This window comes from Pleurodeles waltl, chromosome 1_1, assembly GCF_031143425.1.
Source record: "Pleurodeles waltl isolate 20211129_DDA chromosome 1_1, aPleWal1.hap1.20221129, whole genome shotgun sequence".
Taxonomy (NCBI): Eukaryota; Metazoa; Chordata; class Amphibia; order Caudata; family Salamandridae; genus Pleurodeles; species Pleurodeles waltl.
In genome coordinates, this window is record NC_090436.1 from 87,451,693 (window position 1) to 87,595,871 (window position 144,179).

At 44.5% G+C, this 144,179-nt stretch overlaps 1 protein-coding gene across 1 annotated transcript; it reads right to left on the reverse strand.

Annotated features, from left to right (window-relative positions):
- Positions 1 to 19,285: 19,285 nt before the first annotated feature.
- Positions 19,286 to 119,512, reverse strand: LOC138268248 (ER lumen protein-retaining receptor 1). The gene is made up of 5 exons (XM_069217764.1): positions 119,173 to 119,512; positions 49,514 to 49,614; positions 34,241 to 34,399; positions 31,145 to 31,397; positions 19,286 to 22,195 (listed from the first exon to the last, which is right to left on the reverse strand). Exons 1-5 carry the CDS (start codon positions 119,261 to 119,263, stop codon positions 22,161 to 22,163), a joined length of 639 nt encoding a protein of 212 aa, XP_069073865.1. The 5' UTR covers positions 119,264 to 119,512; the 3' UTR covers positions 19,286 to 22,160.
- Positions 119,513 to 144,179: the final 24,667 nt, after the last annotated feature.

Consider the following 144,179-nt stretch of genomic DNA (forward strand, 5'->3'; position numbering starts at 1 on the left):
GTCTTGTTGAATCTCTCAACCAAGCCATTAGTTTGTGGATGGTATGGTGTAGTGAATTTATAAGTCACTCCACACTCATTCCACATGTGCTTTAGGTATGCTGACATGAAGTTGGTACCTCTGTCAGACACCACCTCCTTAGGGAAACCCACTCTGGTAAAGATACCAATGCGGGCCTTGGCTACTGCAGGGGCAGTAGTCGACCTAAGGGGAATAGCTTCAGGATACCTGGTAGCATGATCCACTACTACCAGGATATACATATTTCCTGAGGCTGTGGGAGGTTCTAGTGGACCAGCTATGTCCACACCCACTCTTTCAAAGGGAACCCCCACCACTGGAAGTGGAATGAGGGGGGCCTTTGGATGTCCACCTGTCTTACCACTGGCTTGACAGGTGGGGCAGGAGAGGCAAAACTCCTTAACCATGTTGGACATATTGGGCCAGTAGAAGTGGTTGACTAACCTCTCCCACGTCTTGGTTTGTCCCAAATGTCCAGCAAGGGGAATGTCATGGGCCAATGTTAGGATGAACTTCCTGAACAGCTGAGGCACTACCACTCTCCTAGTGGCACCAGGTTTGGGGTCTCTGGCCTCAGTGTACAGGAGTCCATCTTCCCAATAGACCCTATGCGTTCCATTTTTCTTGCCTTTGGACTCTTCAGCAGCTTGCTGCCTAAGGCCTTCAAGAGAGGGACAGGTTTCTTGTCCCTTACACAGCTCCTCCCTTGAGGGTCCCCCTGGGCCTAAGAGCTCAACCTGATAAGGTTCAAGCTCCAAAGGCTCAGTTCCCTCAGAGGGCAGAACTTCTTCCTGAGAAGAGAGGTTCCCTTCCTTTTGCTGTGTTGTAGTTGGTTTCCCAACTGACTTTCCTGTTCTCTTGGTAGGCTGGGCCATTCTTCCAGACTCCAGCTCTACTTGTTCACCCTGTGCCTTGCATTGTGCTCTTGTTTTCACACACACCAGTTCAGGGATGCCCAGCATTGCTGCATGGGTTTTTAGTTCTACCTCAGCCCATGCTGAGGACTCCAGGTCATTTCCAAGCAGACAGTCCACTGGGATATTTGAGGAGACCACCACCTGTTTCAGGCCATTGACCCCTCCCCATTCTAAAGTAACCATTGCCATTGGATGTACTTTTCTCTGATTGTCAGCGTTGGTGACTGTGTAAGTTTTTCCAGTCAGGTATTGGCCAGGGGAAACCAGTTTCTCTGTCACCATGGTGACACTGGCACCTGTATCCCTCAGGCCCTCTATTCTAGTCCCATTAATTAAGAGTTGCTGTCTGTATTTTTGCATGTTAGGCGGCCAGACAGCTAGTGTGGCTAAATCCACCCCACCCTCAGAAACTAGAGTAGCTTCAGTGTGGACCCTGATTTGCTCTGGGCACACTGTTGATCCCACTTGGAGACTAGCCATACCAGTGTTACCTGGATGGGAGTTTGGAGTGGAACCTTTCTTGGGACAGGCCTTGTCTCCAGTTTGGTGTCCATGCTGTTTACAGCTATGACACCAGGCCTTTTTGGGATCAAAGTTTTTACCCTTGTACCCATTGTTTTGTGAAGAGGCTCTGGGCCCACCCTCCTGTGCAGGTTTTTGGGGGCCTGTAGAAGACTCTTTACTATTTTTAGTTTTGGTTGTCTCATCACCCTTCCCCTGGGGAGTCTTTGTGACCCCTTTCTTTTGGTCACCCCCTGTTGAAGTCTTGGACACCCTTGTCTTGACCCAATGGTCCGCCTTCTTTCCCAATTCTTGGGGAGAAATTGGTCCTAGGTCTACCAGATGCTGATGCAGTTTATCATTGAAACAATTACTTAACAGGTGTTCTTTCACAAATAAATTGTACAGCCCATCATAATTACTTACACCACTGCCTTGAATCCAACCATCTAGTGTTTTCACTGAGTAGTCAACAAAGTCAACCCAGGTCTGGCTCGAGGATTTTTGAGCCCCCCTGAACCTAATCCTGTACTCCTCAGTGGAGAATCCAAAGCCCTCAATCAGGGTACCCTTCATGAGGTCATAAGATTCTGCATCTTTTCCAGAGAGTGTGAGGAGTCTATCCCTACACTTTCCAGTGAACATTTCCCAAAGGAGAGCACCCCAGTGAGATCTGTTCACTTTTCTGGTTACACAAGCCCTCTCAAAAGCTGTGAACCACTTGGTGATGTCATCACCATCTTCAAATTTTGTCACAATCCCTTTGGGGATTTTTAACATGTCAGGAGAATCTCTGACCCTATTTATATTGCTGCCACCATTGATGGGTCCTAGGCCCATCTCTTGTCTTTCCCTTTCTATGGCTAGGAGCTGTCTCTCTAAAGCCAATCTTTTGGCCATCCTGGCTAACAGGAGGTCATCTTCACTGAGAGCATCCTCAGTGATTTCAGAAATGTGGGACCCTCCTGTGAGGGACTCACTATTTCTGACTAACACAGTTGGAGACAGGACTTGAGGGGTCCTGTTCTCCCTATTTAGGACTGGAGGAGGGACATTGGCCTCCAAGTCACTAATTTCTTCCTCTGTGAGGTCATCATCAGAGGGGTTGGCTTTTTCAAACTCTGCCAACAGCTCCTGGAGCTGAATTTTGGTAGGTCTGGAGCCAATGGTTATTTTTTTGATATTACAGAGAGACCTTAGCTCCCTCATCTTAAGATGGAGGTAAGGTGTGGTGTCGAGTTCCACCACATTCATCTCTGTATCAGACATTATTTTGCTAAGAGTTGGAAGACTTTTTAAAGAATCTAAAACTGTTTCTAGAATCTAATTTCAAACTTTTAACAAACTTTTAAACTCTAAAAGACAATGCTAAACAGGGACTTAACACACAAGGCCCTAGCAGGACTTTTAAGAATTTAGAAAAATTTCAAATTGCAAAAATGAATTTCTAATGACAATTTTGGAATTTGTCGTGTGATCAGGTATTGGCTGAGTAGTCCAGCAAATGCAAAGTCTTGTACCCCACCGCTGATCCACCAATGTAGGAAGTTGGCTCTGTATGTGCTATTTCAAAGTAAGGAATAGCATGCACAGAGTCCAAGGGTTCCCCTTAGAGGTAAAATAGTGGTAAAAATAGATAATACTAATGCTCTATTTTGTGGTAGTGTGGTCGAGCAGTAGGCTTATCCAAGGAGTAGTGTTAAGCATTTGTTGTACATACACATAGACAATAAATGAGGTACACACACTCAGAGACAAATCCAGCCAATAGGTTTTTGTATAGAAAAATATCTTTTCTTAGTTTATTTTAAGAACCACAGGTTCAAATTCTACATGTAATATCTCATTCGAAAGGTATTGCAGGTAAGTACTTTAGGAACTTTAAAGCATAAAAATTGCATGTATACTTTACAAGTTATTGACAAATAGCTGTTTTAAAAGTGGACACAGTGCAATTTTCACAGTTCCTAGGGGAGGTAAGTATTTGTTAGTTTTACCAGGTAAGTAAGACACTTACAGGGTTCAGTTCTTGGTCCAAGGTAGCCCACCGTTGGGGGTTCAGAGCAACCCCAAAGTTACCACACCAGCAGCTCAGGGCCGGTCAGGTGCAGAGTTCAAAGTGGTGCCCAAAACACATAGGCTAGAATGGAGAGAAGGGGGTGCCCCGGTTCCGGTCTGCTTGCAGGTAAGTACCCGCGTCTTCGGAGGGCAGACCAGGGGGGTTTTGTAGGGCACCGGGGGGGACACAAGCCCACACAGAAATTTCACCCTCAGCGGCGCGGGGGCGGCCGGGTGCAGTGTAGAAACAAGCGTCGGGTTCGCAATGTTAGTCTATGAGAGATCTCGGGATCTCTTCAGCGCTGCAGGCAGGCAAGGGGGGGGTTCCTCGGGGAAACCTCCACTTGATCAAGGGAGAGGGACTCCTGGGGGTCACTCCTCCAGTGAAAGTCCGGTCCTTCAGGTCCTGGGGGCTGCGGGTGCAGGGTCTCTCCCAGGTGTCGGGACTTAGGATTCAAAGAGTCGCGGTCAGGGGAAGCCTCGGGATTCCCTCTGCAGGCGGCGCTGTGGGGGCTCAGGGGGGACAGGTTTTTGTACTCACAGTCTTAGAGTAGTCCTGGGGTCCCTCCTGAGGTGTTGGATCGCCACCAGCCGAGTCGGGGTCGCCGGGTGCAGTGTTGCAAGTCTCACGCTTCTTGCGGGGAGCTTGCAGGGTTCTTTAAAGCTGCTGGAAACAAAGTTGCAGCTTTTCTTGGAGCAGGTCCGCTGTCCTCAGGAGTTTCTTGTCTTTTCGAAGTAGGGGCAGTCCTCAGAGGATGTCGAGGTCGCTGGTCCCTTTGGAAGGCGTCGCTGGAGCAGGATCTTTGGAAGGCAGGAGACAGGCCGGTGAGTTTCTGGAGCCAAGGCAGTTGTCGTCTTCTGGTGTTCCTCTGCAGGGGTTTTCAGCTAGGCAGTCCTTCTTCTTGTAGTTGCAGGAATCTGATTTTCTAGGGTTCAGGGTAGCCCTTAAATACTAAATTTAAGGGCGTGTTTAGGTCTGGGGGGTTAGTAGCCAATGGCTACTAGCCCTGAGGGTGGGTACACCCTTTTTGTGCCTCCTCCCAAGGGGAGGGGGTCACAATCCTAACCCTATTGGGGGAATCCTCCATCTGCAAGATGGAGGATTTCTAAAAGTTAGAGTCACTTCAGCTCAGGACACCTTAGGGGCTGTCCTGACTGGTCAGTGACTCCTCCTTGTTTTTCTCATTATCTTCTCCGGCCTTGCCGCCAAAAGTGGGGCCTGGCCGGAGGGGGCGGGCAACTCCACTAGCTGGAGTGTCCTGCTGGGTTGGCACAAAGGAGGTGAGCTTTTGAGGCTCACCGCCAGGTGTGACAATTCCTGCCTGGGGGAGGTGTTAGCATCTCCACCCAGTGCAGGCTTTGTTACTGGCCTCAGAGTGACAAAGGCACTCTCCCCATGGGGCCAGCAACATGTCTCGGTTTGTGGCAGGCTGCTAAAACTAGTCAGCCTACACAGATAGTCGGTTAAGTTTCAGGGGGCACCTCTAAGGTGCCCTCTGGGGTGTATTTTACAATAAAATGTACACTGGCATCAGTGTGCATTTATTGTGCTGAGAAGTTTGATACCAAACTTCCCAGTTTTCAGTGTAGCCATTATGGTGTTGTGGAGTTCGTGTTTGACAAACTCCCCGACCATATACTCTCCGGCAAAGAGCCCCCCTGTGGGGCCCGTCAGGCATTTATTTCATCTGCAAAGGCATCTTGAATTACCAAAGTATGATTGTTTGATTTTATTAGCCAATCATCTAGATATGGATAGACGTGTATATGTTGTCTTCTTAGGTAGGCTACGGCTAACGCTAGGCACTTTGTGAATACCCTTGGGGCTGTTGTTATTCCAAAAGGGCAACACTTTGAACTGATAGTGCTTTCCTTGAATGACAAACCTGAGATATTTTCTGTGTGCAGGATGGATGGGTATCTGAAAATACGCATCTTTGAGGTCTAGTGCTGTCATGAAATCGTGTTTTTGCAGTAGTGGGATAACATCCTGTAGAATTACCATGTGAAAATGTTCTGACAGGATGTAAAGATTGAGATTCCTGAGATCTAATATTGGCCTGAGGGTGCCATCCTTTTTGGAAATTAGGAAATATAGTGAGTAAACTCCTTTCCCTATTTGAGATTGTGGTACCAATTCTATTGCTTGTTTGAGTAGTAGAGATTTGAATTCTTCTTGTAACAGACTGATGTGTTCTGCGGATAGTTTGTGTGACCTTGATGGTATATGTGGAGGAGTGTGTATCAATTCTAGGCAATAGCCATTGCGGATAATTAATAGTACCCAATTGTCTGTGGTAATGTTTTGCCAATTTGTGTGGAACTGTTGTAGTCTTCCCCCCCACAGTAGAGGTGTGGAGTGGAAGGGATTGAGAAAAGTCACTGGTTGGGGTGCTGTGGAGGTTGCTTAGAGGTTTGAAATTTCCCTCTATTTCTGGGGTACTGTCCTCTATACGTGCCCCTAAAACCACCTTGTTGGTATTGTGGTTGGTAGGTTGGTTTTGCCTGTGATGTGGATGCCTCTGTTGCCTGTGGTCTAAAACCACCTCGAAACTGAGGTTTCCGAAAGGATCCGCTGTATGGTGTGGTGTATAGTGCGCCCATTGCTTTTGCCGTTTCTGAATCCTTTCTTAATTTTTCAATGGCTGTGTCAACTTCTGGCCCAAAAATATGCTTTCTGTCGAATGGCATGTTTAACACAGCCTGCTGTATTTCTGGTTTAAAACCAGAGGACCTGAGCCATGCATGCCTGCGTATTGTGACTGCAGTATTGACACTTTTAGCAGCAGTGTCTGCTGCATCTAGGGCAGATCGAATTTTACTATTGGTAATGGCTTGTCCTTCTTCCACTACTTGTTGTGCCCTCTTTTGGTGTTCTTTGGGGAGATGCTGGATTATGTCTTGCATCTCGTCCCAATGGGCTCTGTCATAGCGAGCTAACAGTGCTTGTGAGTTGGCTATCCTCCACTGATTTGCTGCTTGGGATGCCACTCATTTCCCTGTAGCATCGAATTTCTTGCTCTCCTTATCAGGTGGGGGAGCATCTCTTGATGACTGTTTGCTCTTTTTCTGGCAGCGCTAACGATCACAGAATCTGGAGGTACCTGATGGGTAATGTAATCAGGATCAGAGGGTGGAGGTTTATATTTTTTCTCTAATCTGGGTGTTATTATACGTGCCTTAACAGGTTCACTAAATATCTGATCTGTGTGTTTTAACATGCCCAGGAGCATGGGAAGGCATTGATATTTAGAGTGTGTGAGGATAGGGTGTTAAACAAGAAATCCTCTTCTAGGGGTTCTGTATGCATGGTGACCAAATGGTATGCTGTAGCCCTAGCTATAACTTGATTGTAGACCATGCTATCCTCAGGTGGTGAAGGTTTAGAGGGATAGCTGTCTGGGTCATTACTAGGCATGGGATCTAGATCATAAAGGTCCCATGGATCCAGATTGTCCTGTTGTGAGTCAAAAGAGTGAGTGGGTGACTGCACTGGCGTAGGACTAGTAGAAGGAGAGGTAGGCAGGTGTGGAGAGTGAGGAGGAGAAGAATGAGGAGGTGGTGGTGGTTTCTCCTTCTGCTTTGGCACCTTTGCTGGAGGCTGCATAGTGTCCAATTTCTCCTGAAAGGCTAGCTTTCTTTTTGCTTTCAGAGGAGGTGCTGTCTGAATTCTGCCTGTTTCTTTATGGATGTGTATCCTGGACTGCCTTTTATCCATAACTTCAAGTATTGGTTGTACTTGATACTCCTCTTCAGATGTTTTGTGGCTTTCTTTGAGTCTTTTTGAAAGTCCGTGCTCCTCTGTGTATGCTGGCCTTTTCAGCTCCGAAGCAGGCTTTTTTGGGATCGAAAAAGATGATGCTGTTGATGCTCTTGGCTCCGAAAGTTATTTTCTAATTTCCGACTCCGAAAAATGATGTTTGCTGGAGTCGGACATGGAGCTCTTTGATGCCTCCGATGTTTTAGGAGGAGTGGCCTTTTTCGGTGCCAACCTGGTAAGTTGGTCACCGGTAGTCTTTTTTCTGGACGAGCCATGGCCTTCTGGCAGTGGTGTAGCCAAGGCCTTATGTTTTTGCTTTTGTGAGGGTACAGGGGCAGGTGTACTCACATGTTGTCCTGCTGTGACCTGTCCGTCGTCTTCTGATTCCTGTTCGGATTAGGAATCTCAAACCGAGACCGCTGTTTGCATCATTTCTTCCTCCTCCACATTGAGATGTTCACTGCTTCTCGACGCCATTTCGAGTCGTTGTGCCCTCCTGTCTCGAAGAGTCTTTTCCGATCGGAAGGATCAACAGACCTCGCAATTTTCTTCCCGATGATCCGGGGAAAGGCAAATATTGCACACCAGATGCTGGTCAGTATACGGTATTTCGCGTGCCACCGAGGACAGAACTGGAATGGAGTCCGATCCATGAGGCTTCCACGTGGTCGGCCCGAATAGGCCCGAGTTGGGCACACGCGCCCGAGGGGCGAGTAAAGTTTTTTTTTTTCCCTGACGGTACCGCGGTCTCGATGGAAGATATAAACCTGATCGATACAATACCGATGAAAAGAGAGTTTTTAAAAGTTTTCCGAATCGAAATCTCAGAGCGAGAGGAAACACGTCCGAACCCGACGGCGGAAAGAAAACAATGTAACAATGGAGTTGATGCCCATGTGCAATGGAACCGAAGAGGAGGAGTCACTCGATCACGTGACTCGAAAACACTTCTTCGAAGAAAAACATCTTGTAACACTCCGAGCCCAACACTAGATGGCAGGAATAATGCACAGCTACACATGCCATTGAATATATATATATATATATATATATATATATATATATATATTTATACTGTTCCATTATGATGGACCATTTTGGAGCTGTAAAATTCAAAGATAAAATGTGTATGAAACCACATTTAGAGAAATGAGCGGCCTGGTGGCAAATTGTAGTTGCTCAGCCCTCCTAAAAATACATTTAAAAAAACACAAAGAAGGAAGTGCAGGAAATGAATGGAGGAGCAGGGTGTGGAGTATAAAATAAAAAATAAAACATTTTAAAAACAGAAGGCCCAGGAGGTGTGGATGAAGAAAAAAGACGAATGGCAGCGTGTGAAAATCCAGGTTAGGGATGTGAATGGGGAAGCAGCACACAGGGGCGAGGGAGAGAGCGCAAGAAAACACATGTACTCCCATGGAGTGCTGAAAGAAAAAAAAAAAAAAGTACTTTCCTGAAAGTATGGAATGGAAAGGTACAAGCCATGCAGTCAAAAGGATGACAAAGAAGCTATACTCCAACGGAGGAAAAACAGAAAAGGATGGAAAACCTTTGAATAGGAACCAAGCCTATAAGATTGACAACAAAGTCAACCAATAATAATCAGTGGGCTTAAAGAAAGCCTACCGAACATAGTGTTATTGTCCACATTAGGTTTTTTGAAAACAGTTGTTTGTAGACGAGATCGAAAAATGATTAAATGGAACACCGCCTGGAGTGATTATCAGTAAATGTGCATACCATCCATCATTTTTTGTACTTTTCAACCTTATTCATTTATGTCTCTCTCTCTCTCTTTCAAACTCATGAAATTGGTTTGTTGCAGTCGTCCTCCATGCCCCTCTGCTTAAAGCATATCCATTTTGTAAGGTGACTGAAGATTTACAAAGTGATAGTTTGATTCCTGTGGTGACAGCTCAAGAGTTACAGTTATGGTCTAATATTTATTTTTTCTGGGGGAAGCTACTAAGAACCTTTTCTTCAATTATCACTGTCATTGAAGGTCCCCTTCTGATTCAGACTTCTAACTGTAGATTCCTCACCTTGTGTGAATTTTCCCAGGTGCCAGAATCGATCCAGAAACATTTGATTGCAATTCTCTCTGCACCGGCAGGTGGCGTTGTGCAGCTCCACAATGGATGTATTCCGCCTTGGATGTAATGTCTGGGCCTCTAGATATTTGACACCTCCATGGACTGCCATCAGTTAATTTCTTTCCACGTCTATCAACAGACTTTTTCAAATCCTGTCTCTTCTGAGAAAGATTTTTCCCTCAAAAAAGTGTGCAGACAGTGTCAATCCCCAAGACCACAGGATTCAAATCATGCTGAGACTGTAACTGGCAGATGTCTCTCTATGGAGCATTGGCTCGGCGCGGTGTTCATACTGTGCCAAGATGAACAAGAAGGTCATCTGTAGCCACCAGGCACAGGTTGAAGTCAAATACACGATGATCCCAGTTGAAGTTGAGAGTGCGGTCACACATCTGCTCACAATACTAATCTTCATCAAGGTTACATAGCTTTGGTAAGCCAAAAGCAGTCCCATAAAAGTCGTACGAAATCAAAGCATGGGTCTCCTGTATCCTGCTTCTCAAACCTTTCAGAGTTGCGCAATACTCTAGGCACCTCTAGGCCACGGAGTCGTTCTCCCAACCTTGAAACAGATTCTGACGCTAGACCCATTTGAGTCCAATCCCGATCAAACAAGGGCATTGCAACAGCTCTAGCAGCGAAGGTTATCTATGGTCCACATTTTTAGTGCCCCTCCCCTCTGGAACCCTTTGGGGAACCTTCAGAGGCACATGGATTTGAGTGGGCTTTGTCGGTTTACCATTGGAGGATCAGTCCTTGCCACCAACTGCATCCCTCAACATTGGTCAGAGACTGACCACTTCTCAGTCTTTGGCCCTACCAACCCTGGCACCAACAAACAGCTCCACCATCGAAGCCATGCTCAACGCCACCGGCTAGAGTGTCAACGCTGATACCAACCACACCTATACCAGAAATGAAGCCGATAGTTTTACTGGACTTAGAGACCACTGCCCTGCTGGCCAAACCTAGACATGCTCACTTTGAACTCTACTATGCCCCCACAGTATGATTTTGGGGATAATGACCATGATGACCAATTTGATGATGGCAATATTTTTGGTGACCTCCAGGATGTCAGTGATCTAGATACCTCACATTGGCCTCTCTTCCACTAATCCCACTACGGCTACTGAGGAGTCTGCCTTCTTTGAAACAGTAATTTAGAGAGTGGCTGGGGTACTTGACCTTACTCTACCTACTGAAGAGGTCAAAACTAATGTGCTTACAATCTAACCAGGAACCACAGCTCTCCTTTAATGAGGCCCTGAGCAATGTTTTGGGGGAGGCACCTTACAAAACCAGGATTTTACCCCTCCCCCGACCCTACCCCACCAGTCTATAGTCAAGTGGCGAGGCAGCACAGGCCTGCTCATGAGACCTGGACTTTCTTCTGCAGCAGCCTACTCCAGTGAGCTTAGTGGTATAAGCATCTACAAGCCGCCTGAACCCCAAGTCTTTCTCTACCACTCTGTCTGGTTTGGAATCCAAATTATGAAATCCAAATGAATGTTTTTAATTTGCAAGTCTCGCCCTATGCTCTATTAACACAACATGCCCCGGGACAGGCATTTGCATCCGTTATTAGACAGTGTGGGGGCACAAAATACTCAAGAATGTCTGTTCTAGAAGTTGCAGATTGTCCAGGTAGGGTATTTAGTACCAGCGTAGTGCTTAGATGCCACACCTGGATTCGCTCCATGGGCTTTTCACCTCATGTCCAGCAGTCCTTTATGGACATGCCCTTCGACAGCTCTAGGCTGTAGAAGCAAAGGCAGACTCAACTCTTGAAAGATTCATGAGAGAAGGCCACTGCCCACTTTCTGGGGTTACGTCAGTCAGTTCAGCATTTCCCAAGCAGCAGCCCCCCTTTCAAGGCCTTGATAGGGGATCCCAGCTTAGACCTATATGTGCCTCAGCACCTACAGGCCTCCCAGCACTTTCGAGGTTAAGGTAGGGGACTAGGTTGACAGGCCCCAGGGACAACAAGCTACCCAAACCCCAGCACCTCCCCTGCAGTCTCTGCAAAACCACTTTAATTTGCCCTTGGAGGCTTACAGGCGTCCGGTAGGAGGTTGCATTGCCTTTCACATCTCCAGCTGAAGGAACATTACGTCCAATCAAAGGGTGCTTTAGATCCTACAAAACTGATAATTCCTACCCTTTCTATTCTATTCTAGCTCCTGGACCCTCACCATAACACCTCCCAGGGGATCACTCATCCATACCCCATGGAGGAGTTCAAGCTCTGCTGGCCAAAGGAACAATGGAGATGGTGCCGCCATCAGACCAGGTGCCCAGGCTTCCTACTCACCTACACTGGTCCTCTGACCCGGCTGCAAGCCACTGTGGAGGTCTTTTCACTCCGTTGCTGTTGCCTTGTTGCTATTTGCCTCTTGCACTCTCCTTTGCCTTTGTCTGACCTTTTGCTCTTTGTTTGTTCGCACTCTCACTTGCCTACTCCATAATGGCAAATTTCTGGGCCCTAGGAAAAGACTGTTCCTCAAGGAAAGTTCTGACCTTATTTGGTTTACCCAGTTAATTTCACCTAACTTCAAAAGTGGTACCGGTAGCAACTCCTAGCACGTCACAGAAACCAGTTCTGGGCAGACGTAAATTGTGCCAGATGGACATTAGTTGCGAACCAGGACCTTCTTTCTAAGTGGCTATGCAAGAGTCTGTGGAGGTGCTGGGTCAAAGCTGGTAGTCACTATGCCCAAAAGAGCAGGTGTGCCATTGCAAAGTAGCACAAAGGGTACCAGAGCAGTCCTAAAGATGTCCAACATGCTGTAGTGGAACACCTCAACCACTGTAGGGTTGGTAAGTGGACTAGAAAATTCTGGCTGGATCATCTACAGCTTGGATTTGGCTCAGAGGAAAAGACCTTTGTTTGGGAACGATGCTCTGACTAAACAGTCCCTGGAACAGGACTATTTCCTCAAAGAAGACAACTTCTCCTTTCTGTGGCACTTTTTGTGGGTAGATATTTTGGGAGATCATTCCTACTCAGGAACCTGTATGAGCTTGTATGAGGAGGAGTCTGCTTCGGTATGTCTCTGTGAGCCTTAGCCAAAAATAATTTGGCTTTCTGCTCCCTGATGGAGAACATATCACAGGCAACAGGGTAACAGGCAGCTACAAGTCAACACCTGTAGATGTCATGTGGATCCAATTAAGACATTCACTTGCAGCACTTAGAATAAGGTTTTAACATGGAAAGTTTTGAAGAGAGATTTGATCTAGCTGAGGTCAAAGCTGAGGAAACATTTGTCAGTGAAGTGCCAAGAAGAAGCGCCAAAGCCCATCAATGGAATGTGGAAAAAAATTTAACTGACTTTAGGACACAGGTTGGCACCTACGCCAACGATGTGATGTCCACTGAGTGGAGTCATAGCTGGGGCTACATTGCGAAACTTGGTGGCACTGGAAAGCCATGGCTGGGGAAAAAGCTTTTTCCAATCGGTACGACACCAGACAGAAATTCTCAAGATCAGAAATCTTCAGGAACAACCAGAAACAAATCACTGGACTATGCTACAAGACAGTGTGCTGCAGTGACCAAAGTGGCAGACTGTTATTCAGCAAGCAGGTTTCGCAGAAGGTCACAAAGTGATGGAGAGCAAGGATACAATGCAATATGTCTCAACATCTGCTGGTGATACCACCACACTAAAAAAACAAACAGGGGGAATCTCCCAACAACAGTATTAGCACCAGTTAGACCACCTGTTACCAAGCCTATACGCTACCCTCGGATCCAACAGCAGGCTTTGACTCAATGGAGCCCTAAGGTCAGACTCTTTCCGTGTGCACCTCTCAAAGCTGGAGAGGTGGCCCAGATCTCTCAGTGCTGGCACAGCTCAGACATACAGTGCAAGTCCACCAGTTTCCTCACTCCACCCGTCCACCGTGAGTAAATGTACTCACCTGAATGGTAACCAGGTAAACTTTACTAGTTCCCATCCAGTAAAGTAAATTATACTGAGTATCAATGTAATGGTAGATGAGAGAGAAGCCACACATGGAATGTGCGAAATGACTCCCCTAAGAAAATGCCCAAAAAGCTGGCTCGTAGATTTATGTGACAAATCTCAGGTTGAACCATAGGAGCTAAGCACAAGAAGCAAGGTCATTTTAAAAGCAAATGCCAGTGGTCTATAGGCACAGACATATGGGATCTTAATCAAGTTAGTTAAGAAGACAAACATTTAATTAGAAAATGGCATAATTGTGTCTGATGCATTAAAGAAGCAGCCTTCGTGTATTCTCATATCCATTGCCCTGAAACTCACAGGAGGAAAATGAAAGTTTCTGTTATTTTCAGGAAGATTTGGCATTTTGCGTTGGGCTTCAAGGAGTGACTTTTGTCCACACGCACCAAGTTCCCAATACGTTCTCGTAGTAACACAGAAGAAAAATCTTAAAATCTGCAGAATCGGACCCTCTAATTTCCCCATTTTCAAGAAGATTCCCACAACTATGTATTCAGATCCATACGAAATGCTCTGTCTTCTCCAGTTTAGCCAGGAAAAGCCAGTTAAAAGGCAAAAAGGAATTTATCTTCATATCCATTAGATTGTCTCTTTGCAGGGAGTACAGAAAGGTATGTTTAAAAGGTAAAACAGTCACTTGGTGGTGATGAGGTGTATTTAAGTATTTATACAGTACCATTTCAAGCAAAATTGTTTAGGAAGCGGAAACACGTAGAAAGGGGTAGTGTAAAATCCAAGTACAGTTCTATGGTTTCCAACTCTCAGTGCTTGCAGAAATGACAGACATTCATTACTAGGCAACGCTTCTTGGCATCAAAACTTTCCAAGTTGCATGCATCCAAAACGAAATAACTTGCTCATCTGTGTGGAACTACCTCATGCCTCCAACTCGACAATTGGCCTACCAGTTCAGCCCTGTGCAATGCATCGAAAATCTCTCTTAGGAACCAGTACTTCAACCAGCCCTTCTGATGGGAGTAGCTCATCTGTGGGTGCCACGTTTTCTGAATGAGGAAAGTATTCCAAACATCCATTCATTCATAAATATCCACACTTGACATCTCCAAGTGGTTCCGTCCATTTAGTCCTGAGCATTGTATGCCCAGTCATATGAAATATCCACAGGCATGCAGACACATCACAAATGGACACAGGCTGTAACCGCAGGTATGTCTTTTGGAATGCACTGCACCTGAGCTCAAATAGAATATATAATATTTCAAAACTGCTCTAAACGGATAGGACTGTACCTTCAGCAAAGATCTGCTCAGCCAATAATTTCCAATACACAACAAATGTGGTTGTGATAGCACTTTCTAAACAGATATTACAAATGTAAGACTACGTTAAATGTTATACCGCAGGAATGTGGCCTGCAGTAGGGCCATCTAGGTAAAACATGAAATATAAAATCCATAGTGTGTGGGACAGCTCATTCACTTCTACTCTCCATATATGCACTCTGTAGATCCCTCTCAGAGGTCCTGCACAGTCAGTTGCCCAACAATTGACGTGTATGTCAAGTTTGAAATAAAAACATCTGCGGAGGTTCTGCCTCTGCAGATATTAAAAATGGCTGTCCAGAACAAATGTAATGAGTTAATAGCAAAAGAAACATTTCCTCACAAGCTGTCTGAGGAGTATTGTGTCCTGGCAGAGAGGGGTACACATCATTACATGTTACACCACCATAAGAACAGCACTTATGGTTAGCAGGTTACAACAAGGCATTAGTGTTCACACAGCATTCCGACCTCCTTGGACACAGACCACTGCATTACATAAATACATTTGAGTCCTATGGTTTTCTCCCATTGACCTTACCATGTTTGAAGCCTACTTCACGTTTGCAGGTTTAGCTTTTAACTTTCTTGGATACAGGAATAGGTTTGTTTTTGGTACCAATGTGGCCTTGTCTGACGTGCTCAGTATCACACCAATAATATCAGTAGCTCATGATACTTTTCACTGAACATAAGTAGCTCATATTACTAAAAAGGTTGCAGAACCCTGCACCGTACATTCAGTTGTTTTCTAATCCTATGCTACCAGGTGGTGGCGCGTTTCTTTCTCTTTTTTAAATAAACATATTGTATTGCGTTTTGCAGCATAAATACAAGGATTTCTACTAGTACTACCCCGGACGCCGCTTTCACCCACTCCTTCATGTAGTTAAGTCGAAACACCTTCAAACAGGAGTCGCACCTCCAGATAGCATTGAAAGACCATAGTAGTCCCCTCATGTGCCCCAAATCCTAGACAAATTGCGGGGACAGCCCCTAGCAACATAAATCAGTTCCTCCCATTTGGCACACCAGTCCATACGAGTCTTCCATTCCGACATGGTCGGGGGGTATTGGGATGTGCCTACCTGTATGACAATTTGATGTTCAGCGGTTAGACAAAGCCAAAGAAAGCCCTTCCTGCAACTACTCAGCCCTGGTCAAGTATTCATAAGCTGCCACAATTACACTCTGACTGTATCTTCTCGTTAATATCCGAGAGATGTTCACAATTGTAATGGGGTGAGGACACCAGCTATTAAAATGTGCACCTTTATTAGGAGAAAAATGTGCACCAATTGCACACCGTGACAAAAAACATTAGAACATTCAGTTCATCCCTTATTTGTAGCATTTATAAGCGCACCACACACAACAAAGGTGGTTTTAGGCTGTTGACATATGAGATATAGGAAGAAAATACAGATATGAGAATAAGAAATTACCAAACTGGAACAGGACAGAAGACTAGATAAACCATGGGAAAATGACAACCTGAACAGGGTGGTGCAGGGGTAAATGCCTGCAACCAGTAAGGCACGTTGTTCCATAGGTACAGTTCTTGGACGAAGAAGGCTCGTCTACCTATTCAAGATTTCTAGATAAATTGGTTTTGGAAGAGGTGGTCTGAAAGGACTTTGGCTACGACTGGAGGCGTGCATCAGTCAACATTCCTGATGGTAATGAGAACTACTGCAGTTGCTAATGATCTATGAAACAAAGAGATTCATGTCCATCATTTTGTAGATGTTTGGTTACAAAGTGGACTTTCTCTGCAAGATACTGAGAAGTCGATCATTTCTCCAGAGTTTTTGTTTAAAAAAAGAATACTAAAAAAATCCAATTTGATTTCATCTTCCAATCTCTACGACCCATTGTCAATATTTGAAGGGATCCATGTATCTTTTCAAAACCAGATACACTCTTTATTGACTGTGCTTGGAAGGTTGAGGCCCAGGTTCCTGTCAAAGTAAGAAAAAGTATTAGTAGTGATGGCCTCTTTTTGGATTCCTTACAACATGGAATGTTGCTGGAACGCACTGTAACCAGTGGACGCAGGCAGCAATGGGGTACGATCATCAGATTTTCGTTTCCCAAGGAATGCGTAGTTACATATGTTGATGAAATTTGCTCAGAAGTCCTTAAAAGAAAAACGTTTTTGGTCCAGATACTAATCATTTACATTACTGAACAGGGTGAGACAGACATTAGTGATCAATTTAAGCGCAGAACCTGTGTAGATGGGCTCAGTGCACCAAACATTCATAGAGGATCACGCAATCCTAGCAGTGATCAACCTTCACGCACCTCGTGTTCCCTCTGTGTACTGCTCGCTACACACCAGTGCCAAAACAGCCTCAAACACTCTCGAAATTTGTTTCCTCAAGTTTGAAATGTAATGCTAATCCCAATCATTTTCATTCAAAAATATATCTGTAAAACTAAATAGCAATATTCTTTCAAATAGTGGTTAGTGGGTTCAAACTTGATTTGGGTGAAGCAAGAGCCCTTTTTAGAAAGACTATTAATATCTTGCATAACCATAAAACGATACCCATCTCTCAAATGTGGTCAAATCTCTATAGACCTCTGTAACTTCAAGTCCTGGTTTACTGGGCAGCACCATGTTCCAAGCTGTGCCCCCACGTCTACCCAAATCAATATAGTATTACCTACTGTTAACTCAAGGATTCCCAAGGAGCAATGCCCTATCCTCCTAAAAGTATTTTTAAATCCATTCCAGGCCCTTTAGCCAATGACTGAGTTCCACTCGTGTCACTTCCTGTTAGTGGTGCTTTTCTAGTGTCAATCAAGTTTTGTAATTCAAAACCCTTCATATTTTGGATATAAGGCTTCCGCCCCTTCAAAGTTCATCATCATAATTACTAGTATTTAAGCCTTCAGCGGTCAGCTAGTGTTGGGCCTCTTCAGAATGAACAGCTGCTCATACTTTCAACACAAATGTTAAACACAAGCTCTTTGAGAGGAACTTTATTCTTCTTGTTAGTTTATCCCACATACTGTTTCCCATAAAGACATTTAAGGCCAAAAAATTGACCCAGATTATAGAGACAATGTGCTTTAGTAAGCCACACCAATAAGCTGATACTAAGTTTCAGCGGTATTATTGGTAAACCACATTTCATCTGTAATCTCTGCAGGTAACAAAAAGTAAGCCGGGCACAATTAATAACAACCAAAACCAAGGGGCAGCAAAGGACCACAAGAAAGGGAAACTTAACCTCCTCAGTTAACCAATCATCTACCTAAAACTAACTAAGATTGCCTGCACTCATGCCCCTTAATCTGCAATTGGAATCACCTTCCACAAGGGACCTTTAAATTCCACATCAAAAAGTGTCGAAGGGCGGTCAGCAACTGGGCACCTTTAGATGGTATCTGTGGAATTATTTTTGCCCGACCCTGTCGAGAATCTGACTTTCTTAAATTCAAATTCGGCCATAAACCCCATATTTTCCAACTTTATAGGACGCTTACAATGCAGACCATCGTGGATAGACAACCTTGGATGTACAGATTGTTATATTAATGTCCTCAACTGAACTATGCACAGGGAGTGAGTGACCCCTTCCCCGGTATCCATTAGCCACAAAGTGGACATGTCCTCAAGACGTAACTGCACCTAGGGCCATACCCAGTATGTACAAATCTAAAAGCATTGGCAAATGGAACACCCCGTGCATGGGATCCATTCTGACTGTGGCCACTATTTATTGTCCTGTTTTTAAGTCCTCTCCCCCCACCGCCCCTGCCCACCATTTTATCTGAGACCTTTTTTCACCCCTTAAGTGTAAAGGATGTTCAAACATACGCACTGCGGTTTACTGCTTACTGACAGTGTCTCCAGTGTGCTTTGGGAGGTGGGGGGTTGGGAATGGGATTGAAGAGTTTGCTGTCTCCATGAACTGTGCTCTGACCACCCAACCCCGCTAGGTTTTGTGTATCCTCTTAGGCCGAAATACAGACAAGCAATATTTTTAAAGCGTGATTTTTTAAAGAAGGTTCGGGCAGAATGTGCCTTACGTTGGCATAATCTTGCATAATTTCCAGAGTTTTGTTTTACTATTGCTACGCAAAGTTTCCAAAACTAAGCAGTTACAGCACAGAGCATAATTAGGCAGCATCTGTGGCAAAATGTTAATGCGGCTGCGGGTACAATGGCAACGTCCGCAACAAAGGTGGCTGAAGTTCGTGGAACTTGTGTTTTTTTTATCGTGAGATGAACCCACCCTTCCAAAACACACAAGCCAGTTTCACATTTTGCAGAATTTCTCCTAATTGTGCAACAGCAAACTACGCCACGTTCTCACACCCTAAACCGTGAGCCAATATGTCAATCGCAAAGTGATGATGGAGTTAAAATGATCGGCTGCTCACCTGCAGATATTCACTGGCCTCCCTCATCCACCAGGAGACCAAGATCCAGCCCTAGATCGCCCTATAATGTGCCAACCCCAAACACTCCTGAAGCATATGTCACATTGGTATACTCTGTCTTGACTGTAAACGCACAGGTGCGAATAGATTCGTCCCTCTCCCTTAAAGTGGAATATATATACACATATATACACATACACAAGACAGAACAAACAAAAACTATTACCATACACACATATACATCACGCCACCACAGATGAGATACATTGCCAAACCACTATTTTATTAGTGACACGTTTCAAAGGCACTTGGTAAAAAACAAAAATAAAATGTTGTTTTCCCCTAGTTTATTTAAAGTGAACAAGGAACTTAACCACCAATTTATATACAACGAATATACTTAAAGTGTACCAGACCCTTTTTCACCAGTTAAAATAAAGTCTACAAAACCTAGATCCGCCTCCAACAACAGCTTCTGATTGCTCAGATTGATTGTTAAAGCAGCAACGCCCCTTAGCGAAAATGTGCGTTTTTGCAGTCAAGCTAGCACCAGATATTAAATGCATCTACAGTGGTTGTATTTTTTACGCAAGAGAAAATAAAAACCTTTGGGCCATGGTGGGTAAAGTAATGTTCGTAAGATTATAGTCATACCAGAAGTAAGGAGGACTTATCTCGTGACTCATCGCAGGTGGCTGATATCAAGGCGCGGGGGTGGAGAGCGTCATATGAGGGGGTGGGGGTTAATTGCAGCACTCGTAGGGGGCATCAGCATCGAACACTTTACAACCAAGTTGGCTTAAAATACCACACCCGAGTTCCTTTACCCGTTGTACCCGTTTTCTTTATTCCATGAACAACCTGTGCTTTTCTTGCGGTCATCTGAATATTGCGCTGCAGCTCACGTCATTCTCAATTTCCATTCGATGCAATTGGGTCTTCCAGCCACTAGGTGGCAGGCTCGTGCACCGCACGATAACCTCTAACATAATCATACAGAAAAACTTAAGAGTTAGCGAGAGCGCCTTTTTTTCACCCCCCATTCGTTTAGCCTTAGTAGGTTTAAAGCATTCTGTCACCATCCAGGAGTGTTCATTTGGGTTAACGGTGGGGCCAAGGACCACCGTGAGAAACTGCGACAACTTTCGTACACCACGTCTACTGACAGTGCTGTCATTTTGATAGTATAAAGCTTTAAAGATGGAGTATTTCTCAATAGTATTTTTCAGGGAGCCCTCTGTCATCATGTAGTGGAAAGAGACTGCTCTGGGACAGCCATGACCTATGGAAGAGGAAGGAAAGGGTATTTGACTGGAAGCTGAAGGTGAAGAGGGGGACAGAACACGAGGTCAGTGCGTTAGCCAGATGAAACGAGTCCCGTGTTTACCACAGAAACAGAGATCACCTGCTAAACAAAGAAAACAAGGCAGACTCCTCGGTTTGGCTGCAGTAGTGAAGTAAGTCACGCGCCGGGCCCTTCGAGAGGACCCTGACTGCTGGAGGTATCTCCTTCCCTACTGAGATGGTCCATCCCACCACCTCCAGTCCCTAGCGGCCGCACAGGTCACAGAAGTCTCTGAAGAGCATCAGTTCCCGGTGACCCACACATGCAGAGTGGTCCACACCCTTCCGGGCAATAACAGCTCCACTCTTTAAGGAGACGACCCAGCCCGAAGAATGAACCAAGAGCTTGCAGAACTTAGCAATTGAGAATGTAAAAAGGTGGGAGTAACAGCAGACGTGAATGCTTCCCTTGGCCATGTGTCGCTGGGGTGCACTGCTACTCCTGCAAACAGGTATTTAAAGCGGCAAGGACAAAATTACAAAGCGTAAATCTGTGCTACAGTCAAGAGGAAAGAAAGTCCAGGCTTTAATAAGCTGTTTCCGAGAAAGAACAGCTGCTTTAACAATGGACAAAAAACTGAAGTGTGGGGCTACCCCCTACAAAAAGCCACTGGCTCCCTTTTAGTGTTCAAAAGGCTGACACGTTCCCATCAGCATCTCCGACAGACTATGAAACCACCTCTCTTATTTCTGCCTTCATTAACACTCAATGGTCTGAAATGGGCCCAGACTGTGCCCAGACCTGCACTGCTGTCCCACGGTGTGGCCTCAAGCCACAGCGGGGGTCACCTGCATTCCACATCCATCACTGGTGCCTCATCTCATATTTCAGAGGCGCCCTCCCCCTAGCCCTGCAGAGAAACAGGCCTATCTGTCTGTACCCTGAATGGGTAAATCTCCAATTCCAAGACCAATCTGTCTGCTCTCAGCCACGACCCCTAGTGGACATAAAGTCCCGCCTTGCCTCAACTTTCAAACCCCACATAAGCACAAATAGACAATCTCACCTCCATTTATGCAAATGATGGCCACGCCTCTAATGTGGTTCAACAGTGATCCTTATCAACAAAGCACCTAAGTAAAAAAAAAATATTCCTCGTCAAAACCATAGGCTTAAAATGGAGCTAAAGAAAGTGTAAGGCGCCGACAGCAGCGAATATTAGCATATAAATGACTGTAAGGTAACCCACTGCTGATCCCAAAAAGGGCACTTCATGTTTGACCTCCCCAAAAATTATTTTAAAAGAGATGTTTGAAATCTCTAGACCTGGAGGCATCTCTTTCGAATTACGTTAATTATGTGGTAATGGGCCGAGGACGGGTGACCAGCCTTGCTCCATTCTCATTTTTTTGCATTAGATAATGTGCATAAAAAAGGAATATTCTGTTACAGTCGTTACATATTCAGTGCGACATAGAAAGGGGCAGAAGGAAATATGGATTTTGGACGCACACTGTGGGGACCTCCCCCTGAACAGAAAAAGAACATCATTTTGAGAGGCTTTCAAGGTAGGTTCCAAAAGCCCCCGTCCCACCCCCGTTCTTATTAATCTGGCGCCCGGACAAACTTTTGACTGCAGGTTGTTCTTGCCTATGTCATTTCCTTGTTCACACAAAACAGCCACCAGCGACTCCTTGAGGCGGCGGAGCCGGCCCGTAGACCCGGGAAGCAAGTCTAGAGGTACGCCTTTGTCTAGATGTTTATTTTAAAATGTCTTTCCGCTTTTTTTCCGGATGTAGTGGAAACTTGAGGCGGTTGGAGTGTTGGGAGGGGAGGCGGAGCGCCGGCGGTCTTACGCAGGTAAACTGAGTTTCTTGCCTTTGAGGACTGCAAGGGAAGAAAACGGATAAGAAAATGTTAGGCCATTCACCTAAAACAAGATGTACAGACATCAGGTAATTCAGAGATCAGCTGTGAATTAAATTCACGCTCATGTGGCACCATTTATCAAACAGAAGTTAGGTGTACAAACTCGGCTTGTTATCTGGGGAATTACTTGCCAAATCACTAACTATAAGTACCGGACACAGAATTGTTGCCAATAACAAGAGACATTGACAGAGAATCAAAACTTATTGCCTTAACAACATTTAACACCGCTCTGTCACTGTCCTATCTGAGTTTTTAATGAAGGGTAGGCAGCGGTCCCTTGGGGGCCCCTTCCCCTTTGCGAATGGATTACCACCTACTTAAAGTAGGTATTAACCGACTGTTTTGCAACTGCATTGCCGGATGCAAAACAATCATACATCCCCCTGCAACTCGCTATGAGGAAGGGACGCCCGCGGCATGCCCCTTCCTACTAATAGAGAGCCGCAAACCATATTTTGCACGTCACAAAAAAAGGTTGGTATATGGTTATAAGGCCATTTAGCAGTTACAAACGGCAAATTTCACCGTTTGTGGCCACTAAATAGCTTTGTACATCAAGGCCCGTTGTGTTGTTTTGGAACGATTTAACTTTTACTCTAGGAAGCAGTCCTCTGAGAACACTGATCAATATATTGCTACCCTCTGAATTTTAGTTAAAATGTGTTGTTTTGAAAATGCAAAAGACCAATACTTGCAGGATCAAACAGTGTTGAACCGCTATTCTAAAAAAGTGCAAGAGCTTTTACTCTGCTGTACTAATCCTACACTGGAGGTAACTGTCAAAATCGCTAAGGATATTGACGATTTGCTCGTTCGGTAAAATTATTAGCTGGTGCATTTAGCCGTGTGTCTGGAGTTGTGGGCAACACCAGATTGAATACTTTAAAGACTATTAAGAGTGGAAAGTTCAATAAGCCAAGCATATGTTATAGGTGTGGCTCAAAGTGCCACAGGAGTAATAGTCCAAGGTGCCTGGCACAAGGAAGGAAGTGCAGTTAATGTAATTTTTTTTTACATTTTATGAAAGTGTGCAAAAATACCAGTGCCGTTAAGACGCTGTTAAGATCAATTGTGTGACTGATGTTGTCCAACAGTACTTGTCTTAAGAAGAGGAGAGTATTACTACTGTTACCATATTAACCTTAGGTGAAGATCAGTCACACAATTGTATGGTAAACTGTTGGCTGTGATGACATTATGATTGTTTATAAAAAAATAAAAGGGACCATTCTGTATGGGTAGAGTAGGTAGAGTGGATTTACAAATTATGGTGGATTCAGGATCACCAGTAACCATGCTGACAGAGAAAACTTAAGTTGCATTGGAGTACCGCTTTCCTTAAAACACCTGATATCAGAGCCATTGCATACAGAGAGTCAGAGGTTGTTACTAAAAGATATTTTGAGGATGTTTTGCAATTTTCTGAGAGATCAATAGAGGCAGATATTTGTGGCAGTTAATGGCGGTGATATAATGGGTTGGGTGGATCAAGGAAGACGAGGCATAGTGTCGTGACGAGGGACCACCGTTCCTGTTATGTTAGTTGAAAGTGATTTTGGTAGTGTGGAGCACATTTTACAGAAATATCGCACTGTGTTTTCCAAATTGTATTGGCACGGTTAAGGATTCAAGCATAAAATAATTTTAACGCCAAATGCAGTGCCTGTTAAGCACAAAGTTAGGGACGTTCTAATATAGGCGAGAAATGTTTTGAGGAAACATTTGGATCAACTTTGTGAGGATAAAATAATTGAAACTATGAATGCAGCTGAGTGGGTCAGCACAATAATTATTGCAAAAAGGGAAAAAAAAGAAGGAAAAAAAAAAAAGACATTAAGACCCAAATGTGTGCGGAATTACGCTCCTTGAACACAAACATTATCATAGACTGTGATCCTCTTCCAAAGGTTAATGAGTTGTTATCTACCTTAGAAAGGGTGAAATTTTTTAGTAATGTTGATCTGAAAGCAGCTTATCACCAAATTCTGCTTCAAAAAGATTCTCGGTCTCTTTGTGCTCTCCTTACTCCTTTTGGAGCCTTTAAGTATCTATGCTTGTCTTTTGGTCTAGCATCAGTAGCAAGCATATTTCAAAAGCTCATCTTCACATCATGTAAGGATATACCTAGGGTGCTAGCGTTCCAGGACGGTATCCTGATTTTTGCGAAAATGTCACTGAGCATAACTGTATATTAGATAAAGTTCTGGACATTTTATGTAAGCATGGTATGACCGTGTCTAAGAACACATTTTAGTTTTTAACAGATAACATAGAATATCTTGAACATGGCATCACTGCTTAAGGAATCAAACCTAACGAGGATCGTGTTGGAGCTCTGAGAGAAGGGCAGTGAGGATGAATTAAGATCGTTCCTTGGACTAGGCGATTACTACTCCAGGTTTGTGTGCAGGGATGCTACTCTTATTCTTTGTCCAATGTCCCTGCATTAAAAACGTACATCAGTGGTCACAAATGCATTATAACGGTAGATGCCAGTGCTGGAGGGTTGGGCGCTGGTTTGGGTCAAAGAGTGGGTGATACTGAAGTAAAAGTAGCTTTTGCTGTCAGAGTTCTATTATCCACTGAAAAGAAGTATAGTACATTTGAAAGGGAGGTGTTTGCCTGTGCATGGGCCATAGAAAAGTTTAGGACTTTTGTATGGGGCACGCTTTTCACCTTGTATACTGATCAGAAGCCTTTAATGTATTTGTTGGGTGATAAGGGCACCTCCACTGCTTCTTCAAGGCTCATCAGGATCCTATCAAATTGCAAGAGCACAATATCTGGGAGCACCAATACCGGGGCAGATTGTTTGTCCAGACTTCCCATCAAGGAGTAGGAAGTGGGGTCCGAGGAGGAAATGTTTGGTAATGAGTGTGTGGTTGCTAGTACTGATGTGGTGAACATGTGTTGTGCTAGTATGACTGAATCGGAATGGAATGCTGCATGCAGTAATGACAATATTATGGAGAAATTCAAACACTTTTGTAGTGTTCTATTTTCAGGATTGTACCTTCTTGGCTTGCGAGTAGTCGTTACTTCAACTTTGTTCAACAATGTTGGCCTCCTTCTAAAAAATATAAAGGGGGAATTATATGTGTTCTGTCTGTTAGCTGATCAGCTCTCTATTGAAAATGTCATTTTTCTGAGGGCTGGAAAATTGGTAGTTTCCAGTGGGTTGAGACCGAAAGTTATGGAATTGGCACGAGAAGGGCATTTAGGGACTATGTCCACAAAATAAATCCCTTAGATGCTATTTTTGGTGGCCATACATGGATAAGGGCGTGCATAAGTTTCTCAATGACTGTCAGGAGTGTGTTATGTCTAAAAAAACATTGGAAGTGACAGAACATTCCCATGGTTGCCACATTGTTGCCAAGGGCCGTGGCGTAAATTGACTTTGGATTTGTCTGGGCCAATTGCAGCTGTACCTAACAGCGCTAAATATTTGTTGGTCATGACTGATTATTTGTGCATATACTATCATTTTGTGGCTGAAACTTCTACTAAAGTTGTGATGCAGTTTTTGGATAGAGTTTTTACCTTAGAGGAATACCCTTGAGAACGGATCATCGATAATGGGGTTCAACTTGTGGATGAGACTATGGAATAGTCCCTGAGGAACAAAGGTAATAAATACTATAATGTGGCATTATATTCACCTCAATCAAATGGCACTGTTGAAAGGACTAACCAGCTGCTTAAAGAAGGTATTCAAACGGCTTTGACGTGTGGGGTGAATGTGGAGAAATTTGTTCAGGACAAAGTTTGGGCTTACCATAATACACCTTGTTACAGGTGTGTCCCCATTCTCCTTCTTAAGGGGCAGGCAGGCTCACACAGGAAGCCTATAATGTATGTCCCACCTGGTTGAATGAGAAGCCCTATGGAAAACTTGGCAAGTGGCGGATTTGTACAAACAAAATAAGAGCTAAAGTTCATGAAGCCCAAAAGGGAATGATAGCTTACCATGACAAGACGTGGGAGTATGAAGGATGTCTGTGTTGGGTCATGTTGAAAGACATGAGACCTAGAAGGTCTAAAGTGGAGTTCAATCTTGAGGGACCTTTTAAGGTGATTAAAGTTGCACGTTCTTCTGTCCAAATGGAAGATGGTTGCTAGTGGGCAAGGAATACTGTGCTATTAAATGAGTTTCTAAGAACTTTTGTAAGAGACAAATTACAGCAACAGCAAACTTGTGAGTTGTTTCTTTAATCCATGAATATCACCACTGGTGATGGGGAGTCAGTCAGAGGCTTGTGTTGTTGGTGATAACCAGTTATAGCTTAATGCTCCTGGTAATGACCAGTCACATATAGGTGTGGTGGGTTATGGTTCCAACATCAGCCATGGGGATTCTGTTGAGGACAGTAGCATTGGGAACACCTGTGCTGAAGATGTTTCTGTCTCTAATGATCGAGTTACCACAAGTGCAGTGCTGAAGATGTTGCTGTGTAATGATACAGGTACCACAAGGAGCGACAGAGTATCCAAAAAAACATTTTTTTGCAAGATTTTTCTAATTGATTTTGAAAATGTTTTATGTGTTTTTTGGTAAAAGGGGAGATGTGTTAGTTGGATTTGCGGTAATTCTATGTCTTGCATCATTTGTATTTGTGCATCTTCTGAGCGCCGTTCCAAGTTCTGTTCGCTTGCGTGTTGACTTACAGTTGCCAGTTTGGTCAGTTACAGGACAGCAGAGTTGGAGGAATGCTGGAGGATGGGCTCTTTGATTGAACTTATGAAATAATTAACTTACGTTGTCGATTTTCTTTTACCTTGGATGTGCGTAATTTACTCCAGGCTCATCTGCTTCACAGAGGCAGTCAGAAGTCGGACTGAATGTGAGCCTCAAATAGATGGCACACAGCAAGAGGTTCCCTCGAGGGCGCCTCTGCAAGGGGGAAAATGAGTGCCAAGAGGCACCCAGAAATTTCCCTGCAGGCCGGCGCCATTGTTCCCCAAGAGCAGAGCGAGTTTGCAATTGCCCTGGCAGCAGCACATTACTTGTAATGGGACGCGCTGTCCCTTGTTTCCATCTGCCGCACCTGTTTAGAGGTGTGCCATGGCAAAAGTAGGGACAGTGTGCCCAGCTTATAATAGAAGCTCAGGTCCCAGGAAGATAATTTACTTAATGTGCCTTCCTTTTCATAAGTACATGTTAGGGGACACCTGGAAAGGCCCCAGCTTTTGTCCCTCTATTCAGGCTGGCACCAAAGCATGTAGGAATAAATCTACCCCAGAACCAGTTTTGAGTGACCACAGTGAAGGGGACTGCTCATCACCCTGGCTCTGAGTGGGCACACATGCTCTGCCCAAGGGGTAAGGATTTCAATTCAGAGTGGGGGGCACTGTTACATTGTTTACAGTAAGGCAGCCATGAACTATTTAAAAAGTGGGTAGGATAACCACTGGGAACTTTTACTGCACTAGACAGGGAGTGCCCAAGTGTCACCACCACCCTCTAGCTGGTGTCAGGCATACATTTGGCATCCCCAATGGCTCGCCTCAGAACACTTTTTTGACCTGTGGAAGAGCAGAAGTGGACTGTGCATCTTCTTCCCCTGCCTGGTGCCCACTGAATAACTAGGCCACACAGAGAGCTGTAAATCACACATCCTTATTCCTCTGCTTGTACCTGTGAAGTTCAACATTCTAAACTAGGCTTTCATTTCATTCTATTCTAGTGATTACATCACACTGATACATTGTCCTTGGACAGACAGAAAGGTTCCGTTCTAAATCATGCAAGACACTATATACTGGACCTTCTGTCTGTGACATGAGTGGAGTCCTGAGGGACTAGAACTGCAGCTTTTTGTACCCAGGACAGAGTGAAGCTCAAGGGTCAGTTGGCTGCTCTTCTGTGTTTCTATAGGCGGGGACCCAATAAGCTGCAAGAGGCCTTTTCCTGCAAGTACAGAGTTGATCTTGTATGTTATGTTACCTTAACAACTAAATTCTGGACATGTTGGAATTCTCCAGTAAGGGACTGGGTGGCAGTTGGAGTTGGGAGATTAATGTTGACATACATGTGCTGTTTTACTGGAAGATTGTACTTACTGGAATAAATAAATCCTGATGAAGTACATTTGTCTACATCATGCCTATCTTTGAGTGCAATCTCTACAAAGTGACGATGAGTGGATCATATCCTACGTGGCTTAAGGAGAAAGTAAATTTTATGAACCAGAAGGAGTGATTGCAATTTTAAAAACTCTGTTCTGGTAAGCAATAGGAAAGTGTGGAATCTCAACAGAATTGCACTTGGTACTTCTGAGTTGTGGAAAGATATGCATGATGAGTTGCATATTAATTATCAAGATCAAATTGATGATGTTGTACTTGAAATTAGTATTTCTACTCCTAGTGATCTGCCTCCATGTTCCTCGTCTGGGAATATTGGTGGTGATGTTGAAGAAGTTTCTGCGGACAATGATGATGACAATGAAGAGAAATCTATAAATAACAATATAAGTCCTGGAGGTGATGTAGATAAGGAAAGTGTTATGGATGCTGAAGTTATGAATGCTGGAGAACTGTCTACTGAAAATAAGAGATCTAGGAAAACACCAAAATGGTTAAAGGATTATGTTAAGAGCATTTGATTAGTGGCAACTAAACTTGGACTGGACTTTGCTGTCGGCCTCTGCCTGACACACAGACAGTCAGAAAGTGCCTGTTCCCGAGGCCCTTAGCATCTGGTTGTTTGGGCAACAGAAAAAAAGTGTTTGGAAACTTTGAAAAACAATTTTTTCAGAGCTTCAGCCGGGCGGTAGGAACAAATCTCTCTCCAGCATTTCCAGGGCATGGGACTGAATTTCAGCTTTGTCACATTCTGCATTGGGAATTAGAACATTTTCAGCAGGAATTCATCAAAGCTTCAGATGAACCAAACTGCTTCAAGTATCCACCCTTCAGCTCCATGGCAACAGCTACAATATTGGTAGCAGCCCATTCAAGAAGGTTTCTGCTTCACTAAAAGTGACAAAGTCCCTCGCCCGCATTAGAACTTAAAAACATTTTTGAACTTTCTGACTTACAGACTTTCACAGGGACCAATGCACTTTTAACCAACCAGGGCTCCTTTGCAGTTGGGCTTAAATCAAGCCTAGCTCTCGGTCTATCTCGGTGGTCTTTTGTACATTTTGGTGCTCTTTTCACTTACATCTTTAAAGATTCATATCTCCGATTCCCCTTTTTGGATTTGTGTTGTTTTAGTCTTTACTTTACACATTGCTTTGAGTTAAGCCGGACTGCTTTATGTCATGTTACCAGAGATTGACCATAGGTTTATTTTATTTAGTTATGGTGACATCTAGCAGGTAGTGGCCTTCTCCTTGAAGGGAGGTGGACACTTGTCCGCCCCAAATAATAACTCCCTTTCCTACAGAAAGCATTCACAACCCTCACTACTACCACCACTCAATGATTCCACAGAGCAATTTACTATCATTCAAAGATCTTCAAAATCCCACCCATACAACTATCGCTCAGAGCTCTTCAAAGCGCGCTCTACACAGGCATTGTTCTTGGCTTTGCAAAGAGCCATCCACATTAACAACCGGTCAAAGCTCTCGAGTACGTCTTACCATACCATTAATTCAAAGCCCCCAACACTTTTCAAACTTTCCACAACTCAACATATTCAAAAGAACTGCCGAAAACACCATTAACTTTAAGTACCCTACATATGATCCACCATCATTTACAGCTCCTCATGCTACAATACAAACTACAATCATTCGCAGCCCCATAAATACCCATCGACATTACCACCATCCCAAGCTCTCTAGCAAACCAACCCAACCGTTACTCAAAGCTCCACGAGATCCACTAACACTAATGTAATTGCCAGGACAATCACACCTATACCACCATTACCAAAAATTAATTAGAAAGAAATACAATCTGCCATTACACAAATCACTACTATCCACGCTACCATCATCAAAGCTTGTAAAGCATGAACATTATGAATATTCACATCTCTCATAAGAACCATCCACACTGTCATGCATCACAGTAGATAAAGTACGAAGATATTTCATATACAGTCACTACCCAATTACACAAGGCCTACTGGATTAGAACCCCTGGCTATTTCTAAGAGTGTGTTTCCCACAGCAACTCCAGCAAAAAGAAATATTTGCTTCCTTGCAGCCAATTTGCAAACAATCCTACAGACAGGGGATCGGTGGCAAACCATTAAGTGACAAAGTCCCTTCCTGCATTGGAACTTAAAAACGTTTTTGAACTTTATGAGATAGACTTTCACAGGGACCAATCCACTTTTATCCGACAAAGACTCCTTTGCATTTGGGCTCAAATCAAGCCTAGCTCCCGGTCTATCTCTTCGGTCCTTTTTGCATTTTGGCGCCATAAATCTGAAATGCCTTAAACCCTTTCTTGAGGGCAGAACTCAACCATATCTATTTAAGGAAATTACTGAAAATAGAACTTTTTAAGCTTGCTTTCTGAGGAACACCACCACCGTGAAAGTAGTGCATTATTTATACCATAAAGGGGTATTTTCCTGCCTGCAGTTAATTTGAGTCTAACATATTGCTTTCTTTAGAACATCTCCAACTAAATACATCTTTGCCAGAATGCAAAAAGAACCTTTCCAATGTAAGGTGAAATAGTGAATACTATAAACCAAATAACTGAAGTAATTGAGATGCGTGATGCATGAAACAATTCTAGCTAAACACACAGTGACATAAATTTCCTGGTAGAAGTCATTACCGATGAAGAACACCCTCGAGTGATTGAGCGAAAACTGAGTAGCAGAGCCACTCAATTTGGTACCCTCACAGTTCTATTGCTAAGGTACAAGGCAAACTGATTTCGGTGCCTTAGAGTTCCAGGAATATAATGGCTCCACTTGTCACGTCCCCTCACCTTTTGTGATGTACAGGTAGAAGAAGTCGCAGTACAGGATGGTCTGTACTAGTCCCGCCACAATAGCGATGAGATCGAAGAAGCCCTCTGACTGGTAGCGCCATATCCAGTTGAAGAGATAGAGAGTACGGTAAAGACCAAGGGCGAAGAGATAGTGGCTAGTGATGGTCTCCGCCTCGCCAGTCTTGCTCACCATGAAGAGCTGGGGAAGGATGGCCACTGACTCTAGGTAGATGGAGAACGTCCACAGGATCTGCCCATGGAGAGAAAGCATAAAAAGAAATGTAAGGCAGGAATGAACAGAAAGAAACAATACAGATGTGCCCAAAGCCAGAGATCAACAAACATTTTGAACAACACATTCCATTCAGTTCCCTTACACACCCACCTTCTAACTATCGCTTTGGGAAAAGAATTCAGAGCTGCTTCTTCCACTGGGGTCTTAGCTCCACACATGCCTTCTAACTACGTTCAATGACAAACATCAAAACATGGTGTCATCAGCTGAACCCGTCAGAGATTCATCATCATTGACAAAAGTATTTTTTCTCAAATTAATAACTCCTATATAGTCCTCGTACTGCTTGTGTACCAGACGTTCAAATTCACTAGTTACTTGTTAAATGAATATTTGCGTCTGTGGTACATTACGAAAAAGCATTATATTAACTGGAAAGTAATTTGTAATTCCTTATACTTTATGTAAAACATAGCGCTGAATAGTTAAATACTTACGGTGGCTTTTTATCATTTTAGTGTTTTTAAAAAATTCAGCTTATCAAACATTTCGGTTAGGCAGAAAACACAGGATGTGCTCTAAGCAAAGTTATATTACCTGTTTATGCGTCCATGCCAAAGTAATCCAAAAGACTTGTAGTGAAAGAGGACGTCACTAAAAATGGACAATTACAGTGCGGTACTAAGAATGCAGTTTGTTACCCTTTTCACTATACACGGGGAGGGCAGTGTAGAGGCGTCAGGGGAATCAATCAGTTTCAATGTAAAAAACCCTATTGTTTCAGGTAAATAACATCTCTTGAAGGAAGGAACTATTACATATTCATTTGACAAGAATCGATTGCAAAGCAATATCCTCCCTCTTGGAACGACGTACAAGGACACAGCAGTACAGATTTTTAGTACTGTCGGTTGTTCTACTGCTCCTGGCCTAGTACTGATCATGTGCACTGACGACCATTTTGTAGCTTTGCATATATGTGGCAATGACATGTTGAAAATGACATTATGTGTAGAATGCCCCCTTTGACCCACTTGCAATATTTATCTTAGTGAAAGGATTGCTTTACGTTAAAAAGCAAATAAGGGAAGTTGATCAGTTGTCTTACAATCTCTCATCCTATCAATAAGTTAGAGGCCTCAAGCATAAACATCTTTACAGTACTACCTGTAGGAGGAAGGAATGCTGCAGTCACAAACATTTATGCCTTGCCACCATTTAATGACCTGAAAGTTAGGAGTTCGAAACGCACAAAGATCAACTTTACCTTCCATCAAATCAAGGTCAATAAATTGTAATGCTAACCTGTTATTTACTGTGCTTACATATTAGACACGCATTATGAATCATATAACAAGCTACTATATAGCTGACATGCAAATAAAACTAGTGACCAACTTTGAATACTCACTGAGCACAACTTTATATTAACAAACAAGTTACTTAACTTTGGTAATGCTCTTTCTGGTAGAAACTATCTAATCAGATTCCCCACCTTTTGAATATTCCTCAGGTGTCAGCCTGTACCCAGAAACCTTTGAGAAGTACATCTGTGTGCCAGTAGGCGATGGTGTGCGGGTCCACACTGATGTTGTTCCACTCAGAAAATGATGTACAGAGCGTATGCAAGTGGCACTTCTGCGCACTGACATCAGGTGTTTTTCGAGTCTGCCCGGACCCCAGATGCAGAGCCTTAACAGCAAATTGGCTCTGACAAGTGTGCAGATTCCTAGACTTAGGATTTTATTAATGAGTAGAGCCCAATTCACAGATTGTTAATGATCAGAGATTTGGAGAGGAATTCGCTGTTACTGGCAGCAAGTTACAAAGGGCAAGTAACTTATTTTTCTGATAGAGACTGTAGCTTCCTCACCTCCTGAATAGGTACCTGAGCAATATCTATTAGGTTAATCTGCGAATTGGCTTAAACCAAGCAGTCCTGTAGGATAGAACGGTCAAAATGCCCTTCTCAGCAAACCTGGCTGTCTAGAGACAGTAGAGCTTCGTAAATGTGTGAAGCAGCGCCCACAGGTTCAATTTAAATGTGGATATTTTAGCAGAAGATTAGGAAAAAAGGACAAATAGTGCGAGTTTGAAGTAACACAACGTAAAAGGTAGTTAAGAGGATTGTTATCATTGAAGGAACTAAAAATATGAGCTTAGAATTAAGCACAGGATTCAGTGTTCAAAGGGCCCAGAAGTGTGCTCAGATTTCTTTCAGTTAATCTTTTATGAGACTTTTCAAGGACTTGGACTCAAAAAAGCTCTCTAATTAACCTTTTTTTAAGAAGAGAAATTCCCCTCGAACCCCCTTTAACCTAATAATCAGTCATTGGTGTCAGGTGTCTAAGACTAAACCCCAAAGATCTTTGGTTAGGTACAAAAGGCTCTGAGAATTCAGGTCCATAGTGGGACACTTTTGTCCGTCTAAATTGGTCACCTGATTGAAATAAGCTCTGTGGCGGGGAAGAGATGGAAGTCTGATACCTGCAGGGTATAGGTGTAGGATTAATCAAATGTGCATAACAACAACTACATTATTCAATTAAAAAACAGTGCACAAAAAATGTGTAAACTTTAGTTAACCTTGTCTAATCTGCTAAAACACAGGACCAAAGCAGAGTACACAGGAGGCGAACCCACCTATGAAATGTATAAGTGGCAAACTGCAAATAACATTACGCATGTCTCTCTGTTATCACTACGTTATTGAATATATTAATCACAATGCCAGCCCTGTTCAGAAGATGGCACTGCATCTGCAATAGAAGAGGCTGAATGCAACAGTACACCAATGCAAAGCACAAAGTTATAGGCACAGAGATTTGTAGACACTCCTAACTAGCATACTGATTTACCTCCAGTGGGCTGAAGTCATGGTTCACCAGGAAGGCCAGAATCGCTGTAGGGACTACCAGGAATTCCACCCGGAATGTGTCATGGTTTCCATCATAGGTAGCCTTGAACTTGCTGTAGATCATCCAGACAGTGGCATAGGAGCAGGCAATGTAGACCACCTGTCGAAGGTCAGGTAGGAAAGTTAAGGAGAATGGTTTGTGCAGAATGGAAGATTATAACAAATGAAAGTGGATACAGAGTGAAGCAAAGAGTGAGCAACAAATTGGCCATGTAAGACAAGAGAAAAAAAACACAAGGTTGACCTGCACAAACATCTTAACCAGTTGAAAATCATCCATAGACACAGGTACACATTCAATCTGCATGTGTATTTTTTCTGTTAGTTGCAGTTCATGTGTTTTCGATCCACTGCCAGGTTTACTTAATGATAAGACCTAACTGGTTAATGAGGCAGTACTGCACTGACATCTCAAAAATGTAAACTTGGTGATTATTTCTGTTTTTGCTCTCGTGCGTAATCTTAAGATGTATTTTTCTAAGTCTTGCTTTATTGCATTTAATTCCCATGTACCACTTAAATCTTTACACAGCTCCACCATCTCAACGTCTGCCATAAAATCCTTCACTAGTTGCAGATTCAACCATGAATTTGATGTATGTTGATAAAAGGCAAGTTTTTAAATATGTTTTATTCAGTCTTTCAATATTCTAAATGAATAAGGCAGATAATTAATATTCACGGTTGAGAACCAGAAGCATTTAAGAGTCAACATTGTCCATTAAATTAATAAAACCTTATGGGTATCTTCATTATTTTACTGTGTTTCTTAATTTTATGTATGGAGAGCAATTTCCTTTATCACCCTCTTTGTTTGTCAGTTCCAGGAAGGCAAACTGTGTGATGCTCAATGCTAATAATATGAAAATCATAAGCAACTTATGTTTTTAACTGCAGAATTTCTAGACAAACTCCTACTACTGACATAGTTCTTTAAAGGTTCCAATCGGATCACCTTATGACATTCTGGCAACCTCTTTTCACCATCCTTGCAGTCGCCGGGACAATAGAACACTTTCAAGAGAAAGGTGTCCCCCATTAACCATGATACTTGATTCTCTGTGATAGACTTAATGTATGTGGTAATACCAGAAGGCAGCACACCGGGGTCAGTAACTGTGCCCAAAACCTATGATGCAGCCAGGCTTGTGCAGAGGAGATTGAAGGGGTACCCTTTCAAACTACAGGATGGGGAAGTTGAGGGTCTCCTTAACCTCATGGCATCTGAAGGAATTCCTGAATCTGACCAGATGAGTAGCGTGTATACCAGTCCATCAGTATATATTTATACTGCTGGTATTCTCTTCCACCAATAGAAAAATGTTACTTACCCAGTAAGCATCTGTTTATGACATGTAGTGCTGTATATTCACATGCTCTACATTCTTCTGCCATCTAGTGTTGGGTCCGGAAGGTTGCAAGTTGTTTTTGCTCCAGAAAGTCTTTTGAATCACAAAGTATAGTAACTACTCCTCTTGCTGGTAATGCACATGGGCCAAGACTGCATCTTCAGATTGTTTTCCCGCAGTTGGTGTAGGAATGGAACGCTGTATAATATAAAGTGACTGAAAAAGCCCATGCATGTTAATGTATGGAAAAGACTACTATAACCACAGGTGACCGGGTAGGTGGGTGGGCCCATGTGAATCTACAGTCCTACATGCCACAAACAGATGCTTATTGGGTAAGTAAAAGTTTCTGTTTGATGGCATGTGTGGCTGTAGATACACATGCTCTGCATAGACTTTAAAGCAGTACCTCCCTAAAAGCGGTGGCTAACCTGTGGGTCTTGTAGCATTTAGAAAGCGAGTACGTAACACTCGCGGACCTATATTAGCTTGTTGGCATGAAAAGACACCCACACAGTAACGTTTAGTGGAAGTGTGTGGTGTAAGCCATGTTGCTGCTTTGCATATATCAACTATGGGAATGTTACCTAGTGCACCCTTTTTATACGTTGAGTGTGCTCTAGGTGGAGGAGGTAGTGGCCGTTTAGCTTTTGCATGGCAAGTTTGGATGCATTTGATGATCCATCATGCCAGAATAGATTTAGTAACAAGGTTGCCTTTAAGTGGTGGGGGAAAAGCAACAAAAAGTTGTTTGGACTTTCTAAAAGTGTTGGTCCTATCAATATAGAACATTAGCATTTTTTTAACATCTAATATGTGTAGAGCTCTTTCAGCAACGAGTCTTGTTGATGGAAAAAAGACTGGCAATTAAATTGTTTGATTAATATAAAAATGATATACTACTTTGGGTAAAAAATGTGGGTTGGTATGAAGAACACCTTATGCTTATGTATTTGGGAAAAAGGTTCCTGTAAAGTTAATGCCTGGAGCTCACTAGCACATCTGAGGGAGGCTATGGCAACTAAAAATGCCAATTTCCATGATAGGAACTGTAAACAACATGAGTAGGTGTGGCTCAAATGGCGGGCCCATAAGTCTAGTGAGGACCACATTAAGGTTCCAAGAAGGCACTGGGCGTAGTCTTGTCGAGGTGTATGCTAAGTTTGACTTCTGTAAATGAAGAAGGTAAAGGATGATATTTTGGATTGATACACCTTAAAGGGGTCCCAATTTTAAGTAATGCAAAATGCACAAAACGTTTCCATTTTGTTGCATAGCTTGCCCTACTAGTTGGTCTACATGCTTCCTTAAGAATATCCATACATTCTTGAGGTAGGTCTAAATAACAAAATTCTATGACTTCAGGATTTGCAGGATTCAACTCCCTGGGATTGGTTGTCTGATTTGACCTTGATTCTGAGTGAGGCAGTCCAGGTCGGTAGGGAAGTTTCTCGTGTGGTACAACTGAAAGGTCTAGAGTGTCTAAATAGAGTGGTGAACCATGGTTGTTTGACCCATGTGGGTGCCACAAGGATGAGTGTGAGAGAAGTTTGCCTGAGTTTCCGAACCAGATACAGAAGGAGAGGTGGAAAAGCGTAGGCAAATATCCCTGACCGGTTCATCCATAGAGCATTGCCTTTGGACTGAGGGTTAAGGAACCTGGATATGAAGTTTGGGCATTTTGCTTTTTCTTCTGCTGTGAAGAGGTCTATGTCTGGAAATCTCCACTTTTGAAAGTAAGGGAGAAGGACTAGGGGGTGGCGTTCCCACGTGTGGTCTCGTTTAACATCCTGCTGAGAAAGTTGGCAAAATTCTTGTGTGTTCCTGGGAGATGTTTCATAACAAATATATATTGTGGTGAATTGCCAGATACCGAATTGTCGGTGCAACACAAGACAGCTGTAGAGAATGTCCCTCCCCCCACACTTTTGCACATAATACATGGTTGTCTGTGTGTATGAGAACTATCTTGTTGGTGAAATGAATCACAAAGGTACTAAGTGCTAGATGAACAGCTAGCATCTCTAGAAAGTTGATGTGCAGGGCTCGATGTGTGTGATCCCAGAGACCCTGGACTGTGATGTCCAGTAGGTGAGCATCCCACCCTGTCTGAGAGCCGTATGTTGTCAGAATGATCTGGGGAACAGGGTCCAGAAATGGCCACCCTTTTAACAGGTTGGTTTTGTTCCACCACTGCAGAGAGTAAAAGGTGCAGTTGTCTACCAACACTAGATTGTTTAATTGGGCCTGTGCCTGAGACCATTGGCGTGAAAGACATTCCTGCAATGGGCGCATATGAAGATGAGCATGTGGTACTATCACAATGCAAGAAGCCATCATCCCCAGGAGCTTTGTGATTAATATTACTGTGGCTGGGAGGTTGGGATGAAAATGAGAAAGCTGTATTTGAAAGTTCTGTGTCCTTGCTGCATTTGGATATGCTGTGTATTGAGAATGGCCCCTAAATAGGGGTGTATCTGAAGTGGGCTGATATGTGACTTTTGAAAGTGTATGTCAAAACCTAATTGATTAATTAAGTTTATTGTGACTTTGGTATGATGCAATCATTGACTGAAATTCCTGGCTTGGATGAGCCAGTCGTCTAGTTATGGGTAGACATGGATTTTCTGCCTGTGCAAGTGAGCCTGTACTACTGCAAGGCCTTTTGTAAACACCCTTGGAGCTCTTGTGACTCCGAAAGGAAGCACTTTGAAATGGTAGTGATGTCCTTATATCACAAATCTGAGGTATTTGAGATGTGCTGAGTGTACAGGAATGTGAAAGTACGCGTCTTTTAGATTTAGTGCTGACAAAAAGTCGCCTTGTTGCAGCAATGGGATCACATCCTGAAGTGTGACCATGTGAACATGTTCAGATGTGATGTAATGATTCAAAGACCTGAGATTCAATATAGGTCTTTAAGAGCCGTCCTTTTTGGGGATGAGAAAGTATGGAGAATACACCCCAGTTCCCTGATGTAAGGGAACTGGCTCTATTGCCCCTTTGAGGAGTAAGGCTTGCACTTCCTGTTTGAGGACAGTTAGATGTTCTTGTGAGCGCGAGGGGGAATGTTTGGATTTGTAGACTTGAGCTCCGGACATTAACCATGTTAGATAATATCCAGCACTCATTCATCCATGATGATTTTTTGCCAATTGTGTGAAAGAACTGAATCCATCCTCCTGCAGGTGTTTGTAATTGGAGGGAAGGTGTAGTGAATCACTGCTTGATGGCAGTGGAGGAGGCTCGAAAGGAGGGAGTTTTTCCCCTACCTCTGTAGTTATTCCCTCTATAGGAATCCCTGTAAAACCCTGTGTGATGGTGTGCATTGTTGTCCCTTGTTATATGATTGCTATATGAGGCTTCTGATGTAGAAGGCTTAGAGACTGTTTTAAATTGATGTCTACAAAAAGTACTACGTGAGGCAGGGGATTATAACACCCCCATGGACTTCACCACCTCATTGTCTTCCTTCATTTTCTCCAACGCCTGATCGACCTGTGGGCCGAACACCCTTTATCAAAAGGTACATTAAACACAGACTGCTTGTACCTCCTGCTTGAAGCCTGAAACGTTGTAGCCATATGTGTCTGTGTAAAAGGACACTCGTGTTAATTCCTCTCTCAGCTCTGTCGGCTGAGTCTAAAGCACAGCGGATGGAGTTCTGGAAAATTAACTGCGCCTCACTCTTTTCTTATGCTGTTCTGGGAGGTACTGGAGAAGCTCCTCCATTTCGTCCCTGTGGGCACAATCATATCTGGCAAGTAAGCCTTGTGTGTTGGCGATTCGCCAGGGATTGACTATTTGCGCAGCAACACGTTTCCCAGAAGCATCTATAAGCTTACTTTCCTTATCAGGAGGTGGAGAATCCTGAGCAGATTGTGAGTTTGGTGTTTTCCTGGCATTGGACGCAACCAGGGAGTCAGCAGGAATGTGACCCTTAATAAAAACCGAGTCATATGGCGAGGCCTTGTATTTTTTCTCTACCCGTGGAGTGATAATGCATCCTCTAGCGGGGTCTTAGAAAATATGGTCTTCACGCCTCAATATATCCTTCAATATAGGTAGGTATTGTATGGATTTATGTGAGGTGGTGAGTGTCTCAAAAAGGAAATCATCCTCAATGGGCTCTTTGGCGGCTGCCCTCCCTATAAGTTCTTGAAACAAAGTGGTGTTGTCTGGTGTAGAAGGTCTGGCTGGATCTACGTCTGTGTCAGTGTCTATGTAGGTGTCCACAACATAATAAGACCATGAGTCTGTGTCTGGATGTAGGGGGAGATTGTCATCCTCTGTGTCCTTTGTATAATGAAAAGCATGTGGTGAGCCCTGTGAAGAGATGTCAAGAGGGTCACCATGAGATCGCGGAGAAGAAGGAGTTAGTGGTGACGGTGGAGTAACTGGAGGTGTAGAGGTGGATGGATATATTCCAAGTCCTTTTCCAATCTTCTCTGTTTAATTGGAGACATTGGTGGATCAATAGCCTCTTCAAAGGAAAGTTGTCTTTTAGATGGGGTATTAACCACTGCTTTAATCAGTGGCTGTGTATGCAGCTGTGACTGCTTGGCATGAAGTTGTTGCTTCATTTTGTGAAGAATGGGCTCAGGAGATGTAATCAGCTTCAAGGCTGCATGGAGAGTGAGTTTCTTTGGCTCGAAAACGCTCTTTACTTTTGGTGCCAAAGTGTTCAGTGCTTAGATAGAAAGTCTCTTTGGTGCCAAAACAGTCTGTGCCGAGTGTGATGCAGAAGGTTTTGGTACAGAGGCAAGTGATGTTCGGGTCAGTACAGAGGTCGAAGGTTTATGTTTTGGTTTCGATGCTGAGCCTGAAGGTGGGGCATCCAGTACATTTTTTACAATGGCTGCCATGGCTCGATAGCAGAGGTGGCTCAGTAGCCTTTTGTTCTGTATTTGTGAGTTTCTTGGTGGGAGCAGAGGGAGACTTACACACTATTGGTTGACCCACCGGAATTTCCTGCATCTCTAGCATGATGTCGGCCTCGGAGTCTGAGAATTGAATACAGAAAGCCTCCTCCTCAGCAGCTGAAGCCTCCTGAAGTTCCTGCTGCTGCTCAGTGTCTGACATGGTGTCCCGGATACCGACGATGTCAGGTGTCTAGTTGAAACTTTGCCACTGCATATCTGCATGATCGGAGAGCTCATAGATGAGTCTTTTTTTACCAGAAGCGCTGTGTGGCCGGAGGAGGGGCAGGAGCCCTTTAACTTTGTATCGCGCTCCCGCCGTCGCGGGAAGCGCTGTGTGGCCGGAGGAGGGGCAGGAGCCCTTTAACTTTGTATCGCGCTCCTGCCGTTGCGGGAAGCGCTGTGTGGCCGGAGGAGGGGCAGGAGCCCTTTAAATTTGTATCGCGCTCCCGCCGTCGCGGGACGCGCGCGGGCGGCGCCCGGGCCAAGGGCGGGCCCGTCCTTCGCCCGTCATCAACCGGAAGAGGCCGGGCTGGGGCCCCCCCCCCCAACATCTACTCCTTCCGCCAGTGGTAACTCCATCTGGGTGCTGTGTCAGATACTGTGTGAGTCTATTATTAAATATGGGGAAAAGAAAGACTAATGTTCAAAAGGGGGAAGGCGGGTCCAGCTCCCTTCAGTCCTCCATTACTAGTTATTTATCTTCTGTGATGGGGCCCATTGAATCTGAACTTGAACATGTAGAAGAAAGGATTGGGGCTGTCCAAAGTACTGTACAACACCCCCCCTTGGAACCCATCGTCCACATTTCCACCTTTCCAAGAACTGGTCCTTCATCATTGATCTTGCCTCTGAACACCAGTCAGTTGGGCGACGATATACTTCCCACTACCGACCGAATCAATTCTTCTCCCCTATTAGCTATTCCTCCTCTTGAAAGCTCTTGTTCTCAGGCCGATTCTCCTCCTTTGAAGAAGAGGAGAGCCGGGAAAAAGCCCAAAAATACAAAAAAGGCCCTGGGCTCCAAAAAGAAACTACCTACCTTCCCGGCCCAGAGTGATCAACCCCCAATCTCCCTGGTCTCCTTCCCCGAATGTCCTCAGAGTAAGGATGCTCCTGAAGACCGTTCTAGTATTATTGACTTGACACTCAAATCCTTTTGCGGAACTCTAGAGGCAAAAATTACCACTTTAATCGCTAGGAAGCTTGATTGCTTTTGTAATGACGTGACCAGGTTTTTATCTAGTTTTTTAAAACCAGGTCCAATAAGTACGGGAATACATCATAACCCTGAACCAGCCTATTAATCCACTCCTCCCTCTACTTTGGCATCCCAAGGAGTAACTAACTCTTCGCTTGATCCACAAGCCGTCTCTGGTCAAGGAACTCTCGTTGACAACCCTGTATTAGGGCCGACAAGGGAAGTTTATTCCTCTAGGTTGCATGATAAAGGTCCAAATAAACTTACTAACCACGCAGACTTTTTACATTTACCACCTGCCTGCAATCCGTACGTTCTGGTTCTTTCAAACGTTCCTCCTCTGGAGTGCTCCAAACAAGAAGATACCCACTCCCTAATTAGAAAAGCTGGTCACTGGTTAAACTCCAATTTCAAACCTAATTGTTTTCATAATGATAAGATTCTTATGGCCCGAAGAGTGAGGAGGGTAGGATATTCCAAGGTATTGGATGGGGGAGACTATGTCGTTTTAAATTTTGCTAATCCTCGTTCTGTAGACCATTTTTTGACCAATTTCGGCCACTGTAATATGTCAACTAACAGGATTCAAATACATCCCCTGTGTCATTTTTACGACCCTGTGCTCCTACCAAACCGCATTGTCACTAATTCAAGTATTCACAGACCAGACTCAGAAAGGCTTCATCTACAGCTTAATGTACCCTCTAGCAACCGGTTCTCGACTCTTAGTCACCTTGACGAGAACGTATGACTATCGCTGATCCACCCCTGTTCTTCTAACATGGAGAGACCGAAGGCTGGGAACGTCCACGTTGAATGTACCTGGGACACAGGAAAGTCTGAATTGGATCTGAAAGTTCCTATATATACCAAAGTTCTAACGTCATGTCCTGTGTCTAGACCATTAACCCTGCTTAGCTGGAACATAGCAGGGCTGCGATCCAAATCTGACAATTCGGACTGGAAGAGCTTTATTTCCTCTTACGATATAATTTGTCTACAGGAGACCTGGTCCAAAGATACGTTCCTTCTGAACGGTTTCACCTCTCTGTGTCAGCCGGCATTAACCTCCCAAATGGGGAAAGCTAGCAGCGGCCTTTTAGTTCTTGTTTCCGTACATCTTCCGCTTTTAAATGTGTCCTTAATCTGGTCTTCCCTTTATTTTATGGTTGTCTTGGTCTCTATTAGTGGCCAAAAGGATATCCTAATTTTAAATTTTTATAATAACATTCCTCGGGGCCTTCTTATGGGTCATTTGGAAGAGGTAACGGACTTCATAGATTCTTCACATGATTTGCAGAATAGTGATCTAATTATTCTATGGGTGGGCGATTTCAATACTCCTCTGTGTAGCAAAGAACACATGGACTTGTGTGCCTTTCCTGCTGAGGGCAGAGAGTCAGTAATTCATTTTAACCATACTTCTGAAGGAGATGCCTCAAACCTTTTTACTTGTAAATTTGATCTGGTTCATGTCACCGAGAAATTGGCCCCCGACGCCTGTAATACACCAACCTTTACAGGGAATTTGAGGGGGAGTATTATCTACTTCATACTTATCAGCTCCTCTGATTTTTATGTAATTCAAGAATTTAAGATTACGCCTCATTGTGCGAGCGATCATAACCCCCTTAGCATTATATTGGACCTAAAAATTATCCAGGCATCCAAGAATAAAAGCTTGAGCGCTGCTACTGTTTATAATCCAAACTGTGGCATTCGTTTAAAATGGGACAAAATAGATCCAAAAATTTTTAACCAGGAAATTGTAAAAAGTAGGTCTGACTCGATTCATATGTGTTTGTCCCAGCAGTTAGACCCTGACCGCATAGTGCGTGAATTTGAATCTTTAAGCTCTGACATTTCACGCGCCCTGGCGGTGGACAGGCCCGCGAAGGGGCCGGTGGCCCACAGATGGTTCGATTCTGCATGCTCATCCGCCCACAAAAAACTCAAAGACGCACTTAAAGCGGTTCCTGTCTCCCGTCAATTAGTTAAAATAGCTAGAGCCGATTATAAGGCTGCCCTTGACAAACGGAAATCAGAAATTAGGTCTGGGGCGAACTTTTGGCTGCATCTGAGCAGAAGGATACTTCTAAATTCTGGAAAGTGATAAACCACTCTTACTTTTCTGGCAACAACTCTTTGGCCAATGACTGTCTTATTGCCGAGGACGTCTGGTTAACTCATTTTAGGAAAGTCTTCTGTCCAGGAACCTATGAGAATTCGCATGTAAATCCTTCTGCACTTTTTATTTTAGACTCCAAAACTAAGGCCCCAAATATTATTTTTGATCTCTACGAGGTCAAAAATGCTACTGATAGATCAAGGCAGGGGAAAGCTCCTGGCCCCGATGGGGTTCCCGCTGATCTTTTTAAATCAGAAATTGATCTTTGGGGTCCGTTAGTTACAAATGTGTTGAATAGTGTGGTAAATAGTAACGTGCCCCTTTCTTGGAAATCAGCTATTATTGTCCCCATCTTCAAAAAAGGAAATAGACAAGATCCTTCTTGTTACAGACCAATTTCTCTTATCGATTCGACAGCAAAGATTTTAGGTAGCGTGATCTTGTCCCGTTTAGAAGATTGGGTGTCCGAGGCCCAGATTTTATCTCCTATTCAATTTGGTTTCAGACCCGGTGTAGGCACAGTTGAGCAAGTCTTAAACTTGCAGCTGATACTCAGCAAATATGTGATAGTCAAAAAAGAGTCTATTCACATGGCTTTCATTGATCTAACCAGTGCCTTTGATATGGTTAATAGGTCAAAGTTATGGCAAATTTTGGAAGTCCTAGGCTGCGATCCGGCTCTATTGGAGCTTATTAAACGCCTACACACAGACCTAACGATTTCTGTTCAGGCCGGCTCACATGGGCAGAGAACCTCCCCCATCCCGTCAACTAGGGGTGTAAGGCAGGGATGTATCTTAGCCCCTTTTCTTTTTCTGATATACATTAATGGGCTCTATGATTCACTGGTAAAACATGCAAAGGACATACCGAAGATGGGCCAGAGACAACTTCCAGTTTTATTATATGCGGACGATGCAGTTTTAATCGTACTGCAAACGGTTTACAGGGACTACTGGATGCTTTTTATAATTTTATGTTGAACCTTGATCTGAAAGTAAATTACCCCAAGACTTTCGTTATGACTTGTGGCCCACGTAACACAAAGTCTAAACAATTTACTATGGGAGGGCACACTCTTAACAAGGTCAAAGAATTTTGTTATCTAGGCATGTACATGAGTTCTTCTTTGTCCTGGAAGACACACATTAATTTTAAGCTCCAACAGTTGATAAGGAATAACGAAGCAATCTTTCGCTTTTCAAATAAACTAGGTCACAGACCCCCTGCACAGTTAACAACTCTTTACAATTCTAAATGCACTGCATCAGTCCTTTATGGGGCAGGCGTCTGGGGCTATAATAAAATACCGTCTCTCCAGAGTGTTGAAAATAAATTCCTGCGCAGATTATTGTTGGTCCCAAAATGCATCGCAAACATAATCTGCCATGAAGAACTTGGTCAGTGCTTTTTGGAGGATAGGGTCTTTTTGGCTCCCCTATTGCTCTGGATCAGATGTTGGTCAAACCCTATGGCAAGTTTGGTCCAAGACTGTATCTCTGATTGTCTACAATTGGAAAATTCAAATAGGATTCCCTGGCTTATGTTTCTGCAAAACTCTTTTGAGAACCTAGGGCTTAGATACATGTTTGATGATCCCCATCTGTTAACAACAAACTCTAGGTCTGTTTTGAAGTCTACTTACTCCAAGCATATATCAGAGCTGAGATTTTATAGTTCTCTGAAATTGAAATCTTTTGATTCCTACTCTCGGATTGTGACTGTTCCATGCCTTGAACCCTATTTGACTTGGTTTTCAAGTTTTAGAATAATTTCTCTTTTAACACTTTTTAGATTTAATCTAATTCATTTTAAGGTAGCTTTTCCCGAACCATGCTTCTGGAAAAAGGACTTACCACTTTGTCCCTGTGACTACAAATCAACTCAGAGCACTTTGCACTTTTTTCTTTTTTGCCCTTTATATGCTGCTCCTAGAGGGGCTTTTATTTTACCCACGTTACGTCTTCTTAGACCCATTCATTATAAGGAAGCCCTACTATATTTTCAGAGACTGCCAGCTATCCAAATTTGTCACCATGTATTAGACTTTGTTACAGCTTCTTTAAGTATTAGGAAAAGGCCTACTCTTTTTTTAAAAATGTATGTACGTATAGTATATCATTTTAAAGCTAATATTTGTACTTTTCTGATTTTGTGATTTTTAACCATGTCTAGTATACTTATCTATGTATGTCAAGGGGTTTCAGATTGGATGCCCATGTGGTGTTTTTGTAATGGTTTTAAGTTTTATTTTATACTATTTATAGATCGGTAAATGTGTCTTGGTTTGCACTTTTATGGCAATTGCCGAATAAAGCTATTTGACTGACTGACTGACTGACTGACCAGAAAGACCGGTAACCTTCAGTCGTCTTCTCGATGCAACAGCAATAGACAAAGTTTGCAACCCTTGTGGAAATCGGGCTTCGAAAATTTCAATTGACACTTCGAACAGAAACGGAGAGGCGTCTGTTCCATTGGGATTTCATTCTCTGATGTGTGGAATGGAGAAAATGGGGGCCCAAAGGGTACAGCCCCGAGTGCCTCGATCAAAACGAGTTGATCGGGATAGATTTATCTTCAATCTAAGAGCGCAAGGGAAAAGAAGTACCGCATTTCATAACAATACCGGTGGAATCGAGGTTTACCGAATGGAAAAAAGACTTAATACAGCCTCGGACCAGAGCACAGTGAAAACACAACTGGACCAGACAGCAGAAGAAAACAATATGAAGATGAAGTCTATTCCCATGCACATTTCCAGCAAGAGGAGAAGTCACTATACCTCGTAACTCAAAAAAGCTTTTGAAACAAAAACTACTTGCAATCTTCCGGACCCAACACTTGATGGCAGACGTATGCAGAGCATGTGTATCTGCAGCCACACTTGCCATCAAACAAACACTTACATAGCCAGGGCAAAGACAACAGGCAGAAACAGGCTTTTAACAAACTGGCTGTGTTCATCCCATCACCAGTTCTTCGTACCAAAGGAACTGCTACAGATTCTAATTTGTTTCAGGCCTTTTCTGTTACTTTGTCCACCAATAAGGTTTGTAAAGCCTCTTTGCCATACTGCAGCACTGCTTGCGCACAAGAAAGCTTCCTGAGTAACACAATAGCATCAATGGCAGTCTTTGGTGAATTATCATCCCTTTAAGATTAATCATGCCCTGTATCCATCACCTCCACTTAGGTCATCTTCCCTGTATCTGCCAACCTGGAAGAAATACTTTTAATCTTGGGCCCTTGGAATAAAAGGTTTGTTCAAGATGAAAAGTTTTTTCTTAAAGCAGATTCGTACTCTAAAAGTATGGTAATATCTTCAAAACAGTGAATGAAGATATTACCACCTTACTTTGAGTGAGAAGTCCAAACACTGCACTGAACTGTGACATCACACTTAAAGTGTGGAATATAATACGCAGACAACTAAAGATATCAACATACAGACTTCATGTTACTGCATATTTCTAAAGTGCTATGCTCACCTATTTCTGAGCCTCTTGGGGTTTATACCGACTAGAGGGAGTGCAGAATTATTAGGCAAGTTGTATTTTTGAGGATTAATTTTATTATTGAACAACAACCATGTTCTCAATGAACCCAAAAAACTCATTAATATCAAAGCTGAATATTTTTGGAAGTAGTTTTTAGTTTGTTTTTAGTTTTAGCTATGTTAGGGGGATATCTGTGTGTGCAGGTGACTATTACTGTGCATAATTATTAGGCAACTCAACAAAAAAATATATATACCCATTTCAATTATTTATTATTACCAGTGAAACCAATATAACATCTCAACATTCACAAATATACATTTCTGACATTCAAAAACAAAACAAAAACAAATCAGTGACCAATATAGCCACCTGTCTTTGCAAGGACACTCAAAAGCCTGCCATCCATGGATTCTGTCAGTGTTTTGATCTGTTCACCATCAACATTGCGTGCAGCAGCAACCACAGCCTCCCAGACACTGTTCAGAGAGGTGTACTGTTTTCCCTCCTTGTAAATCTCACATTTGATGATGGACCACAGGTTCTCAATGGGGTTCAGATCAGGTGAACAAGGAGGCCATGTCATTAGATTTCCTTCTTTTATACCCTTTCTTGCCAGCCACGCTGTGGAGTACTTGGACGCGTGTGATGGAGCATTGTCCTGCATGAAAATCATGTTTTTCTTGAAGGATGCAGACTTCTTCCTGTACCACTGCTTGAAGAAGGTGTCTTCCAGGAACTGGCAGTAGGACTGGGAGTTGAGCTTGACTCCATCCTCAACCCGGAAAGGCCCCACAAGCTCATCTTTGATGATACCAGCCCAAACCAGTACTCCACCTCCACCTTGCTGGCGTCTGAGTCGGACTGGAGCTCTCTGCCCTTTACCAATCCAGCCACGGGCCCATCCATCTGGCCCATCAAGACTCACTCTCATTTCATCAGTCCATAAAACCTTAGAAAAATCAGTCTTGAGATATTTCTTGGCCCAGTCTTGACGTTTCAGCTTGTGTGTCTTGTTCAGTGGTGGTCGTCTTTCAGCCTTTCTTACCTTGGCCATGTCTCTGAGTATTGCACACCTTGTGCTTTTGGGCACTCCAGTGATGTTGCAGCTCTGAAATATGGCCAAACTGGTGGCAAGTGGCATCGTGGCAGCTGCACGCTTGACTTTTCTCAGTTCATGGGCAGTTATTTTGCGCCTTGGTTTTTCCACACGCTTCTTGCGACCCTGTTGACTATTTTGAATGAAACGCTTGATTGTTCGATGATCACGCTTCAGAAGCTTTGCAATTTTAAGAGTGCTGCATCCCTCTGCAAGATATCTCACTATTTTTGACTTTTCTGAGCCTGTCAAGTCCTTCTTTTGACCCATTTTGCCAAAGGAAAGGAAGTTGCCTAATAATTATGCACACCTGATATAGGGTGTTGATGTCATTAGACCACACCCCTTCTCATTACAGAGATGCACATCACCTAATATGCTTAATTGGTAGTAGGCTTTCGAGCCTATACAGCTTGGAGTAAGACAACATGCATAAAGAGGATGATGTGGTCAAAATACTCATTTGCCTAATAATTCTGCACTCCCTGTATAGTCTGTAGTTGTGATTCATCCTGAAAGGTTTCCAGCTGGGGGAATATTGTTCCAGAGTCCTCTTCTATGTGGGTATATGGTTTGCTGTGTGAGGGTTATCCTAAAGGCAGTGATTATAAGAGGGGGGAGGGGTTTTCATGACCTTCCAATCTAAATCTAAGTTTTTGGTAGATCGCCTCTACAAGGTTGGTAACAGGTATACCTCTTGTGCTTAGCGGATGTCGTATTCTTCTAATGACTATCTGTAGCTGGAGTAGGTAAATGTACCATGGCATCTCTACGGCCTGATCTAGGCGGCTAAGGGATTGGAATCTAGTGTTGTAACTAGGGTGTATTTCCCTAAGTAGAAATTTTGCTCTAGATTATCCCTTGAGTATCATGCATTATTCTTGAATGGTTGGATTCAATCCTTTGTCCCAGATTCCAGAGTTTCCATGTTCATCCCGGTGTTTACTGTACAACTTTTAAAAAAGTATGAAAGAATGAATAGCAGGAGACCTACAACGTACAGACATAAATAACTTACCTTCATGCTTGTGTTGTAGAGAGAGATGTAGTTGGTGAACAGATCCAGGTATCGAGAGGTGAAAACAATGGCGAAAAGGATTTGACTCTTCCCAGAGATGCCTAGAGGAGTATAAAATGAGTACAAGGAATCACTTGGTTTCTATTTGAATACCTGCATGGCCTTTGATTTAACATCAACAAAATTGGTATATGAATTCAAGGAGAGCTGTGACAAACAGGCGTAGAACACTTTAGCATTGTAAATTTGATATAATGCTTAGTACTCTGACAAGGTATACAGCAAGGCAAAGTCGCAGAGTCTCAACATGGAGCAAAAAAGCAGCTGTTAAATCCATTGTTATGTTGCTCACCATGCTACCCCAGTTTGGACCCAGCTATATGCAAATGAATCTTGACCCTGGGAACAGTCCAGCCCAAACTGCCAGGCCATGTCTTTCCTGGACCGGAAACAAGCATCCTGGGACTGGTTTTGGGGTATCACCCCTCATCAGCCAGGCTATCTTGAATCCTGATGCACGAGGCAGTGTTCTCGCTCCTTCCCGTCCAGAGCACTGCAGATCTATTTGCCTGTGTGTGATCATACATCCTCATTGCCTGAGAGCTCACACTGATCGCAATCTGTCTCTCTCTCTCTCTCTCTTCGCCAAACTGAGCGCTCATACGATTAAAATTATCAGTGTTGGCAGCATGTAGCTTAATCATGCATTGAAGTGAAGCACATATCTATTGGCACACAGAGGGGAACTCATTTTCATTGGCGGACATAAGCTTTTCCTTAATTGCCTCACATCTGCTGGCGCAGGTATTAAACCAATTTCTCATATTAAAACTACTGTGGTGTCTCACATCAAAATGGAATTTCATGACCTTATAATCTTGGTGTTATCTTTTTTATGTACTTCATTATTTTGGGTAGTGGATTAAATAATACAAATTAATCATGCACAATGCTAATATTCCTTGCTGAACCAGGTCTGCATAGATTCAAATGGAAACAATGATTCAAGACTTCTTGATAAATACTTGATTGCAATTGATGGTTCTAACTATGATCCCATAAGGAAGTTTTCAATACAATATAATTGCTTGAGGTCTGAAGGTCAAATAAATTTTTCTAATTCGCCAGCTGTGATTCCTCCACCAGAAGTTGAGTTGGACGTTTATGTGGAAGCAGTCAACAGACTATAGAATCATTTTAAAGATGACATGAGCATAATTGTTTTCAAATGTCGCCAATTATAGCATGAAACAATTGACAGTTTGAGCCAAGCTTCACATTTTGGCATCTACTTGTGAGCTTGATGGCAATCTTGGTAGTTCTTGGAGAGAACAAATAGTTGTCAACTGTAAGGACAAAAGAACTCAGGAAAAGAATGCTGCAGAAATTCAAGTAGTGAGGAAATATTAGCGAATCCAAGAGGTATAGAAAGGCCTATAATTTAGTCTAGAGAACAGAATAAATTCAAACCTATGTCTCAAATGGAAAATGTCAATGCCATCACTAACGAAACCAAGTCAAATCTTGATTTTGCAAGAGACTACCAGAAACTTGAAAGGACTACTTCAAATTAACTGAACATCCTCATTTAGCAAATTCTAAGTGGTATCCAGCCATAAGAAAAACCTATTTAGAATGTAAAAGGGTGCGCATTTTGCCAGATTCTTAAAGATTATTCAGAAGGTTGTGTTTGGTAATGATCATGATTCATCCACCTGGAGTACGGATGACACAGGAGAACACAACAGCAGACTAGTGTAACCGATCAAGGTAGTGCAAACCTCACAAAACCTTGATAAAGGAGGCAATTCTAGCTACACAATATGTGCTGGTGACGTGCAAATTGAAGTCACTGTGAAACCCGACTCTCCCATCACTACTGTGACTGCTAAGTTGTATCTGAAAGAGGGGAGTTTGGTTCATTTATACTCTCCTGAAATTCGTACAAGTACCTCTGGCCCCCATTTAGTGATTTTGAGGGTGTACCCCCTCCTGTTGTCCTAATGACGACCCAGCTCTAAAAACAAATGTATACATACAGGTCGAAATGTCAACACTGAGTTTTCAATGAGCGTGGTCTATTTGTGGACTGTTCCGATATTCATATTATAGCTTTTGGGGGACTTAATACTGGCATGATAGTTTATTCTCCTGAAAAGAACACATATGAGGATAGGACAATTTACACCGAGGTTTATGTGGCTAAGAAGGGTCACAGTGTTTTGGAATAGAGAAATTAAGGAGCATTTGGGATGGTAGTGAGACAGGGTACTGAGTTTTCTATCTCCCTAGTTAAGGTCCTCTATTTTCTAGTAAATGATCTTGCACAACTGCTTGACATATACAAGTCTTTACTTGAGGACAAATTAGGAATTATATATGAATTTATGTTCAGAAAAGGTTATAGAAACCAGTTGACTCATCTCAATTGATGTTTTCTACTGTTGTCAACAAAAAGAACAAGCATTTGCAATGCAATAGGTCTCACATTTCATTGAGTTAGTGCTATTGGCATTGTAAATTTATAACTGGACTTTTCTTGCCACATAAATAGGTCAACCCTGCCTCATAATTTTGTATTTTCCTGCGATATAATTCCAGTGGCACTGCATATAACTGAAGCTCTTCCATTTACCTTCTTCCTCTATCTGCAGCAAAAAATGAAAATGTTGCCATTTGGCATCCAAATGTAAAACTGCCATGCTAAGTCCAATAGAATACCACTTTCACCACCCCACCAAGAGAGTCTCTGGCTGGCTAACACAGTTCCCCCAAAAAAGACACAAGACAGCCACAGAGGAGAAATATAATTTAGAAGGGTTACCCAAACATATCAAGAGTGTTCACACACTCAGAGTGCAATAAGGATATTAAGTGGGCCTGAATCACGGTCATAATTGTAATAAGGAGAGATTATTAAAACATATACATAGGGTATCATATAAAACGTTATCAGAAATAAACTTTTGACATTAAACTTTAATGCTGAAAACAGTTCCTAGAGGGCACCATAACAAAAATATAATTTGTAAGAAACATGGTCATGTAACCATATTGTTAGCCCCTAGAAGGCATAACCACATGAAAAATACATGAGAAAATAATGCAGTGTAATGATATACTTATCCCTCTGTAGGCGTTTTTAGGGCTAGCAGGCATACTGCAATGATATTACAAACACGGTCTTCAAAACAAAACTTCTCCCAGCTGTAAAACAAAAGTTCCAGCCATGAGAATGCTTAAAAAGACAGTGAATGGTGGGAGGGGTTATCATTTTGAGGTACCCACTAACCTAGTGTGGGAACCCAGAGATTATGTAGACAGAAAGAAGACACTGTTGTGAACGTTTTGGTGGTGGTCCCATTGTCTTAGTTATGAGCAAAAATGTTTTGTTAAAGTAATGCCTGAAAGCATTATGGGGCGAGTTTCCCAAGTGCAGTGAATATTGTAGTATTGGCTCTCCCGCTGTGCCAGGACAGCCACTTTTGCTTTGAGGATTTCTGTTTTAGGTAAATGATTTACCAATTTCAAGTGTTTTAAGGGGGAAAGCCACAAGAAATGACCCTGATTAGGTAACTGTGAGCAATTTGACTAGTGCTTCAATACCGCCAATCGAGTTCATGCTGTTGTGCCTGTTCACCCTGTGAGCACCATGGCCGCCATGCAGCACGAAGGGGATAGACAAAAATTTTTTTTTTAAAAATAGTTTGCCCACACTGAAGGATATTGGCAATCATGCAATAATCCTTATAACAGGGGCAGTCTGCAAGACATGACAAAACAGCCTCAAGGCAGGACAAATGTAAAGCATTTACCAATGACATCATGTGATTTTTGAAATTCAAGTCCAGGAACGAATGGAAGTGATGGGCATGAGGTGGGCGTGGTTAAAAGCCCACAATACTTACAACAGGTCAAAGCTCTATGCAATGTATATATATATATATATATATATAACTAAATTGCAAACTGCACACACTTCCGTGTACATGCCACAAACAGATGGCTACTGGTAAGTAACATTTTCCATTCAATGGCATGTGTAGCTGTAGATACACATGCTGTGCATAGTCTGTAAAGCAGTCCCTCCATAAAGCAGTGGCTAGTGTGTAGGGGTTGCAGTTGTTTGAAAAAGTGTTTTAACTACAGCTTGTCCAACATTTGCCTGTTGTCTGGCAAAGACGTCTACACAATAATGTTTAGTAAACGTGTGTGGTGTAGACCATGTTGCTGCCTTACAAATGCCTGCCGTAGGTATATTACCTAAAAAGGCCATAGATGCACCTTTTGTTCCTAGTGGAATGTGCTCTAGGTGGTACTTCGCTGTAGTATAGCAAGTTTGAATGCATTTGACTATCCATCTTGCTAGAGTGGTTTTGGATATTGGTCTCCTTCGTGTGGTAATGAGAAAGCCACAAAAAGGTTTTTTTTCTTTCTTCTAAAAGCTTTTGTCTTGTCTGTATATAATGCATAAGATCTCTTAACATCTAGATTATGTAGAGCTCTTTCCACCACTGATTCTGGTAGCAAACTGGCAATTCTATTGTTTGATTAATATGAAATTGCGAAATGATTTTTGGATTTGTTCTTAATACAATCTTTTCTTTATGAACTTGAAAGAAAGATTCTTCCAAAGTTAATGCCTGAAGCACACTGACACACCTAAGAGAGGTGATAGCAATTAAGAATGCTACTTTCAATGAGAGGAACTGTAAGGGACAGGAGTGAAGTGGCTCAAATGGTGGAGCCATGAGTCTTGGGAGTACAATGTTTAAGTTCCAAGATGGAGCTGGAGGAATCCTTGGTGGAATTATTCTTTTTAGTCCTTCAGTAAATGCTTTGATAACTGGAATGCTAAACAAGGAATATGTTGTCTATTTTGCAGATATGCAGCTATAACGGCTAAATGTAAACGAATAGATGTGTATGCTAAATTAGCTTTTTGTAAATGTAATAAGTATTGTACAATGTCCTGTACTGTTGGTTGAAGAGGGTCAATGTTTTTTGTTTGAGAGTAACAAACAAAAAGTTTCCATTTTGCTGCGTAGCACTGTCTAGTGGTAGGTTTACATGCTTGTTTAAGGGTATCAATACATTCCTGTGGTAAATGTAAATATCCAAATTCTATGACTTCAGGAGCCATATCGCTAGGATGAGTGATTTGGGATTTGGATGTCTTATTTGTCCCTGCTTTTGTGTTAGAAGATCTGGTCTTCTGGGAAGTTTTTGATGAGAAACAGCTGAGAGTTCCAAAAGTGTTGTATACCATGGCTGATGTGCCCATGTAGAGGCCACTAAGATCATGCTGAGGGAAGATTGTTTGATCTTCTGTACTAGAAATGGTAAGAGTGGGAGAGGGGGAAAAGCGTGAGCAAATATCCCTGACCTACTCATCCATAGAGCATTGCCCTTGGACTGAGGGTGTGGGTACCTGGAGGCAAAGTTTTGCCATTTTTTGTTTTGATTTGTTGCAACCAGATCTATTTGAGGTGTCCCCCATTTTGTGAAATATTGTTGAAGGGCTTGTGGGTGGAGTTCCCACTTGTGTGTTTGTTGATGCATCCTGCTTAGCAGGTCTGCTAAATGGTTGTCTGTCCCCAGGAGAAATTGTGCCACTATGTGACTATGGCAACAAATCACTGATTTCCATACTGATTGTGCTAGTTGAGACAGTTGTTGAGATTGTGTCCACCCCCACCCCCTGTTTTTGGAGATAGTACATGGCAGTCATATTGTCTGTATGTATCAACACTGTTTTGTGATGCAATTGTGGAAGGAATGCTTTCATTGCCAGAATATCGCTTGCAGTTCGAGGTAATTGACATGAAGAGACCAGTGAGTGTCATCCCATATTCCCTGAACTGTTAGGCTAAGGAGATGAGCTCCCCAACTGTTGCTTGAGGCATCCGTTGTGAGAGTAGTCTGAGGCACACGGGCTACAATGGGCCGCCCCTTCATAAGGTCTGTGGGACTTCACCAATGTAGAGAGTGAAGTTTGGCCGTCCAACAACACTAGATCTTCCATTTGACCCAGTGCCTGAGACCACTGACGAGAGAGATACTGTTGAAGAGGACGCATATGAAGTCTGGCATGAGGCACTATGGCAATACAAGATGCCATAATCCTAACAGTTTCATATCAATTCTTACTGTGTATGTTTGGTTCTGTTTTAATGTTGCAATTAATGTTTGAAAAGCTTGTACCCTGTTTTGGTTGGGAAAGGCTAATCCCAATTGTGTATTGAGGATAGCTCCTAGATATGGTTGTGTTTGCAGAGGCTGGAGATGAGATTTGACGTAGTTTATGGTGAATCCTAGAGAATGTAGGAAAGAAATTGTAGTTTGAGAATGTTTTTGACACTGTGAAGAATGAACTGGCTTTGATGAGCCAATTGTCCAGATAAGGGAAAACATGAATTTGTTTTCTTCTAAGATGTGCTGCAACCACTCCAAGGCATTTTGTGAATACCCTGGGAGCAGTTGTGACTCCGAATGGTAATACTTTTAATTGGTAATGTTTTCCTGCTACTACAAATTTTAGGTATTTGCGGTGAGCAGGATGAATGGGAATGGGAAAATAAGCTTCCTTTAGATCTAAGGCTGTCATGAAGTCTCCTGTTTGTAATAGAGGAATAACATCCTGAAGAGTGACCATATGAAAATGTTCTGATAGGTTGTAGTGGTTTAAAGGTCTGAGATCCAATATTGGTCTGAGAGACCCATGTTTTTGGTGGATTAGAAAATACAGGGAGTAAACTCCTGTTCCTTGGTATTACAATGGTACTGGTTCTGTAGCATCTTTTAGAAGAAGGGAATGTACTTCCTCTTTGAGAAGAGTTAGATGGGCTTGTGTCTGTGTGTACCTGGGGGTATATTTGGTGGTGTGGAAATGAGCTCCAGACAATAACCATTTTGGATAAATTTGAAGTACCATTTGATCTGTGGTAATTTGAGTCCATTGGGGGTAAAGAAAGTAATAACCTTTGCCCTACAGGACTGATGTGTTTTAGTACTGTGTCTGTTAAGTCGATGCATAGTGATGGATGAGGAACCTCTAGATGTAGATGGTTTTCCTCTTCCTTTATTATTGTCTCCTCTATATGATCCTATAAAGTAACCTCTGGTGTAATGAGAGGTGGGTTTAGTTTGATTTGTGGCTTGTTCTTGAGATGATGACCTAAATCCTCTGCTAAACCCTGCACAACGAAAATTACTTCTATGTGTGCTGTCTTGTAAAGCTCCCATAGCTCTGGCAGTTTGATTGTCCTTATTTAATTTCTCAAGTGTGGTATCCACTTGTGGACCAAATAAGTGCTCCTTATCAAAGGGCATATTTAAAACTGCCTGCTGTACTTCTTGTTTAAAGCCTGAACATCTGAGCCATGCATAATGTCTTATGATGACACTTGTGTTAATACTACGTGCAGCTGTATCAGCAGCATCAAGTGCACATCAAATGGAGTTTCTGGATACTGTTTGTCCCTCATTTACAATCTCTTCCACTCTTTTACGATGTTCTTCTGGTAGGTATTGTAAAAGTTCTTCCATAGCATCCCAGTGAGCTATGTCTTTTCTGGAAAGTAAAGCCTGATCATTAGAGATCCACCAATGATTGGCTGCTTAAGCTGCCACTCTCTTCCCTGCAGCTTCTAATTTATTACTTTCCTTGTCAGGAGGAGGTGTGTCTCCTGTTGACTGACTATTATCTTTTTTCGTGCAATAGATGCCACAATAGAGTCTGGAGGAATTTGTGCTCTTATATATAGAGGATCAGTGGGTCCAACTTTGAACTTTTTAATCAACTCCAGGAGTGATAACCCTTGCTGTAACAGGCTCTTTAAATATTTCTTCTGCGTGCCTGATCATTAAGGAGCACTGGAAGGAATTGGCTTTCTTTTTGTGTTGTGCCTAGGGTGTCAAATAAAACATCTTCTTCTATTGGATCAGTGCACATATTTACATTGTGATATGCCGCTGCTCTTGCTATAACCTGTTGGTATGATGTGGAATCCTCGGGTGAGGTCTAGATGGGTAAACATCTGGATCATTTGGTGTAATAGGATCCAGATCGTACTCATCCCATGGGCCTTGCTCTTCTAACTTATTCCCTATATCGTGCGACTCACTAGGTGGTGTGAACCCTAAATGAGTGGGAGATGTTGGTGGAGTACATTGTGGAGAAGTAGGTAATGGTGGAGATGTATGAGAAGAAGTCTTTTCTTTGGAGGTACACAGGAATCAAGACTTTCTTCAAAAGTTAATTTCCTCTTTAGATGTGGCAGAGGTGATGTTATAATCCACCCTCTTAATTGCTGAATTCAAAGTCGGCGCTGCCTAGCATCCATAATATCCAAATTGGGTCCACCTGTGATGTAGGGGATGTTATAGACTGTTCAGAGTCACTGAAAGTCTTTCGGTGTTTTTTTGCGGTTCCGGTCTTTGGGGATGGAAAATGTTTGGTGCCGAAATAGCAGCTGCCTGCTGTTTCTTTTTCGGTGCTGAAGTGGTCAGTACCAAAGCACCATATCGTTTTTGTTTTGTCGGTGCTGAAATGGAGGTACTGGAGGTCGATGCCGAAGACTTCTTTGGCTTTTTCCAGTGCTGAGCTGGTATGCAGTGCATCCAAATAAGTTTCTTGGCTCCGACCATGGCTGGAAGGCAGTGGCGGACCGGTGACCTCTTTTGTTTTATCCAATGGGAAAGGGGGCTTTTTACTTACAGTTTGTGCTGCTTGTAATGGTTGGCTCCTGATGTCCGACTGCACATCAGAGTCCGAAACTTGAACAAAGAAGACCCCCTCTTGTTCCACATCTGCTTGCACGTGCTCGTCTCTGAAGATGTCCGGCGTATCTTCTGTCTGTCAAGATGCCATTTCAATTCGACGAGCCCTTCTGTCTCTAAGCGTCTTCTTTGATCGAAAAGAACGGCACCCTTCAAAGGACTGATCATTATGGTCTGGGGAAAGGCACAAATTACACACCTGGTGTTGGTCAGTGTGTGGAAACTTCAAATGGCATTGAGGGCAAAACTGGAATGTAGTACGTTCCATCAAGGCTGCATTGTTCGATACCACGTGGAAGAGGTAGACCCAAGAAGGGCCCGAACAGGCCTTTCTGTTCCGAAAGGCTAGAAAAATAATTGATTCTGAGTGTAGAAAAAGGAACCGAGAGTCAAATATTAAGTAATACGCGTTCGGAAACAATACTGACGATGATACGGAAAGAATCCTGTTTTATACTGTTTGGAGCCGAGAACTTGAAGCAAGAGGGACACACATCCGAACCCGACGGCGGAGACAAACAAACAATCTAATGAAGGACTTGATGCCCATGTGCAGTATTACCGAGAGGAGGAGTTACTCGATCCCGTGACTCGAAAATTTTCTTTTAACAAAAACAAGTTGTACTATTCTGAACCCAACACTACATGGAAAGCTTATGCACAGCATGTGTATCTACAGCTACACATGCCATCGAACATGTATTTTCCTCCCTAGAATTAAAAGCTGCGTACCACCAGGTTGAGCTCAGTAAGGATCTACAGTCTTTAAGTGCTTTTAACAGCCTGTTTTGGGCATTCAGATTTCTTTGCATGCTGTTGGCTTACACTCTGCAGCATCTGTAGTCCAAAAACGTATGTTTAACATGCTTGAGGGCTAAAAAATTTGCTGGCGTACCATGATGACATTCTTATTTTCACTGATACTGAAGAAAATCACATGCAAGTTTTAGGTGAGGTAATGAACAGTTTGCACGATTATGGAATTACAGTCACCATGGAAAAATGCCAATTCTTGGTGACAGAAGTAGAATATTTGGACCATCAGGTTTCAGGAGAGGATATTAAATCTATGACTCATTTAGTGGGATCTTTTTTAGGGCTATGTGAATATTATCCCAGCTTCATAGATAACTTTGTATTACAAACCAAACTTTTAAGAAGATTATTGCAAAATGGTGTTAAGTATTTTGGGGGAATGGAGGAAAGTAGTACCTTTAAAGGTCAGACAAATGTAATCATTAATGCTCCAGAGCTTTATGCCTTCAGAGATGGTGTAAATTCTATAGTGACTGTAGATGCCAGGGGAGTGGGACTTCAGGCTGTTCTCACCAAAATAGTGGATGGGAAAGAAACCCCTATAGCTTTTGACTTTAGATATCTCTCTGAGGCTGAGCGCAATTATAGCACTATAGAGAATGAAGTATTAGCTTGTGTTTTGGCAATGAAACATTTTCCTCTTACTTATGGGGAAAGAAATTTTACTTAGTTACAGATCATAAGCCATAGATTTATCTGTTGCCAGACAAAAGCCCTAAGAAGACATGTCCAAGGCTGATGAGGCTGTTGTTGAAAATGTAGGAGTTACTTTAATATTAAACACATATCTTGAGGGGAAGATTTAATGGAAAATGTATTTTCCACATGTGCTATTGAAACATTTCCTGGAGATCAAACTGAGAATGATTTGGAGTGTGTGGTTGGGCTAGTTGATGGAATTACTGTTACTGAAAGTGCCATAAAGCTCCAAGAATAGAAATATTGCACTGCACATAATGATTGTCAAGTTAAACTGAAGAATGTTATTGTTACGGGATGACCAGAGGAAATTAAAATGTAGAAATTAGATTAAATTGTTCTATAAAGTGAAAGTTGAGTTGACTGTAGAGAGGAAACTAATCTTCAGTGGAAACTTGTTAATTCTACCAGCATGTTTAACGTCACACATAATAAAGGTTTGCTTATCAAGGGCATGCTATGTTGACCAGAAACAAGAAGAGGCTTTGCACGTACTATTAGTGGCCTGGCATGGATACTGAGGTGGAGGCATTCTGCTTACTGCAGAGAGGCAGACAAATTTCCTCTTCCCTGTGGAGTTCCCTAAAGGGCAGTGTGAAGCATGACTGAGAGGACTGGTGGGTTGTGCTGTTCCACATATTCCTGTGCTTGTTTTGAGAGTGAGTATTTTATCTGTGTAGTAAAGGTTCAATTTTGGTCTTCGGTTGGATGGGATATCAGGGAAGGGTGGGAGTTTCCTCAGACGCAGGGTCGGTCTTTCTAGCTACTTTCATGCATGCGGGGATTGTGCCACTGGTGAATGAAGCATAAAGAATGTCTGTGCTTTTTGACCCAATTTTGGGATAGGGCTGATGAAAAAGGTAGTTAGCCACAGTTTTGATGGCATACCGGAGGACTTGATTAGGTTAGCTAGTTTACTCATCTCTTCCAATGTCATGGTTTTGATGAACAATAGTGGTGAGGTTTAGGCAGAAGGAATGGACAAAGGTTGTTCAGGCTATGTGCGCGCAAACATTTCACATTACAATAAAGGTTAGCAGATATTCGCAACTCAGGTAGAAGACATTTCAGACTTTATGTGGAGCAGTTACCTGGTGGAAAATGGTCAAGATAACCTAAAGTGATTGTTTTCTTACAAATGACTCCAAGTGAATTAATCATTTATGCCAAATATAACTTTTCAGTCTTGCCTGGCACTGCACATCCATTGTATGCGCTCTTGCTTACAATAAAGAGCTTTGAGCCCACCCATAGTTTATTATTCACTGGCTTCACTGTCACTCTTCTTTGCTGCATCCTAATAAGCCTGAATGTCTCGTTTCCTTCTGTGGAACATGGACCAAGCACAGATTGATTCAGCCTAATTATTGTGAGTCCGCTGGTTACACTGTGATTTAGATCTGCGTTACCTGGCACTTCCTTTTTATAACAGTTCTCGTTCTGTTTTCTCCATTCGTTCTGTTTTCAGATGCATTTTTGGACTCTGTTTATCTCGTGCTCTTTTACATTTTACGTGGCATAATGTATAAATTCCAGACTAACACATTTACACCTTTTATGATGCTTACCACCGCACACATATTTTAGTTGGCTTTCAGACATTCATCCCTTTATGCCTCATAACTCTGTGTTGATATTCATTTTGGTTCCCTGTTTAAGTTTCTTACACCCACAACTGCACTATTCTACCCTAGTCCATTCTACACCATTCCATTCCACACTGTGCCACTCTTCTTTATGCCATGCCACCATTGGCCATGTGGAACAGCAGTCACGGCAAGACCAATTGGCTTTGCCAGTGCTTGATTTTAATTATTGAGTCTGCACTTAACCAAGTATCTAGCTCTATTGAACAAGGTATTTCCACAGCGGGGTGTGCTTTGGTATCCACCTGAAGTAGTGCGCTACGAGAATAGCCAGCTTACAAAACCACAAACATCATAACATATTAGACTCAAACTTACCCAACAACACACCCTGCGAACTCAATCAGGATGTGCCATGCCATCCATCCAAAGTAGTGTACTCACCCCACGCAAATAAACTATATAGCAGTCGAAAACCACCACTGCACAAACTTATCCAAGAACATACACTGTCACTGCACTTAGGTTAGGGCGTCATACTAACTTTTTTCCCTCATAAGGTGTGTCCTGCGGTGAAGAGTACAAGTATTTGTATACAAATCCAGATGCGTCACACTCATTGTCTATTCAATTTTCAGGCTTCCCCTTTCAAGTTGGCGCAATGCCACTAGTTGGTAAGTTTAGGACAATGGTGGTCTACAACCTCGGCGGTCTTTTTACAAGACCGCTGAGGGACCGCCGTGCTGAAGACCGCCAGTGCAGGCGGTTTTCCGATTGGCGCATTATGACCGCTGGCAGCCCTCCGTCCTTTTCCTGACGGAGAGCCGCCAGCAGCCTTACTGGGGGACGGCGGGGAAGTGGAGGTAGCTCCACCTCCACCGCCACATCAACAGAACACCGCCCACCAAATCACGTCCTGTGATTCGGCGTGGCGGTGTTCTGTTGAATTGCTGGCGGCGGAGCTGCCTCCATGGATCCCGTCCCCTCCCGGAGGATCAACGGACCAGGTAAGTTGATCGTCCGTTAGGGGAGTGGGGTGGAGGGGTGTTGTGTGATGTGTGGGTGCATGGGGGTGTGCGTGTGGGTATGTAGAGGGGGTGTGTGAGTGCGTGTATGCATGCGGGTGTGTTGTGTGTTTGAGTGCGTGTCTGTCTGTATGTATGTCTGTATTGGTGTGTGCATGTATGTCTGAATGTGGGTGTGTGCGTATGACTGTGTGTGGCTGTTGGCATGTATGTTGGTGTGTGTGCGGGTATGTGCGTTGGTGGTGCCTGCGTGCTCGGGGTGGGGGTGGGGGAGACCCCTATCAGTGCCAGGGAAGGAATTCCCTGGCACCGATAGTGCTCACCGCCATGGATTTCATGGCGGTTCCTAACCCCATGAAATCCATGGAGGTCAGCTGGGTCATGATACCACCGGCGGTATTGTGACGACCGCCGAGCTGGAGACCCTGGTCTCCAGCCCAGCGGTCCGATCGGAGAAGTAGCGGATGACCATGGCGGTAACCGCCATGGTCATAATTCCAAACATTTCACCGCCAGCCTGTTGGCGGTAAGACTGCCGTTTCTCCGCCAACCGCCAGGGTTATAATGAGGGCCTATGTAACATCAAGGGTACGATTATGTCAAATGTCCTTGCAACATTGAGTTAAAGACCCTCTAGAAGGCTATTCAATATATTCCATTAGTTTTAGGAACAAGTACAACTTCTTGACTGGCACTGGAGGGGAAGAGCCGAAGGGGCCAATTCGATGTCAACAATCACAATAAAATCAAAATAAATAGAGCACCCCTCCATTCTGATTACCGTAAACTACAGTAGTGAAGCTTCCCAGCACAAGCTGCACAGTGTGTACTCCCGACTGCTGTGTGCCACCAATTTTCTGCTGGAACCCAGAGTCATCCCACACCTCCCCATGCGCCCCTAATTACCCGCCAGCTCCATATAGAGAGCTACAGCTGCCACAGTGAGCTACATGTAATGAGCGTTAGAAGAGGGAATAAAAGAGCTAAAGTTCATAAAAAATAAAAAAAATTGAAAGCAATTTGAGTTGCACACTAATAAAAATGGAGAGGCGTCTGCGTTGTATGATTGTTCCGAGTCAGTAAGCTTCCCAGCTGAAGAGAAGCAAGCAAGATGAAGAGACTCGGTCCAGTTGGCTGCAATTTTTTTCTTCTATTTTGACGAGATGGGCTGTGAGGAGTTTTGATGCAAAATACCCAGCTTCTTACTAGCAAAGACAGTCCAAATCATTAACTAATGCAGCACTGCAGGGATGTATAAACAGCAGAACGGAGCAAGAATTTGTGTATTTTATGGACCTCTCATCTAAAGCCTTTTCACATCATATCCATGAAGATGTATAACATAACTGTGTTGTGGTCCAATCGTGGTACTTTATCAACTTTCCCACTAAATGACACAACCGTATTTTTGCTCTCGTGAGAAGTTAACTTCTAGTTTTTATCTTATTCTGTGAGGCATTGCAGTGTAATTCACCTAGTTTCAAGACCCCTTTATTCGAAAGCAGGTTATATTACTTAAACTAGGGCCACTGTAAAAGATAAATAACTAAATTAAAAAGAAAAAAAACATTTCTGTTTGGTAACACAATGGGGGTAGCAGACAGTGGTCCACTTCCTCCAAGATCACCCAATGCAACTCCCAACGGGAGAAGTGTTCAGAGGGAAGAGCTTTCACTATGCAATTCCTATCTCAAACCATCAATCCACACTATTCCAAATCGAAATTAGAAGAGGATGCCCATTTTACGCCCCTTCCTGTGTTTCGGAATGGGTCAGTAAACCCATCCAGCAAATTAGAAATGCTTTACTGACTCACAAAATGGGTTTAGGACATAGCAAAAAGCCATTTTGCAGTTGGAATACCAGAGAATTTGCAAATCTCAAGAGTTTGCAGACACAAATTAGCACTTGTACATCTGGTCCCTGGTTACGCAGTGCTCAGCTATCAAAGGATACGAATGTCAAGCTGCATACTGAAGGTGCACTGTGGAACAATAGCATAGACCTTACTATTTCTGCCCTTGTCAATACATTTACTTGTACTAGTTGGATGTACCAAGTAAAGAAACATTCATATATTCTGGTAGCATACGAGACGAATGCGATAGAGTTCTACCTACTTACTAGTCCCCACTATTCCTCTATATTACTATTTGCTCTTGAATGGCACTACTAGTTATAGATTACATCATTTCTTTGCAAATTTACATGCATGTGCTAGAAATGCTATTCGTTTTTTTAACTGGACGCGAGTTATAAACCTTAAAAGGAAGCAGAACTAAAATTAGTGTGAGAATAAATGTGTGTAAGCAAATGTTACTAAGAGAAAATTAGACTCCTTGTGTCATTCAATCTAGACGTGGATTCAATTCAAACCAGTCAGTCCACAAAAGGAGGACTGCCACATCATATGATCCTACGTTTATTCTACACCTTAGTCCTTTTTTGCTAGGGAGCTTTACCTTTCTGGCAAGTGATCGCTTTCCAATAATTGTTTGATCACAAAGCCCCCAATTCAAGTCCATAAAAGATGGGAGTCAATGCTAAAATGTATGGTAGTAGAATAAAAGTACACATGCCACATGTGCAGTTGCGTGCAGCTATATTTCAGTCATGTACCACTGTGGTAGCCACAGTAACTTTTGTACGTTAAGTTAGCTTTAGTTTTTTAGTGCTTTTGTCAAGTGCACAATGGTGTAGGTTTGTATGCTGCCTTCTGGGCAATCAGTTTCCATCACATGGGTGACCACATAGGTGCTGGCAGTCATGCCTCAGTATGTGGTAAAGTATCTTTGTTTGGAGTTCAAGTATGTGCTGTGGACAAGGTATTTTATGGTATGGTGTGTTTTAATCTTGGGTACAATGTTTTCGCCCTTGTTTTTAATAGTTATGGTACTAGGAGTGTGAGTCTTACTGTGTCCTCTAATTGCTACTGTCTTTATATAGAAGATAACTGTGTCCCATTCTGTATTATTTCAGTGACTCTAATGTAATGTAAGGTGGATTTGTAGAGCGCTGCTTATCAACCATGAGAGTATCCAGGCGCTGAACTGTCTCTGGGTCATGGAGAAAGTTATTTTATAATCTGTATAAAGTGAGTGTTTTGGTTGAAGCAGTTGTCGAGTGGGCTGCAAAGCGGTATTAAGTGGGCTGTGCCCCTAGTTCTAAAGACAGACACATTAGAAACTCAACAAAGCAAAATATGTCTCCTATGGCAAATGGTTCTATTCATAGACAAGCACTAGCAAAGCCAATAGGTCTTGTATACGTGAGATCTATTGGCTTTGCCAATGTTTTTTTGCCATGGTGCAAGTGGCTGAAAGTAAAGATAATAATCTTCATGACACAGCCAGCATTGACTGAGTTATAGCATTTTTACTTGCAGATATGCTGCACTGAAGCCAGGGCTGCTGTATAATCTATACTACAATGTCCTTGTTGATCTGTAGTCTGGGGGCCGCAAGCGCACTCCTGACCTTTGCACGCGGTCCACTCTAAATGGGTAAGCATTTATTTACAAGTTCATCTACGTGAAAGAAAGCAAGTAACTAGGGTGTCCTGCACAGTTAACTTTTGGGCCACCTTCATTTTTAAAGACATTCTGCAACAAACGTGTACAATATGAAAAAAGTCTCTTAAAAATTTCCAAAAATGTATTTTATCCACATGCAGAACCTTTTCATCTTAGTAGTAGTACATCACACTAAATCATTGCAAGCATTTTTAAAGCAGTAGTTTTCAAACATAAATTTTGAAACGTCAGCTTCCACTCACCCTCACAATATAAATAGTGAACTAAGAGGCAAGTCAGTTACGTGCATCCTTTTGATGGCCTGGGTTGCTGTCCAACATGGACAACATTTTAGTAAAATCAAATGTTGGAGAGGTTTCTGTACAGTGCACATCCTGAAGGTATGTATTTCAAGATCGTATTATATGTAATAATAGAGAACAAACATTCCCAAAGCCAATAAGTTTTGTTTATGTGGGATCTAACGGCGAAGCCAAAGATTGGTTGATATATATATATATATATATATATATATATATATATATATGTCACTTAAAAAAACCAAAGGTTGCAGGGACGTTATGTTAGGCTCACATTTTAAATGAACAAAACCATAGAAATTCACCTATTAGAGTGACTATAACTCATGCCCTAAGGTAACTAACTCGCGCCCCAGCCATGCACAGTATTTTCATAAAAAATATTACTACAATATTTTCATTGATATTATCAATTATGTTATCAAAGGTGTCATGAGTGCCGTACTTTTTGGGGTAATTAGTGCATGACAGGGGTCAGAGTTATAGTTACCTTAGGGCATGAGTTATAGTTACTTGCGATAATTCTAACTATTACAGGTGAATTTTTATGGTTTTGTATGTTTAAAATGTCAGCCTAACTATACCGTCCCTGTAACCTTTCTTTTTTTAAGTGAATTTCTATGTTTTTTAAAATTCTATTTCCTAACTAGAACGTCCCTGTAGCCTTTGATTTTTATAGTGAATTTCTAGGTTTTAAAAAAAAAAATTATGTAAAGTAATTTTTGTTACTATACGTTAATCCAACCACCGGCAAATTGTCCACAGGCCGTACACAGCAGGAGATGGCCGCAGGACCTGGCCTGCGGCCAGACACTGCAGGCAACTCCCCTAACCACCCAACCCCATGCTACGCACGACCTTTGGCTGTGCGCAGCAGCACTTGGCTACGGCCTGTCTCTCTGGGTGTGAAAATAGGTATGACGGTGTATCTGGCTGTGAGAGTGGCTGAGAGAGTGGCTGTCACGCACCCACTCACATTAAGGATAATTAAAGGATTTACATCACTGTTCACCGAATTGCGCGTTATCGTTAACCAGCAAATGAAAAGCAAGAAAACGTGAGTAACAAACCACAAAGCCACTGGCAAGCAGAATGCACTCCCAGGTCAACTTTATGAAACTGTCCAAGATGTCTTTCGCATACCTAGGCAGCTTATCTGTCTGGTAGGCTGCGACCTAAAATCCATCAACAGATGGGAAATACTTAAGGAATCATTACATTTTTTAACATGTAACCTAAAAGATAAAAACAACATTTACAAACTACAAGGTGTGGGAGGGAGGGAGGAGGAGGGGGGAGAGTGAGTGTGTGTGGGGATAGGGGGAAAATTAGGAAAATATTTAAAAATGATCCCCAAATTAACGGGAAACAATACCCTCAAAAAATAGATCAATAACATAAAATTGCCAAGAATAATTCAATTACCCTCTTACACCTTGCTGCTTTTAATATTTATTTCTGTTGTTTGGGTTGCTTGTTAATAACTCTATAAGTGTTTTGATAGTTGTTACAAATTCAATGAGGTAAACTGTTATTTCTCATCTCACATTTCTCTAAAAATTGAACAATTTTACATACTGGACATTTATTTGCTTATTGAGTATCTTGGCAACTATGCCCTATGGGGTATTTAAAGAATTCACTTAAGAAAATAAACTATTTGTAACCTAATCCAAGAGTAACTGGAATAAGCCCTAAATTACAACAAGCCACTCCTTTCCTCTATTTACTAACTGGGATCTTCAACTTTTAAAATTATTCTCCTCCAAGAAGTGGCCTGGGGCAAATATAAGAAAACCCTGGCAGACTCCATCTATGATGATTCCACCAACCATGCGTGCAGCTTCTCCAAGGCTGGCTCTGGACAACAGATAGTCAAGAAGTAGTGGGGGGGCACTGCTTACCACTTAGTAATGGATATGTGTGGGGGAGCAATGCTCCTAACCCGATTGCACTGAGTTTCTTTCAGGGAAGTAAAGGTGGTCATTGCAGAGTGTCTACCCTGTATGGGCTTGGATGGCGCACCGAGAACTCATCTTAACTAGGCAATGGTGATGCAATGTTGCTGAAGCTAGGACCTTAATACAAGGATCTCAGAACTTATTTTGCCAAGATGAATTGTTTTCTATGGATCTGTACTGTAGGACACTGGGTATACAGAGGAGCATTTCAGAAAGTCAAGTTGTTCACGGAAACGAACTCAACTATTTTTTAACTAGGCTAAGATTGGGAGTCGTCGTATTTACCTAGGTCATGCTATCTGTATTGTTATAGCAAGATAATTACCCAGGAGGGTATCCTTGTGCTTGTAGCAGGGGTGTGGGGACAGCCTAGTGGGCTTACTTGAAAGGCCAGGGCTCTGATGTGTTTGTAAGGTCGTTCCAGGCTTTAGGGACCAAGTACGAGGAGACACAAGCCCCCGTCCTGCTTTTGTATATGCTTTTGTGTATCTGTGTGCTAGTGAGAGTCCGGCAGAGTGGAGGTGTCTGGAAGGTTGGCAGAAATGAAGGTGGCTGTAGGGCTGGAGTTGTGCAGTGCTTTGTAGGTGTGGATAAGGAGTCCGAAGTGTGCACGCTTGTGTATCAGGGGCCAGTATAGGGCTATTCGGAACAGTAAAGATGCTTCGCCTAGACTATGTTGCTCATGCTACGTATGTCAACGTGTAAAGTATTAAGAGGTCTATTATGTACATATGACTTGCTAAGGAGAAGGACAGTGGTGTATTAAAATTGATGATTATTGTACAGGAGCCCAGAGGAAACTGTAACTAGTGTTGCACAAAGGGAGCACAGTACCAGAGCCTAAAGTAGTTGTTCAAGCATAAGGAAAAGTGCTTATGAACATGTATTTGAAGTCCTCATTATTGTTTGTTTAATTTTCAGGAACCACAACAAAGTACAGACATAATGCCAGGTTATATACACTCACTATTACAAGATATCTATTTACATTCTAAGTATCCACTGCTTCCTGCAGGAATTCTTGATCAACCAAAGTGATGATTCGCAGAGATGGAATCCAGCATTTCTATTGTTTCTCTTGTCTTATTCCCTTTTCTCATTTCTAACAGTGGCCCTCATACTGCTGTCAATGTGGTCATTGGTGGCGGGGATGAAAGATGGAATAGGGCATCACACTCACTAGATTCAGAACAAGAGGAAAGTGTATCCGGACACAGAGACCTATACCAACATTATAAGGAAATCTTTATTGTGAATTTATGGCCTTTCTTTACTTCAGTGATTCAGCTCAGGGACTGTTCTTGGGCTCGACATTCAGATGTATGTGAACACCAGTATGACTGTAGTGTACTGTAATGACGTTCACCTCAGAATGTATGCACTCATTGGTTGACTGCACAGTCAAAGGGTGAAATGAGAAAAGTTATTTTTTTCTGCCGAGATGATGGTCATGTACTAAGTACACATGCACAGAAACGCCTTGCATAATTAAAAGTGGCTACTCGTAACTTCTTTTTTTAATTACAGGAAATTCATTTACTACTTTGGTGATTTTGCTCAGCACCAGAAAAGTACCCCCACAGTAAGAGACTGAGAAAATTAGAGAAACCTTCTGCATGAATATATTTGAATTTCTGCAAACATGTTCAGATCTGCTGGAGAAACATAAAAAACCTGAGAAAATCCATTTTGTAGATCAATGCCAAAAAATGAACAAGCATTTGCAATGCGATAGGTCTCACATTTGCTTGAGTTAGAGCTATTGGCATTGTAAATTCATAACTGGACTGCCACATACATTGGTCAACCTTGCCTCATAATTTCGTATTTTCCTGCCATATAATTGCAGTGGCCCTGCATATAACTAAAGCATTTCCATTTACCTTCTTCCTCCATAGCCAGGGAAACTAGAAAAGATTATTCTGCCACTATAGCTTTTTTTTTTTTTTTGTAAATATGAATTTCTTGCATGTGGCGCATCATCCATAATACTATTTCTAGCTCAAATAGATCAAAATCTATCGAAATTTGGGTGCATGGGCATGCAATGCTACACCAGCCACTTTGCAAGAGTTAACCTTTCACCTCTCTGCTTCTGATGGCTGTATTCAGCTATGTTCAGAGGTTACAAAGTATTTCAGATGGTTTAAAAATCCTCACATGATGGGATGGAGTCAAAGATGATCTCTTCTTTCTCATGAAAATATTCTGTTTTACTAGTCTCAGAAATCCATGCTTACATCACATTGTTCCTAAAGTAGCATTTTTGTAGTAGAAAACTCAAGACTTTAGAAGATTTCCAAACATGTCCCATCTCTTTTTAAAATTCAGTATCTTCAGTCCTAAAGGGCTACTTCCTAACATAAAGAGTGGGTTTATGTCACAATATTTTGGTGGAAATATCGACCTATGTCACATTACCTTTATCGATAATGACTATACAATCAAGTTAAGTTTATATAGGAAAGTACAGCTCTGCTATTCCTAACATCACATCTCCATCTCTTCACAATAATGTGGTAGATGATACTGCGATGCAATCATGATTGTAGGTCAATATTTCATATTAAAATATCACAACAGCAAGATAACAGTACCACATAATTAACTGTAGAGCTTATCTTTAATTGTATGGTATGTCATATAATTTTTTTTCCTTGCTGCGCCATGCGCTTTTCAATACTTGATAATTAAGTGTACCTGCTACATTAATTGGTCATCTGTTGCCACATAATTCCAGTGCCACTTACTATAACGCAAAATTAATTTAGTTACTAAGGGGGACTTTATGAACTGTACATTTTCTATCTAAATTCTGAGGCGCCTAAAGAATACTTCCCATGGTGTGACTCCTCCACCCAGCAAATCCGGAGCCCCCTTTCTAAACACACTTTCTTTCCATCATTTCTCTTACACGTTGTTCAAAGGAGCCCAAAACCTGCTTGCTTGAGAGCTACCTCAGCAAAGGCCCAGTAATTCTGCCAAGATCGGAAATCACATGAGCCACTGGAAACCCCATCTCGTGTTCTGTTTTCATCAAGCTCAAAGCAAAACCAAGAAGAAAACTTCCGGGTGTTGGTGAAAAAACATGCACGAATCAGAGCAAGAACACAGATTACAATTGTTATTACACCATTCACATTAAAAGGTTTCATGTACTATATACCTCACTTTCAGCAAGCATCTTAGGACTCCCTTTATTCGCTAGTTCATGAACTGATATCTTACACACAAACTGGTCACGGTTCCTGTTTCACTGGTGATTAGCTGATTTTTGGACTTTTCCTACTTTATGTGAAGCGCCCTTTTAACTGTCAATCCAGATGAGCTGTATACCTAAGCGAAAATAAATAAAAACAAGCCAGATGCAAAATCCGCATGATTTCCCCACCCACACAAGAAATAAAAAAAAAAAAGCATGGACGTTATTTTAAGAGGGATGAGTGCCGGTAACACATCGTGTTTTTTTTTTTTTTTTTTTTTTTTTTTTTAGACTTTGGAGGGTTAGCAAACCAGGCAGAAGAAAGGAAAGAAACCGGTTTCAAATTCTAACTTAATTCCGGTGCTCTGGGTTATAGTAGTCCCACCATGTTCATCAGACGCAAGGAGGACAAGGAGCTGCTGCTCAGTGTTGCCAGATTTTACAAGCCTTCTATAGCCCAAAGCTGTTGAACAACCAGCCCAAAGTAAGCCCAAATGAACCATTCCCAGCCCAAAAATTAGCCCAAACTTTTAACACCGAACTAATGCAATCGTAGGCTGAAGCAAACATTTTAAAGCATAAATCTAATTTCTATTGTAAGCAAATATGTGAATATGTTTCAGGCAGACAATTGACTCTTTGGATTTGTCATGATTTGAAATGGGGAATGAGCCAAAGGATGGCAACTCCCTCGTATTCAAGGTTAAGTAAGAGGTATGCTCTAGCTTTCAAACTGGTTTTACAATAAACAACAATTCACTGATAACAGCAAAAGGTTATACATCTTAAAGGACTACCCCTCATACTTACTCAACTTTTCATGCCGAACTCAAGTTTGTGGAAAGCAGACCCAATGCGGTTTTCCCTTTGCATTTAACAGTTCAAGTCCTGTTAATCGCAATATGTCAGCCCCAACATGCAAAGATAACATTTGCTACATTAGCTCAGTCATTAACCTATGATAATCAACACCCCCCAAATGGATTCAAAGCACAACCTTTGTTCTTTTCACTGCCTTTCAGATGCACACGGTAGATAAAGGTGAAATGCAAGTAGCCATCTAGCATTCCCAGTGTGTATCTGCAGTCTGCTCTACTACTGTTCTACTTTCTGGACTTTTCATTAAATGGGCAGCAGACCAACATTTCACTCATTTCCTGCCTCCTTCGGACGTACTCAGGCACTACCCCTACACTTGTTTTAGAGGGCTACCTCTACCCTGGACAGTGGAGGTCAACAGGGCCCTGCAGAAACATACATCCTTGTGTGAGGTGAAAAAGGCTGTTTGTGTGAGGCGATAAACACCCTTCTGCAAATTGCTACCAGAGGCCAGAACACAGTAACCCAAACTCCATGAACTTGAACTTAAATTATTGGTAAAGGCTAGTGTTTCGTGTCAAATGCAAGCAATGGCTACACTGAGCAGAGCATGACTACAAGTGATGTCAATAATTTAGGCACTAAGATCACGAACAGAACCATGCAGTGAGGCTGTGCACTGACCATGTACCCTCATTTCGCTTAGCTCAGCCAATGAGACCACATTTGTGCTTGCACTGCCTGCAACTGGAGTGAAATAAATGAATAAATCAGCTGAGCACACAGCTCAAAGTGCATTAAAAAAAAGTATGGGAACAGTGATGCTGCATGCAATGGGCCAGGGTTAAACGTGTGGCAAAAAAATATATATATATATTCTGTTTCAGGCAGCCACATACATAACTCATGCCTTAAAATAAAAAAAGTTAAGCTAATCACTGTACATTATGAAACCTTTATTAGTTAATGCACTGAAAGGTCTGTGTGTAACCAAAAAGCCACAGAATTAAATCTTCACTGCTGCAATGGAGAATTGTGTATTGTGCAAATGTAAGTCATTAGGTTAAACTTGCATTACTGGCAGTAGAAGACAGACTGCTACCAAAAGTGCAAAAAAGTTTCAGATAAAATGGTTTAAGTAATACCCAAACTGAATGATTTATTTTTATTTAAATGCCCTGCAAAGCACACACTGCACAACTCAGCTGGTAACCCCTTTGCATTACCAGACGAACACAATAACTCTTTGTCATCACCAATCTTCATGTGATTCCACCCAGTGCTTAATTTGTGCTTGTTGTTTCCGGTGCAGAGTACTGGCACTTATTTTTGAGGGACAGCACTCTTTGTTCCTGCCTCAAGCATTTACTGCAAGCAAAAGACACATATGGGAAAGACGGAGGAATGCAAAAATGAAAAAGAGCGCCAGAAAGGGAGAGAGCAGAAAGCTGCAGGAGTGAGGTGAAATGGCTTAAAATGGACTAAAGAGGCCCAACATGGCTTTAGGATTACGCTGCCCTAGTATTCTGTGTTTGCAAATTTAATTGCAGCAGCTGCGTGTTTAAGAGGAGAGCTGTGGACACCGGCACGTTTTTATTGACAAATTAAGCACTGGCTCTGCCACTCATTCTTATTCAATCCTGCCATGCTTTAGATCCTTTGCACTCTCAATCCACAATTAGTCCCTGAATATAAAAAATAAGGAATACATCTACTCACAACAAGTCACAAAGGTACAAATTGAAGGACACTTACCTTGTCTTACGCAGCTGCGCACCAACCGGCCGCACGTCAGTGTAGGTAGGGGACGTAGGTAGCACCTACACAACAGGAAGGGGCCAGGGGGGGTGTCTCCCCTCTACCGGGCCCCAATCACTCACTCTGGAGCTGGGCGCTGGCTTTAATTTGGGGTCCAAGGCTGAAGCGCACAACAAAAGAGACTTTTCCAGGGGGGGGTGGGGGGGCACCACACCTGTGCATGCTGAGGGCTGAGGCTCACGGCAGGGCCCAAAAAGAAAAGAGCCACACACCAGAGTACACCACCACGTGCTCAGCGCAGCCAGTGAGTCAACAGTGTGCCACACATTGGCTCTCCACGTGGCGCCCACCCACGCAGGCATTTTAAATAATGCCGCGGGGGCAGGCCAATACTTCTTCCCAGGGCCATCAATTGGTAGCGCTTTCGCGCGCTACTAGATTGATGGCCCTCTGCCCCCATCAGCTAATGTGTGGGGCGCGCTGCGCCCTGCCGGCTGCTGTGTGCCGGGCGGCGTGTGCGCCGCCGCGCAGTGTCGCACCAGGGGGCCGTCAATTGGTAGCGCTTTCGTGCGCTACTAGATTGACGGCCCTCTGCCCCACTGAGAGCTCCATCGAGCTCTCAGTGGGGCAGAAGGCCGTCAATCTAGTAGCGCGAAAGCGCTACCAATTGACAGCCCCCTGAGACACTGCGCGGCGCACACGCTGCTTCCTGCTGCTGTGTGCGCCGAGAGTCCGAACTCGCTTTCTCACGGGGCGGGGCCTGGCCGGGGCAGTATCTCCGGCGGCGCCGCCCCGCGATTTTTCCGCACACAGGGGCTAAAATAGCCCAACAATCAGGGTCCCCGCAATTGGGTTTTTTCCCCGCACAAATGGGAAAAATATTGCCCATTTGTGCGGGAAACCGCCCAATCTGGCAACACTGCTGCTGCTGCCAGTGTTGCCAGATTTTAAAAGCCTTCTATAGCCCAAAGCTGTTGAACGACCAGCCCAAAGTAAGCCCAAATGAACCGGTCCCAGCCCAAAAAGTAGCCCAAACTTTTAACACTGAACTAATGCAATTGTAGGCTGAAGCAAACATCTTAAAGCATAAATCAAATTTCTATTGTAAGCAAATATGTGAAACTCACAGTGCCTAGATTATTCATTGCATTACACACGCCGGGGCAAGTGATTTGTTTCAGGGCAGACAATTGACTCTTTGGATTTGTCATGTTTTGAAATGGGGAATGGGCCAAAGGATGGCAACTCCCACGTATTCAAGGTTAAATAGGAGGTATGCTCTAGCTTTCAAACTGGTTTTATAATAAAGCAACAACTCACTGATAACAGCAAAAAGGTATACATCTTAATGGACTACCCCTCATACTTACTCAACTTTTCATGCCGAACTCAAGTTTGTGGAAAGCAGACCCAATCCTGTTTTCCCTTTGCATTTTACAGTTCAAGTCCTGTTAATCCCAATATGTCAGCCCCAACATGCAGAGATAACATTTGCTGCATTAGCTCCGTCATTAACCTATGATAATCAACACCCCCCCAAATGGATTCAAAGCACAACCTTTGTTATTTTCACTGCCTTTCAGATGCACACGGTAGATAAAGGTGAAATTAAAGTAGCCATCTAGCATTCCCAGTGTGTATCTGCAGTCTGCTCTACTACTGTTCTACTTTCTGGACTTTTCATTAAATGGCCAGCAGACCAACATTTCACTCATTTCCTGCCTCCTTCAGACGTACTCAGGCACTACCCCTACACACTTGTTTTAGCGGGCTACCTCTACCCTGGACAGTGGAGGTCAACAGGGCCCTGCAGAAAAATACATCCTTATGTGGGGTGAAAAAGGCTGTTTGTGTGAGGCGATGGACACCCTTCTGCAAATTGTTACCAGAGGCCAGAACACAGTGACCCAAACTCCGTGAACTTGAACTTAAATTATTGGTAAAGGCTAGTGTTTTGTGTCAAATGCAAGCAATGGCTACGCTGAGCAGAGCATGACTACAAGTGATGTCAATAATTTAGGCACCAAGATCACAAACAGAACCATACAGTGAGGCTGTGCACTGACCATGTACCCTCATTTTGCTTAGCTCAGCCAATGAGACCACATTTGTGCTTGCACTGCCTGCAACTGGAGTGAAATAAATGAATAAATCAGCTGAGCACACAGCTCAAAGTGCATTAAAAAAAGTATGGGAACAGTGATGCTGCATGCAATGGGGCAGGGTTAAACGTGTGGCTAAAAAAATATATATATATATATTCTCTTTCAGGCAGCCACATACATAACTCATGCCTTAAAATAAAAAAAGTTAAGTTAATCACTGTATATTATGAAACCTTTATTAGTTAATGCACTGAAAGGTCTGTGTGTAACCAAAAAGCCACAGAATTAAAACTTCACTGCTGCAATGGAGAATTGTGTGTTGTGCAAATGTAAGTCATTAGGTTAAACTTGCATTACTGGCAGTATAAGACAGACTGCTACCAAACGTGCAAAAAGGTTTTAGATAAAATGGTTTAAGTAATACGCAAACTGAATGATTTATTTTTATTTAAATGCCCTGCAAAGCACACACTACACAACTCAGCTGGTAACCCCCTTGCATTACGAGACAAACACAATAACTCTTTGTCATCACCAACCTTCATGTGATTCCACCCAGTGCTTAATTTGTGCTTGTTGTTTCCGGTGCAGAGCACTGGCACTTATTTTTGAGGGACGGCACTCTTTTTTCCTGCCTCAAGCATTTACTACAAGCAAAAGACACATATGGGAAAGACGGAGGAATGCAAAAATGAAAAAGAGCGCCAGAAAGGGAGAGAGCAGAAAGCTGCAGGAGTGAGGTGAAATGGCCTAAATGGACTAAAGAGGCCCAACATGGCTTTAGGATTACGCTGCCCTAGTATTCCGTGTTTGCACATTTAATTGCAGCAGCTGCGTGTTTAAGAGGAGAGCTGTGGACACCGGCACGTTTTTATTTACAAATTAAGCACTGGCTGTGCCACTCATTCTTATTCAATCCTGCCATGCTTTAGATCCTATGCACTCTCAATCCACAATTAGTCCCTGAATATTAAAAATAAGGAATACATCTACTCACAGCAAGTCACAAAGGTACAAATTGAAGGACACTTACCTTGTCTTACGCAGCTGCGCACCAACCGGCCGCATGTCAGTGTAGGTAGGGGACGTAGGTAGCACCTACACAACAGGAAGGGGCGGGGGGGGGGTGTCTCCCCTCTACTTGGCCCCAATCACGCACTCTGGGACTGGGCGCTGGCTTTAATTTGGGGTCCAAGGCTGAAGCGCACAACAAAAGAGACTTTTCAGAGGGGGGGGGCACACCACACCTGTGCAGGCTGAGGGCTGAGGCTCACGGCAGGGCCCAAAAAGAGAAAAGCCACACACCAGATGACACCACCACGTGCGCAGCGCAGCCAGTGAGTAAACAGTGTGCCACACACTGACTGACTCGCTCGCTCCTCGCTCACCACGTGGCGCCCACTCACGCAGGCATTTTAAATAATGACGCGGGGGTAGGCCAATACTTCTTGGCAGGGCCATCAATTGGTAGCGCTTTCGCGCGCTACTAGATTGATGGCCCTCTGTGCCCCCATCAGCTAAACACCGTGGGGCGCGCTGCGCGGCTGGCGGCTGCTGTGTCCCGTGCGCGCCGCGCAGTGTCGCACCAGGGGGCCGTCAATTGGTAGCGCTTTCGCACGCTACTTGATTGACGGCCCTCTGCCCCACTGAGAGCTCCGTGATGTACGGCCGCGCTCTCAGTGGGGCAGAAGGGGGTAGGGAGACCTGTTGGAGGACTTGCCCGAGGAAGTGTGGCTGGTCTGAAACACACACCCACAGAGTAAGATGAGCAGGCAAACATTGAACAAAAAGTTCCCTACAAAAGAGATAAACAGGACAAAGTGTAATTATACAGTAGTTGGTACCGGCTCTGAAAGAAAAAAAGGAGGGACAAAGAGGCAGAACAGACCACTAGCAAGCAAGCATTTTTAAAGGACGCTGCTACCAACAAATGAAATCGCTCTAAGCCCACAGTATAAGTATACTTAAAAGTATACAAGAGGTCAAACGATTACGCTTGACCTAAAAAGGTCATCAAACTGAGCTCACATATTTTAAATATACCTGAATGCTTACAAATTAGGGAAGGACTCGCTCACCCTTGTACATACTTCTTTAGTTTAGTTGTGAGTTCTTATGTGAGAGTCTCTTTTTTCCTCTTACTCTTCCTTTTACTCTCTGTGTTTTGCTGCCCTGACGGTAAGATATGTTCTCCCTTACCTACCTTTAATCACAATGCCTTTACACGTTTCACACTGCACCTGTGCTTGCTGCATTGCTTTACTGAGGAAAGACACATTTCATTTGGGTAACTCAGTCACTCAGGAGCCACAGCTTCTCTTACAAGGATCACTATGTAGACATCCACTGCGCAACCTGACCTATTTGCTATTATGTTATGATTGCTATTTTTGTAAGCACATTAATAAGTGTAGGCAGTGTTGGTACCTATGATGATAGCTGCCACTTTGATCCAACCCTTCTTCGGCATGTGTCATTCAGTCTTTGTTCCTGATGCTTCTGCACACTTACAGTGCTTAGAAATACAGGCAGAAAAACACTGCACAAAACTTCCAAAATTGCAAGAATCTGCCAGATATTTGTCCAGTGTTAAAATCTGTAAGGGACAACATTCTGTGCATTACATTGAATAATGTGTGTTACATATCTGGACTGTATATATAGTTAAATTAAGTACTCTGCATTGTAACTTTACTTCACCTGTGCCAGTTGGCATTTGACCATAGAAATAAGCCTTTGTGTTTTGGCCTGAGCTACCCATGAAGTGAGCCAGATGGCCTCTGCCTGTAGCCAGCTGAACATTGTCACTTTGGGAGTCCAGCTGATACGTGCCAAGGCTCAGACCTCTCTGGCATAAAACACTGGCTGCAAATGGAATCCTCAAGAACCCTGCCAATTCCAGTCCCTCTGGGGGTTCCACAGTGTTCTATTCTCATTCCACTAATGTTCAACTTGTACCTAGAGCCAGTAAGAGGACTTCTCATCCAACAAGCATTTGCTAGCCACCAATATACACCCAACTATACATTAAAGTGTCATCAGACAACATCTAAGATCTTGTCTGGATGTCATTCAAAATTGGATATCTACAGCTTACCTGAAATTCAACAAACAAAGCTTTTCCTCATAAACAAAGGAACCCTTGGGACCTGATATGGTTTCTTCCCTTGCTTGTATTGCTCTCATATGTGCTTGGGCTTTCTCAGTGATCACTCTCTGTCCTTCAAGGACCATATCAAGAATTCCATCTTGTATTATAGCGAAATATCAAACTCTTCCTCCCGCCTACATGCTTCTAGTAAACAGTTATGGTCCTCATCTTATCACACATCGATAAAGCTAATGCCTTACTCACTGGCCTCCAAGGATCACTGACAACAGTCAAAGCTGTTCTTCATGCAGCACCTCGATTAATCTCCCATCTCAAAAAGTTCTGCCCTACTTATAAGGAATGGCATTGGAGGGGGTCATGGCTAGATGCCGATGCAGTAGGACACTAGTTTCTGTGCTCCCACCAGGCGACCCCCCATCGGGTGTAACAACAGAAATTCCCCCCCCCCAGACAGCACCCACAACACCCCCACCAACCCCTGGATGCAGTGATGATCACAAAGGGCTACTACGGTGCCTGGGGGGCCCCGGAAAAGAAGTTTGCGGTCCAGCACCTGAGCCCGCAAGAGACACAAAAGATTGCGGTGTGTGAGACCTGCTTCCCCAGTGCACCTCCCATTGAGATATAGCCATGAGGGGAAGAGGATTACTGAGAAGCCACTAAGAGCAGTAATCCCCCTCCACACTCGAGAGTGGAAACCGCGTGGGGAGCCCAAGGGAGCGCCAGGCCTCCAACTGAGTCGAGAGAGCAGCGCACCAGATGGAGGCGTTGCCAGAGGCCATACCAGGCCAAAGCGGTGAGCGCACTGCCGCCTGCACTAAACTTGCCCCTGAATAGCAAGGAGAAGGGTAGGCGATTCCTAAACACTTAACCGCCGGGACTCAGGGAGCGACTCATGAGCTGTAGAGCGGACTGTCCCTGGAAAGACAGGTGCACTGCTGACAAAGGGGTCTGAGAGGCAAAGCGGAGAAAGGCCTACACTACTCCCCCTAGGAACCGATGGGGGAGCACCACCAGAGAGTTACGGGTCACTGAGGTTCTCTGGCGAATCAGCCCATGGAAGGGACCTGCTGTTAAGAGGTTCGGGGGCCACTAAAATCCTCCGGGACACACATTGACGCTGCATGGGAACATATACAGGATGGACCTACCCTTCAGAACATCATGCAAGCAATTACTGCCACCTGTGAAGCACTGGAAACCAAAATCGATACTTTGGGACAGATTTAAGCCTCCTGAAGGATGATCATCACCGCCTTGCCGAAAGGATCACAACTACAGAACCGACGATGTCTGAAGTGAACCAAGAAGTAACAGTCCTGCAAGAGCACATCATTTCTATGGAGACCAAAAAGTGTACATGTTGGAACTCAGGGCTGAGGACAGTGAGAACAGATAGAGGAGGAATAACATCCGAATCATCGGACTACCGGACAGCACTGAAAGAAATAGCACGCTGACCTATTTGAAATGCTGGCTGCGGGAGTAAGCAGCCCAGGAAGGCCTTTTCCCATTCTATGCTATAGAAAGAGCGCACAGGGCTCCCTGCCCCCCCCCCGGGGGCGCCACCACAACCAGTGGTGGCAGGCTCCTCTATTATAGAGACCAAGATCACATACTTGCTAGTGCCAGAGCTAAAGGGGATGTCAAGATAGACAACCATAAAATTGTGATGTTTCCGGACATCACACGGGAAGTTCAGAAACAGAAATCTACTTTCACTGAGGCTAAACGACAGCTCCGACAAATGAGGCTGCAATATGCCATGCTATTCCTGGCCGGCCTGTGTGTGGTGATACCGGAGGGTGTGAAGTTCTTCGAGGCCCCATACGATGTGTGGAACTGGGTGGAGACGCACCCACAGGCCGGACCGAGCCAAGGGTCCTCGCAGGAGGTGCTGAAACCCAGGAGAAAGAAGCGTTGTCAGGTGAGAGGCAGGTGAGAGTCCCCCGATGACATTGAGGTGTGCAGAGGACAGCAGCGAGCAGTGGAGATGGTGGAGGCAATGGGAGGAGAGGGGGGCCTCGTTCGCCCTCTGTCGGGAGGACAGAAGAATCGAGACTCAGATGGATCCAGTGACCAGACTCCACAGGATGCTCAGACACCTCGCACGGCGTATGAAATTTTCTGAAGCAGCTGCGGTGCTATGAGACAGCTTTATAGTGAGGGGTATGGGGTTCCCCCTTTAAAGTCCTATATTGCTTTGTGTTCCTTTCCTTACTGAGATATGAGCATACCTGGCGCCTGATGATTACCTCCTACTTTTATAGACAGGTGGGCGGGCGAAGCGCAGTGGATGAGTCACTGCCTCTATTGCTTCTTGGTTTCAGTGGGTGCTCTCACAAATAGTTCTAGTTGTTTCTTTTTGGATGAGTGTTTGGATGGGAGGTGATTGCCTGCTCGTCCTGGGGTGGGGGAGTTGGGTAAGTCTGTGTTGGTTTGCAAGGAATTGGTGAGTGGTGTGGGCCCCAAATAGATACTACTGCAAGGGCACCCAGGAGCCACTTCAAAGGGGGAGGGTGGGGTGGCACAGACACTCCTAGTGGTTCCTGGGTCAATAACCTACAATTCCAATGGAGTCCACTGCAGCTTATAAAATTCTAACATGAAATATCAGGGGGATGCACACTATGACACAAAGGGGGTCATTTCAACCCTGGCGGTACAGGACCGCCAGGGCTGAAATGACGGAAGCACCGCCAACAGGCTGGCGGTGCTTCCAGGGTCATTACGACTGCGGCAGAAGCGCCGCGGTCGCACCGCCGGGGCCGGCGGTTTCCCGCCACAATGGCCCCGGCGATATTAATCCGCCAGGGCAGCGCTGCTAGCAGCGATGCCCAGGGGATTACGAGTCCCCCTACCGCCAGCCTTTTCCTGGCGGTTTGAACTGCCAGGAAAAGGCTGGCGGTACGGGGAGTCGCTGGCATGGGCAGTGCAGGGGCCCCCTGACAGGGCTCCATGCGGCTTTTCACCGTCTGCTCTGCAGACAGTGAAAAGCGCAACGGGTGCAACTGCACCCGTCGCACGACCGCAACACCGCCGGCTACATTTGGAGCCGGCTCCCATGTTGCAGCCCACATCCCCGCTGGGCCGGCGGGGATGTCATAATGGGCACCGCGGGAGTGCGGCCGCACGGCGGTTACAACTTGGCGGGCCGCCCGCCAATGTTGTAATGAGGGCCAAAGTCTTTTCATACCTTAACTGGAAGGGCGTACAGATAGTGTTCCTCCAGGAGACGCATTTACATATGCCATAGGAGTGTTAGTGTGGGTTTGACCCGGAGACCCCTTCCAGCCCACTGGTTACCTCGTGGACCCGGAGGGCTGATATGTTTGGTCACTGAGCACTTAGATGGCAGGGACATAACCAAAGGAAACATATGGGCCCAATGTGGACCAGGCAACGTTCTTTGCAAACCTTTCACAGGCACTGGCCCCTTACCTAGTGGGTTTCGTTATCCTAGGAGGCAAATATAATTGTATAGCAGACCCTGCACAAGACAGATTTCATCCCCCGTTGCTGGACTCACCAGCCTACAGAGTAGCTCAAGCTTTTTCCACTTGGCAAATGTAATGGGGCGTACTGAACTCTTGGCCCCTGCATCACCCTGGGGAACAAGACTATTTCTTCTTTTCTGCTCTGCATGAGCTCCATGTATGGTTGGATGCGGTCCTTTGCTCACCGGAACTACATGAGCGGGTCTGCACCATGGAATATCTTTCCCGCACTATAACTGACCACAATCCTCCGTTACTACGGCTTGGCTGGGAAAGGGATAGTACTTGTATACCAAAGTGGCATCTGCGCCTGGAAGACCGGGTCTTTTGAAATATGATAAGGACAGCCCTAAAACAGTATTTCACTGAGAATGCTGGAATAGCTGCATCACCTCTAGGAGAATGGGATGCATTTCAAATCGTCCTTAGAGGCAAGTGTATATCAGAAACAGTAGGAATCCGGGCCACACTCCTGCAGGAGACTGCGGGCCCCGAGGCCATGTTGGAACACCGCAGACTAGGGTATCCTGAAGTGCAATCCGATCTACCAGAAGTTCGGGACAAAGCAGCTGAAAATGTTGAGCGCTTTCAATGTTTCGACTATTGAAACTATATGGTGAGAGAACATGCAGAGAGGGATCAAACAGGGGCGATGTTGGCATGCTTGCGCGGCTAGGTGATTGTAGAACTAGATGACAAAAGAGGGTTCCGGGTCTATCAACAGGAAGATATTAATTGGCAGTTCTATGATTACTATGCCACTCTCTATCACAGCGCCTTTGGGGAAGCTGAACCTGACATTGATACCTTTCTGGCACATCTAGAGTTCCCTGGGGAGGAGACATCATGCTACAGGAGATCTGAGCCGCTATTAAAAATATAGCTTGGGATAAAATACCTGGAACAGACAGGCTTCCAATTGAGTTCTACTCCGCTTATGCAGAGGACCTTGCCTCCAGGCTGATGGACCTCTTCCAGAGGGCTAAAGAAACTGGGTACCTGCCGCAATCCATTCGAGAGGCCCTGATAGTCCCACTGTTAAAACCAGGAAAGAGGCACATGATAAAAGAGCTTATCGCCCACTATCGATGTTGAACTCCGATTATAAAATTTTGAGTAAGATCTTGGCAACCCGTCTTCTTTCCCTCATGTGCCAACTCATACATCAGGATCAGGCAGGGTTCATCCCGGGCCGCAATACAGCAAATAAGAGATCTATATATACATATACACACATACCTTCCACGGTCCTAGACGCTACTACATATAACAGGGAGAAAGCATTAGTCTTCTCTGTATAGAGAAGGCTTTCAATAGCCTAGAGAGGTCATTCTTATGTGGCGCGATGACGCAAATGGTGCTCGACTTCGTCGCTGGGACCAGACTGTTGAGCAGGTCCCATTATCTCTGACAGCTACAGGGTGTAACAGGGCACTCTGCAAGGCTGCCCCTTGTCACCACTGCTGTTCGCCTTGGCCAAGGAGCAGCTGGCTTGCTATGCTAGAATTGGTACTGCCTATCACGGTATACAGGTGGGGGCCCAGACCCACCACACTGCACTAAATGCAGACGACTTATTGCTCTTTTTGGGGGATGTAGGGGTGAATTTGATGAGCGATCGGGCCTCTTTGAGCTCCCTTTCTGGCCTCTGTGTCAATTGGCAGAAAACCTGTCTTTTCCTGCTGTGGGAATCTAGGCCTCCCCCTGGTGGGTCTGGGAGCTCAGCAGTGGGAACCCAGCTACCTGGCCTACCTTGGAGTACGAGTCTATCACACCCCTGAGGATGTCCTAGAGGTAAGGTCATACATGCGTTGCGGGCCAGTGCTGAAATTTGGGGGACACTCCCACTGTCAGTACCCGGATGAGTGGCACTGCTGAGGATGGTTGCCCTTCCCAGTCTGCTGTATTTCTTTGTAAAGCTTCCAATCTGCATTTCTAGGGGGCTCTTCAAAGACTTTTAGAAGATCCTCATAGGCGTCCTTTGGGACAGGGGTCATAGACGAGTGGCGCTGTCCACCCTTCAACAACCGGTGTAGGAGGGGGTTTTGGTGGTGCCCACTTTGAATCATATTACTTAGCAGCACAGATGCATGGGTGACCCAATTAGTGGCAGGTAGGCTTGCGGCTGGAAGGGATATGACACTGGAAGGGACGGATGACGCTGCTGAATTTCATGTACTGCATAATTGTTAGACCAGATGCAGACTACCATATTCCTCTGATATCCCAATTAAATTTCTAACAGAGCTCCCATATGGCGGAGATTGATGCTGGTTGGCTCAATCGATGATAGCAGGACAGTGGGAACCCTTTTTGAGGGAGGATAGCTACTTCTGTTTGAAGAGTTTCACTTGCGGAGCGACCTGCCTTCAGGACACTTCCTCTTACATGGGATGATAGCAGCTATTCATAGACACTGGAAAGCGGGGGCAGAGGGGCTGCCACAAGAGGCAAGTTGCCAATACGTAGTTACCTTTTCAAGAACTTTCAAGGCTTCACATGCTTTAACAGGAGGTTGCGCAGTGATATCACCGTCCCCTCTGACCATGCTGAGAGACAGATGGGAGGTGGATCTGGGAACTGAGATTCTGGAACGGGACCGGGGGTTCTACTAGAACGAGTCCCCAAAGTCTTTAGAAATGCCAGGGAGGATTAAAAGATATTACAACATGACAGATGTGAAATGCCTCCGATGTGGGGAACTTACGGCCGAGTTCTTCCATATGTTTTGGAGAGGCCCCATATTGCACAACTATTGGGAGGAGATAGCGAACACATGGAGGTCATAGAAAGGGACATCACCAGCACATTGCCTTCTGGGCTGGCTTCTGCACACTGGGAAAACTTGAGATACAAGCACATTCCAGGACCTGGCTTTTGTTCTTGCTAAGCGAGAGATTCCTAGGAACTGGAAATGACAGGGGGGCGGGGAGTGATGCTTAGGGTGATGGTATGGAAGTGAGCGGCTTAACCCCTACGCTGCCAGGCCTTTTTTTGGCTATTTGGGACAGTTAGCGCATAGGCCCTCGTAACTTTTTGTCCACATACGCTACCAACGCCAAATTTGCGTCCTTTTTTCCCAACATCCTAGGGATTCTAGAGGTATCCAGAGTTTGTGGGTTTCCCTGAAGGAGACCAAGAAATTAGCCATGGGAAAGAAGGGCTGCAGAAGAAAGCTTGCGTTTATTTTCCTGAAAATGGCATCAAAAAAGGGTTTGTGGTGCTAAAATCACCATCTTCCCAGCTTTCAGGAACAGGTAGATTTGAATCAGAAAAACACCATTTTTCAACACAATTTTGGCATTTTACTGGGACACACCCCATTTTTAGGTCGAGCATGGGCTGCTTTTCCGACGTGTTGGTGTGTATCTGGGCTTTTAACAACGCCCACCTCACGCCCATCACTACCACTCGTTCGTGGGCTTGGCCTTCAAAAATTCTTTGATTACATTGGTAAATGGTTTACCTTTGTCCCTCCTTGGGGAGGTTTTGTTACCACCTTGGCCATCGCCCCTGTTACATGGCTAATTGCACTTTTGCCGATAAGTTTAACTGCGAGCGGACTTCTTTTCCTTTCGTGTATCTCTTTACGCTGATGCTCATGGCGGCCGTGGCGCTGTGAATCGGCTCCCTTATGTAAAAGTGTTTACTTTCAATTTATGTGGCAAGAAAAATCGGGTTAGCAGTTTATAACGCTAATAGCTCTAACTCGAGCAGATGCGACACCCATTGCATTGCAAATGTTGTTACTATTTTTTGTGCTTTCAACTTCCTTCCAGTTAGTGACAGAAATGGGTGTGAAACCAATGATGGATCCCAGAAAGCTTTACGTTTCCGAAACGTAGACAGAGTTCTGAATTCAGCAAGGGGTAATTTGTGTAGATCCTATAAGGTTTTCCTACAGAAAATAACGGCTGAAATAAAAAGATATTGAAATTGAGGCGAAAAAAAAAAAACTACAATTTTTCCCCATGTTTTACTCTGTAACTTTTTCCTGCGATGTCAGATTTTTTAAAGCAATATACCGTTACGTCTGCTGGACTCTTCTGGTTGCAGGGATATATAGGGCTTATAGGTCCATCAAGAACCCTAGGTATCCAGAGCCAATAAATGAGCTGCACCTTGCAATGGGTTTTCATTCTATAACGGGTATACAGCAATAGTATCAAGAAAACCTTTATATTTCCGAAATGGGCACAAGATGAGGTGTTGAGAAGCAGTGGTTATTTGTACATCTCTGAATTCCGGGGTGCCCATACTAGCATGTGAATTACAGGGCATTTCTCAAATAGACGTCTTTTTTACACACTGTCTTACATTTGGAAGGAAAAAATGTAGAGAAAGACAAGGGGCAATAACACTTGTTTTGCTATTCTGTGTTCCCCCAAGTCTCTCGATAAAAATGGGACCTCACTAGCGCAGGTAGGCCTAATGCTCACAACAGGAAACACAACATGGACACATCACATTTTTACATTGAAATCTGGCGTGTTTTTTCAAACTCCCTAGCTGTAGATTTTGGCCTCTAGCTCAGCCGGCACCTAGGGAAACCTAACAAACCTGCACATTTTTTAAAACTAGCCACCTAGGGGAAACCAGGATGGGATGACTTGTGGGGCTCTCCCAAGGTTCTGTTACCCAGAATCCTTTGCAAACCTCAAACTTTGCCCCCCCAAAAAACTTTTTCCTCACATTTTGGTGACAGAAAGTTCTGGAATCTAAGAGGAGCCACAAATTTCCTTCCACCCAGCGTTCCCCCAAGTCTCCTGATAGAAATGGTACCTCACTTGTGTGGGTAGGCCTAGCGCCGCAACAGGAAATGCCCCAAAACACAACATGGACACATCAAATTTTCCCAAAGAAAACAGCTGTTTTTTTGCAAAGTGCCAAGCTGTGGATTTTGGACTCTAGCTCAGCCGGCACCTAGGGAAACCTACCAAACCTGTGCATTTTTGAAAACTCGACACCTAGGGGAATACAGGATGTGGTGACTTGTGGGGCTCTCACCAGGTTCTGTTACCCAGAATCCTGTGCAAACCTCAAAATGTGGCCACAAAACACTCTTTCCTCACATTTTAGTGACAGAAAGTTCTGGAATGTGAGAGGAGCCACACATTTCCTTCCACCCAGCATTCCCCCAAGTCTCCCAATCAATAAAAATGGTACCTTGCTTGTATGGGTAGGCCTAGTGCCTGCGAAAGGAAATGCCCCAAAACACTATCTGGACACATCCAAATTGTCAAATGCAAAACTACCTGTTTTTGCTGGGGGGCAGGGGGGGCTGCATTTTTGGTCCTGGGCTCAGCAGCCATACAGGCAAACCTACCAAACCCAGACATTTCTGAAAACTAGACACCCGAGGGAGTCCAGGGAGGTGTGACTTGCGTGGATCCCAGTGTTTTCTTACCCAGAATCCTTAGCAAACCTCAAATTTAGCTGAAAAATCAAATTTTTCCCACATTTCTGTGTGGGATCACCTCACCAGGACAAATTTCCTACCACCCAACATTCCCCTCAGTCTCCCAGCAAAAATGATACCTCACTTGTGTAGGTGGGCCAAGTGTCTGTGACAGGGAAGAGCCAAAAACATGTCGAAATTGAGGAGGAACCAAAGCGGGTCCAAAAGGGCAGTTTGAAAAACATTTTTAGGCTGACAAATGAGGCAGAATTTTTATCAGCATAGACAAGACAATGCTGGCTGGTGGGAATTTTGTGGATTCCTGCAGGTTCCGGAAGGTTCCATCACAAAAATGTGGAAAAAATGTGTGATTTCCAGAAAAGTTGGAGGTTTGCAGGCCATTGTAGGTAAGAAAATGGTGTGTGGTGCATGTAAAGCACACCACCCTGGACTCCCCAGATGTTTAGTTTTCAGATGTGTCTAGGTCTTGTGGATTTTTCTACATGCCAGCGTCCTAAAGTTCAAAAAGTGCAGACCTCACCATTCCAAGTGGGACGATTTTGAGAGTTAGCCAAGCTCTCATGGCCCAAATGTAAAACCCAAAATGTAAAACCCAAAATAATCAAACGTCCACTTGCTTGCCAAGGGATAAGATGTTTTAGTGTGCGGGGGGAGAGCTGAAAGACTGTTACCCCCTTCAGTTGGGGTGGGGGCATAACCATGCCAATACTTTTTGGTAGCCACCACCACACAATTTTGTTTTTAATTCCCTGGCATCTAGTAGACTTTCTGCCCCCCCCCGGGTGTGGACCGGGGGTAATTATCCCATTTGCCCACTGGTGGGCAGAACAACCTTGGCCCCATTTATTTGGGGTGGGGGTATGGCCATACCCCCCACCCTCTTATTTTGAAAAAAAAATGTTCCTTGGTCTCTAGTTGGCTTACTGCCCCCCTTGGGGGCAGATGGGCCTTCCAAAAATGGGCCGATCTGCCCTCAAAAGGGGCAGATATGACCAACAGTAATGTGCCCCCATGGGGACCGACCCGTGCCCAAGGAGCTGTCCCCCCAAACAAAACACACACATACACCAATCCCTGGTGCCTAAGTGGTTTCTGCCCTCCCCACCCCCAGGGCAGATCAGCCTAATTAAAAAAAATAGCCTAAATACAATTTGCCCCCCAGGGAAGCAACCCTTGCCTAAAGGGTCACTCCCCATATATAAAAAATGTAAGTAAACAAAAAAAATATTTATATCCCTGGTGTCTAGGGGGGTTCTTATAATAGGCCGATCTGCCCAAGGGCCACTCCCCTCATTCAATAATATATAAAAAAACAATTCCCTGGTGTCTAGTGGTTTCTGCCCCCCTTGGGGCAAATTGGCCTAACAAAAATAGGCCGATCTGCCCCCAAGAAATGGCCTAAAAGTAGTTTTGCCCCCCAGGGAGCGACCCTTGCCTAAGGGGTCACTCCACACATAAAAAAAAAAATTAAAAAAAAAGAAAAAAAAAAAAAGAAATTATCCCTGGTGTCTAGTGGTTTGGCCTAAAAATGATTCCCCCCCCTGGGGAGCGGCCCTTGCCTAAAGGGGTGCTCCCCTTATGCATAATATACCACAAAAAAAATAAACTCCTTGGAGTCTAGTGGGCATTTTTGCTGCCCGATCACATTGCGATCGGGCAGCAGAAATGCAGAAAAATACATCAAAGGAAAGGAAAGGCCTTTCCTTTCCTGCCTCTCTCAGCCCCTCCACGTGATCGGAGGAGAAATGCTTTTGCATTTCTCCTCCGATCGGTGCTGGAAGCTGAGCTTCCATCGCAGAGGCCTCTGATGAGGTCAGCGCGATTGCAGACGCCACGCGGGGATTGTAGGGGGGGCAGTGGTGGAAGGGGAAGAGATTCTCATTCCATCCCTGCCCAGGGGAGGGGTGTGCGAGGCCCCCGGGGGGAGCGCTAGCGCTTCCCCCGTGGGCCCCTACTTGGGTGTAAGAGTTACGCCCTAGGCACCTGGGCGGTGCTGCCCAGGACATAACCGTTACGTCCAGGGCATCCAATGGGTTGAATGGACAGGGTATGAAAGTGATGTGAGATTATGAGAGGCCAAGAGGGGTCAGGACTCCATCAAAATGGGCAGGACTTGGGATGCACTGGTGGATGAACTGTGGCATCCCAACCCTCCGACACTCGAAGAGCATTAACTTATTCCCCCTGCACCCGCTAGAGATCTCCAGGCCAGACAGATGCAACATATCCTTGCCATAGCAACTTCCAGAGCAAGGGGTACATGATTAACAGCACGCTCCTAGGATATTATGGCAGCTATACATGATTGTTAACTTCACACTTAGTTCTACAAGACGCGGGAGGGGGGTGCACTCACCGGGGTGCAGGGGAGGGACAGAAGTGATCACTTACACTGACTCTAAGATCTGTGGGGGTCAATAGAGTAAGAGTCAAGCAACAAGAGCATGCACAGATGTAAAACAGAGACAACAGACACATGTGAGACATTGCTCATAACCGAAGTGATATAATAGCACGATGAAGAACAACTAACTATGATGTCCCATGGGGACTTGAATATACTGCTAACGTGCTTTAAGAGGGGCAATGTTATATTGAGTGTTTTTGCAAAAACCTGATTAAGGTTTGTTTTTAAAAAAGGAATGGTGTTTGTCTCTCTCCCTGCCAGACCTCTTTAAAGCTCGCTGTGAAATCTAAATGTATGTGCAGGGAGGGATATGAGTCGGTCAGGGAAATTAACTTAACAGGTTGGCATTGATCCATGTAGACTGCAAGAGGGATCAGTGACTATTCAGCGGGTGGTCCTCAACCAAAGGAAGGGAACCGGAGGCGTACAAGTCAAATGCCAGGTCCTAGTACAATAATGATAGCACATCCCATTCTATATGTTTGAAACAGAGAAGAGATGAACATGAAAAGAAGCTAAAGGAACCTGGGGTTCAGGTCCAGAGAAAACAATCTGCTATTTTGTGGATGGTTTAAGAGGCAGTCAAGAACATTCAACTAGTCACTTTTGCCCCCCTGTGCCTAGTCATTTTGAAGAGTAAAGATGGGAAGGGATCAATGTGAATTATATTGACGAGGTAGGGTGTGGCAATCTTTAGTTCTACATTTGAGTATTTTTCAGGAAAAAAACAGCTCTACTGATATAAATATTTTGTTGCTGAGCTTTCAGCAAATGTATATTTTACATTTTTTGCCCTTGGTCATCCCACCCCAAGTGCTTCTAGTGAAAATAACACTTTTGTATTCTGTCTAGGAGCATTTTAAGGAAGCTTTCTGACTTGATATTGTTTTTGAACCTTTGACAGCAGATGTTCTTGAAGCTCATCTGATGCACAAAATTTCTAGCCACCCTCCAGATCTTTGAGCTGATTTCACACAATGGTAGCATCATAGAAATAACATGTTGAGTGGTCTTTGAATTAGATGCTACATCAGCAAAGCTTTTTTTCACAGTACGCTATGAATATACCAATCCTGATAACTTGCTTTGAAATAATTAGCGCATGTAAAACAAAAACATGTTATGTTTATTATAGCCATATTTTGGAATAAAGAATACTTTTATGCAGAAAATCTATTTTGAAACATCCACGAAAAAAAGTTTCAATTAACATCAGATGGACTATAACAACAAAACTTAAATAACAAATTCAAATTATGAACAACACCTATTTCAAACATCCACACTTCTACTATCACTAGTCCCAATTTTTAACATTACCTTTACATTAACCATAACCTTAACCCCTACCAGCCCACTATGAGCAACCTCTACCCCTTTCTGTCAATCCATTTTCCCCAATAAGAATGAGAAAAAAAAATTGTAATGCTGCTTAATTTCATTATGGCGACCTAAAATCAAATGTGCTTGACCACTTTGTTTTAGAACGGTTTCTTAATAATGGTATTTCCTAGTTAAGCTTTCTGCATAGCAAGACAGTTCTGCTCATTTCACACACCACAGATCCCCCACAACTCGTATTTAAATCAGCAAGTTTTTATTGAGAGTAAATCCCACAAAAGTAATAAAATAAAAACAATTCCTAGCCCCAAGTCGAGATTCAGTTTTTCATTTCAAATTTTGACAGCTAGGGGAGAAGAACTGAGCTTTTATAGTCCCCAGTGAAAGTAACTTTTTTGACTCGTAGTAAGTGGGAGGGGTGGCTCCTATGACATTAACAATTTGCTTGCCTTCCACCTCAGAAAATAGGTTCTTCACAAGATTATACAAAAAATAAATCAAGGTTGGGGGATGTCCCCTACCCATCTCAACACAGAACATGCAGCTCTCCTATCCCTCAAAGGCAGTGTTTTTCAAACTTGTCATCTCCGCGAACCCCCCCCCTCCCCCAGTGGAGAAAAATAAATGGTCAGGCCCTCTTCAGAATCTTTCTGAACTATTCTATTAAATTGATAATGTTTAAAAATGTATAAACTTATTTAAGCATTGCAGTTAAGTTCTGTTACCTTTTTAAAAATGAAATAAAAAATTTTTTCCGCTTAAAACAAAGTACCATTGTCTGCATAATCCTTCTTTTGGCCAGAGCCAGCCCCCCCCCACCCCCCTCTCCCCACTGCCCCCCACCGTCAGGGATCACTTGAGGCCCCCCACCCAGTTTGAAGACCCCTGCTCTAAGGGCAATAAATATAATATACATAACAGGGTGGATTTAGAGGTGGTCTACAAAGCTTTAGAAAGTGGAGATCAGAGATAGGCACCCTCGGAAAGGCTCAGAAGAAAATGACAAGGTGAGGACCAGAAAGGCAACAATAAGAAATGTGCTAAGGCAGCTTCTGGTAAGGAAGTGATAAAGAATTAAATGGAAAATAGCATTATGTGGGAGGGGACATGGTAACAAAGTGGGAAAGCAGTTCAGGCAGAGAAGGGAGTAACAGTGGGTGGAGGATTATGGTGTAGTATCAGAAATCAGGCTAGGTGGTTAATTAGTAACTACGGAAATAACAATGTAAGTGAATGGGAAGCAGAGAAAAATAATTGTGTGCCTGGTGAGAAAGTTGAAAATGTTATTAAGGGAATAAGAACAGAGTGACATGGCCAACAGGCATTGGCAAAGCTAATAGGTCTCACCATATAAGAGATATTGGCATTGGCAATGTGTTTTGCCCTGTTGTACACCAGTGTGGCTGCGGTTCAGCATGACTAAAAGTTAGTGGTGCGGAGTGTCAGAGTGGAGTGGGGGAGTAGAGTGTCGTTGAGTGGATTTGTTGGAAAGTAGAGCGTCGGACAATTGCGGTTGAGTGGGGTGGGTTAAAAAGGGATGAGGTGGATGGGATTGAGATGGATTTGAGTGGGGTGGATTAGATTGGATTGGGGTGTGTGGTTTGAATTGGAGTGATATAGCTGGGTGGATTGAACTGGAGTGGGGTTGATTAGAATGGACTGGCTTGGGGTGGTGGAGTGGATTGGACTGGAGTGGGATGGATATGACTGGAGTGGGGTGGGGTAGATAGGATTGGGGTGGATTGGACTGGGGTGGATTGGACTGGAGTGGGTTGGACTGGAGTAGGATGGATAGGATTTGAGTGGGGTGGAGTGGGATGGGGTGGGATGGGGTGGGCTGGGTGGATTTGAATGGGGCAGGCTGGATGGATTGGAATGGGGTGGATTGGACTGTGATAAGTGTGGATGGATTGGAGTCGAGTGAGTTAGATTGGAATGGGGTTGGGTAGATTGGATTGCAGTGGATTGAAATGGGGTGTGGAGTGTTGGATTGGACTGGGTGGATTAGTGTGGATTGGAGTGGGGTAGATTGTAATGCGGTGGGATGGACTGGAGTGTGGTGGAGTGGATGGATTGGATTGGAATGGGGTGGACTGAACTGCAATGGGTGGAGTGGAGAGGGGTGGATTGGATTAAAGTGGGGTAGGCTGATTTGGATTGGAGTGCGGTGGATTTAACTGAGATGGGGAGGGCTAGATTAGGGTAGAGTGGGGTGGATCAGGTTGGAGTGGGATGGATTGGAGTGAAATGGGGTGGAATGAACTGAGGGGGTGGACTGGACTGGGGTGAAGTGGATTGGATTGCAGGATGTGGATAGGAGTGGGGTGGACTGGATTGGATTGAGTGTATCTGATTGGGGTGGTGTCGACTGGAGTGGGGTGGATTGGATTGAGGGGGTGGATTAGGGTGGGGTAGATTGGCTTGCGTGTGGTGGATTGGATGGGGTGGATATTGGTGGATAGGACTGGGTTCGGGTAGACTGGATTGGAGTGGGTTGCATTGGAGTGGGGTGGACTGGATTGGTGTGGGGTGGAATGGATTGAAGTGGGCTAGATTAAGGTGGTCTGGAGTGGGGTGCAATGGACTGGAGTAGGGTGGATTAATTGGATTGTATTGGAGTGGGATGGATTGGTGTGGGTGGACTGGATTCGAGTAGGGTGTGTTTGAGTGGGGTGGGATGGAGAAGGGGGCTGTATTGAGGTGGGGTGAGATGGGCTCGATTAGGATGGGGTGGATTGGACGGGAGTGGGGTAGGGTGGATCAGACTGGAGTGGGGTGGACTGGAGTGGGGTGTATTGGATTTGAGTTGGGTAGATTGGACTGTTCTGCACTGGGGTGGACTGGAATGTTGTGGGATGGATTGGGCTGTAGTGGGTGGACTGGAGTGGGGTGACTGGATAGGATTAAGGGTGAGGTGAATTGGATTGGGGCAAACTGTTTTGGAATGGAGTGGGTTCTTTGGGACTGGAGTGGGGCATGGTGGAGTGATGCCGGTTGGAGTGGGGCAGGTTGTTTTGAATTAAAGTGGGGCAGATTGGAATGGGGAATACTGAAATTGATTGGAGTGTTTTGGACTGAAGTGGGAAGATTGTTTTGGATTGAGTGGGTCAGATTGTTTTAGACTGGAGTGGGACAGATGGGCGTAGGGCAGATTGGAGTGAGGAAGATTGTTTTGGATTGGAGTGTGGGGCAAAGTGGTGCGGATTCGGGTAGAACAGATTGTTCTGGATGGGATGGGGCAGATTGGAGATGGGTAGATAGGAGTGGGGCATATTGTTTTGGATTTGAGTGGAGCATATTGTTTTGGAGTGGGGGCGGATTGTTTTGAATTAGAGTGGGGCAAATTGTTTTGGAGTGGTGCAGATTATTTTGGATTAGAGTGGGGCAAATTGGAGGGGGTAGATTAGATTGTGGTAGATTGGGAGAATTGGAGTGGGGTGGTTTGGTGTGGGGTAAAGTGACGTGGTGTGGATTGGAGTCGGGTGGATTCGAGTGGGGTGGATTGGGGTGTCCTGCACGATTATGTGGTAAAGCATCATTTCATAAATTACGTATAGTAAAGAAATAATCTGGCATTGCAATATTTCGAACAAGATAATCTTTTGATAAGAGTGCCCACAAACAAAATAAAAACCGAGTGGACATTGAGAAAAGACGACTTGGCAAAATAAAAGAAAGTTAGCTATATAAAAGAAAACGTTGCAATTTTGTTTGTCCTGCTGGGCACGTTTTTGCCAGTGACAAGCCTTCTGTTTGCACGGTACTAGAAGTTAAAAAGAACAAAATAGTACCTCAAGCATGTCGGGCGCAGCAGACAGGCACGGATTAAGAAGAATCATTTGATGCCTGGTCCCTGTGCCACAGAGAGGAACGGAAATGATGGCAGGCCCGAAGTGTACAAATTACAAGGCTGTAAAGAAGAGTGCCATGAAAACTGACAAATGGTGAGCAACAGGCGGGCTCCAAGCCCTTTATTATCCACAACAGAGTCTCTCAAGCAAGATGCATGCGCTAGTGCATGCACACGAGGCACGACCCTAAAAAGGGAAGTGTGCTAGCTCATTGTGAAAATTCTCTGTCAAACATGCAGGTATTAAAATTTCTTTAGGAAGTAAATAAGGTAACCTTGGTAGAGGTGGCCTAAAATCTTCAAAAACTGCATTGACAATCACTTCTGATATTTGTTTGCTCCCATTCCTTTATAATGCATTTGAAAGCACTCTCATTGGAAAACACTGCAGGCAGTGTTCCTCTTTACTACACTAACAGGAAATAAAATGCAAAGACTGTACAGTGTATAAGCTTCCAGACATCAAAGACCACTCCTTCATGTTGCATTCAAAGTCCCTTTTATAACTAGCAAGAAAGTCCTAAATGTGGAAAGGAAAATTGCGCTAGGAGCATGGAGGGCATCATAAGAGCCTTGTGGGCTTGTAAAAAGAAAGGATGCAATTTGAAAGGACATAAAATACAATGGCACAGGTTGTCTTGGTGGGGATGGAGTGGTAGATCATTCCAGTCAGGCTCCAAACCCTTCATTACTTGTCACCCAGAAAGGTCCTCTCTATTTGTTCCCTCAGTTCATCCTTCCCCCTCACCAGATTTCTGCATCCTGTCTTCTAACACCACCAGCAATCTGAAGAGGCCTTAGAACATCATAACGTTGAGTACAAGAACCGGACAACACACTTTTTTAACCCTCTCCCCCTTACAGATCTACTCATGTTCTTGTTCAAGATGGAGCTGATCCATTTTGAAATGAACTATATTATAAGAAGCTGTGTCATTGGTATCTATATTAAGTCAACTAGTCAAATTTTCATGAGTAAGACTAACAGGCATCAATAGTCATTAATGCTATAATCATGCAACATGGTGCACATATTAGGAATCTGGAATAAGTCATGCACTGGAAAGACAATAACGCATTTCATAGCTTAAGGTTGTAGTCGAGATGCAACTTGATGTCTAGCTGCTTGCATACCTTATTTCAAGAAGATTCTGATTTTCAAAGTAAATTCCGATCGAGTTGCAAAAGAACTGTCTCCACCAACAAAGGAATCCATGGTAATTGTATAAAATTAAAAGTGTGTGAATAAACGTGAAACCTCAAAGTGTGTCAATTTCAAAGGGGACTGTCTTTCACTGTCATTTTAGAAATTCACACACTTCCACTGAAAATTGCCATCCAGTAGGTGGGTTTTGTTATGATGATGTAACAGGCTATTGCATTACCTGAAAGCAACAATTAAACTTTAAATAACGTCTGTATCTTTGTTTTTTAAATCCAACTTAAAAATATGATACAATTAACATTAATTATATTCAATGAGTAGGCACCTAGCCTGCTGGAGGCCAAGTTGACAGCTTTCAATTTGGCCTCCAGTTTCTGCTTGTTCCAGCCTCATCTAGTTGCCACAGTTTGACAAAATGACACTGAAGCTGCCCGGGTTTTCCCGCTCATCATTTTTCCTGCCAACAGAAGCCCCACCCGCCCCAGGAGCTATTTAATGCAGAGTGCAGCGCAACCACGCAGCAGACGCATCGCTGGTGTGCCCGGGGTGCGCCAAGGGCAAGCCCATTTCCGCCTGGAAAGCACCCAGCGCCAGGAACCCAAACCCCACGACCATCCAACTCAACACCACAACCACAGCCGCAGTCACCATCAACGCCAACGAATGCCACCACTAATCCTCCACCATCCTCCGCAACCTCACACACACACACAGGCAAACACACTGCTGCCGCTCATCCCCGAACAGGACAGTATGACCTTATGCCTGCACCCACTGCGATTTCATCGGTGACACCTCAGACGCCGAAACTACCTCGCAACAACCCATCTATGCCACCACATCAACTGTCCGCCATGCTCCTCACCGGCCAATCCTTCAGGAAATGCTCCACCGAAATCTAGGACCTCTTCAACAGCAACACACTGAATTTTCTTTTCCTGACTTTAATATGTCTCAATCCACCCTCCAAACCAGACACTGTCACAGCCATCCCACCCGGCTACAAAATCATGCACTAGGAACGAACTGACAAATAAGGGAGAGGACTTGCAATCATCCACAAACACATGAATGACTGCACCACCTCTACAATATCAGACACCAACCTCATGGAACACTTCCACTTCAAAATACGATCGGACTACAACACCACCCCGAAAGGGACCCTTTCCTTCCATCCCACAGGCCCCAAAGCGGAACTCTGAAACCACACTGCAGACTTCATCGCTCCCCTCACCATCACATCAACCCCTCACATCCTCTTCTGGAACGCAATTTACATCTGGAAGACACCACAGACCCCAACACCACGGCCCTCCTCGACAGCCTCAGCAATTTCACACTCACCCAGCTCATCAAAGGAACAACCCACACAACAGGCCACATCCTCTACCCTATTTTCTCCTTCAACAGGGTCACCACCACCCACATGATCCAACTCACACGGTCCAACCACTACATCACACATTTGAAGATACCTGCCCACCAAGCCACCCTACCGAAAATAAACAAAAAGCATCATCAAGACACTGGGGCAAAATATCCAAAGAAAACAAAACCAAGACTCCACAGAAACGCCCACTCACCACACCGGGAACTTCAATGTCAACACCAAGCTCTTCACTAAGTGGCTCATTGGCTGTGCAAACCACACCACTCCACCAGAAATAAGCGCTCCAAAAAACAACAAACGACTCAGCTGGTACATCAATTCAGGCAATCCAAGAGCTACCGTAAACAACTTGAGAGATACTGGAGACTTGACGAAAACACCACCATAAGTTCTACAAACAAAGCAGCCCTCAACCTCTACCACCAACAATTACGAGATGCAAAGAAAAAGCCCCTAACTCTCACACTTGAAGCCAGCCCCAACAATGCCAAAGAACTCTTCACCGTTGTCAAGGGGTTCCCCAACCCCACAGCTGTTAACATCATCATCCCATCCCAAGCACTATGCAAAGACCTCTCGAACTTCTTCGAACAGAAGATTGCCAAGATCTACAACACATTCAACCCACAGCATACCGATGCAAACACCTAGCAGGACACCTCCCTCATCGCCAAATGGCAGCTAAGCAACTTGAAGCCCCTCTCAAATTAAAAGACCATCACCCTGATGAATATCATCCACTCAGGAGCCTCTGCAGGTCCATGCCCCCACTGCATATACAACCTTGGAAGAACCATCATCTCCCATGCGCTTACTGTTATCATTCACACCTCCAAATCCACCACCACCATCCTGTCTTGCTGGAAAATTGCATATGTCAACTCCCTATTCAAGAAACTAATAGCAGGCCCCAACATTCTCAGTAGCTACAGACCCATCTTGCTCCTGCCTTTTCCAGCTAAAGTCAAGGAGAAAGCCATCAATAACCAACTCGCAGGCCACTTAGTACTCCATCAAGTAGGCAGCTCTCAACCTGGCTTTCGCACCAACCACAGAACAGAAACAGTCCTCACTGTGGCCACCCAGGAAATCAGAGCATTCTTGACCGAGGATAAACAGCTGCACTCATCCTTCTCAACCTCTCCTCTGCTTTCGATACGGCCTTCCACCACACACTTATCAGAACGCTTCCGCACTAGGGTATCTGTGGACTGGCCCTCAAGTGGATAGCCTCCTTCCTCATGGACAGAACTCAAAGACTCTACCCCACTTCCCCCCACACACCTCTAGACCCAAGAAACTCATCTGCGGAATCCCTTAAGGACTGTCACTCAGCTCAACACTCAACGTCTACATGACACCCCTCGCAGACATCGTCAGATCCCACAACATCAACAAAGTATCCTTTGCTGACTACACACAGCTCATCTTCTCCATGAGCATCCATTACCGTCTCAACCAGCAAAGCAATTTTGCCAACTGTATGACCAAAGTCGCTGCTTGGATGAAAAACAAATCCCTCCAGCTCAACACAGACAAAACCAAAGACCTTATCTCTGGCAGCAACCAATCCCCACTAGAACGCCTCTTTGTGGTCCTTAGAACTTGGTCCCCCACCCACCCCTATGGGCCAGGCCAAGAACCTCTGGATCACCCTGAAGACCAACTTCTCCATGAGCAGACAGATCAAAGCTGTCGTCTTATCATGCTTCCACATCCTGCAAATGCTACTCAAGATTTTCAAGTGGATCCCACTTAATACCAGACAGTCACCCAGGCTCTTGTCACAAGTAGACTTGACTACGGAAACGCCCTCTCCTTCGGAATCCCATCCCATGTTCAACGCCGACTCCAAACCACCCAGAATGCCACTGCCAGACTCATACTGAACATCCCGCGAAATAACCACATCTCTCCACACCTCAACAATCTCCACTGGCTCCCAGTCCAGGGAAGGCTACCCCCCTCCCCATGCCTACAAAACACTTCACAACACCGGTCCAGCATACCCCAACCACTGCCTCAAATTCTACTAACCCACCAGACAACATTGATCTGCGTCTCAGGCAAGAGCACATCAAGATGGCCAGAAGCAGAGGACGCTCCTTCTCGTACCTGGCAGCAAAGAGCTGTAACAACCTCCCAGAAATTCAGCAGTTATATTTACCAGCCCTAAGTATAACATAGGCACCCACAATGCACTCTGATGACCTCACATATTACATCACTTATGGCATGGTCAGTGACATCACTGATGACATTTCAAATGGCTTTATGGGTGTATAGTGAGTGGTTGTGTGACTGGCTATATGATTACGTGAATGGGTGTGTGAGTGCATTTTACAAAGAGTGAGTGTTTTTGTGTGTAGTTATAAGGGTATGTTAATGTGTATGAGTAGTTGTGTGAGTGGGTGTATGAGACATTGTATTGGGCCTGTGAGTGAGAGTCTTAAGGAGGGTGATGGTGTCATCAGTGATGTCATTTGAGACGTCATGAGTGATGTCATTAGTGAATTTACCAGTGATGTCACCAGTGATGTCACTGACCATGTCATGAGTGATGTAATATGTGAGTTCATAAGCAGTGCATTGCGGGGGATTAAGTTACAGTTAGTGCTGCTAACTATAACTGCTGAATTTCTATGGTTTTGTGCGAGTAAATTCAGTACCTAACTATAGGTTGTTCTCCTTCTCACTGCTTTCTCCTTGTGCTCAGCCTGGTTTTGTGCCTGCCTGCTGCCCACCTCTCCCTCCTTCTCACTGCCTATTGCTTGCCTTTCCCATGTTCTCACTGCTTTATGCTTGCGCTCAGCCCGGTTTTGTGCCTTCCTGCCTCTCACTCCTTCTCACTGCTTTCTCCTTGCTCTCAACCCGGTTTGCTGCGTGCCTGCTGTCCTCCTCCTCACTGCTTTTTCCTTGCTCTCAGCCTGTTTTTGTGTGTGCCTGCTGTCCTCCTTTCCCTCCTTCTCACTGCTTTTTCCTTGTGCTCAACCCGGTTTTGTGCTTGCCTGCTGCCCGCTTCTCCTTCCTTCTCACTGTTTTCTCCTTGCGCTCTGCCCGGGTATGTGTGTGCCTGCTACCTGCCTCTCCCCTCCTTCTCACTGCTTTTTCCTTTGGTTCCACCCTGTTTTGTGCATGCCTGCAGCCCGCCTCTCTCTCCCTCTCACTGCTTTCTCCTTGCGCTCAGCCAGGTTTTGTGTGTGCCTGCTGCCTGCCTTTCCCTCCTTCTCACTTCTTTCTCCTTGCCCTCGGCCTGGTTTTGTGTGTGCTAGCTGAATGCCTCTCCCGTCTTGTCCCTGCTTTCTCCTTGTGCTCAGCCCGGTTTTGTGCCTGCCTACTGCCGGCCTCTCCCTCCTCCTCCCTGCTTTCTGCTTGTGGCCAGCCCATTTTTGTGCATGCTTGCTGCCGGCCTCTCCATTCTTCTCACTGCTTTCTGCTTGCTTGCTTTCAGCCCAGTTTTGTCCCTGCCTGCTGTTCTCCTTCTCACTGCTTTCTCCTTGTGTTCAGCCTGGTTTTGTGCCTGCTTGCTGCTCGTCTCTCTCTCCTTCTCACTGCTTGTGCTCAACCTGGTTTTGTGACTGCCTGCTGCCCACCTCTCCCTCCTTCTCACTGCATTCTCCTTATGCTCACACCTGTTTTGTGTGTGCCTGCCACTTGTCTTTCCCTCGTTGTCAAAGCTTTCTCCTTGCTGTCAGCCCTGCTTTGTGCGAGTCTGCTTCTTGCCTTTCCCACGTTGCTTTCTGCTTGCGCTCAGCCCAGTTTTGTGCCTTCCTGCTGCGAGTTCCTCCCTCCTTCTCACTGCTTGCACTCAGCCCAGTGTTTTTCCTGTCTCCTGCCAGCCAGTCCCTCCTTCCCACGGCTCTCTCCTTGCACTTAGCCAGGTTTTGTGCATGCCTGCTGCCCACCTCTCCCGCCTTCTCACTGCTTTCTCCTTTTTCTCAGCCCGGTTTTGTGCATGCCTCATGCCCTCCTCTCACTCCTTCTCACTACTGTTTACTTGTGCTCAGCCCAGGTTTGTGCATACCTGCTGTCTTCCTCTCCCTCCTTCTCACTGCTTTCTGCTCGCACTCAGTCCAGTTTTGTGCATGCCTGCCTGCCTGCATCTCACTCCGTCTCTCTGTTTTCCCCTTGCACTCAGCTCGTTTTTGTGCATGTCTGCGTCCTCCTTCCCCTCCTTATCACTGCTTTCTATGTGCACTCAGCCCAGTTCTGTTCGTGCCTGCTTCTCTCTCCTTCTCACTGCTTTCCATGTGCGCTCAGCCCAGGTTTGTCTGTGCCCGCTGCCTACCTCTCCCTCCTTCCCACTGCTTTCTACGTGCACTCAGCTGGGTTTTGTCCGTGCCTGCTGTCTGCCTAAAGCAGATTCACAAAAATGTCTGCCAATACTTCCTGGTTGGAGTGGTGGAAGCCAATCAGATCTCTGCACGAGATTGTGAGTATTCGCGAAGCATTCGCAACTCTAGAAATACAAATTTGTTTTTCTTTTACTATTTCAAAAACTCCTGAATGGATTTGTACCAAAAAAAAATAAACAAAAAAACAAAAACAAAAAACACTTTTTCTAGACCTAGAGCAGTGGTTCCCAACCTGAAGTCCGGGGACCCATGGGGGTCCGCGAAGCATCCTCAGGGCGTCCGCAACGCTTAGAAAATTAAATAATATTAACAGATTAAGATCGCAGCTTTCAGTAATGACCAGTGGCGGCCCGTCCTTTAGGGCGGAGGGGCCATGCCCCCCCACCCCATGAAGAGTGTCTGTCAGGCTGAACAAAGGTCAGCCTGACAGACACTCGTCATGCTCTAGTTAGGCACCCAGGAGCAGACATGCGTGATTTGTGCAGACTCCTGACTGCCTGAGCTGAACTTTGCTGGGCTGAGGAGATCACAGCTCCTATGGGCGTGACCTCCTCGGCCCAGCAAAGGTGCCTCGAGGCCCTCCCCTGGGTGACGAGGAAAGCGCCACCAATTGACACTCTCCCTGGGCGCTTCAGTTTAAGCCCTGAAGCGCCCAGGGCGAGTGTCAATCAGTGACACTTCGTCAAAGAGTGGGGTGGGGTCAGCAGTCTCACTGACCCCATCCCACTCTTTGACGAGGCTGGGACTGCTGCCTTCCCTCATTGGCTGACCTGAGGTCAGCCAATGAGGGAAGGCAGCAGTCCCAACCCTCCTGGGACCTGGAGGCTAAAGGTAAGTGTGTGTGTGTATGTATGTGTGTTATGTTTTACATTGAATGTTTGGTGCGCGCGTGCATGTTTGAATGGAATGAGTGTTGTTAATGGATGAGCTTGCGTGTCTGTGTGTGTGTGAAAGAATGTGTCTGTATGTGTGTGAAAGAATGTGTCTGTGTGAAAGAATGTGTCTGTGTGTGTGTGTGTGTCTGTGTCTGTGTGTGTGTGTGTGTCTGTGTCTGTGTGTGTGTGTGTGTGTCCCGCTCGCCCCCCTCCCAAAGCTGCCGGCCGCCACTGGTAATGACTTAGTTGGGGGGGGGGGGGCCTGGATTCCAATAATATTTCAGTGGGGTCCTCAGGTTCCAGTAATGATAAAATGGGGGTCCACTGAAGTTAAAAGATTGGGAACCACTGACATAGAGCAACTTTCTTGCCAAATGTGGTGTAATTCCGTCTAGAAGTCCGGGCTGTAGTTGTGTCTAAAATCCCTATGGGAATTAAAATAGGAAACACACTTAACCCAACCCCCTCCCCCCAAACCCCCACCGAGGATCACCCTAAAAATTTCCATGGGCACACATTTTTGGGTGAAAATTTCTGAAGATTTGTCAAACAGCATCAAAGATATGGGCAAGTCAAGAAATGCTTGTTCTATTTAAACTAGTTCCTAAATGTAACTACCTACTGGCCAACATATGCATATATACACACACACACACACTTTAAAAGAGTTTCTACTAAGAAATAAAAAATTTACGGAGTTGCCTTTGTTTTATGGGCCACAAAAAGTTAGTGATTACCTCTTAACACAGAACCTAGTTTATAGGGTCGAGCCTGCAAGTGCATGCGCTAGCGCATGTGTCTTGCTTGCAAGACTCTGTTGTGTACAGAAAAGGACTTGGAGCACACCTGTCGCTCCCCATTTGTTGGTTTGTGTGGCACTCTTCTTTACAGCCTAGTAATTTGTCAAAATAAGCCTGGCATCATTTCCGTTCCTGTGTGTGGGGCAGGGAACAAGCACTGGTTGCTTCAACTTAACTAGTGCCCATCCACTACTCCCAACATGATTGAGGTATTATTTTGTTCTTTTTAACTTCTAATGCCCTGCAAACAGAAGGCTTTTGGCTGTCAAAAACATGGCCAGCAGGACAAACAAAAATGCTAAGTTTTATTTTTTAAAGTTAACTTTGTTTTCATTTGCCAAGTCGTCTTTTCTTACTTTCCACTCATGTTTTCTTTTTTTGCTTGTGGGCACTCTTCTCAAAAGATGACAATTAACTTGTTCGAAATATTGCAAAGTGACATTCTTTCTTTATTATGTGTAATTTCTGAAATGATGCTTCAACACAACCGTGCAGTACACCCCAATCGACCCAACTTCAATCTGCCCCACTACAATCAACCCCACTATACCCCACACAAGTCCATAGCTGCCAAATTTCCCAGGTCCATGCGCGATGTGCTGCTCCAGTCCAGGTATCTTCCTTTGAATTCTGGGACTTGTAATCCCGTTTTATAATGGAATAAGCAAGACTATAAGAAGTCCCAGAATTCAAAGCATTAAACCTGGAATTCAACAGTACATCACACATGGACCTGGGAAACTTGGCATGGCTGCCAGTCCACCCCACCCCACTCCAAGCCAAACCACTCACTCCAATCCAGTCCAGTCCAATCCAACCCACCCCAATCCTACCAACACACCCCAATCCAATCTGCCCCACTCCAATCCACCCTACTCTAATAAAAAAAACATTCTGCACCAAAACTATTTGCCACACTCCAATCCAAAACAATCTGTCCCACTCCAATCTGCCCCACTGCAATCCAAAACACCCTGCCCCACTCCAATACACCCCACTTCAATCCAAAACAATCTGTCCCACTCGAATCCGCCCTACTCCAATCCAAAACAGTCTGTCCCAATCCATTCTGCCCCACTCCAATGCAAAATAATATGCCCCACTCCTACCCAGCCACCTCACCCTACTCCTTCCCAATTCACGCCACTCCAATCCACCCCACTCCCATCCAGTCCACCCCACACCAACCCAATCCACCCCACTCCAATCCACCCTAATACAATTTGCCCAACTCCAATCAGCTCCACTCCAATGCAAAACAATCCGCTCCAGTCTGCCCCACTTCAATCTAAAACAATCTGCCCCACTCCAATCTGCTCCATTCAAATCCAAAACAATCTAGCCCGCTCCAATCTGCCCCACTCCAATTCAAAACATTCTGCCCCACGCCAATCTGCTCCAATCCAAAATAATTTGCCCCACTTCCGTCCAAAACAACCTGCCCCCACTTCCGTCCAAAACAACCTGCCCCCACTTCCGTCCAAAACAACCTGCCCCTACTTCCGTCCAAAACAACCTGCCCCTACTTCCGTCCAAAACAACCTGCCACCACTTCCGTCCAAAACAACCTGCCACCACTCAAACTGCCTCACTCCTATCTGCCCAACTTTAATCCAAAACAAACTGCCCCACTCCAACATGCCCCACTACAATCCCAAACAACCCACTCCAATCTAAAACAATCTGGCCCACTCCAATCCACCTTACCCCAACCCACCCCACTTCATCCCAAATCACCCCACTCCAATCCACCACAACCCACCCTACTACTATTCAGTCCCCCCACACCAATCCATCCACGTCCAATCTACCCTACTCCAATCCAATACACCTCACCCCAATCCCATCCAAACCCCTCGAGTCCAATCCACCCCACTCCTGTCTGATCCACCCCAATCCAGCCTATTCCACTCCCATCCACCCTACTTCAGCCCTATCCACCCTACTCCAGCCCGATCCATCCCATCCCACTCCAATTCAACCCACCCTACTCCAATCCAATCCACCCCGCTCCTGTCAAGTCCACCCGACCCCAAACCACCTTAATCTATCCCACTTCAATCCAGTACACCCCTCTCAAATCAAGCCACCCACACCAAACCAATCCATCCCACTCTAATCCAATCACCATACTCCAGTCCAATCAATTCCAGCCCACTCCAGTCCAATCCAATCCACCCCACCCACACTCCAATCCACCCCAACCCAATCCAGCCCACCCCTATCCAATCCACCCTATCACACCCTAACCCACTCAATTCAATCAACCTCACTCCAATCCATTCCACCCCAATCCGATCCATCCCCACTCCAGCCCACCCCAATCCGATCCACCCCAGTCCAGTCCAATTCACCCCAAGCCAAGCCAATCCAATCCACCTCAAAGCAAACGACTCCACTCCAACCCACCCCACCCAAACCACCACAATTCAACCCGCCCCAATCCAATGTACCCCTTCAGTCCCCCCACCCCATTCCAATCCACCTCACCCCACTCCAACCCACTACATTCCACCCCAGCCCAATCCAACCCTCCCCAGTTCTGTCTACCCCACTCCCACCCAATCCATCCACCCCCCTGCACTCCAATCCACCCCATCAATCCAACCCACCCCACCCCACTCTACTCTACTCCGATCCAATCCATCCCACTGGAGCCCACCTAAACCCAGTCGGATCCATCCACCACATTTCAATCTATCCCACTCCAATATAATCCAGCCTCCTCCAATCCATCCCACTCTACTCCAATACACCCACTCTATCCCAATACACCCAACCCCATCACAGGTCAAACCACCCCACTCCAATCCATCTACACCACCCAATCCAATAACCCCCACCCAACTCCAATCCAATCCACCCACCACCAATCCAATCCACCTCAGCCCTATCACTCCAATCTAAACCACCCACCCCAATCCAATCTAAAGCACCCCACTCGAATTCCCCCCAATACGATCCACCTCACCCCATTTCAATCCACCACTCTACCCCAATCCACTCCACCCCATTCTACTCCAATCCACTCCCTCAGTCCTCATCACCCCATTCCACCCAACGACACTCTCTGCCACTGAACTCTACTCCCATCTACAACACTCTAAGACACAATACTCCCCTACTCCACTCTGACCCTCTACGACACTAACTTTTAGCCATGCTGAACAGCAGCCACACTGGTGTACAACAGGGCAAAACGCATTGCCAAAGCCAATAGCTCTTGTATGAGTGAGACCCACTGGCTTTGACAGTGCTCTTTTTTCAACTGCTAATTACTACAATTTATGACTGTGTGAATGGATTTCTACAAACTGGAGTTGATTGCTCTAATATTTTCCCTGTTGCAAGGCCCAACTGAGAAGTGTTACTATCTGTTTTGCAAAAATTCTTGTGGGATAGAAACAGAGAATTTTGTCGCCCACCTAGATCTAGAGTCTGACAAATCCAGAGCTCGGCCATAGCATATGTCCATCAATAAGGTCCCTAAGTTCAGATAGTAAACTAAAAAGGAACGGATCAAAAGACTCAAAAGTGTTGCTTTAACAACGATTTAAAATAGAAACTGTGGTATGCTGTCTAAGATCACAGAGCCTCAAATGACTCTCTAAATGAGCATCTCACAAGGAAACTGTCCTATCCACCCAACTTCTTCACTAAGTTTCATCGAGCGGAAAAAAAACATGCACAACAGACAGTAACAACAAGAATCTATCTTAAAGACAGAAATTATATGGCAAATATCTATTTAATTTAAAAAAATGTTTATTATTTGTATAGTGCTACATGCGACTGAATCATTTTCATAATGATTCTAAAATTTCTGCATCAGAACAACAAATAGGATGTGAGAATGAGGAATGTGTGGAAACATTGAAAATCACTGCAAATAATGAATGTTAGGAGGGCAGCGAGACCTGGAAAATTGGTGAAGCACTAAGCAAGGAAATGTTAAGGTTCTTAATTGCCTTATGTAAAATACAGAACACCTTGCTTGCCTTACAATTAGAAGAAAGATGACCCATGTTTATTGTCATTTCCCTCGGCCTAATTTACTCAGTCATGTGTCACAGACTGTTGTTAAACAGAGGGGAAAGGCCAGCAGATGTAATATTTCACAGGCAATCCATCACTTCCAGGATGCAAGGAAGTAATTTCCCACTGTTATGGTGCTGAAGAATTCATGGCAACTCCTTACACAACACCAGTAGCAAAAGCACCACCAGGCTGGAAACCAGAAGTGCAGAATAGAGAAGATAAGGTCAGAGGTCTACTACTAGGCACCAACAGTTTGGAATACCTTGTCAATCCTGCTACGGAAGGGTTCATCTCTTCCCTGCTACTGAAAAGAGCTGAAAATCCCATTTGAAGACATACCTTGTCCATCACAGCCCACGACTCCTGCACTTTCCTCCATGATGCCCTGATCCAGTGATGGTAATCTCTGCTCCCCTTCTCTTCAGGCATCCGACCTGTCCTTCTTGCCCTTTTAGCTGATCCCCTAAAGGCATCTTTTTGCACCCAATTCTCAGATTCACTGCTCCATTACTATACAGGTAGGTCTGTGCTTATTAACCACATGCATACACCTTTGCCACGTAGTCCATCATCAAACTGATGAAATACCCGTGACCAACGGCATACTATCAGTGGCGATTTATTTATTCTTAGGTGTTTCTATAGCAGCGACCTAGCCTTATGGGCAGCAAAGCTCTTGTCACACAATGGTCCTACTATAATGTCTGTAAAAACAGCTCTAAAATGTCAATAACTGCAGGGTTTGAAACTGTTTGCTGACACTATGAGGTATACAATTACTTGTCTTCAGCTACTTCAAGTGCCAAAAATTGAGCGCATATGACCTGATTGTTCATTGTAAAATTGCATGCACTCAGAAACTTAACCAGTCCTGCAGGTGCTAGCCCCAAGAGACACTCAACAACTCCACCCACACTACCCCACAATCCTTTAAAAGCAAGTACATTTCCATACAGGAAGAAACATAACTGAGGAAAATCCCACCGTTTTTCACCATAAAGAATTTCAGGGAAGCCACAGCTAGGAGCTTCATGGCTAATGGTTACATTTCTTAGTATGCAAAAGAACACAGAATGATCCACCCTTTTAAATGCTGTTTCCAAGGGCAACAGCTATACCGATCAGCACCGGGAATCCGAGCATCTTCAGCTTTACAACAAGCATTAGCATAGCCAATAGGTCTCGCCTTTGGGACCTTTTAAGTATATAGCCATGCAGCAATTCTTTAACAGAAATAAACTGTATTTGTGGATTCCTTTATATACTTGGCATTAACCTGTAATGGTCAGAATGTCCCCTACAGGGCACCACAATAAAAAAATAGCATTGGGAAGAAACATGGTCATGACCACATGAAAAAAAGGCAGAGAGCACTGCAGTGTAATCATGTATTCAGCTCCAAGAGGGCATAGTGCATTACACATTTTCAGGCATAACCGGTCTGTTAGAATATTATTACAAACAAGACCCTTAGATCACAAACTACTCACAGCTATAAAGCAAAAGCAAAAGCTCCAGCCATGAGAGAGCTTTAAAAGACATTGAATATTGGGAAAGGTTATGATCTTCGTGTCCCCTCCAACCTAGTGTTGGGACCCAAGAGAAGTTTACTGAGTGCAGTTAATATTGTAGTATTGCCTCTCCCACTGTGCTGGGGGAACAGCATGCATGTGTTTTTTCTATTTAAAAGGCGCCTGTTTGTATATTTTTAAGCTTCTAAACTTGGGAAGAATTTAGGAATGGGGCTGCAAATTTAACTGGTGCTCATGTAAAGCGCTCATGTAAAAGGGCTCCAATCTTCTGGTCGAGTTCGCGCTACATAAATAAATAAAAGAGAATCCCCCTCCAGCTTGCAGCCTTTGTCGGATCCAGACACTGCAATGAAACAGCAAGAAGCCACAAGAAGAAACAACATGCCACAAGCGTGAAGCAGGTATTTGGCTGATTGTGCAATAATCCATGTAACATGATTAGTCTCCAGGGCGGTAACAAAATAAGGCGGACAAACCGAAAGCATTTACCTAACAAAACAAAGGAGTTTTGAAAGACAGGCCAAGGAAAGAGTGAAAGTGATGGGCGTGGTCAAAGCCCACAGAAGCAGATTACATGAGCACTGCCTAGGCTCGACCTAAAAAGCCTGGATTCCTCCGGGGTCATTTCAAACGTGCCTAAATTCAAAGAATTCCTCCACGACATTGAGTTCCCAGAGTCAAATCAAAAGCATACAGTATGTGTCTATGGACATAAGACCTCCATTGAGGAATATATCAGGCAGTCTTATCACTTGCAGCAAAGGACACTGCTGCTCCAGGTGGGCTGCTTGGGGGAACTTTATTCCCCTTTGTCCCCACATCTGTGTGGTATAGACGGAGAGAAAGGTAAACTTTACAGCCAATTAGAGCAAATCGTCCGAATCATGCTGCTGATCTGCTGTTCAGCTCGGTTACTCCCTGGCAGGGTTTGCAAAATTGAGGTACCGCTACTCAGAGACATTAAAAAAAGAAGAAAAAGAGTAGATATAATAGCCATGCTGTCTGAAAAATGATGGACCCATAATTAATGCATCTTTATTGTACAATATCTTCTAAGTAAAATTACAGCAGTTAAGACACTGACAAAACTTTGAATGACACAATACAACCTGGCCAGGTTTTTATGATTCACTGACCACCTGAACATGGAAAAGATTTAGACATGGACATGTAGACCAGGAATTGATATCTGCATATGCAGGACTTGGAATACCGGTATAAATTGCAGCTTTAAAATCAGTCACTGAAGAAAAAGATGTTTCCTACCACAGGCCTTCATATAAAAAAGTCCTGCCATCTCAGTCTTCATAATTGTGCTACAAAGCATCTCTAAGCCCTGTCACTTGTGGTTGCATCATATGACTCTTAACCACCACATTTAAAGTTAGATCAGATAGGTACATAGTAGGTATGAGTTCTCTTTCTGCATTTACACAGTTTTGCTAGCAGGATGGTCCTCTGTGTGCATTTCCATTCATGCTTACCCTTAGCGACTCCTTTACCTAGTAGCCCAATGTGCATCTTTCTATCCTCCAATCAATCTGACTTCAAGAATTTACTGATGAGTGAATGACTGGTGAAGCATTATACAATCTGTTTCCAGCTGAGAAGTAGAAAGGATTTAGACTGGTAAACCCATAACAAAACGTACAAAATAATAAATGTTTATCATGCAGGAGATGCGAGCTTGGAACAATTCTGCCTTTTTCCCCTCTCCTGTACCTCATGAGTCTATTTCCATATGCATGCACCTGGTAACCTAAACGAGCACTTAGCAGCAGTCTGCAAATATTCAAAACTTCATATGTAAGCGATGACAGTCAAATTGCAGGTTGGTGTGTGTTCCTTATTCCTCCCAAGAGGTACCAGAGGGATCATGTGCGAGATCACTGCTTCGAAGCTTTAAATTGCGGTGCTACACCTGCAGCACTTAGGATTGCCCAGATCAAAGCATGAGTAGTAATTTGGAGGGACCGCACTTGTATTGATTACCCAAAGTCCGTAGGTAAACAGGCTGGCAGTTTTAGTGGCAGATTGTAAATTGAAAGTGGCTAAAAAGTGTAACTGGAGAAAGGAAATTTGAAGTAGCTGGAGAGCTACAGCAGAAAGCCTTAAACTATAAAATGAATGAGTTAACACACATCGTTACAGATTCAAACTAATAGTGGTGTTGGTTAGTCACTTGAGAATCCTAAAAGGTTGCGCCGAGGTAATAAGGTTAAATCAGGGTAGTTGAGTAGCTTGTTTCTTTTTACAGTATTTTATTAATATGGTGATTCACACACCATGTGTCCCATAGACACTTGCGACGCTGAGCCAGCCAACACTTTTTATCCCTTATTGGTGCGCAGGCCTGGGGATTTTTCAAGGCTGTGTACATTTAACATACATATCAGAAAGCAGAGATAAAGAACACAAACTGTAACACAACAAATCATAAATAATGGTCACATCATAAAACACAGAACCCCCATCCCCCTAATTTGAGTATGACATCACAAAATGAAGGACAAGACAAAAAACAACATATAGAGAAAATCAATTACTTTTGAGAAGCATCACGTCAGTATCATTTTGTCCTTGAGTTAGGAAAAAACAATATAATCGCACAATATAACAATGTCTGATATCAGTGTCCAACTTCAGTGGGAAATAACACCCGTGATCAGGTGTGAGAACCTTCAGAGTCTGGAAAGAAGGTGGGGTGCTCATGAAAGTGTCTGGTGATGAGCTAGGATGAAGCATCCCATATTAATGTATTAATGAAACATGTACTATGAGTAAGTGCTTACAGGAGGCTGACTTCTATAGTCAAGTTGGAAGAAAGAATTGAACAAAGTGACACGAAAGTCATACTGAAGGAACAAAAAAAGACTGCGAGCCTGAGAGAGTTCAGGAAGGAAGAATGTCAGGATCCCGGGGATCCAATGTAATAGATGAGGTTAACAGGGTGATATCACATTGAAAATTAAATTGCAGTGAAAGATCAGAGTTCCTCCCTATCTATTATTACTAAGCTTCCAGGTTGTATTGAAGTCGGGTGAATGATGACTGGTTTCTGGTAACTGTAAAGGGAGCAATATTTCAAGAATTATGATGACCTAATGAGACCAGATAAATTATGGGTAGAAACATTCAAGACTACCTGTAGAAATAGTGGCTATAGCAACCCTGGGGTAGATTAACGGCAAAAACCTAACGAGCAAGGAGTAAGAAAAAACATAACAGAACTCAGTGGCAGGTTCTCAGCACTGGCAAGATTCTGTTCCACCTTAAAACAACCGCCACAAAGCAAGGGGCTGATTTTGCACCAGTGGAAGGCAACGGAGTAATTTCTCTGGGGGGAGGTATGTAAATCGAATTTGCACAGTTGATCAAAGACTGAATTAAGGTATTGACAACTGGCATGTGAAACTGACATATGCAATGTTGACTGAAAAACATGTAGGCTATGTCTACCTGTGACTCAAGTGCCAAGTCGAAATGCTAACTAACACCTACATTACAACCAGCCTGCACTATGGTTGTGCAGGTCCCATATTGTCTTGTCAAGTGTTCAGCCGGTTGGGGAGATTGGTGGTGTAAGCTCAATCTCCTTCTAAGTAGGAAGTAATTTTTAGAAAGCTAGCAGACATTCACCACTGGGCAACAGCGAGGCAGCTGGACGCATTGTTTGGGACTTGATGGAAAGAACTGTTTACGGTTAGAGGAGAAAGGCAGACCATGAGTTGGATGCTATTTGGATCTATGTAGAATTGGAACCCAGCTGGATGCAATATGGAGGATAAGGGGACACACGTGATCCTTCAACAGAAAAGGGAGAAGAAACACCGCCTAATGAACAACATCTCATTGATTTGGCTGCAGGAGAAAACCTGTAAAGTATTCATTAGTAAGGATTAATTACTTTCTTGTATAGCCCAGGCCAATGGAATTCTGAAAGGGTGGCATATCATGCACAGTAATGTGTTTACTTCGCATGCCACAAAAAGCATCAAAATGTGCAAATTTCAACAATAAACAAAATACTACTAGCTTAAAATAATGAAAAGTTACTAACAGAAAGAGCCACATGTGGTGCTGCTCAGTTGGAAACCCTTCGAATAGGTTGACTCTTCACTTTTCAGGTGATTTCTGTATTAAGGTGTTAAATTAAAAAAAATAGTTGAAACTTTAGTCCGGACAGTATTAACATTCGTTAAAATGACAAACAGTAAAATAATACTGCTACAAAATATGCCACACAATTTTCCTTTTCTAGCCATAAACTTTTTAAGTAGTGCGTCATAATTTGGTGCTTGGTTGCAGCACAATTCCAATGGCCCTGTGTATATCCTATACTAACAATGTATTCAAATGCTCCCACTCTTTTGGCCATACATGATACATGGAGAAGAAGTGTTTAGGCCAGGATCACACACTGATTCCTGGGTAAGCAGAGATTCTAAACTAGTTTCCTTGATGTGAAATTTCCAACTTATGCACTAGTGTTGCATTAAATATCAATACGGGGCGAAATTGAACATGATAGGCCAACGATTCTCAAACTGTAGGTCGCCATCCATTTTCAGTTGGGTCTGAAAAGAGCAACAAATAAAGATACCTTTACATTTTGTATTTATCTTGTCATATTTGCTGTGCCAAAATGCTGTTTGTGCTTTTAGCATAGGGATTGGTATCTACTTTTCTTTCTCTGACTGAAAAGTGAGAAGAGTTTTTAAAGTGAACTATGTGACAGCCGTGCTGGATATAAGGAGTGTAAACAGAAAGGCTGTAGGATGTTATTTTGAGTAACACACAATAAAAAAGAAATGCATGTAAATTAACTGCAGAATATACCAGCAGTTAGGAAAGCAAACATGAAGCAAAAATGTGTATAATTCTGAAGTGTGATGGAAACAAAAGATCAAAACAAATCAAGACAGGTTGCTTGTTGATGCATAAATGATAAATATTCACTAAAATCCAATTTCCACACATTATGTGTGTGCTGTATAGTTTTATCAGTAAAACTGAACGTATATGTGCAGATTTACTGGCCATTTAAGTGAAAATGTGCTGTCTGTAAATGACAGTGTACTATGCATGTTGCTTCAGCAATGTATTTGCACTAGGGGTTCCTAAAAATGCACCACCAGGTACATAATTCATCCTTACCATTCTACAGAGTACACTTGCTACACTTTGCATGAAGCTAGGATTTTCACAGTCCCTATAATTTTAGTTATGTAACATTGATGCCAGCATCCCCACCATGAAAATTATTCAAGCACACTGGTGCAAGACTGGGTGAACCCTCCAGTATTTTTTGCTGTTGTTGTTTTATTTAGCAAAGCTATTTCAACAGAGAATGTGCTCACTAAGGTCATCATACACAATCATCCCACTTGTGTATGACTTTTAAGAACCTGTGTGTTTGAATTCAAATACAACTGACCTTATGCAATGTAATCTGGTGTTCATGTAAAACAGTCTAATGCCCTCGGGCAACTTTTGCTCTATATAAAACACATATATATGCATATATTTCCAAAAAGCACCACTTGGCCTCCGCTTAACACAAAACGGATATGAGGTGTTTTCCAATACTCTGCTGCAGAAGGGGTTTTCAAATTTGCTGAATAACACTGGTATCAACACCAAGATTTTCTAGAAGCCTTGTGATTTTGTTCACAGATGCCACAGGCCGGCACCCCACTCTGAGAAGTATAACAGCTCCAGTACAGTTCACCGTCTGCCACTTTTATGAGCAGATCAATATCTAGGATATCGAAGAGCGTGGTTAAGGGTGTGTCATTTACAAACAATTGCTGTTAGAGAGGAATGCAAACAACTGTAACGAGTATGTTCTTTTGGTAGTTCACAGCATTGTTAAAGCATGTCTACTACTACATTAAATAAATAGCCCCTACCTCATGGCCTTTAAAGCAATGTGGGTCGCCTAAGTTGGTTGTTCTAAAAATGTGATTGTGGAATGATGGGATGCTGTGTTACAAATGCATGAATGGATGGCCCAACATCAGCTGAGTACACTGACAGTAAGGGCCAGATTATGAGTTTGACGGATAGGAACACCCTTCACCCAAACACCCGATGGGGAAGTTGCCACCGTGCTGGCTACCTCACCACCAGCCCCATTAAGACTTTTTCACTGAGCTGAACGGCAGAAACCAAGGTTTCTGCTGGTCAGTCCAGCGGGAAAGTGGAGACAGCATTACAAACTGACAGCAATGCTGTCACCCGCAGAGGGCACCAGTACACTCATAATACGCACTGTCTGCACAGCAGGGGGACCCCTTCACTTCCCATGCCACAGGCATGGACAGTGCAGGGGCTCCCCAGTGGGCCCCTGCACCTGTTCTCCGCCAGCCTTTTAATTGCGGTGAAACAGCCATGAAAAGGTTGGCAGAGAACCATGCTGGAATCAGCAGGGCGGAGCTGAGTTCACCACTGACCTGGCTGATTCCAACGTGCACCGCAGCCAGCCCGTCGGGATCTCTGATCTTGGCGGAGATGACAGTAGGTTGGCGGGGTTGCCCGCCGACCTGGTAATGTGGCAGTCAGACTGCCACAACCACGGCAGTCCGACATCCACCGGGAGTGTGGCGGTCCGTGGACCACCACACTCATAATTAGGCCCATAGGCTACTAAGGTGCTCTGACATTTTGCTTGCTTCCTAAAACTTGTTGGAAAATATTATCATGACTAGAAAAGGTGCTCTTGAGGTCCTTACTAATTGCTTTAATAATGACAGTAGGTAAGGTTTAAACAAACATTGGTTCAGATGTGCTGTGAAGGTGCAGGTCACTTCCTTAAATAGATGGCCTCTTTCAGTCCAAGACAAGACATCTCCAGACCAGAAGACCACAACTGACCCCAATGGCTTGCCCGTCCAAACAGAATTCTTGAGGAACTTTCACCAAATAAGAGATATGAAACTTTTCCTCTGGACCTGCACCTTTTTAGGCCCAATGTTATCCAAGACCTTTTGATGTTTTAAAATATGTCTGATAAACTTGCATATAGGTGCTTTCAGCCACATCTCTTCATCCATTGGTCTGTTATTGTGTCATTCACACTTTACTTCCACCCACTACAGAAAAGAACATGGGATAATGGGTCAGCCTATTTCAGCCACTGGTTAACTTCGCTTTGAGTGACTGCATTTTAGCTATCTTAGAAGGAGCACATCCGCACACAAGCAAGTCTATTTTCCCTTTCTTCATTGTTCTTGTTTTTTTTCTTTCTTAAAGGCAAGAGGCTTGTAGCCAATGCTAGACTGATTTAACCTTTTTAGGTCTGTGTTAGGCAAGAATGTTTGATTTTTCTAAAATTACATGTATAACATAGTTACTTATAAGACACTCATGATAGTGTCACTGTCTGCAACTTTCCCCTATAAAGCCAATTATATCATGTTACGCAGATGCCAGACAGCACCCTGACACTTGATCAACTATAAAAATACAAACTCTAGTATCCACTAGTGACAATCTTTGCCACAACTAACATGATAATCATAAACTTCAACTGCCTCCTGCCAATTTTCTTGCTACTTAGGGGCACAATTTTTGTTGTTGCAAGAATTATGCGCCTTTCCCGCTAGGCAACCCACTCACACACCTCACTGAACCGCACAGTGCCTTACCCGAGGCACTATATTGTAATAGGAACTACATTGCCTGTGGTTATTGTTACGTACTTCGTAGGTTTCTTTGATATATGTTCTTATATGTATGTACACATATTTACAGCCTTGAGAAAGCCCCAGGCTTGTATGCCGGAGGGGGTAAAACACGTGCAGGCAGTACTCTTAAACTGTTCATCGATTCCGAAAAAAGATTAAACACCGAGACAATTCACAGATAGCATCCTAAGCATGTATGAAAGGGATTTTACTGAACTTAAGACTATTTTAGGCCAAAAAAATAATAGGGATGCAGCATCCCAAGGTGTGTTAGGTGGTTACAATTAATTATCTTTTACGTTATACTTCTTTTACCTTCCATAATACATAAAGCGGTTCCCTCGCTGCAATCATAGACCTTATCCAACATGGAAGTGCAGCAAACCTATAACTTGATTGCTTACGATCGAAACTCGTTTATTTTTTTTTTATTGAACTGGGCAGTGGCTGGGTACTGTATCAGATGACGCCTAACACGCTTTCCTTGCCCCAGCATGGACAGGAGGAAAGGTACAGCGTGTCCCGTCAGAAATAACGCAACCGGAGCGTTCGCCTCCCCGCCCCGGCGCTGCTCATCACGCGAGCCCGGGGATTGAGAGGTGGCACTAGGCCGCGACCCCTTCTTCGCTCGTTGGAAGAAACACAACTTCAACATGCCCGGGAGACGAGAAGGCGCAGCCCGCAGGCTGGACGGACGGCTGGAGAAACGCTAAGCTTATAAATAACCACCCCGCCGTCCCCCCAAAAACACACGCCGGCGATCCCGATCCTGGGGGCACCAGTCTGTCATCGGGGTGTTTTCCAAACATGTCTGTTTCTTTTATGTGGTTTTACTTTCTTTTTTTTTTAAAGAAAAGTTTTGAGACGTCTCCGCTTCCACGTCACCAACGGCTTCCAACTCCCACGGGAAAGTACAAAAAATAAAAATACCAAAATAGTCCTGTAAAGTACTAGCTGCATATGAAAACCAAGCAAATGCACCACTGACCCCCGGAAAATAACATTACTTGGACAGAGTGTGCTTCCACTCCCCTTTCTTTCGAAAAATACACATTGTCACATTAACTTTTTTTTTTTAAACACAGCACAACCACCCCAGCCTTCCAAAACTTTCCAAAAGGTACAAGAAGAGCATAAACATAAACGCCTCCCTTTCCACAAATGGCTACGATGTGTTGATTTTTGCAACGAATCGGATTTGTTACTAAACACAAAACCAACATATTCGTTTATATGGAAATATTTTTACGTTTACATTCACTCCCCCCCCCCCCCCCCCCCTGGAATGAAGTGCAACAAAAGTATCACCCTGAAAGTTTATTTTGAAGAACACGAGTACCAAATTTTGTGCAATTTCAATCCACAGCTGTTTCATCGAGTTTAAAAGACTAGAGCTATGCACATTTTCGAAATGTTTAGTTTTACACAAAACAAAGGAAATGCTCCAAACGCCTCCCCCACAAAACTTGCAATGTTGTTTAACTAGCAACATGCCGGGCATCTCCTGCTGTAACTCATCTCCAGCTGTGAGCGGATCAGCTGTTTACCTTTTGTTTTTAAACGATTTGCACAGGTCAAGAATCAGAGTTGCTCGAGTTTCTTACCAGCACAGGACCTGGACTTCCAGATCTTCAGCAAGAGGATGATAATAGCCAGAAGGTGGGAAATGTCCCCCAGAAATCTGAACACATTCATGGTGAGTGCGGGTGGGAAGGGGGGATGCAAAAAAAATCAGAACCACTGTCGACGGAGACGCGCACGGATATAAGACCGTGCCCTGGGAGAGACACGTAGCCGGGCAACTGCCCTGCTTTCCGGGTGAGGCTGCAGTGCACTGCGCGCGACAGGCCCTGGGTGTGTGAAAAAGCAGGAAGGGAAGGATTTCTGAGAAGTGGGAGGGATGAGGCGTAGGCCACTCTCTGCTCGCTCCCCCTGCTGGACTATGTTTGAATTCCAGGCTAACTTATATAATAAAAGCAAGTACATACTATATAATTGGGTGCGAAAGAAGCAGTAAAAAAAGATAATCATACTTTAACATAGGGCAGTTTACAAATGTGCCTGCGTGTTCATTTATTTGCTTTGCCATGTGTAATAATTTCCTTAAAGAAATTAATATTTAAACATGTTTCCAGTTAAATCATCCGTAATAGTTTATTCATTGCTGACATTTTAAATGCAATCAATGTCTAAACGTAAGCTACTACTGATCTATTATTTTTATTTTAATTTTTAAAAGTTGGATTTATTTATTTATTTAAACATGTATATAGCGCGCCGTGACCAATCCTGCTATCTTGGCGCTGGGTGGGTGAGGCACAGAAACAGCAGGGGGAAAAAGAAGAGGGGAAAGAAAACAAGACAAAGACAGACACCAGAATTAAGAACAAGCATTTGCAATGCAATGGGTCTCACGTTTGCTTGAGTTACATCTATTAGCGATATAAACTCCTAACCGGACTTTTCTTGGCACATAAATTGAAAATGAAAAGTAAAACAGTTTCACTTAAGCGAGCCAATTCAAAGCCCCACACCATGATCGTGAAGGAGACACACAAAAGGAAAAATAAGTTTGCTCACAGCCAAACGTTTCGGCATATGAGCAATTAGCCATGTAACAGGGTCGATGTCCAAGGCGGTAACCAAACCGCCCCAAGGAGGGACAAATTTAAAGCATTTACCAATAATAAAGTATTTTTGAAGGGCAAGCCCATGATGGAGTGATAGTGATGGGCGTGAGGTGGCCGTGGTTAAAAGCCCAAATAGATAACTCGTCAGAAAAAGCAGCACTTGCGCACTGCTATGCTCAACCTAAAAATGACAACGTAATGAAGTAATACTATCACAAAATATCCCACCTTATGCTGCATAATTTGCCTTTCTTGATAAAATTTACTCAACGTTGCCACATAATTTGGCCCTCCCCAGCTGCATAATTCCAGTGGACCTGTGTCTATGCCTTGATAGCTCTGAAAGGTGTTGCTTAGTATAATGTATTGATGTATATGCCTTGGTAGTCTAAAAAATTGTTGCTTAGTATTTTGTATTAATTAGCTGTCAGACTTTTTTGCTTATGCAGGGTCATCCCCAATCTTTTTGCCTCCTGCGTCCTATTTTTTTCTGACCTGTTGCTGTTGGCTTTTGAACACTGAGCACTTTACGACTGCTAACCAGTCGTAAAGTGCATATGCTCTCTGTGTAAATTGTATGATTGATTGATTTATACATGATTGGCATATTTGATTTACTGGTAAGTCCATAGTAAGGTGCACTAGAGGTGCCAGGGCCTGTAAATCAAATGCTACTAGTGGGCCTGCAGCACTGGTTGTCCCACCCACATAAGTAGTTTTTTAATCATGTCTCAGACCTGCCACTGCAGTGTCTGTGTGTGCAGTTTTAACTGTAAATTTGACTTGGCAAGTGTACCCACTTGCCAGGCCTAAACCTTCCCTTTTCTTACATGTCAGACACCCCTAAGGTAGGCCCTAGGTTGCCCAAAGGGCAGGGTGCAGTGTATTTTTAAGGTAGGACATATAGTAATGTGGTTTATATGTCCTGACAGTGAAATATTGCTAAATTCGTTTTTCACTGTTGCAAGGCCTGTCCCTCTCATAGGTTAACATGGGAGCTACCTTTAAATCTGATTAAAGTGTAGATTCCCTTTGGGAGCGGATGGATATGTGGAGTTTGGGGTCTCTGAGCTCACAATTTAAAAATACATCTTTTTAGTAAAGTTGATTTTAAGATTGTGTGTTTGAAAATGCCACTTTTAGAAAGTGAGCATTTTCTTGCTTATACCATTTCTGTGACTCTGCCCGTTTGTGGATTCCCTGTCTAGGTCAGTTGGACAGTTGGGCTGGTTGCACCTCACACTAGACAGTGACACAAAAGGAGCTGGGGTGTAGTCTGCTTTTCCTGATGAGCCATCTGTGCTAGGAGGGAGGGGGGGAGTGGTCACTTACACCTGAAAGGGCTGTGCCTGTCCTCACACAATGCAGTCTCTGACCCCCTGGTGAGTGTCTGGGGCCTGGCCTGGGCAAGGCAGGATTTCACATTCAAAAGAGACTTTACTTTGAAGTAGGCCTACTTCAAAGGAGAAACTGGGTATAAGAAGGGCACCCAAAACCACAGACTTTAGAACACTTCTGGAAACAAGAGGAACCTCTGCCTGGAGAAGAGCTGAAGAGCTGAGGAGAAGTGCTGCCCTGCCTGTGACTGTGCTTTGTGGAGCTATCCTGCAGTTGCTGCTTCTGTCAGAGTAAGAGGGCAAAGACTGGACTTTGTGTGCCTTCCATCTTGTGAAGAAATCTCCAAGGGCTTGATTCAGAGCTTGCCTCCTGTTGTTCGAAGTCTCAGGAACAGCAAAGACTTCTCTCTGCCAGCACCTGGAGTCTCTGGAGAGACTCCTGCTTTGACAAGTGGTGCCCTATCCAGTCCCTGGGCCCTTGAAAGGAAAGCTGGTGGAAATCCAAGGAAATCGACTTCGGACCGACGCCGCTGCTGAATCCGGGGACACCGCCTGCACCCGACTCCGTGACCTTCGGTGGAACGCAACGCTCTTCTCAGGCCCGACGCCGCTGCAGCCCCGCTGAAGTCCGCGACTCCGTGGAAGTCGCCGCACCACATCGTGACCGACGCCGCTCGAAGTGCACGGATTCAACGTTTCGCACCGACGCCGCGATCCCCGACTTCACGCATCGACTTGTTTTCACTCTTCACCAAAGGTACTGTACTTTGGGGTCTACGCGACTCCGTGTCCGTCGCCGCTGGTGTCGGCTTGTTGGGAACGACTCCGTCACGACGCCGTGTTGACACCTCATCAAAGCATTTTTGTTTCTAAGCGCTATTTTGGAGTTTAATCTTTAAAAATTCATAACTTGACTTGTGTATGTTGGATTTTTGTTGTTTTGGTCTTGTTTTGTTTAGATAAATATTTGCTATTTTTCTAAACTGGTGTTGTGTCATTTTGTAGTATTTTCATTAAGTTACTGTGTGTGGTGGTACAAATACTTTACACCTAGAACTCTGAAGTTAAGCCTACTGCTCTGCCAAGCTACCAAGGGGGTAAGCAGGGGTTAGCTGAGGGTGATTCTCTTTTACCCTGACTAGAGTGAGGGTCCTTGCTTGAACAGGGGGTAACCTGACTGTCAACCAAAACCCCATTTCTAACATTAGCCATGACCTAGATTTTCTTCACATCTTCCTTTTGTACTCATCAAAAAACATAAAGGATAGAATTGTTGAAAAAGTGTTCTAAGAATTAGTAGTGCATTAATACACTTGTTTTCCTTTTACTAGTAATAACACATTTTCAATGAAAAATGTACTTCTTTGATGCTGCTTACAGCCTTGTGACCGTTCCTAAGGGCTTTGGACCACTTACAAAGGAACATCCTGTGGAAGAAGGTGAATCTGAGTAGGTTTTTGGTGATACCGATGCCTATTGAAAGGGGCATACATTGGCATCTCTCTGCAGTATTTACCCTCTTCTGTTCAAGTTTTACTATTACAGGATTATTCAGCAGCACTGTTTGTCTCATCACGAGTGCCGAAAACCCAGTTCTAAACTTGGGCCCTGGGTGACAGCTGTCAAAGGTTGTAGTTTCTCTGGTGTCATTTTGGGAAATAAATAAGAAGGAAGCTGAGCAGTAGGGGTGCGTGCCTCAACTCTTACCCAATGCCTAATTTGTAAAAGAATGAGTGCCGGTGCCCAGAGCTGTGCTCAGCAGCCCATGGCAGGTGGCATTAAATCTTAGCGCACCACATACAAAGGCTGCGTAGACTAAATTCCACCTCAATCGTTTTTTAATCTCCACCAGACACTGCCTGCCCTTTTATCTCACTCTTGCAGGTTCCTGCTTAATCCCTTTGTGACATTTTTCTGTCTTTCTCTTCCTTCACCTTTAAACTTTGTGTATTTTTCCCTGTCTTCCTGTCAATAAATGACTGATATAGAAAAATAAGTGCCGGTCCCCAAAAGTGAGTGCCACTAGACCCCACCAGCAACCACCAGCTCAAATCAGTTCACCGCCTGCATGACCAAAGTTGCTAACCGGATGAGAGACAACTTTCTCAAGCTCAACACCTGTAAGACATAAGTAGTGATCTTCAGCAAGAAGACCTCACTTTGGGACTCTAACTGGTGGCCAGCCATGCTCGGACCCATTCCACGCACCAACGTCGGGAACCTCAGAATAATCATCAACAGCAAACTGGACATGACTGCACAAGCCAGTGCCATCATTGTGTCCAGCGTCTACACCTGGAAGATGCTGAAGAAGATCTTCAAATGGCTCCTAAGCAACACTAGAAAAACTGTCACTAACACGGTAGCTTCCAGCAAGTTGGAATACAGGAACACCCTCTATGCCAGGATCACCAAACAACTCAGTCAAAGACTACAAGCCCTCACACACAGAACTCACATCACATCACACCTTAAGGAGCTCCACTCACTTCTAGTGCTCAAACACCCTCATTTCAAGCTCCTCACACACACAGTCAAGGCACTGCGCAACATAGGCCCCACCTACCTAAAGAGTCACAGCTCCTTCTACTAACCACCCAGACACCTCCGATCCACAGGACTCCTACTCGCACATATCTCACATACACAGAACCAGATCAGAAGGACAGGTGTTCTCTTACATCGCTCCTAAAAAGTGTAACATCCTCCCCCTCCACATTAGAGCCTCCTCCTCTCTTCTTGAATTCTGCAAGAAGCTGAAGACCTGGCTTTTCAAATTACCAACCTACCATAGGCATGGCTAGGCACACACACCTGCTCAGTGCCAGGATACCCTTGCAGGTGATATTGCACTTTGCAAATAAACATAACTGTAAAGATGATGTCCATGCTCTTCTTGTTATATTAATTGTTTTTATTACTAAAAGTAAAGAATATGTCTGGTACATAAAAAAGGCACAGAAAGCAACTGTCAAATGGAAACATAGAATAAACCTTTGTAATACATTCCACAGATGTCATCATGTTCTATGCTCCTCTAGTGACAGCACCACACTTCTCCCTTCTTTTAAATACAAAGTCAAAACCCTACAGTACATAAACATCAGCAAGACTGTAGTGGTTGCGGGTGCCAGAAGACTGCCAGTGTTGACGGTATCCCGCCCACCGTATTAAGAGTCCACAAATACTTCTAAAAACAGCCACAAATCTGACACTCCTAGGACAACCGAGGGCGGGAAAGAGACGGTTCCACCACCAGCACCGCCACGCCGAATAAATTTCGCCCTCATATTACGACCCACAAATAAGCACAACGGTCATTGCACAGTGGAAAATCATTGGCGGTGTGAACCGCTGCGGTCAAAAACACACCTCTACCAGAACACAGCGCCACATTGGACAAATCAAATACCCCACACCTGACACACATACACACATTAGACACATCAACAACCAACTATAAAACACCCCCACACAACCCACTGCCCTTTGCAACCAAAATGACATACACCAACAGCGAGGACCACACAAGCCAAAGACACTGACTGCACTTGTACACCATACGCACTATCACACAACACTCAGCACACACCACACAACTGTACCATTGACACTATACACACATTGTCACAGCACACAAACACCACAAACAACCAGCACACACAACCAAGCACACCTATCCCACAAGCACCCTACATTGCACCCTTGCACACAACACCCCCCCACTCACAACACAACTACCATGTTCTGTCAAAAACACCCACGCTTCACAGACGATGAGTTGAGGGTCATGGTTGATGAAATCGTCAGGGTAGAGCCACAGCTGTTTGGAGCACAAGTCCAGCAAACATCCATAGCCAGGAAAATGGAGTTATGACAGCGAATTGTCGACAGGGTTAACTCAGTGGGCAACCATCCACGCACAAGGGAGGACATCCAGAAGAGGTGGAATGACCTTAGGGGGAAGATGCGTTCCATGGGGTCCAGGCATTAAATTGCTGTGATTTTAGGCCCCCACCTTCTCCTCCAGAGCTCGCAATGTGGGAGGAGAAGGTCTTGGACATCCTGCATTCTGAGGGCCTGACTGGAATCATTGGAGGACTGGATACTGGTAATGAACCAACACGCCCCTAGCACTAATTCGGCCCTTCTAGCATGCTACCCCACCACCCTATCACTCCCAAGTCACCCTATCTTTCACTACACCTCCCACATTATCGCCTAAAACCTAAAGCCCCTCCCCTGCATACCACCCAGCCACAATAGCCAGACAGTCCCTGGCCACTGCACGGATAGCACTGCCAATAACTATCACTATGACTCCCACAATGCACCTGCGCATCCACATGAAAAGCTGATCCGTCCACATCACAGTGCAACACCTGAATGTACAACTATCACACCTGTATCACCAACAGGATGCTACGACTGAGGACCTATACATTGCAATGACAGAAATGCAATCCTCATACAGCAACCCTCAGTGGAACATGCTACCCATTTCATTGTCCATTACCCACAAACAATGTCTGTAGTGCTGCATCTGTCATTGCCATAACTGGGAATCAAGTTCCTACTGTATGCATCAGAGACAGAGACCAACATTCACATCTCCACCATGTGATACTCTCCCACTCAATTCACAATGCCTTTGTGAGTTAGCGGTAGTGATGTAATTGTGTGAGTCTGTGGTGTTGTGTATGTTCTTATTAGACAATGGCAGTGATGTGTGTGTGCAGGGTGGTGTGTGGATGGCACTTGTATGTTGACTGTGGTGTGTGTAGTTTGTGTGTGCGTGTGTGTAAGTTGGTGTGTGTGTGTTGGTACAGGTGTTTGTTTGCGTGTGTCTGGCCGTTGCTAGCTGTCCTGGATGTGTGTGTTGTGTGTGGGTGTGTACTAATGCCTTTTCCTCCAGGGTGTGCTAGGTGGGCATACTTACGGTTGTTGTCTTAGTCGCTGGTTCTGGAGTCGTAGGGCGCTTGGGAGCAGTGGGAAGACTTCAAGTTGAGGTTTCATGGTGGCTCCGGACGTGTCTGAGTTCCTGAAGGCGAGTGTCTCCTTTTATACTGTTTGTTTCCGCCAGGGTTTTGGTGGCGGTCCGACTGCCCCAGAAATCCTGGCAGTGACATTCTACCACATAACGTGAAATACTTCATTGTCATCATTGATTCCTAATCTTTGCCATTCTCTATGTGGTGAAGGAACAAAAGATTCAAACTTCCCTTCTGTGACCAACACTTTATCACTTGTATTGCAACTTACACAGCTTTTAACGTTATCATCAATTTCTCCATCCATTCTTGGCAACCAAAAGTCATTCCTTATTTTCCTTTTGGTAAAGGTTGATCCTAAATGACCTATAGGAGCTGTTGAAATTATCCTTTACCTAAAATATTCTGGTGGTACCAGTTTGTTTCCCCGTACCACCTTTTCATCCCCAGTGGACAACTCATCAGCTACGTTCCAGAACATCTGCAAATCAGCTGAAAGATTTTTTTCTTTAGGCCATCCAGACTTGATTAAGGTCATAACGTCTTTCAAAATCTTGACCTCATTTACTGCATCTACCCATTCCCATCACCATAATAACATAACATAATATAATTAAGTATTTCAGTCTCCCATGGGTCTCTTTCATGACCTGCATCTGAGACCTTGTTTGCGTTTGCTGATTTCTCCTCCCAGTTTAGCAAAACCGGCTATTAATCAACATCTACCTTGCTTTTAGATTTCTTTAATGTTTTTCTGGGATCATATAAGCTTTCTACATCAAAAGTTACTTTCTCCTGAAAGGATTTATCTCCCTCCTCATTAGTGAGTTCAATCCGGTGTTCTATATACGTGCACATCCTTGTTCCAGACTGGTGGGACATATAGTGAGTCCCTTTAGCTGGGTTTCAAATTTTTTCATCCTCAGATTCATGACTGTGCCTTCATTCTTGTTGGTTAAGATGTCTGCCAGACTTGTGCCACAGCTCATTTGTGGAGGGGTGCGGTAAAAGGGTGAAAATAGGACTAGCATAAGATTAATAGCTCTTTCCCATCTGTTCTCATGAAGGCAAGTAATAGAGTTCTTCCACGCATGTCTGATAACCATTCTTGCTTTTGAAGTTCCCCCAGTCACAGTCTGTTGAGGCTGTCCGGAGTTCTGCTGTAGCTGGGTCAGCATCCCTCTTTCTTTCACACATTTGTCCACTAGTGACTGTGCTAGGGTTCTATGCACTCTATTGCCTCTGTCCCCTTTCCAATGCCCTTTCTATGGTGATTGCATGTAAACGTCTAACTCTTAGTGTCGTGGGATACTACGCATACCTACCCGGACTGGTTTAGCCAGTCGTCACTGTAGGAAAGTACCATCTTGCCTGGCATGTTACCCCCATATTTCACTGTATATATGTTGTTTTAGTTGTATGTGTCACTGGGACCCTGCCAGCCAGGGCCTCAGTGCTCATAAGTGTGCCCTGTATGTGTTACCTGTGTTATGACTAACTGTCTCACTGAGGCTCTACTAACCAGAACCTCAGTGGTTATGGTCTCTCATTTCTTTCCAAATTGTCACTAACAGGCTAGTGACCAATTTCACCAATTTACATTGGCATACTGGAACACCCTTATAATTCCCTAGTATATGGTACTGAGGTACCCAGGGTATTGGGGTTCCAGGAGATCCCTATGGGCTGCAGCATTTCTTTTGCCACCCATAGGGAGCTCTGACAATTCTTACACAGGCCTGCCACTGCAGCCTGAGTGAAATAATGTCCACGTTATTTCACAGCCATTTACCACTGCACTTAAGTAACTTATAAGTCACCTATATGTCTAACCTTTACCTGGTAAAGGTTGGGTGCTAAGTTACTTAGTGTGTGGGCACCCTGGCACTAGCCAAGGTGCCCCCACATTGTTCAGGGCAAATTCCCCGGACTTTGTGAGTGCGGGGACACCATTACACACGTGCACTATACATATGTCACGACATATGTAAAGCGTCACAATGGTAACTCCGAACATGGCCATGTAACATGTCTAAGATCATGGAATTGTCACCCCAATGCCATTCTGACAATTCCATGATCCCCTGTGTCTCTAGCACAGACCCCGGTACTGCCAAACTACCTTTCCCGGGGTTTCACTGCAGCTGCTGCTGCTGCCAACCCCTCAGACAGGTTTCTGCCCTCCTGGGGTCCAGCCAGGCTTGGCCCAGGAAGGCAGAACAAAGGACTTCCTCAGAGAGAGGGTGTTACACCCTCTCCCTTTGGAAAAAGGTGTCAGGGCTGGGGAGGAGTAGCCTCCCCAGCCTCTGGAAATGCTTTGGGCACAGATGGTGCCCATCTCTGCATAAACCAGTCTACACCGGTTCAGGGATCCCCCAGCCCTGCTCTGGCGCGAAACTGGACAAAGGAAAGGGGAGTGGCCACTCCCCTGACCTGCACCTCCCCTGGGAGGTGCCCAGAGCTCCTCCAGGGTGCTCCAGACCTCTGCCATCTTGGAAACAGAGGTGCTGCTGGCACACTGGACTGCTCTGAGTGGCCAGTGCCAGCAGGTGACGTCAGAGACTCCTTCTGATAGGCTCCTTCAGGTGTTGCTAGCCTATCCTCTCTCCTAGGTAGCCAAACCTCCTTTTCTGGCTATTTAGGGTCTCTGCTTTGGGGAATTCTTTAGATAACAAATGCAAGAGCTCATCAGAGTTCCTCTGCATCTCTCTCTTCACCTTCTGCCAAGGAATCGACCGCTGACTGCTCCGGAAGCCTGCAAAACTGCAACAAAGTAGCAAAGACGACTACTGCGACCTTGTAACGCTGATCCGGACGCCTTCTCGACTGTTTTCCTGGTGGTGCATGCTGTGGGGGTAGTCTGCCTCCTCTCTGCACTAGAAGCTCTGAAGAAATCTCCGGCGGGTCGACGGAATCTTCCCCCTGCAACCGCAGGCACCAAAAGACTGCATCACCGGTCCTCTGGGTCTCCTCTCAGCACGACGAGCGAGGTCCCTTGAACTCAGCAACTCCGTCCAAGTAACTCCCACAGTCCAGTGACTCTTCAGTCCAAGTTTGGTGGAGGTAAGTCCTTGCCTCCCCACGCTAGACTGCATTGCTGGGTACCGCGTGATTTGCAGCTGCTCCGGCTCCTGAGCACTCTTCCAGGATTTCCTTTGTGCACAGCCAAGCTTGGGTCCCCGACACTCTAACCTGCAGTGCACGACCTCCTGAGTTGTCCTCCGGCGTCGTGGGACCTCCCTTTGTGACTTCGGGTGAGCTCCAGTTCACTCCTCTTCGTAGTGCCTGTTCCGGCACTTCTGCGGGTGCTGCTTGCTTCTGAGTGGGCTCCTTTTCTTGCTGGGTGCCCCCTCTGTCTCCTCACGCAATTGGCGACATCCTGGTCCCTCCTGGGCCACAGCAGCATCCAAAAACCCTAACTGCGACTCTTGCAGCTAACAAGGCTTGTTTGCCGTCTTTCTGCACGGAAACACCTCTGCAAGCTTCTTCACGACATGGGACATCCATCCTCCAAAGGGGAAGTTTCTAGCCCTTGTCGTTCTTGCAGAATCCACAGCTTCTACCATCCGGTGGCAGCTTCTTTGCACCCACAGCTGGCATTTCCTGGGCATCTGCCCACTCCCGACTTGATTGTGACTTTTGGACTTGGTCCCCTTGTTCCACAGGTACTCTCGTCCGGAAATCCATCATTGCTGCATTGCTGGTGTTGGTCTTCCTTGCAGAATTCCCCTATCACGACTTCTGTGCTCTTTGGGGAACTTAGGTGCACTTTGCACCCACTTTTCAGGGTCTTGGGGTGGGCTATTTTTCTAACCCTCACTGTTTCCTTACAGTCCCAGTGACCCTCTACAAGGTCACATAGGTTTGGGGTCCATTCGTGGTTCGCATTCCACTTCTAGAGTATATGGTTTGTGTTGCCCCTATCCCTATGTGCCCTCATTGCAATCTATTGTGACTGTACATTGCTTGCATTGCTTTCTATTGCTATTACTGCATATTTTTGGTATTGTGTACATATATCTTGTGTATATTTGCTATTCTCATACTGAGGGTACTCACTGAGATACTTTTGGCATATTGTCATAAAAATAAAGTACCTTTATTTTTAGTATATCTGTGTATTGTGTTTTCTTATGATATTGTGCATATGACACCAGTGGTATAGTAGGAGCTTCACACGTCTCCTAGTTCAGCCTAAGCTGCTCTGCTAAGCTACCTTTTCTATCAGCCTAAGCTGCTAGACACCTCTTCTACACTAATAAGGGATACCTGGACCTGGTGCAGAGTGTAAGTATCCCTTGGTACCCACTACAAACCAGGCCAGCCTCCTACATTGGTTGTGCAGCGGTGGGATAAGTACTTGCAACTACTTGCCACTTTGTCATTTTGTACTTTTCATAAGAGAAAAATATACAAAACAAGTTCAGTGTATGTACACCTAACCAAAAAGTTTTGCTTTTCTTCTCTTACTCCTTTGCTAAGTGCTGAAAAGTACCTCTAAAACTTTCAAAAAAGTTTTAAAAGTTTTTTTTTCTTCTGTTCTTTAAAAAGTTCTGAAACTTTTTTTCTTTCTTTTTCTGTCCCTTAAACCTTTTCTATCATGTCTGGTACAGGTCAAACTGTGGATCTGACCAAAGTTGCATATGATCACCTTAGCTGGAAAGGAGCAAGGAGTTTCTGCACTGAAAGAGGTTTAGGGGTAGGGAAGAATCCCTCAAGAGAACTGTTAGTTAATATGCTCATTGAACAGGATAAGACCTTAGTTGGCACATCTGGTGAGAAATTAGCTGATGGTTCACACTCTGACTCTGGGGCACCCCCAGTAAGAGGGTTAGAAGGGAACCTTCCCAACCTGCCCCTTAGTAGGCCACCTAGCATGGCTGGTACTAATGTGAGTTCTCATCATAGTATAGAGGTTACCCCTTTAGGCCAGGTTGTTAGAGTGCCATCTGTTAGGGACAGGTCTCCCTCTGTTCATTCACACCATTCTTCTGTGTCAAGGCATGCCCAACCCACCCTCCCTGAAGACAGAGTGTTAGAAAGGGAACTCAATAGATTGAGAGTGGAAGAATCCAGGCTGAAGCTCAAGAAGCAACAGCTGGATTTAGATAGACAAGAATTTGACTTAGAAAAAGAAAGACAGAGGTTGGGGTTTGGACCCCATGGTGGCAGCAGCAGTATTACAGATAGTAATCCTGTAAAAGAGCATGATTCTAGGAATCTGCTTAAGATAGTTCCCCCTTACAAGGAGGGGGATGACATTAACAAGTGGTTTGCTGCACTTGAGAGGGCCTGTAATGTACAGGGGGTCCCTCAAAGGCAGTGGGCTGCTATCCTATGGCTATCTTTCAGTGGAAAGGGTAGGGATAGGCTCCTTACTGTTAAGGAAAGTGATGCCAATGATTTTACAGTTCTTAAGAATGCACTCCTAGATGGTTATGGCTTAACCACTGAACAGTACAGGATCAAGTTCAGAGAAACCAAAAAGGAGTCTTCACAAGACTGGGTAGACTTTGTTGACCATTCAATGAAGGCCTTGGAGGGGTGGTTACATGGCAGTAAAGTTTCTGACTATGAAAGCCTGTATAACTTAATCCTGAGAGAGCATATTCTTAATAATTGTGTGTCTGATTTGTTGCACCAGTACCTGGTAGACTCTGATCTGACCTCTCCCCAAGAATTGGGAAAGAAGGCAGACAAATGGGTCAGAACAAGGGTGAACAGAAAAGTTCATACAGGGGGTGACAAGGATGGCAAGAAGAAGGAGGTAAGTCTTCTGACAAGGGTGGGGACAAATCTAAAAATGAGTATTCATCAGGCCCACAAAAACACTCTGGTGGGGGTGGTGGGCCCAAATCCTCTTCAAATCAAAATCAAGTAAAAAAAACCATGGCGCTATTTATGTAAAATTAAAGGCCATTGGACAACTGATCCCAGTTGTCCAAAGAAAAGCACCAAGCCTCCTACAACTACAACCCCTACTGCTACACCTAGTGCCCCTAGTAATAGCAGTGGTGGTGGGAGCAAACCTACTAATAGCCAATCCAAGGGAGTAGCTGGGCTCACTTTTGGTAATTAAGTTGGGGTTGGTCTTGTTAGGGAGACCACAGAGGCTGTGTTAGTCTCTGAGGGGGGCATTGATTTGGCCACCTTGGTTGCTTGTCCCCTTAATATGGATAAGTACAAGCAACTTCCCCTAATAAATGGTGTTGAGGTTCAGGCCTACAGGGACACAGGTGCCAGTGTTACAATGGTAATAGAGAAACCGGTCCACCCTGAGCAACACCTACTTGGTCACCAGTACCAAGTGACTGATGCTCATAACATCACTCATAGCCACCCCATGGCTGTTGTGAATCTCAACTGGGGGGGGGGGGTGAACTGGTCCAAAGAAAGTTGCGGTTGCCTCAGATTTACCTGTAGACTGTCTACTAGGGAACGATTTAGAGACATCAGCTTGGGCAGAAGTGGAGTTGGAGGCTCATGCAGCAATGCTGGGTATTCCAGGGCATATTTTTGCTTTGACTAGGGCTCAGGCCAAAAAGCAAAAGGGACAGGGTGACTTGGATCCTGGAGGAATGGACCAAGTGCTCCCTAAAGCTAGGGTTAGTAAAGGTAAAACACTACCTACTATCCCTCCCTCTACAGTGGATTCAACTTCTGAGGAAGAAGAATTTCCACCCTGTGCAGAACCTACACCAGAGGAGCTGGAAGCAGACACTGCTGAGCTTTTGGGTGGAGGGAGGCCTGCCAGGGAGGAGCTGAGTGTGGCACAGCAGACCTGTCCCACACTAGAGGGTCTAAGACAGCCAGCTGTCAAACAAGCAAATGGGGATGTCAGTGACTCTCACAGAGTTTACTGGGAGGACAACCTCTTGCATACTGAAGCAAGGGATCCAAAACCTGGAGCTGCCAGGAGATTGGTGATTCCTCAGCAATACAGAGAGTTCCTCCTAACTCTAGCCCACGACATTCCCTTGGCTGGACATTTAGGGCAAATGAAAACTTGGCACAGGCTTGTCCCCTTGTTTCATTGGCCTAGAATGTCAGAGGACACAAAGGAATTTTGTAAGTCCTGTGAAACCTGTCAAGCCAGTGGCAAAACAGGTGGCACTCCAAAGGCACCCCTTATTCCACTGCCTGTGGTTGGGGTTCCCTTTAAAAGGGTAGGGGTTGACATAGTTGGCCCCCTTGACCCTCCGACTGCTTCAGGCAATAGGTTTATCTTGGTGGTAGTGGACCATGCCACCAGATATCCTGAAGCAATTCCTCTAAGGACCAATACAGCTCCTGCAGTGGCAAAGGCCCTCCTAGGAATCTTTTCTAGGGCGGGCTTCCCAATATAGGTGGTATCAGACAGGGGAAGCAATTTCATGTCTGCTTACTTAAAGGCCATGTGGAAGGAATGTGATGTGACATACACGTTCACCACACCCTATCATCCACAAACAAATGGACTGGTTGAGAGGTTTAATAAAACTCTCAAAGGAATGATAATGGGACTCCCTGAAAAACTCCGGAGGAGATGGGATGTCCTGTTACCTTGCCTCCTTTTTGCTTACAGGGAGGTACCCCAGAAAGGAGTGGGATTCAGCCCCTTTGAACTCCTATTTGGACACCCTGTAAGAGGTCCTCTAACACTTGTGAAGGAGGGTTGGGAACAACCTTTAAAAGCACCTAAGCAAGACATAGTGGACTATGTACTTGGCCTAAGATCTAGGATGGCTGAGTACATGAAAAAGGCCAGTAAAAACCTTCAGGCCAGCCAAGAGCTCCAAAAGCAATGGCATGACCAGAAGGCTGTTCTGATTCAGTACCAACCAGGGCAGAAAGTGTGGGTCTTGGAGCCTGTGGCCCCAAGAGCACTCCAAGACAAATGGATTGGACCCCACATTATTGTTGAGAAAAAGGGTGAAGTCACCTACTTAGTTGACTTAGGCACTGCCAGGAGTCCCCTTAGGGTGCTCCATGTCAATCGCCTGAAACCCTACTATGACAGGGCTGATCTCACCCTGCTCATGGCAACAGATGAAGGACAGAAAGAAGAGAGTGACCCTCTCCCTGATCTCTTCTCTTCCACAGAACAAGATGCTCAAGTGGAAGGTGTAGTTCTGGCAGATTGTCTTACTGCTGAGCAGAAAGACCACTGCATAAATCTCCTGGGTCAGTTTTCTGAACTCTTTTCTACTGTGCCAGGCACCACTTCTTAGTGTGAGCACACCATAGATACTGGAGACAGCTTGCCTGTCAAAAGTAAGATCTATAGGCAGCCTGACCATGTCAGGGACTGCATAAAACAAGAGGTTCAGAAAATGCTTGAACTGGGAGTGGTTGAGCACTCTGAAAGTCCATGGGCCTCTCCTGTGGTACTTGTACCAAAACCTCATTCCAAAGATGGAAAGAAGGAAATGAGATTTTGTGTAGATTACAGAGGTCTCAACCAGGTAACTAAAACTGATGCTCACCCTATACCCAGGGCAGATGAGCTAAAAGATACACTGGCATCTGCCAAGTATCTAAGCACCTTTGATTTGACTGCAGGGTATTGGCAGATCAAGTTATCAGAGGATGCTAAAGCAAAAACTGCATTTTCAACCATTGGAGGGCACTACCAATTCACAGTAATGCCTTTTGGGTTGAAAAATGCACCTGCCACTTTTCAGAGGTTGGTGAATACAGTCCTGCAAGGATTGGAGGCTTTTAGTGCAGCATATCTAGATGATATAGCTGTCTTTAGCTCCACCTGGGATGATCACCTGGTCCACCTGTGGAAAGTTTTGGAGGCCCTGCAAAAGGCAGGCCTCACTATCAAGGCTTCAAAGTGCCAGATAGGGCAGGGGAAAGTGGTTTATCTGGTACACCTGGTAGGTGGAGAACAGATTGCACCACTTCAGGGGAAAATCCAAACTATTATAGATTGGGTTCCCCCTACACCTCAGACCCAGGTGAGAGCCTTCTTAGGCTCTCATAAAGGAGGTTCATAAAGAACTATGGCTCCATTACAGCCCCTCTTAATGACCTCACATCTAAGAAAATGCCTAAAAAGGTATTATGGACAGCAAACTGTCAGAAAGCTTTTGAGGAGCTGAAGCAGACCATGTGCTCTGCACCTGTCCTGAAAAGCCCGTTACTCCAAAAAATTCATTGTCCAAACTGATGCATCTGAATTAGGGGTAGGGGCAGTCTTATCACAACTTAATTCTGAGGGCCAGGATCAACCTGTTGCTTTTATCAGCAGGAGGTTGACCCCTAGAGAAAAGAGTTGGTCTGCCATAGAGAGGGAGGCCTTTGCTGTGGTCTGGGCACTGAAGAAGTTGAGGCCATACCTGTTTGGCACTCACTTCATTGTTCAGACAGACCACAAACCTCTACTTTGGCTAAAACAAATGAAAGGTGAAAACCCTAAATTGTTGAGGTGGTCCATATCCCTACAGGGAATGGACTATACAGTGGAACATAGACCTGGGAGTACCCACTCCAATGCAGATGAACTCTCCAGATATTTCCACTTAGACAATGAAGACTCATCAGGTCATGGCTAGTCTTATTCTCCTTCGTTTGGGGGGGGGGGGGTTGTGTAGGAAAGTACCATCTTGCCTGGCATGTTACCCCCATACATGTTACTGTATATATGCTGTTTTAGTTGTATGTGTCACTGGGACCCTGCCAGCCAGGGCCCCAGTGCTCATAAGTGTGCCCTGTATGTGTTACCTGTGTTATGACTAACTGTCTCACTGAGGCTCTACTAACCAGAACCTCAGTGGTTATGGTCTCTCATTTCTTTCCAAATTGTCACTAACAGGCTAGTGACCAATTTCACCAATTTACATTGGCATACTGGAACACCCTTATAATTCCCTAGTATATGGTACTGAGGTACCCAGGGTATTGGGGTTCCAGGAGATCCCTATGGGCTGAAGCATTTCTTTTGCCACCCATAGGGAGCTCTAACAATTCTTACACAGGCCTGCCACTGCAGCCTGAGTGAAATAACGTCCACGTTATTTCACAGCCATTTACCATTGCACTTAAGTAACTTATAAGTCACCTATATGTCTAACCTTTACCTGGTAAAGGTTGGGTGCTAAGTTACTTAGTGTGTGGGCACCCTGGCACTAGCCAAGGTGCCCCCACATTGTTCAGGGCAAATTCCCCGGACTTTGTGAGTGCGGGGACACCATTACACGCGTGCACTATACATATGTCACGACATATGTATAGCGTCACAATGGTAATGCCGAACATGGCCATGTAACATGTCTAAGATCATGGAATTGTCACCCCAATGCCATTCTGGCATTGGGGAGACAATTCCATGATCCCCCGAGTCTGTAGCACAAACCTGGGTACTGCCAAACTTCCTTTCCCGGGGTTTCACTGCAGCTGCTGCTGCTGCCAACCCCTCAGACAGGTTTCTGCCCTCCTGGGGTCCAGCCAGGCTTGGCCCTGGAAGGCAGAACAAAGGACTTCCTCAGAGAGAGGGTGTTACACCCTCTCCCTTTGGAAAAAGGTGTCAGGGCTGGGGAGGAGTAGCCTCCCCCAGCCTCTGGAAATGCTTTGATGGGCACAGATGGTGCCCATCTCTGCATAAACCAGTCTACACCGGTTCAGGGATCCCCCAGCCCTGCTCTGGCGTGAAACTGGACAAAGGAAAGGGGAGTGACCACTCCCCTGACCTGCACCTCCCCTGGGAGGTGCCCAGAGCTCCTCCAGTGTGCTCCAGACCTCTGCCATCTTGGAAACAGAGGTGCTGCTGGCACACTGGACTGCTCTGAGTGGCCAGTGCCAGCAGGTGACGTCAGAGACTCCTTCTGATAGGCTCCTTCAGGTGTTGCTAGCCTATCCTCTCTCCTAGGTAGCCAAACCACCTTTTCTGGCTATTTAGGGTCTCTGCTTTGGGGAATTCTTTAGATAACGAATGCAAGAGCTCATCAGAGTTCCTCTGCATCTCTCTCTTCACCTTCTGCCAAGGAATCGACCGCTGACTGCTCTGGAAGCCTGCAAAACTGCAACAAAGTAGAAAGGCGACTACTGCGACCTTGTAACGCTGATCCGGCTGCCTTCTCAACTGTTTTCCTGGTGGTGCATGCTGTCGGGGTAGTCTGCCTCCTCTCTGCACTAGAAGCTCCGAAGAAATCTCCCGTGGGTCGACGGAATCTTCCCCCTGCAACTGCAGGCACCAAAAGACTGCATCGCCGGTCCTCTGGGTCTCCTCTCAGCACGACGAGCGAGGTCCCTTGAACTCAGCAACTCTGTCCAAGTGACTCCCACAGTCCAGTGACTCTTCAGTCCAAGTTTGGTGGAGGTAAGTCCTTGCCTCCCCACCCTAGACTGCATTGCTGGGTACCGCGTGATTTGCAGCTGCTCCGGCTCCTGTGCACTCTTCCTGGATTTCCTTTGTGCACAGCCAAGCCTGGGTCCCCGACACTCTAACCTGCAGTGCACGACCTCCTGAGTTGTCCTCCGGCGTCGTGGGACCTTCCTTTGTGACTTCGGGTGAGCTCCGGTTCACTCCACTTCGTAGTGCCTGTTCTGGCACTTCTGCGGGTGCTGCTTGCTTCTGAGTGGGCTCCTTGTCTTGCTGGGCGCCCCCTCTGTCTCCTCACGCAATCGGCGACATCCTGGTCCCTCCTGGGCCACAGCAGCATCCAAAAACCCTAACCGCGACCCTTGCAGCTAGCAAGGCTTGTTTGCGGTCTTTCTGCACGGAAACACCTCTGCAAGCTTCTTCACGACATGGGACATCCATCCTCCAAAGGGGAAGTTTCTAGCCCTTGTCGTTCTTGCAGAATCCACAGCTTCTACCATCCGGTGGCAACTTCTTTGCACCCACAGCTGGCATTTCCTGGGCATCTGCCCACCCCCGACTTGATCGTGACTTTTGGACTTGGTCCCCTTGTTCCACAGGTACTCTTGTCTGGAAATCTGTTGCATTGCTGGTGTTGGTCTTCCTTGCAGAATTCCCCTATCACGACTTCTGTGCTCTTTGGGGAACTTAGGTGCACTTTGCACCCACTTTTCAGGGTCTTGGGGTGGGCTATTTTTCTAACCCTCACTGTTTCCTTACAGTCCCAGCGACCCTCTACAAGGTCACATAGGTTTGGGGTCCATTCGTGGTTCGCATTCCACTTCTAGAGTATATGGTTTGTGTTGCCCCTATCCTTATGTGCCCTCATTGCAATCAATTGTGACTGTACATTGCTTGCATTGCTTTCTATTGCTATTACTGCATATTTTTGTTATTGTGTACATATATCTTGTGTATATTTGCTATTCTCAGACTGAGGGTACTCACTGAGATACTTTTGGCATATTGTCATAAAAATAAAGTACCTTTATTTTTAGTATATCTGTGTATTGTGTTTTCTTATGATATTGTGCATATGACACCAGTGGTATAGTAGGAGCTTCACACGTCTCCTAGTTCAGCCTAAGCTGCTCTGCTAAGCTACCTTTTCTATCAGCCTAAGCTGCTAGACACCTCTTCTACACTAATAAGGGATACCTGGACCTGGTGCAGAGTGTAAGTACCCCTTGGTACCCACTACAAACCAGGCCAGCCTCCTACAGTCACCTACCCATATGACAATTTTCAAAACTCTTTGCAAATCCATACAGTCTGTCAACACAATCAGACTTATCATGTGATACATTTTTCATTGCCTGCTAGAATTGCCTGACCTGTTTTGTGAGTCAATTTCTGGGCACCTTGTCACAATCCTTGCAACTCAGGCTGAAGGACAGCAAGAGCAACTCTGACTTCTCCCCTTGTGTATGGTCCTACTTTCTGAATCACACTCCAGGAGAATAAGCAACACCTGAGCCTAAAAAGTGGAATTGGAGAGAGAGCAAGGCAATACACTTATTTCCAGCAGGATGGATGGTACAGGACCTGGACTGGACTTTCTGAGGTAGTGAATTGGCACACCTCACAGACATAAGGAGACTCACTGTCAAGAGAGAAAATCAGAAGACAGTAAGCATTGAATAATGGAATGAGGATTCTTATAAAAGGTAAGTACTGTAAAAATACTTGGAGTGGCTTACCCAGTGTGAGGTGAAGCGCTGCTCTAAGTAGCCCCCATCAAACCCGGAAACTTGCAGAAGAATTAAAGATGGTTAGCATTCCACTCCACTGGAACGCTGACTTGTAGTCACTAAACAAAAAAGGGGAAATCTAAAGCCAGGTTAAAAATAGGATTCTAGTCCACTAAGCAAAAAAAAGGGGACAGCTGGTGCACGGTTCAATAACAGGAGCTGAGTCAAAATCAGTGTTCAGTACAAGGGAGACTAAGCCAACTGACGAAGAGGAAAAGCAAAAAATGTGAGGGAATGGAATTATGGGTACAAAGTGAATCGGCTAGCGAGTAAGTAGAAACAACCAATGTTGCCAGGCATGGTCTTCTGCATTCACTATCCTTTTATAGGGCTCTCTCTTCTCTGCCCTGGAAGTTATCTACTTATCCTCTGGTGGCTGGAGCAGCATGTTTCAGACGCTTCCCTGGACCTCAGACACCAACTTTCAGTCAACTTCTAGACCTGTGGAGTCTCTGCCAGGAGGAAGGACTGCTGTGCTGCTAAAAGGACTGCCACTATGTAGAACTGCTGCCCTGCTGGACTGCTGCCTTGCTGACTCGTGCCTGGAGCAAGACACTGACCCCAGGTGGTGCCACTCAGGTCCTTGGCATTTGATGTAGCCTCAGAGAGGCTGATTTGAAGTTTTTGGGCTCTTCACGACTGCAAATGGGCCTGTTGGCTCCAAAACCTTGTCACTCGCACAGCCCACCAACTCGAAGTTCCGTCAGCCCGAGCCTTTGCAGTACAGCATTCACCCCTCACAGAGAACACCATCACTGGCCCAACTGTTTGTGACAACAACAGGATCATAGTGCTACAGTGATGCCCATCTGTGACGCCAGGCCTACTCTTTGCGCTACATCAACGACCGTCTGCAACGTTTCTCTGTTCCTTGCAGCCACCTCCACTGCAAACGGGACTCTTTGCACTGGACTGAGAAGGTAACTTTTCAAGTTTGCCTGAACCTGTGAATTTCTCCCAGTCTTACATGACCAATTAGCCATGTTGGGGCGTAAAATTTAGTAAAATTTAGTAATGCTTTTAGTGACCCAGACATCAGCGGAAGGAGACAATTTATGTCTCATGTTTGACAGCCTAACATACAAAGCTGCACTAACACATTGTAAATGTATTTATCTTTTCATTTGTTGGTGGTCACAAGTGAGCCTTCCTTATTAAACAATATAACATCGCTGCTCACAACCTCACGCACTGGCTAACAATCTGCGCAGACTCCCTCGCCCCACTGAAAATTAACAACAACACCTGCAACATCAAGACCGCCCCCTGGTTCACCACTGAACTCCAACCCTCCAAGCGTGAATGCCGCAAAACTGAGAAAGCATGGCGCCAAGAGCCCTCCACGAACAACTTCTCCACCCTCAAAACTGCCATACGCAAACACCACCAACTCATCCGGACCACCAAAAGGGCTTACTACAAAGAACGCATAGATAGTAACTCGCATAACAGCAAGGAACTCTTTACCATCATCAAAGAGCTCACCAAACCCAAATCCTTCCCCATCGACCCCCCCCCCCACACACACAAAACCTCTGCAACTCCCTCTCCAAATACTTCCACCACAAAATCTTAGACATACACAATAGTTTCACACCATCCGCTCCCACCATCACCACCACAGACATGACCGACAACACCACCCCACCCCACCCTACTCCTCACCTGCACCCCTACCAATGATGAAGAAACCGAAAAAACCATGAACTCCATCCACTCAGGTTCCCCCACAGACCCCTGCCCCCACCATATCTTCAACAAAGCCAGCCCAATCATCGCTCCCAAGCTCTGCGCCGTAATCAACAGCTCCTTCGACGCAGCAACCTTCCCAAATACCTGGAAGCATGCCGAAGTCACTGCACTTCTCAAAAAACCCAAAGCAGACCCAGAAGACCTCACCAACTACCACCCCATCTCTCTTCTCCCTTTCCCCGCCAAGGAGAAGATAGTGAACGCCCAACTGTCTCACTTCCTAGAGAAAAACAACACACTCAACGCCTCCAAGTCTGGATTTCGCAAGAACCACAGCACTGAGACCGCCCTGATCGCCTGCACCGACGAAATCAGAACCAGAGTCGACAAGGGCGAGACCGTCGCTCTCATCCTCCTGGACCTCTCTGCAGCCTTTGACACTGTTTGCCACCAAATCCTCCACACACGCCTTTCCGACGCAGGAATCCGCCACAAGGCCCTAGACTGGCTCACCTCCTTCCTCGCCGAAAGAACCCAGAAAGTCCGCCTCCCACCCTTCCAGTACCCAGCAACCAAGATCATCGGCAGGGTCCCCCCCCAAGCATCCTCCCTCAGCCCTACCCTCTTCAACATTTACATGGCCCCGCTCACTAACATCCTCCGCCCCCACAGAATCACCATCATCTCGTATGCAGACGACACCCAGCTCGTCATCTCCCTCACCAGGATCCCTTCCACCGCCAAGACAAACCTCCACGCCGGACCCCTCGACATCCAAATGGATGACAGCAAGCCACCTCAAACTCAACTCCAACAAAACAGAAATCATCATCTTCGGCCCCAACCAGACGGTATGGACGACTCCTGGTGGCCCACCACCCTCGGATCACCCCCAACACCCTCCTCCCACGCACGCAACCTCGGCATCATCCTAGACTCATCTCTCTCCATGGCCCAGCAAATCAACACAATATCATCCGGCTGTTTCAACACCCTTCGCATGCTACGGAAGACCTTCAAATGGATTCCCAGAAAAACCGTCACCCAGGCACTCATCAGCAGCAGATTAGACTACGGAAACACCCCCTACGCTGATACCACTGCCAAGCTTCAGCAGAAACTCCAGCGTGTCCAGAACGCAGCCGCACGTCTCATCCTCACCCTCCCACGCCACGAACACATCTCCGCTCACCTCGGACCCCTTCACTGGCTGCCCAACAGAAAAAGGATCGTCTTCAAAGTCCTCATCCACGCTCATAAATCCCTCCACAACACTGGACCAGCCTACCTCAACGAACGAGTGAACTTCCACACACCCACTCGTCTCCTCAGCTCTGCTGACCTCGCCACAGTCCCATGCATCCAACGTACCACCTCCAGAGGCAGATCCTTCTCCTACCTCGCCTCCAAGACCTGGAACTCTCTCCCCACCAACCTACACAAGAGCCAGGACCTCCTTACCTTCAGAAAGCTCCTAAAAACATGGCTTTTTGAGCAGTAATACGGCATCCCCCCCCCTCCCCCACAGCACCTTGAGACCCTCCCGAGTGGGTAGCACGCTTAATAAATTTTATTGATTGATTGATTGATTAGTGAAACAAAAATGATGTTAAAGTGTATTTTAGACTCTAGACTAATTGCTAGTATCAAAACAAATTTGCATTTCTAATGTTTATTGAAAGATTAATGTCTTTGAAAATATTTGCAAATGAGAAAAATGAACTCTGTTATACCTAATGTAATGTATTAATAAAGTTTTACAATTCATAATGACATGCTTTACTTATTTTGATGGTATATTATTAACGCTGAATTTATAAGTTTGCATATTATGTGTGTTTTACTAACAAGTATTTTTAATACATTTTGTATTTTCTTGTGTTAGCATAAATGAGGCCTGCAGAGCTTGTATTTTGCGCTCATGTAAAAGGGATGTCTCTTTGTTCTTTCGAATAGGTTAATCGTCAATTGCACAGAGACTTTTAGTTTAGTGACCTTGGACAGGAGCATCCTGGTCAGTGGACTTAATGTGAAATAAAATGTGGTCACCAGTGTATGGATTCACACAGAACCGATATGCTCCCATAGTAAACCCAAGGAACCAAAGAACTGTTTTTAAAGAAATGCTTTTGTTTCCACTGTTTGGAGTCACACGGAAAGAGGAGATGTTCTCATGACAAACATGAGAGAAAACCGAACTGTTGCAAAGTAAAGTTGTCCATTTATTGTTATTGGATAAAGCCTTTTTGCGTGACATGATGCCATTAAACCGAAGACTCAACATGATTTATGTGTTTTATATTAGGGATGGACTTTGAAAGTTTAGAGCAGATCTTCAGATCCCTTGACCCTAGTCAGATGAGATTCTCTCTCTTCACCATGGTTGATGCTATGCCTGACTGGATTTTGATGCTGATCTAGATGCTTTGCTGATGAAGAACCCTTGAATGCTGTGCCTTGGAGAGGTAAATCTCTCTCAGCTGATTGCCATTGCCCCTTGACATGCCCCTTTTTGTAGAATAGAATCTGTCTTGCTGACCCTCGCTCTTTATATTTTTCTAGCTAGTATTCTGTATATTTCTCCAAATTCGTTTTTCCCTCTTTTGTATATTGCCCGCATGTGTCTGTCCCCACACATGCATTTCCTAATTTGGTTAGCCATAGGGACTACCTGTGTCCTGCCCAAGTTGCATACTGCGTTATTTGAACCTGACAAATCTTGATACAATCTGACCTGAGATATATTTCTGTATCTCAGATAATGTCATTAACAATATGCATTATTCTTCTTGAATTCCTAATTATGTTAATGCTAACTTGTTTGAACTTGTTTCGTCGCTTTGGGCAGCTTATGATGATCATA

Coding starts and splice junctions, on each gene's coding strand:
- LOC138268248 (XM_069217764.1), bottom strand. CDS start 119,263: ATGAATGTGTTCAGATTTCTGGGGGACATTTCCCACCTTCTGGCTATT. Junction 49,615..119,172: donor GAAGTCCAGGTCCTGTGCTG/GTAAGAAACTCG, acceptor ATACTCCTCTAG/GCATCTCTGGGAAGAGTCAA. Junction 34,400..49,513: donor TCTACAACACAAGCATGAAG/GTAAGTTATTTA, acceptor GACCTTCGACAG/GTGGTCTACATTGCCTGCTC.